This window comes from Urocitellus parryii, chromosome 9 (assembly GCF_045843805.1).
Source record: "Urocitellus parryii isolate mUroPar1 chromosome 9, mUroPar1.hap1, whole genome shotgun sequence".
Taxonomy (NCBI): Eukaryota; Metazoa; Chordata; class Mammalia; order Rodentia; family Sciuridae; genus Urocitellus; species Urocitellus parryii.
Genome location: NC_135539.1, coordinates 117,159,235 through 117,303,413, shown reverse-complemented (window position 1 = coordinate 117,303,413; position 144,179 = coordinate 117,159,235). Strand labels below are relative to the sequence as shown.

General features: G+C 39.5%; 1 protein-coding gene and 1 pseudogene across 1 annotated transcript; both read right to left on the bottom strand.

Moving 5' to 3' along the window:
• Window positions 1-80,202: 80,202 nt before the first annotated feature.
• Kif14 (kinesin family member 14) lies at window positions 80,203-143,211 on the bottom strand. Its single transcript, XM_026397197.2, has 29 exons — window positions 142,133-143,211; window positions 139,694-139,948; window positions 138,200-138,287; window positions 135,968-136,066; window positions 134,436-134,488; window positions 133,351-133,381; window positions 132,853-132,960; window positions 131,722-131,838; window positions 131,131-131,246; window positions 129,561-129,733; window positions 128,056-128,203; window positions 127,645-127,708; window positions 124,110-124,294; window positions 118,680-118,782; window positions 117,644-117,804; window positions 115,053-115,200; window positions 114,438-114,590; window positions 111,694-111,820; window positions 108,340-108,433; window positions 106,974-107,103; window positions 105,037-105,137; window positions 101,745-101,839; window positions 100,911-101,135; window positions 100,553-100,737; window positions 95,680-95,838; window positions 95,000-95,122; window positions 82,275-82,349; window positions 81,185-81,320; window positions 80,203-80,567 (listed from the first exon to the last, which is right to left on the bottom strand). Exons 1-29 carry the CDS (start codon window positions 143,209-143,211, stop codon window positions 80,203-80,205), a joined length of 4,896 nt encoding a protein of 1,631 aa, XP_026252982.2.
• LOC144256810 (T-cell activation inhibitor, mitochondrial pseudogene) lies at window positions 122,424-123,068 on the bottom strand (annotated as a pseudogene).
• Window positions 143,212-144,179: the final 968 nt, after the last annotated feature.

The window sequence follows — 144,179 nt, the reverse complement described above, 5'->3', positions numbered from 1 at the left end:
CAGTGAAACCTAATGATCTCTTCTGTATTTGAAGACATATTTTTGGCACACATGTACGGTACTAGTAAATAACACTTTTCAACTGGAAACCCCCCAAAAACTCTCATACAGAAACCAAACCTTGCAATCTTTATTCTCTCCTTATGTAAGCATGGGTCATTCATGTTTTGAAAGCAGCTTCAGCAAAATCCCCTGGTTTCAATTTTATTAAGATAACTGTTTCATTCATTCTTTTTTTGATAATATATTTCTAAGCCAAACTCATTAGCCCAAACCCTGCTGTATATCTGGAGAAATTCATTCCCTTGGGCACCAGCTGGAGAAACAGTACATCTCAGAATACAGAATGCTAAAAAAAAAAAAAAAAAAATCTGAGATATGTATCTTTCAGAACCTTGTAGTGAAAGTTGCTTGAACTTTCTAAGAGGCCTAAAAAAAAAGCATTCAATTTAGTAAGGTTGAATTTTAACTCATAAATGCTACATGATATACTGAACATAATAGGGACAAATGGAAACAAATATCAAATGATGGAAGCATGGTCAAATCTTGTTTTATCCAAATGATAAAACATTATAATTTCTCAAAGAATTTTTAGCAACTTGAAAAATTGCTTACGACAGGCACATTTTTTGGAGAAACAAGTACAGAGAGTATGACCTCAATTATATAAATATATTGGAATTTGCATACTGAAAAAGACTGAAAGGAAATAGCCCAAATAGTAATGGGGATTTTTCTCTAGTTATATAATTTTCTGTGATTTTTCATTGTCTTCTTTACATTTTCCTAATTTTCTTTTTACCAAAAATAATACTGCTAAATTATAAATGATTTTACTTATTTTTTTTTTGTTCATCAATTATTTTTAGTATAGGTACTGGCAAAATAAGCACTGTAAGTAAATTTTGAAGGCTGAGCTAGGAACATTAAATTACAGTTTCTTTCCATTCTGATTTCCAGTGATAACCCATCCCTGATCTCTTCGCCCTTACCCTCACCACAGTCTGCACAACTGTCACCTGTCATGCCTCACAATAGCTAGTATTCGATATAGATATACAGTATTAGATGATATAGTATTAGATGTACAGTTCATTGAGATGCAAAAGAAATACACACTGAATTCTCGCTCAATACTATTTTCTTGAGCCCATCTTAAAAAATACAGTCTGAATGTGCAAATAAAAATTACTCTGAGTACTGGACTGGTGGTACTCTGAGTACCATATTTAAAAAAAAATCACAATTTTCACTGTTTTTCAAAAATAAATGGATTCTGTTGTACTAAATCAAAATATGTTTAAGAAATAATGTTAATGGCAGTGGAATAAGAAGGAAACATAAGGAACTGCTTTTGTGGGTGATTAAACACCCAAGTGAAGCTGAGGCACCCTGGATAAACCCAAAAGTGAAGACGATGAGTACCGCTAATGTCAGAAGCATCATTATCCACACACAAAAGAAGCAGTCGACAAACCACCCAGGAGAAGGGGAAATCATTATTTTTAAAAGATCTCTATTACTATGGGGAGCAGGGCTGTGACTAGAAAACACACACATACACACACACACACACACACACAGGGAAGTTGCCTCAGTTGACAGATGGTGAAGGACGTGTGCTAATTGCATATATTGACCATATCATTGTCACTGTGGTCTTTACAAGAGGAGAGGCTGCCTTCCTTGATCTGTCCCACACAGGCAGCAGAACATGAAAAGACCAATACCAAAACCACAGGAAAAGGGAAGGGAAGAGAAAGTGACCAATTATTTAAGGGAAGAAAAAAAAAAAAGCAGAACGTGAAAGAATCAAAATTAAGGAAAGAGAACGGATGAAAGGAGATGCCACTCCTTCAATACAAGTTCAGCACTAATTGCAATCGTAAAGTCATGCATTCATTTAAAAAAAACTGCCCATGGAGTATCTGCCACACTCCTGGCATGGAAGAGACTGAATGATGAATAAATAGAACTGTGACAACTCTACTGATGTTATTAATAGCGACTCAGGGCTGAGGCTACAGTGGTACAGTGCTTGCCTGTTCTGCGTGTGGCTCTGGGCTGACCCCCAACACCACAAAAACAAAAAACAAATAAAAAGCCAATAGGCACTCAAGCAAATACTGGATCTCTAATGCAAATGCATTATATTAGATGCTTAACAGGTATGAGGTGGCTTTAGCTGGGGAAAGATGGATTTTATTAAAAAATAGAAATGGAGGGCTGGGGTTGTAGCTCAGTAGCAGAGGGCTCACTTAGCATGTGTGACGCCCTGGGTTCGATCCTCGGCACCACATAAAGATAAAGAAATAAAGGTATTGTGTCCATCACAACGAAAAATATATATATTTTTTTTAATGGATTTTTTTTTTTGAGACAGTGTTTCTCCATATTGTTCAGGTTGGTCTCCAACTCCTGGGCTCAGGTAATTCTCCCACCTCAGACTCCTGAATAGCTGGAATTAAGCTGTACTCACCACCACATGATGGCAGGAAGCATCTATCCATCTTTTTATATATATAATTATATATATATTTTGGGAGAGGATGTACCTGGGATTGAACTCAGGGGTACCCAACCACTGAGCCACATTCCCAGCCCTATTTTGTATTTTATTTAGAGTTGCTTAGCACCTCACCTTTGCTGGGTCTGGCTTTGAACTCACGATCCTCCTGCCTCAGCCTCCCCAGCTGCGGGGATTACAGGCGTTCGCCACCATGCCCACCTGACTCCGTTTTTTTTTAATCTCAAAAAATCTGGTTTAATAAAGAAATGTGAAAATTCACTAAACTGATACTTCTATTTTTTTCTTCTTCTTTTTCAGTGCTAGGAATGAAGCCTAGGCATCCTTCCTGCATGCTAGGCAAGTGCTCTACCACTGAACTAAATCCCCCTGATACATGACTTTTTTTGTTTTTGTTTTTTAATTTTGATACATGACTTTTTAATGCTGCTTCATTGTTTAAGCCAATGATTTGCTTTTAAATGAAAAGTCGCAATCCAGTGTCCGGTCCTAATGCAAGGCCCTTTGCTCTTCATTGTCCCTGTGGTCACCAGCAGACCTGACTGGATTGCTCTAGGTTATCAGTGTGCTACTGTGTGATTCTTCCCAAGTTATGGATCCGCTTTGAATACCATGATATACCTTGAATACCTGGAAATAATTCGGCTGGCGGGACACATCTTCATAGGAGGACAGACAGTCTCAGGAGTTTATAAAATGCAAACATACTCATCTGGGGTTCTCTTAGAGCAGGGACATTTAGCATGAATTCGGGCAAACAGATCATGAAAATGCCACATTCAAGTAAGATGCATTTTCTTAGGTTCTACTGGGTTAAAATAAACATTTTTGAATGATGGTGTTGTTTGTAAATATGGTGAGACTTTATGATGTCAACACCCATACAGTTGAAAATAGGGGCTGACAGTTCTGTGTGTTCTATCTGCTGGATCATAATCGATAGCCCATAGGATTTGCATATAGATTTTTAACACTCATTTAGTAGAGATTTAAGAATAGAAGGGCTTTTATCAATTCAGCTGAACATACATTTTTTTTTATTTCCGTGCAAAAATAATTAAGATGGAGTGCAAGGGGGGAAATTTTTACCCACATTTTAAGACAATTTCAGTTCCCTTTTCTAGATTAAAGAACATAGTCCTTACTTTAAGAGCATCTATACCTATTCCCCATCTCCCTTCTCCTCCTTCCCCTCCTGCTACTTAAGGCCAGCACCCCCCTTTCATGGGAATGGAACCCAGGACCTGGCTCAGGCCAGGCAAGCGCTATGCCACTGAGCCACTCCCCAGCTCTGGCCAGACTCTCAGTTATCCCTGTTCTCTAGGGTTACTCACCTCACCCTCTCTCCTGGATCTTCCCAAACCCACCTCAACATGCTCAAGATTCTCTCATCTCATAAACGAATCCCAGCCAGACATGGTGGCACACGCCTGTAATCTCAGCCAGATGGGAGGCTGAGGCTGATCGCAGGTTCAAAGCTAGCCTCAGCCAGGTAGCAAGGCCCTAAAGCAACTTATTGAGACCCTGCCTCAAAATTAAAAAATGAAAAGGGCTGGGGATGTGGCTCAGCGGTTAAGCACCTCTGGGTTCAATCCATAGTACCAAAAAAAAAAGTCCTTGAGGCCCTAGATTCCTCTTCAGCCTTATCTCTCTCTTCCTCTTTATAGTCAAATTTCTAAAGAGCTCTTTACTTCCTATTTCCTCACCTCCCACTTGCTCCTCAACTCACTGTAAGACAACTTCCACCCCTTCACCCCCAACAGCTCCTGTCACTAAAAGTGATCTTCCACACTTCACGGACACACAGGAGGCGCCATCTGTTTTGACTTTTCCTTGAAATTTCTCCCTTGGCCTCGGAGGAACTGCAGTCTCCTCATTTTCCTCCCTCCTGGGGGTTGTAATGCTGGGGCAAACCAGCAGCCTTTGGAGCCTGCTGCACCAGTAGGAAGGAGAGGTGGCCACTGATCCCTCCACTCTACCTTCTCCCATGTCCTTCTGTCCTGAAAGCCCTGAGTCCAGGCTGTCCTCATAGGGGAGTGGAGGGAGAGGGAGAGAGGGAGGAGCAGAGGGAAAAGAGATTCTGAGGCTAGAACAGAGCCTAGAAACTTCCTTCCCTCTTTCTTCCTCTCCACCCCTGTCCCTTCAAACTCAATGACACTCATCAACCTATTCATTGAAAAAAAAAAAAAAGGAGAAGAAAAAATGGAAAAGATGTTCAATCTCACTGTAGCTCAGGAAATGGGAATTAAAAGAGTAATAAGGTAAATTTGGGAAGGTTTTCAACAGGGCAGGCATGTGGTCTAAACAGTTTTTAAATTAGGCATCATTTTAGTGACTAGGTTTGTTTGTTGTTGTTTCTGGCCTGCAGTACTGGGGATTGGGGGATTGAACGAGGGGCGAGTTATCATTCAGCTCCAGTCTTTTTTTTTTTTTTGAGGTAGGGTCTCACTAAGTTACCCAGGCTGAGCTTGAACTTGCAAGCCTGCCTCAGCCTCCCAAGTCACTGAAATCACAGGAAGGCACCACCACAGCCAGCCAGTTAAAAGTATTATAACCTTTTAGATTTGTTGCAAGATATAAGTGACTCAGATTTCAAAGTTTTGAGAATCTGAGGTCATGCTGGGTAGGCCTTCCCCCCACCCCCACCGTAAGAGGAAATGGCCAACCGTAGAGGAATGTTGGAATCCAGAAAGCTGAGGCTGCCATCAGAACCATCCTGTCTGGTTCCTCCACCGTCTCATTCCGCCCTTCACGAATTCCAAAGGCTAGAATTTCCCAAGACCAGCCACGGCCCCCTTGGTGGGACCCTAGCCCAGGATCACAGTTTTCTCTCTAGCCCTCAGCACTTATTTGAGTTCCAGACACAAGCATCCGCCTTCCTGCCCCACAATTCCACCTGTTGGTCTCAGAGCCACACCTGGCCTCCCTCAGGTTTCCCTCAGTCAGGGCTTGACGCCACCATCCACACAGCTCCACCAACCAGGGACGTCCTGCCAGCCCGGCACCTTAACCTCCTCCGACACACCCTGTCTTGGCTCCTGTCTATCTGCACCCCCACCCGGGGCCCATTCTCATCACTCTTCCCACTGGATCATATCAGTGGCGCCCCAGTAGTGGTCCTGACTCCACGGGAGCCCTTCCCTTCTCCAGCGTTCTTCCCCAGCAACAGTAATGGCCTACACAAAACTCGTATTAGGGTATGTCACCCATTACTTAAGCTCTTTGACTGATTCCCATTGCTCTTAAGGCCTATCAAATCCTAAACATGGATGGCGACCCACCTTCTAACCTGACCTCTCCATACCCTCCAGTCTTCCCTACTCTACTCCCTTCTGGTTTTCAGCTTTTGGCCAGACTGAATCAGTCTTTTGGTTTCTCCAATACATGGCGCCCCTCTCAGCCACAAGGCCTCTGAGCCACATAGCCTCTCCCTGGAAGGCCCAGTCCCATGAGTGAGCCCTAGTCCTCCTCGTCTTGCTGGATACCACCTCCTTAGGTCCTAGGGCTGCTCTAGGTGGGCTCCCTGCCACATTCTCTCAGACCACCGGGCAAATCCTTCTCTCATAGCACTTCTCAGCAGAGCACATTTATCCAGTTGTAATTCTGCCTTCCTTCTTCTGACTTGTTTTTATTTTGTGATTTACTAGACTGCAAACTCCATGAAAACAGGAATGAGGTCTGGTTTTGCACATCCTTCTATTCCTAGCACCTGTCACATTCCCTAGCACATTTCCAGGTCCTCTGTTGAAGTGTCACCATAAAGGACGTAGTATATTAATGTCCCACAATAAACTTAGAGGTTAAGTCATGTTACTTCCCCCTTCTCCTTTAATTAGTTCCCAACTTTCCTTCAACTTCTTACATTTTCTCACTTTTAAAACTTACCTCTAGCCTCGGGCCCTTTGTTATCTGAGACCTTACTTGATAGCATTTAAAATAAGCTCGATATCACCTGTAACCTCTTCCCTGAGTATCCTGAGCCCATAGAGAAAGCACAAATCAAAATCATAGCCAAGGCACCATGGCACACGCCTATTGTCCCAGCTGCTCCCTGGGCTGAGGCAGAAGGATCATAAATTCAAGGCCAAACTGAATGACTTAGCAAGATCCCATCTCAAAATAAAAACTAGAAAGGGCTAGGGATCTAGCCCCGGGGTATAGTAGCCCTAGGTTCAATCCCCAGTACAAAAGAAAACAAGATCAAAGGTGTGACTTCCTTCCTGTGTGTTTTCCTCTAGCCCCTCCCACCCTGCCAAAGGCAAGTAGATCTCCCATCACAGCAGCCAGGGATGACTATGGGTGGATGGGGCTGTCATGGTGAGCCGGGTCCTTCTCCCAGGTATTGTTATCTGCTTCAGGAGAGACTGAGTCTGGGCAATGATGGTGTCTCAGTTATGATCTTATATATTTTATATATTTAAAAAATCAGCCACCCATTAGGCTGACCTCAAACTTGCAGATCCCTCTGCCTCAGCCTCCCAAGTCCCTGAAATCACAGGAAGGCACCACCACCCCAACCGGTTAAAAGCAGGCATAACTATTTAGATTTGTTTCAAGATATATGTGACTCAGATTTCAAAGTTTTGAGAATATGAGGTCATGTTGGGGCACCTAACATGTGCCTTCCTGGCCTCCCGTACATCTCATTTAAAAACACTTCCAAAATTGTAATCAACTACTTAGTTCGTAGTTACCCGTTTAATATCTGTCTTTCCCAGAAGCTAGCTCTACAGATTTTTGTTGGCTGCACCGACAGTGCTTGGCACAAATAGAAGCTTAATAAATAATATTGAATAAATAAATACAATTAACCCAGGTAATGATTTGGCTATGTATTTCTCTGGGCAGCCAAATACTCTCATGAAATGCTATCATCGCTATACATTAGACGCTATCATTAAATATCAGTCATACTAATAACTTGTAATTACACTGAAATAGAAACTAAATAATTTCGAGCAAATTCACAGAAATGAAAAAATGCAGATACAATTACTTTTGCCATGCATCCTTTCCCCTTTCAATATCTCCTCTTTGACCTGGTTTTCCTCTCGGGCTTAAGTGGGAAACACCATATTGAGGGTCTTCTCCATGTCCAGAACCCCAAATGGTGTCAAGAGTTGTCATCAGTGTCTTCCCTGAGACTCAGATTTAACAAGGATTTGAATATTCTCTACATATTGGACCAAATGTTAACTATTTCCCCTGTGCCTTATCTCTGTAGGAAACCTCTCCAGACTGGAGATTATCTTTCAAAACTCAACTCACTTTTCTCCAGCATGATTTTTGTAGTAGTTTACATTATTTTCCTACAATGTCTCCTTTAGCATTGTAAGTTCTCCTATTGTGCATGCATACAGAAAATCAAGGTTGAAAATCTTCCTTAGCTGGATGCCATGGTACATGCCTAATAGTCTCAGCCCCTCAGGAGGCTGAGGCTGGAGGACCATGAACAAAGTGAAATGTTCTGTATTCTAGAATGTGGACAATGTACATCAGCCCCACAGTAAGGCTTGAAAGGTGGGACTACACAGGATCTCCTTCTGCTCTGAAGCCTGTTCCTCAAGCAAATTATTCTGCGCATGCTAATCACATCCTTTGGCGTCCCTCTTTGATATTCCAATAGATAGAAATCATCTGAGCCAGGTACAGTGGCTGTAATCCTACCTACTCAGGAGGCTGAGGCAGAAGGATAGCAAGTTTGAGGTCAGCCTGGACAATCCAAGGAGGCCCTGTCTCCAAATAAAAACTTTAGAAAGGGCTGTAGCTGTAGCTCAGTGGTACATCACCTGCCTAACATATATAGGTGTGCATATAGATATTCATAGAAAAGTTCAAAAAATATAGTTATGAATATATCCCTGTAGGTAGAGCAAAAATTCCAAAGAAGAAAGCAGAGAACATGGAAGTCATGTGGTACCCACAACATTTTGTTCATAGGGGGCTAATCACCCAGCCCTGTGCTAATTCTAAGACAACCAAGGTCTGGGATAATATTTCACCTTCTACTTCCCTTCAGTCTTTTTCTGTACTCAGCTCAGTACTGCAAACACAGGAGGACCATTCAGGCCAGAACTATTGTTGCTTCTTACTTAAGTGGATTTGGCAAGACGTACAGAATGAAGAATATATACAACACTTTAACTTCACAAGAGAAAAGCAGAATAAGGTTAGACTGCTTTCGAAGCATAAAATCTGGTAGTTTAAAAAATTAATTTATAAAAGAAAAAGAAAACTAATGCACCATTATTTTATAGGTCAAAATGAACTTTAGCTCTTGCTTTTTATTTGATTGATTGATTATACCTCTAGGAATGGAACTGAGGGCCTCTTGCATAGCTCTACCTTCAGCCCCAGACCCTAGCTCTTTTTTTTTTTAAGTAACCCCTACAAACACTAGTAATTATATACGTACTTATATCAGATAATATTTTAAAACACGGTGGTAATTAAATTCAACACCATTCAGGTGACTTCTTGTGTAAGACATGATACCAGAAGCAAAATGAAGCTTAAAGGCAAAGACAACTGGTTGTTTCTTTACAAACTCAAAGGGTAACTAATAACAATGTGGAAATAACTATCATACAGAGCAAAATGATGGAACTTTTTTTTTTCATATGGGTTTATAAGCAAGAAATCGTGTGATGAAAAAGAAAAAAGGGAAAGGGCAGAGGTTTCCCGGAGGAGGCGACCTTTCAACTGGACCTTGAAGAATTAACAGGACTTTGACAGAGAAAGGGGAGGATACTCCAAGCATCAGGAACAAAATAACATCCATGAAAAAAATCAATACAGCCCACTCCCATGTTGACATTTCTGTTCTCAACTGAATGGTCACTTCAGTTGCCTGAAAACTGTTTCTCTTTCTCTGAGTTGTTAATCTAAGGCTGTACTTTTGAGGAAGGCTATTTTTATTTCCAGAAGCATCACCTCTCAAACTAGAGATCGGTCACTGTCACTGAGTTATAGCCCAACTACTTCACTTGGGACTAGCCTTAGGTGAGATGAAGGTCTAGGGAGAATTTAAAGGTATATAAATTCCCAGGAATTAAAAAAAAAATTAGGAAATCTAATCAATCATGCTGAAAGGCAGAGTGACATACAGCGGCAAGTGCAAACGTTCTAGATGAGATGATCAGGACTTGGCTTTATGCTAAGACTGAACACGGTTTAAATTCACCATCCAATTGGAAACTCTCATCAATTATTTTTAATGCAACAAGCTCTGTCAGTGCCTGACACATAGTAGTAGCTCAATAAATATTGGATAAATGATGGAACATTTTTTCACATGGTGTTTGTACCCTCTCTGTAATAAAAACTATTCAAATATTATATAAAAAGTTACCCACTCTGAGCACTCAGTTCTACATTTGTATAATACCATTTAAGTCCAAAAGATTGATACTTGGTATCCCTCTTTGGTTTGTAGAATGTTTTTCATACAATGTCTTATTTGATTCTTACAATCTAGCCGGATTAGTAGGACAAATATTAATAGTCCTATTTTACAGATGGAACTACTGAGATTCATGGAGGTCGAGAGACTTGTCAAAGGTCATAAAACTAGACCTAGACTTGGACTTGACATCCATCACAGAACTTCTAGGCAGCAGTACTATGCTTTTACTAGTCTTAATATTCCTTGCATCAACCATATTAACATGGCTGGATTTGTCTAACAACTAATTATTATTATCTGACTTGCTATTTATCTATCATCTATTTTTTTCCATCTGTTGAGATAGGAATATATACATAAACAGAAAGTGCAAAAGCAGCTGCATTTCATTTTTGAATGTGAAAGCAAACACTTTTTACAGAAAATTCTAATGAGAAAGTATTACATAATATTACCCTTCAGTGTAATATTATGGTAATGTTTCCGAATACATTACCAAAAGGAATCTGCAGCTAAAAACCTTCACATTTTTTCCAGAAGTCACTTCTAGACATTGCTGGAATTGGATGCATGGCTTATTTCTGTGCCCAAATGCCATGCGGTGCTAATTGTATTCATGAAATCAAATGTTCTCAAGTTTTCTTTGGCCAATGGACTGAGAACAAGGAGCCTGATTTACATTTCACAGATCTAAATAGTAATTTGATGGTGAGCTCATTACAGGGAATGTGGCAGGCTAAAACCGCCACAGTGCATCTATCTGGAATTTTCAGGTTCCTATAGAATCCCTCCATGATTTGTTTATGATGTAGAGATGATCGACTCTGTCAGTTCCTAATAAATGGTAAATAAAAAAGTAACCTGTGATATTAAAGTACTACATTAGCTACATTGTGATTAAATTACAGTAACACCACCAGCTATAAACCTTTATAGAATCTTCTCAACCATGCAGTAATTCTCCTAACTATACTATTATGTAGAGCACAAATATTTCTTTGTAAGTCCAAAGCAATACATCAGGGAAGCGTTTACTGCTGAAGCTAGATTGAGAGTAAATGCATCTTGGGATGCTATGAATAAAAGCTCTAGCTTCTCATTACTTTATGACAAGACACAGAAATTCACTTTACTTTTCATTTAAGCTTTTCGGCTTCCGTTTATAGATGTATGCCTTCACGCTTTTATTCCCTCTTGCTTCAGCCGTACGTAATAAATGATTATAAATTTTCACATTTGACCACCTCTCTGCTAGTCTCATGCTTAATGCACAAAGTTAGGAAGCTGCAGGTAGAATTTCACAAACACTTTTATTTATGATGTTGTCCTTGGTAACGGAAATTTCAATGTACTGAAATGAAAAGTATGATTAAAGGGATACGACGTCCTGACAAGGATAGTGGAGGGCAGCCTTCTATTTCCTACTGAAAATATATAATACTTTTTTGACATCAATTTCATAGAGAATAGACATGGGTTAGTCGTGGAAAAAAAAAAAGACACAAACATGTTTCTAACTTCCGTATTCTTGAATCTTTGCTCTAATAACTGATGCTAGAAATATCTTGTCTAAATTGATGAGCTTCTGAATTGGAAAATATTTTATCACAATTAAAATGGGATATCAAGGACTGAACAGAAATCGAGGACGAGTAGAATTTGGAACGAAAGAGATTATTTTTCTGAATCACAATGCAAGTGAAAAAGCACTTTTTTTTCCCTAACCATATCAGTTCTTTTGATAACTGGTTTTATTATATAAATCTCTATATGGTGAGAAAGAAATAAGAACAATTAGAAAAGTTAGAAACATTCTTAGAGAAACCTGGTCATTTAGCTTCCTGTGAATCTTCCCCAAATTGCCATTAAGCAACAAAATGCTATCCAAGGGCGTCTGCTGTTGATGAAGGTCAAGGCCTTTGGCACTTGAGGTTAGGTACCTTCCCCTTTGCCTATGATGTAACAGAAAAATGAAATTAAATGGTCAGAAGAACTTTCCCTGGTAAAGCCACGCCCCAAACAAAATTCTGCTACTACAAAGGCTTTCTAGGTTCCATGCCTGGAGATTAGAATTGCTTGAGACATTCTAGCTTCACCCACCAGTCTGATTCTGGTCTGCAACCTGTTAATAAAATGTGTTAGCAGGAGATTCAAGTTCAAGGATCATTATAACTCCTTCAGCCTTGTGCTGCCGCAATCGGCATGAGGGCCATTTCCTACTCGGTGGAAGACGATATAACATCTTGATTTCAAACCTCTGGAAAGAAGCTACTGTGGAAATTTAGAAATCTATATCCTCTTGATTTCCTATCTATGAAAATAAGAAACGGGGCGGGGGGGGGGGGGGCTTGCTCTGAATAGCTGCCGAGGTAGGCAGCGCTATGGCCCGTCTCCTGCCATTCATAACTGGATTGTCTTTAGGATATTCTGTGTCTCCTGCTAAATTTCCTCACTGTGCAGAGCACCATGCTTCCTTCCAGGAAGGAAGAAAGGAAGGGAAGGAGGAAGGAGGGAGGGAGGGAGGGAGGGACGGAGGGAGGAATGAATGGGGGACAGGAAGGGACAAAAGGCACCAAGCACAGCCTGGCAAAGGAGATAAGGCTTGAACACAAATAACCCAAATTACAAGTCAGCAAATAATCAGAGCCAGATGAGGAGAGAGGTAAATTCCACAAAATTAGCCGCATGGGAAGTGCCGGGTGCAACTGCCATCTGGTATCCCAGGGAGTTTGGGTGGTCTATTTGCTGGCCCCAGTTCATGGCTCGGGCAGAGGTCAGTACATTCAGTAGACTTGAGTGCTGCCAGTTGAGGACCAAGAGCTAAAGCCCCTGCAGTGTTCTTGGTGCCATGGGGAAATCACAAGCATAGATAGAAGAGAAGAGAGAATGAGGGGTGGGAGAGCCAGGTCTCGAGATCCGGAGGCTCAGATGTCCTGTGCCCACGGCCTCAGACGCTCAGCCATGTCTACAGGATGGTACATGGTGTGTTGAAAAGGTCCTTAAAGACCTCTCACCAGTTTTGCCTTAATGAAAATAAGAAGCCTAGGCAAACAGATTGCTCTATGCCACATGTCCATAGTTATGACATTTTTAAGAAAGCATTCGACTGACTATGCATGGGAAGGAAAAAAGTTAGTCGGACCAGCATTTCAACAACCTCACAGCTTTCTTCAATAACGATTGCTACAAATACTTCCTGACAGATACCATTTGTTGCTCAGCTATTGCAGAACCCCCCAAAATATATTATGTCTCATGTCAGTTATAAAAATAACACCACAAATTATAACCAAAACAAAATTACCCAGTAATTATCATTTAGATGTCCATTTTAATCCTTTTCAGAGTTACTGTTACTTTAGTCTGCTTTTATGAGCCAGACAATTTAATACAAGGCTCACTGGAGGGGTTTATTTTAATCTTTCTCTTTTTACCATGTGCTATAGTAATATCTGAAATCTACCTTTCTGAACACTCTGTGAGGATCTTAATCTCAAGAGCACTTCTAAACGCATTGAATTCTAACAGCCTTCAATTTGACCCAAAATAGGCAGAGTAAACATGTGGTGTCAATTATGGGAAAAAGTGAACAAAGGTTAGAGGAATAAGAGCAGAGCTCACGCTTTCTTTTAACTTGTTAATGTCTCTGACCCTTTTGTACAAAAATCACTTTAATCAACATTATATACATTTCATTGTGGCCTTACCATTTAACAGCCTGTAAAAAATGTTTGGCTATCAATTATACACATCAAGTTGATATGCTGCAGGACTGGGGGTCATTTATGCTCGCAATTAAATCTGAGAGGGCTTGAGGAGGCCCACATGGTTAGTAAGATTTCCCCTCTCCACCCTACTCAGTCTTTTTGAAACTTTGAGAAATGAGGAAACTTAAACTTCTCAGAGATCTCTCTTTTCATCCTAGGAACTCAAGACCCAGGATCACAGGTAGAGTGAGATTCAAATCTAAGATTTTTCTCCCTACTCCAGGTATTTACATTGACCCTTCCCTCATGTCTGGGGATATCCATTGTTGCACACACACACACACACACACACACACACACGATTTTAGTTAAACAGATTTATTAAAAATTGATTCTTCCAATGAGTACATTGTTACAGTTAGGAGAAATAAGTTCTGGTGTTCTGTGGCACCCCAGGGTGAATATAGTTAACATTAATGCACTGTGTATGTATGTAGAAAAAAAATGAAATTCGAATGCAATTTCACCATCAAGAAAGGAGAAGAGTTTAAGGAGACAGATCTATTAATTCCCTTGGTCTGATCATTACACAACATGTGATACATGACTTGAAACATTGCATCGTACCCCACAAATACATACAACTATTATGTGCCAATCAAAAAAGTTAAATTTGAAAAATAAAACAAAAATGGGTTCCTTTCATGTTTGGGGGGCTCATCAGAAACACAAAGAGTCATCCCAGTGGAAGTCTGACTACGGATGTGCACAGTGCTGACGTGGATGGGGTCACACACCAGAGGGTGACTCTCCAGAGGCCACATCGTGGCTTACAATTTTTTAACCTTATATGAAAGTTGGTAGGATGTGTGACCTAAAATGGTAAGAAGGGATTCTCAATTAAGTGATCTCAATCTGCCGAGTCTTCAGATCCAACCAGACCATTCAAAGTCTACTTTAAAAACGCACAGAGCCCAGTGTAGTGGCAAACACCTGTGATTTGCAGAGACTCTGGAAGCTGAGGCAGGAGGATTGCAGGTTCATAGACCAGCCTCAGCAACTTAGCAAGGCCCTGTCTCAAAATAATAAAAAGGGGTAGGGATGTCGCTCAGTGGTTAAGCCACCCAGGTACCAAAAACATATAACAATTTTAAATAATCTACACAGAAAAGAACTTTACACCCACAGTACGCTAAGTATTTTCAGTGGTATCCTGTGTACACCTGAAGACTGGGAGGCTAAGGCTACAAAGCAAGAAAGGATTTGGCTTCTTTTGCTTCATGGATTTCCCCTGGTCCTTTGCTCTCCTCCAGCCTCATGTCCTCAAGTAAGAGAATCCAGTCAGTAGATTTCAAAGCAAATTTTAAAAGGCTGCTTCTTCAACATTAATTTATTCAACAAGTATTTTATACTTCTACCATGTTTAAAACATAATTCTTGGTACTGGCTTCAACACATTACTAATATTTTCTGAATACATAGAGGAGGTTAGAAACCCATCATTTTATTTTTGGCATTGGGGATTGAACCAGGGGTGCCACATCCCCAGCCCTTTTAACTTTTTTTTTTTTTTTCTTTTTTTTTGAAGCAGAGTCTTACTAAGTTGCTCAGGTCTCACTAAAGTGCTGAGGCCGGCCTTGAACTTGTGATCATCTCAGCCTCCCAAGTCCCTGAATTACAGGCATGCATCACTGCACCCAGCTCCAATTCCTCTTTACCTGATATCATGCCAAATCCCCAAAGAAATGTCTCCCTTAGATTGGATAGTCCTAGGAATTAGGGACCCCAAGGCAAGCGAGGGGCAGCCATGGAATCTGCAGCCTTACAGGAACTGGGGAGGGTGGGGCTTGGATGTTCTTCACAAGAGCATGAAGATACAATTTTCAAATACTAAGTCTTGGCTGATGCAAGAGAACATAATAAATATTTTGAGAGTTTTCCATGTGCAAGGAGCATGGGTTCTAATTGGCGCATTGTGATGGTGACATGGCTGTGCTGTATGGTCTCCTTGGGTGTGTTCACTATAATAGATGGTGGTGTGTACTATTAATATTAGACTATGTGGTGATTTTAATATAGGCTTTATTCCTGAAAGCATATTTTCTTCTTGTGCTTGTTTGGGGGGGCATTTTCAAAATATTAAACTAAAGAATCATCTGTTTTTATTGGAAGACATTGTAGAGATGAATTTCAAAATTACTTTCCATTTAATGTCTTATTACATATCCTGAGAAGATAAATACCCATTTCATTCAAAATGGGAGTTTTGTTCCCTAGTACTGAAAAAAAAAAAAGAAAAGATATTTTGTTTGTTGTAAGGAGTTTTTTAAAAACCATCTTTGTTGTTGTTACAGACTCAATTGTTTAAAACAATTTTTTAAAAACATCAACACAAAGGAATCTAATAGTTCCACACAATTACGAGTTCCTAGTCATATCCTCATGGGCTTAAAATAGCATTCCTGAAAGTATTGAAGCAAATGAGAGATGCTGCTGGCAAATAAATCAGCATGTCTCTTCTCCAGTTGAATTCTGTGTTTGTTGGTTGGTTTGATGTTTTGCCGTACTTGGGATCAAACCCAAGGCCTTACGTGTGCTCTACCACTGAGCTATATCCCCAGCCCTAAGCTTGATTATTTTTTAAATTATGTATTTATTTATTTTAATTTGATTGTTTTTTGATGTTCAATAAAGTTGAAATTCCATAAGAGTTTAACTTCCCAACAAAAAGCAGCAATTACATATTCATTGATTTTATTACAAGCACAACATGGTGTTGTGCAAAAAGCATTACAAACTGCCTGCAAATGAACTTGGAATATTTGAATGGTTCTTAAAAGACCTCAAAGGAGAAAGGTCTAGATGAGCTTTAAAGATTAAAAAAAAAAAAAAATGTGGCCTTAGAAACAAGGAGGCAAAGGAGGGGTTTTTTTTTTGGGTTCTTTTCTGCACTCCAGGAGAGATAAAGCATATGCCTGAGTTATTACAATGCATTGATCTGACTCCGACCCGAAGTTACCAAGGTTTTATAAGGCTGCAATAAAGCTTTCTTTGCATTAACCAGCCAAGCACATAAACATTTTAATGAACTGTTTTTACATGGTTCATTGGGCAGCTACCAGGCTACTATAATACAAATCACCACTCGGCCACATCCAGCTTTTTCATGACGGCTGTACTTTTTCAGTTTACCAAATGCAAATTGAATATCGCAGCTATGGAGCTTAATCAAATACTTGACTATTGGAGCATGTGAAATTCTTAGCCTGGAATTTACTATATTCTGGGATCGTCTATGCAAAGGATGGAATCGCAGAGAATTTTGACTCTTAAGCTTCTACACTCAAAGTGAAGTTTAGCCTGGTGCTCATGGAGACCACTGAAAAACTCAGCCCCTTAAAGTGGCCACTCTGTGTTGAAATGGCTTTAGGCCATGGGTAACAGTTGCCACCAACAGCAAGAAGCTCTGTCACCATTAATCATGGAAGAGATGGTTTCCCCAAACTGATATTTCTCTTAGTGACCTGAAGACTTGAATGAATTATTGAACTCAATACCAAGGCAAATCAAATCTCCTTGGAATAATTAAGTATCATTACTGACAAACATTTGTGTGCCTTCTAGTCAACACTTAAAGTAGCACTAAATTATGAAATATTTATTATGCATTCTGAGAGCTTTATGACACTGTATGTGTTTTTATGATTAAAGATTAGCCCAACACATAATTTAATCATGAATGCAAATTATAAATGAATATTTAACAAACCATGCCACATTTTATGTCTTAACATCTCTTCTGCCATTGGTGTGACGGAATGAGAAATGGCCACATGATATATCTTCTGGCTGCTGGATGCCCAAGCGAAAACAAGGTGTTCTCACCTTGATGCGGCCTTTAAAATAAATTAATTTGTTAACATTTAAAAATGCAGTGTAACAGATGACATAAAACATTTATATGACAGTTTATGACCCAACCAACCATGTTCTAATCCAATAATATTTATTAAAACATTTTATTTGGCTAATCATTTCATGGCCAAGATTTACAAATGTTTGTTTTTCATACTGAGTCAAGGATTTAAATGGTACTAATGGTACCATAAAGATGTTATATGGTGTTAATATAACTTGCATATTAAAAATATAATGAATTGGCTATTTATGAACCATTAAGTTTTACCTCACCCCCAGAATAAATTTTATGTCATTACAGACCTATTAATACACCCTCTCTATTTTTCCATCCTCCTAATTCCCATCTACCTTGCTAGCATATACTCACAAACCAAATTTAGAGATATATGAAAATAAGAAAAAAAATTATTTTATTATGGAAAATTTGTATTGAACACAAGATATGAAGCCATGCTCTTTATATTTTAAGTTTTCTTTCTGCTTTTCACCTTAGCATTGCTGATTAAGGTAAGAACCACCCCATATTTGAATAGGATGTGGTTATATAAGTAAATTTACTCCAGTAGAACTTTTAGCTCCTCTGCTAAACTAACAACCTTAAAAGAAAGCATTCTTACTGTCATTCAAAAGTGAGGTCTTAATTTTCTCCTATTATTTATGCTACTTAAACTCAGTGATACTGAGGCTATAAAATAGAGAAGGTCCTAGAATTAAGACATTTTTACATAAAACAAATTTGCCAGTAAAATATTAAAACCAATCTTAAAATTTAGCCACAGGGGTAATTCTGGACCCTGCACTGGATGGAATATTACATACCCATCAAAAATCTTGTCTTGGGCTAGGGATGTGGTTCAGTGGGAGAGCACTTGCCTAGCATATGGGAAGCCCTGGGTTTGATCCCCAGCTACAAAAACAAACAAACAAAATCTTGTCCTTTAATCTTAAAGTATGGGTACTTCTTACTGTCAGTGAGACAATATATGTAGTAGATGAAATCACTGAAGGAGTAAAACACCTTTTTTAAAATGAAATAAGGAGTTTGAATGAATCCTGCTAGCTTAGCCTACGCCCTTTCTCTTCCCTGTTGTTGAACTTAGAGGAACTCTTTTGTTCTTATTACATATCTTTGCATCCGTCCCAAAGGAGGAAGAGGGAAGGTGGTGTGATATAGACAATGGTAGATTGGTTAGAGGATACTCTTGACAGTCTAGAAACTTCAGGGCCACACTTATTGCCCGTTTGGCTTTTCCTTTTCTGTTGTGGCTCTCTTCTGCCTCCCCTCCTCCACCCCTCCCCCAGCCTTCCATTTCTTCTGCAGAGTTGAGCCAGGCTGAAACGACAGTTTTAGGTGACTTTCAACTTACGTCATCTCTCTTCGAGGCTTTTCTTAGGTTTGTCCTGTACTTACACAGGACAAGTTTCCCTCGGTGGAGAGGATGGGTGGGGGGTGCTGGAGGGAGGGAAGGATCCAGGCTTTTCTCAGACTTCTCTCCAACCACAGAAGTGGAAGCCAGCTGTGCTGACGACTGCACCGGGCAGTGTCTCGCAGGGTGGGCAGGTATCAGGCCACACAGCCCTGGAGGGGTTCTTGGAGAGTTCAGGGAAGCACGCAGCCCCAGGCTGGCACCTCAGTGAGCACTAGCTGGCATCTTCTGCATAGTCACCAATATCAGCCGTCTCTTTGCCCCTCTGCCTGCGAGGCCAGAAGGGAAATCACGATCTCACTTCAAAGTGCTGGAATTTCTCATGGATTCTTTCTGTCATCAATGTATTTTCTTTTAAAGCTCAAGCCATTTTAACAGTGAACTTCTGTGCTTTAAAAACCAAATGGCAGATTTTAACAACGACCGTTCTTAAAAGTTGGGTTCTTGTTAAAAAAAAAAAAATTTCTTGTTCAAGAAAAAATTCTTGCTTATAAAAACTGGTAAGCAAAGGAGATAAAATCAGAACAGAGATCTGTTCTGATCATATTTAGTAAGACCCAGTACTGGCTTTACTCATGACCTGAGTACTCAGAATCTGAATAAGACCTATTTCCATTCCACCACTGCCTTCCTCAGAGGGGTCTCCACATGCATGCGCTGACCCCTGCATCCTGATCTTATTCCTGTGCTTCAACAACCACACCTGACCACTCTGGCGTTACTACTTCTTCTGGTTAACCCATCCAAACATCTATTTGTCACCTGGCAATAGATCTATTCGAGGGACCAGGGCAAGGTTTAGCAAAAAAGACTATTCCCCATAAATGTTGGCCCTCGGCAAAGGAACATTTTTCAAGTTTCAGTTTAGGCCAGGGTTTGGCAGAGAAGCCCACGTCTATCAAAGCTTATTAGCTGTGGAAAGCAAAAGAGGATAGTGTCTACCCCAGAATATGAGGGCCGGGCTGAGCCCAACTTGCTGTCTCAGAAGCCACCTAGAAAGCAGAGATAGGAAACAAACTGACCCTGTGCCCCTCACCAGTTAGCAAACTTTCTAAGTGCTGTTTTTTCTACCCTGGAATGTGAACATCCCCTTTAATACCATTCTCCTGGAAGCCACTGAATTGTATCAAGGTCTTTGTGAGCATCTTTCAATCACCTGGCTCCTTGCAACCCCAGCCCCTTGACCGTGGACTGTGCCATAAACAGCCAACATTTTCCTCCTGGCGTTGAAGTCGAATCATCACCACGATTCAGAACATTAAATCACTGTTTCCTTTTAAAAGCCAGGCTTCGGGTGCACTCTTCGCAATGAGAGCTGCTTTGGGTTGGGGCTTTTTATGGTGGTGGTTGTTTTTTGTTTGTTTTTCAGAGGGGAGGAAGGAGAAGAAAAGAGAGTCATCACATTCGTGTTCAGAGTTCCTGTAGCAAGGACAGAAAGGGCACGGTGGGTTTTGCCTTTGAGATGGGATTCTTTTGCCTCCCAGTCAGTGGAGACAAGGGCAAAGCAAAGTGTCCCGCAGCCGCCCCGCCCAGGCGGCAGTGAGCTCAGTCTTTTCACGTGTAACTCCGGGAAACAGAACCAATTCCACCCAGAGGTACAGACAAAGAGGAGCACCCTCCCAAAGGAGCCCGCGTGACAAGTGGCCCCCCAGAGCATCCCTGTGATCAGTCAGAAAGGCAGGCGAGTTATTAGCTTAGCCCTGAACCTCCCACTTAATGTAGGACCAGTCCTGATGGTTAACAGACCCTGGCTGCGGTGACAAGCTTGGGACCTGCTCGAGGAAATCCAATTGAAAAGCAGCCAAGAGGAACAACAAGCCAGAAACAGATGTCCCAGCCACCAGGATGTGCACACATTTAACCTGAATATGCAGTTGGACTGGGACCTGAGCATTCGTTTCTAAACAGAGTGACTTCTCCTCTTTGCCCATATAAATATTGTCAGGTTCGATTATAGCCATCCACATTAGTTTTGTCCAATTTTCAGCAATTTCTTTAAAATAAGAAGATGTCAAAATGACAACAAACTACGAAGGGAATTTCGGGATGTTTGATTTATCTACCAAGTTTTACTGAGACATTTCCGTTAAATCACCCAGGCTGAAACTCAAGTCTCACCATCATTGAAAATCGTGTTTTAAAAAAAAAATCATCCAGATGAAACTTAAATGGTTCCTGGAATTATTTGATGCAATAATGTACCACTTTGGCAAAATGTCTTTAAGACAGTCCTATTCCCATTAAGTCACTTCTGGGTACACACGTGAGACTTTATGTTGACAGAGGTGGGATCCCGTGCAGACAGGGACTGGAACTCAAGCTTGACAAAACCCCTCAATGAGATTCGAATGAGAGCAGTCTTGTGAGCCACAGCAATACGTCCCATACATGAGGAAACATTGTCCTTTACATGAACACCATTCTGGTTTTCTGTAATGGGCCTTATGAGAGGAGAGAGACCATCTCCCTGGGTTGATCTTTCTCAAGGAAAAAAAAAATTAATACTCTCAATGGTTTTTAAGTAGATCTAATGCAGAACAGCAATATGCCCATGAGAAAACACATGGGAAGGATTTGGAAGTGCAAATTAACGTATGCCACCTTGAAACCAGGTCAGATCCCACGCTCACATGTTGTCACGTGCCTCTAAAGTAAAGAAGGGCCACATGGCATTTCCTCTGGTAACTCTTCAATTTTTTAAATGATATATTTTTAGTTGTTGATAGACCTTTATTTTATTGATTGGTTTTTACGTGGTGCTGAGAATTGAACCCAGTGCCTCACACACACGAGGCAAGTGCTCTGCCACTGAGCCACATCTCCTAGCTCTAACTCTTGGATCTTTATTGGCAGGTTTTAATCCACTACTTTTCTGGGGTCTCTACATTCCGATTTGCTTCAGGATGTCTGATTATGTCATTCTGCAAAGGAGGAAAGAGTTGGAGCCTGGGTTGCTCTGTGCTGGAGTTCATGGGAGGTATTTATGAAGAGGGCCATCTGAAGGAGTATGGACTTTTAAAACCCAACAACAGCCGCAAAAATAAATTAATCAGGAATCCATCTCTAATTTATACATGAGTCACTTACCAGGAAGATAAAATGGTTCACTTAATTATAGATTTACAAATAAATTTGAGTCTAGGGCCTTGGAAAGTACTTTGATTAGAATATAGATCCATTTTTTTTTCCTCAAATAGTTTTCACTCCAATTTCAGAGAGAAGGGACATAAACCAAAACCCCCACTGTGAGAATCCAAGGGACCCCTTCCCTGGCAATGAAAGGAGTTGGTGGCGGGGGTCCCCAGGATTCATCTGCTCTCCACAAACTCGGGGTAGGACCGTCCATTCTTCTCCTAACTCATTCTCATGAATTCGAGATTGTCAACACCTAAGGTTAATGATACCTGCCTTTCTGCTGTCACAAACAGTTAGGGCGGTTCTGCCAGAGATGGATCATCCTCAGCAGAGGGTCATGCTATTGTTCTCAGCAAACAAAGGACACAGCTTATTTCTATATAAATTTTAAACACTGTAATAAAAAATGGGCTTATTTTTTTTTCTTTTCTGTGCAATGAAATTAGTAGCCTACAGCACATTTCTTTCTTGATTTTGAAACATCTATTCTTCAAAAGTTTGTGGAGAAATAATGGGGAGTTTCTACACATGATGGACCCCTCTAATCTCAAATTAGACACTATTTTTAAAGAATGTGCAGTCGGAAAAATCAGGCATCCTTTTGTTTATTAGGTAAGTAGTGACTCAAGAAAAAGATAACTAGTGTTTTGATCTGAAACATACTTCATTCAACTAAGGAGGATGCTCAACAGACCCACGGTGATGAAATAGAGAGGAAGGTACAGAATAAGAACGTTATCAAGAACAGCCAACATGCTCATTTTACAGTAACTACATATAAACAAACATTTCTTGTGAACAAATATTCTATTAAAGAAAATAAAACTACTTTCTCCACCCATCCAAACCTTAAATAATTTGTTTCTTTTCTGAAAATATGCCTTACACAATTGAGCAAGCATGCTACTCACTTGAGAACAGGTCATTAACGCTGTAACATAAACATGGAATCAATCTTTCTTTCTTTCTATCTTTTTTGGGTACGTGGAATTGAACCCAGGGGCACTAGGCTACATTCCCAACCCTTTTTATTTTATTTGGAGACAGAGTCTTGCTAAACTGCTTAGAGCTTCACTAAATTGCTGAGTCTGGCTTTGAACTTAGGATCCTCCTGACTCAGTCTCCTGAGTTGCTGGGATTACAGGTGTGCGCTACCTCATCCGGCAAGATGGAACATTTGTTCTTGTATGCTTTACTATATTAACACTAGGTACACATTAAATACAATATCTGTATAGTAAAGAGATGAAGTATTTCATTAGATTCATGTAAACTGATCCAAGACTAAGAGCTTAGCCACAACATGACATAGGTACTTAGGAATAATTTTGCAATTTTAATAGAACATGTGCTCAAGGTAGGAGCAATTATCATAGGGTAGAAGATGGTGTTGATAGCAATCATATGTTGCAATGAAGAATACATTGTGCTCCCAGAAAATTGCCAAAAGTACCAAATGAAAGCTTAGCTCTGATTCAATACGTGCCCCCCAACCCTGTACTCCACCGTCCCACCACACATATGCACACCTATGATTCCATTTGTTATGATTGTGGCACAGATGCTTAGCCAACATGTGACTCTTGGAGTGGCTCTTCTCCTTGGTTTAAAACTAGGCCCATATATGGACCTTGCACACTTAGCTGTGTCATTTAACATTTTTAGTTTAATGTATTCTTTCTTGCCAGACATTGTGACAATTTTTTTTTTTTTTTTTGCTTTTTTTTTTTCCTGTCTACTAAGTCATGTGCTGGGGTGGCTGCCTGAGACTGTTTTGCTGGCTTCATGAGTTTTCCTGTTTTAGGTAAATAGGAATCAAAGGCTATTTGAGACAACCCCACTGACTCTTTTGCAGCAGGCGAGTAGAGCCCCTGTGTAGTGACCTAGGCCTAGTGGCGCAGCCAGTTGGTGGCAGGGCTGGATTGGAATCTAGGGCTTTGCGCCGGTTTACCCTGGTCTCGAGGAGTTTTTCTGCAAGAGAAAGTGGCAGATACAAAGTTATAATAGATTTTCTCCCTACAACCAGTGTATACTTAGTGGTGCAGTTTTACAAAGGAAGTTGGCAAATCCAGGGTGGGAGCATGTCTCAAGCAGCTGGAATCTTCTGAGTTTTATTTTTTCTGCTCCCTCTAAGTTCTGGTTTTGCTATATAAAAAGAAAAACCAGTGACTATCACATTATTTCCCACAATGACTCTGTAGCAACATTCACTCATTCAGCCATCAGCAGAACCAGGGACTGTGCTGCTAGAATGAGATACAGAATCAATCCTGGACACCAGCTTAGCCAGAGAAGTAAACTGACCACCAATCAATCCATCTCCTATGGATGGAGCGCATAGTGGGGACACCTAACCCAGGTTGGGGGCACAGGGAGGCTCCTGGAAGGAACACTACAACTGAGATCTGAAGGATGCAGAATAGAGGTAATAGTATCATTCTTTCCTGTTTACCACCTCATTCGATTTCCATGATAATTCTTCTAAGAGGTGGGCGGAGCAGGCATTGATTTTACATTTCCCTTCGTTTTAAACTTTGTTTTCTTTAAAATGGGATACACAAACAGTCATGCATCTCTCAGCAACTGGGACAAGTTCTGAGAACTGCTTCATTCTGAGAATTGCTTCTGTAGATGATTTCATCATTGTGCCAAATATCAAAGAGTTTGCTCATGCAAACTAAGACGACTACAATGTCACTAGGCAATATAATCTGAGCAGACCATTTTTGTATATGTGATCTATCGGTGCTAAAAAGTGTCATTATGTGGCCAGCCAGTCTTTGAGCTGGACTGGAGCCTTGATATCCTATGGGATCCCAGTAGTCTTTTCCAAGACCACACTCTCCTAAAGCACCTGGAAAGCAGAGGCCACTTCTCACTCAATGTCATGGCCATGACCAGCTCATCCAAACCCCCAGCTTCCAGGAGTCCACTATCCCTTTGTCTTGTTCAATTTGGGTAGATAGGGTGCTCGCTGGTGCAAAGAGACCAAGATAGTCTTGTCAGCTCGCAGAGAAGGCCACTGTGCACTTGAGGGTTCCCAAACCAGATCTAGGAGCCTCATGAAGCAGCAAGAGAGCTGCCTGCAACCTGCAGTGTCCCACTAGCCGCGCCTCCAGCACCGGGCTGCAGCCTGCACTGCTGTCCTGTCCCTGCTCTTCTCCCCTTGGCCTTCTGCACTCTGGATGCCTGTGCAAGTGTGTCCACACTCCTTCCTGTCCCCTCTGCTAAGACGGACACCCAGCCCCAACTCCCGGCTGCACTTCTTCCCACCTCTTGTGGTGGATTCCGATTTGCACCGTGGGTCCCCCAGTCCAGAGTTATCCCAGCATTTCCAGAAACAAGTAAATCTAGCCAGTGCCACAAGGCTGCAGATGTTGCTCGTTTCAGGCTCCAGGGAAGAGGTTTTTGTTTTTTAATATTCTTTAGTTATCAATGGATTTTTATTTCATTTATAAGAGGTGCTGAGTATCGAACCTCTCACATGGTAGGCAAGTGCTCTCCCACTGTACAACCCCAGCCCATCATCCAGGGAACTTTATTTTTTTGGTACTGGGGATTGAACTTGGGTACCTGAGCCCCATCCCCAGCCCTATTTTGTATTTTATTTAGAGACAGGGTCTCACTGAGTTGCTTAGCACCTCACAGTTGCTGAGGCTGGATCTGAACTGGCGATCCTCCTGTCTCAGCCTCTGGAGCCTCTGGGATTACAGGCAAGCATTGCACCACCGCACCCAGCCCAGGGGACATGTTTATATTGTTTTTTTCTCAACTTGGGAGTTGTCAAGCAGTAAGCCCTGAGGCTTTTGATTTCTATGTGTGTCATAGTGAAACAGTGATTATCAAAAAGTCATTCTACATTAAGAGCTATTTATCTTTCTGTTTCTTGACACTTTTCTACATTTCCTAAAACTTCTACAATGAAGAGGTATCACTTTTACGATCATGAAAAAAAAAAGTGTTAAAGTATTTCCACCTAGAGCAATAGAGATTATTATCACGACTTTTCTCTAGTGGTAGAACCACAGCTAACTATTTCTTCCTTAATCTATATTTCCAAATTATCTAGAATGGACATATATTGCTTTTAGAGTTTCCTTATTTATTTTTTTTTTTAGAGTTTCCTTATTTTTAAAGGAAAAGCACACTGAAGGCAATCATCAACAATTACTCCGGAGTTGGGAGTTGACGAACACCCAACTCTAAGGTTGTAGGGTGATAGCTTTTCAGAAAATAAAGCAAAGAGAGAGGAAATAGAGGGAACTGGTGGTTACTCTCCCACTGGTCTCCACCTTCTGTACACCCACACTATCACCTGCACTATTTTACAAATGCAAAGCCTCCTATTATGTAAATGGAGAAGAAATATACAAAACAAAGGCTGCATTATGTCAAAATCTATCTGTCTTTACTCCTGTGGCTTTCCTTCATGCCCTGTGGACCTGCCACTAAGCATTTTCCATAGCTGAGGGAGCCAGAGACCGAGAGAGAAAGAAATGATGGCCAAATCATGCCACCCTACCACTAATGCACAGGAGATGGGGGCCTCCAGCGTATGATGACTGCTTTTCATATGATTTCACTTTTCATCTTCTTGTAAAAAATACTGTGAATTTACTGCTGAGCCTGTGTACTGCTCCTCTCCTAAAGAGAAAATTACTTCTTTTAGAGGATCTGCTTGCACAAGCGTAAAATCTTTGCAGCTCTCTGAGCAGCCAGAGAACCACATCAGACTTGATATGCTGATTTGGCTCTTTTGAGTTACCTGTTCCAGGGAACTTGGGGCAGGGATTTTTCCAGCATGTCATGTTCTTTATATTTTTGTCCATTTGAACCATCAAGCATCTCACTGAGTGGCTCCTAAATGCAATTGTCCTTGCTAGTTGTTTCAAGGGACACAGAGATTACTGGTGTGTGGTATCTGCTTTAGAGAAGTTCATAATCTCAAAGGAGATAGGGCAGAGAAAAGCACCACCGGATTATCTAGGGGAAGCACATTTGGGGCAGAACCAGTGCAAAGGCCCTGAGGAAGAAATGAGCAAGAAGATGGATAAGGCTGGAAAGAATAGAGTAGTTGAGGAGCAGAGAATGGCCAGGCAGTAGGGACAAGGTCTTGCAAGGCTTTAGGATCTCAAATTGTATTCTGAGTCATCTTTGAGCAAAGGAATGGTGGCATCGGGTTTTTTCTTTTTTTCTTCATTGTTTTTGTTCTCAGATCTCTCTATCTTTGAGAATAGGCCGAGAACAGAAGCAAGGAGAACAGTTAAGAGGCAGCTGCAGACATCGAGGCTGAAGAAGGTGGTGACTTGGACGGGGCAGAGGCATGAAGACAGAGGTGCATGGAGACGGAAAGTCACAGGGCCCAGAGACCTTGTCTCCCAGGCCCACCATAGTCCTCCACCTAGACGGTGCCTGATCAATACATACCGTAAGGTGGATTCAGAGTACTTATCCCTAGGATCACTCCCATGTTGGAGACCAGGAACTCGTCCTAGGCTCAGGGGTCTCTGAGAGGCCATACTTGTTTTAGATTTACCTGGTTTATTCAGCTGCACCAGATATGCTTCCCCTCCATCTAGAGCTTTCCATGGGTCCCAACAGATGACCTCCATGATCCAAGACACAGTGAGCTCTGACTAGGAAGGCACACCAAGGGGCAAAGTAAGCCCCCAGTCAATCCCTCACCACTGGCACTCTATAGAAGCAGCCACTATCTTGACTCAAGTCCTTCTGAAAAAATTCTGTAATGTACCCAAAGATCGTCACAATAGTTGTCTTTAGAACGTTTGTTAAGTGCTGGGTGTGGCAGCACGCAGTTGAAATCCCAGAGGTTTGGGAGGCTGAGGTAGGAGGATCACAAGTCCCACCCAGCCTCAGCAACCTAGTAAGACATTAAGCAACTCAGCAAGACCCTGTATCTAAATAAAATATATAAAAAAGGGGCTGGGAATGTACCCAAAAATAAATAAATAAAAAGAATGTTTGTTAGAATATAAAAACCACATGTCTATATAAGTGGTTTTTAACCCTGGCTATGAATTGAAAGTTTCCCTAAAGACACTTTACAATTTAGCAGCCCTTATGCCCTACAGCAGAACAATTTGATCAGACTCTCTGGCCAGAGGCCTGACATAGATGGTTTTGAAAAGCTCCCAGGTGGTTAGGGATGTAGCTCAGTGATGGAGGGCTTGCCTGGCATGCAGAAGGCCCTGGGTTCCATCTGCAGCACAACACACACACACACACACACACACACACACAGCTCCCAGGTGATGCTCATGTGCATCAGAGTGGAGAAGCTCTGCTGCATGTGTGTGAAATGAGTTTGTAAAAACACTCTGCAGGGGTGGGAGTGGGGGGGGGAGAAGGAAGGGGGTTAGCAATGATGGTGGAATGTGAAGGACATCATTATCCAAAGTACATGTACGAAGACATGAATTGGTGAATATACTTTATATATAACCAGAGATATTAAAAATGTGTTCTATATGTGTAATAAGAATTGTGATGCATTCCACTGTCATGTATTTAAAAAATAAAAGCAATTAAAAAACAAAACAGACTGCAGATGACACATGTTCCACCCTGAATCCCTCTACATGGGGATCAGACACCACACCCCTTGCCTTTTTTTTTTTTTTTTTTGGTACCAAAGATTAAACCCAGGGGTGCTTAACCACTGAGCCACATCCTCAGCCCTTTTTATGTTTAATTTTTTAAACTATATTTTATTTATTTATTTCTGTGTGGTGCTGAGGATGAACCCAGGGCCTCACACATGCTAGGCAAGTGCTCTGCTGCTGAGCCCCAGCCCCAGGCCCTCATGTTTAATTTTGAGACCGGGCCTTGCTATGTTGCTAAGACTGGCCTTGAACTTGTGTTCCTCCTGCCTCAGCCTCCTGAGCCACTGATATTATAGGCATGTACCACGGTGCCTGGCCCACCCCCTTGCCTTTTAAGCATTTGATAGAAGTACTCAGAAAACTTGTGTTGAGAGCCGCAGCCTAGTCGGGATGGCGCCTGGCGTTTTGCCAGAAGCATCTTGGCAGGTGCCATGCATGCCCTCCTCATCCGTGTGGCAGGTGGACAAGGAAGGAGAGGAGATGAAAGGGGGCTCCCTCAGGCTAGCAGCCATGGGCATGGAGGTTTCGGGGTACTGTGACCAGGGACATGGAAGCGGGGGTCCACAGGCAGCAGAGCAAGGAGCAAACCACTCCAAGGAGGCAAGATAGAGGGTCCCAGCTCCACTGGCTCAGCTGGCTCAGCTGAGGGAGCCGCCTTGCCTGCGGCCCCAGCAAACTTCCAGCTGATTGGCTCCTCTGCGGTGACGCTCATTGGGCTGTTTCCCCGCCCTTTCAGACCACAGAGCTACTCATTGGGGGACTCTTTTGGCTCCGCCCACGCGACCTGGAAGTCCGCCTTAAGAGCGGGAAAATTGAAAATGACCAAGGAGTTAGGTGGAGTGTTCACTGGAAGTGCCCCAGGTTGCAGTTGAGCTCTGGGGGAATTCCTGGAGAGCTCGGTGGTGCGGTGTGCGTGCTAAAAATAAAGTTCATTCCTGCTTGACAAGTGGCTCGTGAATTGTGCCCAGCGGCAAACTTGTACAACAAACATATTAATAAAAGTTAGGCCTAGAAATGGGCAGCCCAAAAGGCAGCTGAGCCCTCTATCCCCCCCCCCCCCAGTGTAGTGGTCCATTTCCTCTTTCTTTCTCTCTCCTCTGTTCCTTCTCTTCTCCCTACCCAGGTCGTCCCCTCCACTCCCTTCCCTCAGGCCTTGTGACACTTGCCCTAGGAGCACAGGCAGGCTGTCCACCCTGGGGGCTCTGGGCTGCAGAGATCCTCTCTTGGGAGAAGTCTGGATAAATAGTGAAACTTGTCAAAAGGCTACAGCATTTTTGCTTTTAAATTTCTGTAAAAACCTGTGTTTCATTGCTGTGGTAAACAGAAGGCAGTTCCCAAAAGGTGAAACTTAGGGCCATCAGTAGCTGCTCTGGTACATTTCACCCAAGAGAAATTACACACACACACACACACACACACATCTGCACACAAAAGAACACTAAAATGCACAGTAGCATTATTTATAATACCAAAAAGTAGAAATGATCCAAATGTCCATCAATTGATGAATGGATATACAAAATGTGGTATATCTATACAATGGAGTATTACTCATCCATGAAAAGAAATGAAGTGCTGCTACACGCTACAACTTGGAGGAATCTTATCAACATGATGCCCCATGAAAGGAGTCAGTCATGAAAGCTGACATATTGTATGATTCCATTTATAAAAAATGTGCAGAACAGGCAAATCTATAGAAACAGAAATAAAATTAATAGTTGCCAGGGACTGGGGTGAGGAAGGACAAATGAAGAGTCACTACAAAGGGGTATAGTTCTTTCGGGGCAATAAAAAAATCTTTTTAAAATTTTGATATTGGGTGCACAACTGAAATACATTAGAAACTATTGAATTGCACTTTGGTGAACTTTATGGTATGTGCACTGCGTCTCAATAAAGCTGTTAAAAACAAAATGTGTATTTCAATAGCAGAAGACTGTGGCTGCTGAAATGATGGTATTAAAAAGAGTCATGCAGACCTTAATACCATGTGCTGGCTGGAATGTGACAGTGACAGCAGTCAGCAGGTAACACAAACGGCAATGCCCTATCATCTCCCAAAGTATTTTCCTTCATTAGGAAGTGTGCAATGACCCCTGCATGCACTGTTTGGGAATCTTCTAAATTCTTTTCCATCTTCCTCCTTCTCCCATTTAATAATGACTCTTCTCAATAACTCAGCATTGTCCATACTTATCTCTCTAATTGTTGCAGCCCACCGTCCCAGCATCTGTGGAACTTTTAGTCCCTCTTATGGAGATCAGGGTTTTGTATTTTAAAGACCCTGCTCTGGGGTAAAGGTCAATACCAGTCCCAAATGACTTTTTGTTTTTTTGGTACCAGGGATTGAACCCAGGGGCTCTTAATCACTGAGCCACATCTTCAGTGATTTTTTGTATTTAGAGATAGGATTTTGCTGAATTGCTTAGCCTCACTAGGTTGCTGAGATTGGCCTTGAACTCACCATCCTCCTGCTTCAGCCTCCTGAGCTGCTAGGATTATAAGCATGTGCCACTGTGCCCAGCCCTAAATGACATCCTAACTCAAAGATCCAGCCCTGTGTACCTGTCCCCACATCAGGGCTGCAGGGGACTCTGTGGAACCTCCCCAGAAGCCCCCACCCCCAATTCTCTGCTTTCAAATCAATTTCCAAAGTTTTTCAGGATTTCTCCTTCTAAAATCCCCACTGTCGTCCTACCCTCTGGGGACCTCTTCCAGGTCAGCTCCCCAGAGTCGAGTTTTCTCAACTGTTCCAGAAGCTCCATGATCAGTTACTGCTCCTAGACGACTCCTGGAACTGAGAGTTTGGGGGGAAGCCCTCAGTTTCTTCACAAGTTTCTCCTTTGTCAGACTCACTGCCGGCCTCCCCCAACCCCTCTGAGAGGTTTCCTGGGACCAGCATCTCTTCTGAGTGCCTCATATATGATGACGTCAGAGAAGCTTCACCATAGCCCTTCCAGGCCCCGCGTGTTACCATGCCTTCACTTTATGGAGTGAGAACACCTGGAGATTAGGTAATTTCCCAAGGTCACTCTCCTGGGAAAGACGGAGCAGGGACTCAAGTGGGCCGAGCACACACAGGCTAACCCGCACCTCCTGCACGGTCTTGCCAGAGGACCTGGCTCTGGGCACCATTCTTAGTCCTTTGCAGGTATTTACTCACAATGCTAACTCAGATGCCTCCAGCAGAGAGAGCAAAAACAAAAAGACAAAACAAAAACCCAACCTTATTGTGCTTGGTCACAGAGACTCACAAGTCTTTTGAAGAAATACTCATATATTCAAAATATATGTCATATAGACAATATGTTCTCCACATTGCTTTAGGAACTGGGGATACTTCAGTCAATAAAACAAAAACCCTTGCCTTCGTTGACCTCACCTCCTCGGGAGGTGAGAGAGACAGTAAATAAGCAGAAGAGAACGCTAGAAAGTCCAAAGCGCTGTTTAAAAGGTGGGGAGGTGGGGCTGGGGATGTGGCTCAGCGGTAGCGCGCTCGCCTGGCATGCGTGCGACCCGGGTTCGATCCTAGCACCACATACCAACAAAGATGTTGTGTCCGCCGAGAACTAAAAAATAAATATTAAAAAAATAAATAAATAAATAAATAAATAAAAGGTGGGGAGGTGGCTCAGGCCAGGCCTTGCAAGGGGTGGGATCTCTTGGAACAGCTGACATTTGACAAAGACTCAAAGGAGGAGACCAGAAAGGCTCTAGATACAAGGAATGGCCACTGTAAAGGTCGGGGGCCCTGAGAGATGGGCTGAGGGGCAGGAACTAAGGGAGCAAGAGGGCAAATCAGGCAACTGGGTCTCCTCTTGCACTTTGGGTGCCAGGAAATTGCTGGAAGGTTTTGGCGTGGCGGAATGATAGTCCACAAAGATCCTTCTGGCTCCTGTGCTGAGGGTAAGCTGCAAAACTAGAGCCAACAGATCATCCAGCCCTGGGAGGGAGGCAGGGGCTGAGGAAGGAGTGCCTTCATCTTTTCTTTCTATCCCCTAACACCCCCTGGTGGAGGTACAGGACCTCAAGCAGGAAGCAGGAAAGGGACTTGCATAATGCAATGCCCAGCCTGGAAAGGCCAGGCCAGGACACTGCAATGTGGCGAATTTTCAGCTTTTCTCCTCTGTCTTTTCCTAGATCCTCTTTGACCATTGTATCAGTTTCGTCAAATTCCCCCACAGAGCTGGGCACACTGCAGCTTCTCCATAAATGTCTGTTGGATGAATTAATGAAAAACGCAGGGTGGCATCCGAGACACCAGGGGAGAGAAGGGTACCTGTCCGTGATGGTCACCCAAGGGCACCATGCTTCTTAAGGCTTTTTTATAGTTCAGGACACTTTTGTGGAGTGATTTTTATTTTGGCTGCAGTTTCCTGACCCAGGTGAGTCTGGTGCAATCCAGAAAGTTCTGATACCACAGTGAGTGTACAATATGTGTAGAGCAATACAGCAAATGTGGTCTCAAATTTATATTTCTAATAAGCAGTGGCAGTTAAAATTCATGTGAATAGATACTTGGTAGAAATTCAGGGAAGAGTGTTCTTTATTTTAAAAATAGATATTCACACTGGTGCATAAATATGCTATTTATTAAACTTACTCTGTCAATATCATTCTCTGGAATTGCATACTTTATTTTTATTGAATGGTATCAAACGCAGGCTAGGGATGTAGCTCAGTGGATGAGCACTTGCCTAGCCTGTGAGAGGTCTTGGGTTCCATCCCCAGCACTGTTTTTTATTTTTTTATTTATTTGGTGCCAGGGATTGAACCCAGGGGTACTTACCCACTGAGCTACATCCCCAGCCCTTTTTGTTTTTTATTTTGAGACAGGGTCTCAGGAGTTGCTTAGGGTCTTGCTCATTCGATGAGGCTAGTTCTGAATTTTCGATTCTCCTGCCTCAGCCTCCTGAGTTGCTGGGATTACAGGAGCACACCACCATGTCCGGCTCCCAGCATTGCTTTTTTTTAAAAAAAAAAAAAAAAAAAAGATCAAATGCAGCCACGTTCAGAGGCACACACCTGTAATTCCAGGAACTTGGAAGGATGAGGCCAGATTTGAGGCCAGCCTCAGCAATTTAGCCAGGCCTTCAGAAACTCATGAGAACCTGTCTCAAAGTAAAATACAAAAATAACTAGGAATATAGCTCAGGGTGAAATGTCCCTGGGTTCAATCCCCAACCCCTGCACACACCCCCCCCCAAAAAAAAAAGATCAAATGCAAACCATGGGGAAATTACATATTCAGAAAATTACAGAAACACCTCTCAAATACACGGTGTATATCTACATATACACCCATCTTCAAGCACACATGTGCCTGTAGGAAATAGAAGTGCATTTTTCTCGAAAATTACTGGTACATTTAAAGTTCAGAGCTGATTGACACATGCTTTCACTTAATGAAGGTAATTACAAAGAATAACAACTCCAAACAGACCTGTTCAGTGTAACAATCTCGTCCTGCCACGTAGATTACATCGAGAGCTGTCAGATACACAGTTTTGCCACCAATCATGTGTAAGCACCTTTTTGTAAGACAAGAAACAGATTAATAAGCATCAACACTTTCCTCCCCACACTTGTTGAAAAGAATAAAATCTACTGGCACTGAAGGAAATGAAGCTTTCCCTATCTAGACTCCAAAAAAAAATAACCCTGCAAGACTCTCAGAAAGGACAAAAGTGCATATCAGAGCTCTTAGGAGGGCCACCCTCTGCCAAGAAGACAAAGTTAGATGGGTCTCTTCTAGTGCTACTTTGCCTGATATATTGGGCATGTGTCACTTCTCTGACTAAAAACCGTTAAGAACCCTTTAGATAACAAACCAAAAAGAAGGTTGTTTTCTCCTCCAGGGAGTTAGTGCTTGTCGATAGCCTGTATCTGATAAAGACTAGTCCAGCTCAAAAAAAAAATCATGTGGTATTGGGGTGACTCACCATGTGTTTAGATTTAGGTTGTTTCCCGGACCACATTTGGGAAACATGAATACATATGGAAAAGATCTGTGATTACAATTACATTGCAGGTGGGTTTAGTCCTGACTTCAAACACCAGGATTATAAGGGAGGTTTCCTCCATATTGAGTTTTATCCTGCTGAACATGTTGGGTAAATGGAGATTATGACTCAAGTACCCAAGAGTGGATTTTCCGTTTGGCTTTCTACTACCACGTATAAACAGCAGGTAAGATGGAAATGGATGGGCGAAGAGCATTGAAACAATCAAATTGTATATAACATGAACTTTGTTACCATATCATAATTGTGGGGCCTTCTATTCCAAAGCTGGTTAGGATTTAGGGTCATGTTTTTTATAGCAAGGGGGCATTGAATTATAGCCAGTCAGATATATGATCTCAGCTCAGTCATTAATGTAACATGACTGTGTTTGCTTTTGTGTGACACAAGGCATTACGAGACACTGCTGACATGTCAGATAATGGCAAAATAAATAAATAGTAGGGGTTTAAGACAAAAGCTCTTCTGTCACGTGGCTTTCAGTGCTAGGCAGTTTATGTTTTAAAAAATGAAGAAAAAAATTTATGGCTTGTTCAGAAGTAGGGAAAAAAATGTAAATTTAAAAATTAACGTTCTCCCACGGAACATACTCTTCTATAATCTTGTTTTCATGAGGGAGTTGGTTTATGGGTCCCCCAGTGTCACTCAGAAAAATTACCTGTTGGTTTCCTACGGAGGAGCCTCAGGAGTGAGGGGAAGCTTGTCCCATTTACTAACATGCAACTAAACTTAACAAGAGTTTCTTTTAAAATGTTTGGATTTTAAACTTTGTTCATCTCTCTGAAACTGTTACAGTCTCTGAAACATACTTTAAAGTTACTCAAGTGTCTTTTGCATTATTCCCATGACTAACTTGGATAATACTTATTAAGACCCATTTAGATGCAGTGAAAAATAATGCTGACTAGTCAGATGTGGTAGTGCTCACCTGTAACCCCTGCCACCTGGGAGACCACAGCCAGAAGACCACAGTTTCAGGCCAGCTTCGGCAATCTAGAGATACCCTGTTTCAAAGTAAAATAAAAAGGACTGAGGACACAAATAACCCAATCAATAAATGGGCTAAGGAACTGAACAGGCACTTCACAGAAGAAGAAATACATAAAACAAATTTATGACAAAATGTTCAACATCTCTAGCAATTAGAAAAGCAAATCAAAACTACACTGAGATTTCATCTCACTCCAGTCAAAATGGCAAATTACCAAGAACACAAGCAACGATAAATGTTGGTGAGGCTGTGGGTGAAAGGCACACTTACACATTGCTGTTAGTGCAACGACTATGGAAAGCAATATAGAGATTCCCCAGAAAACCTGGACTGGAACCACCATTTGACCCAGCTATCCCACTCCTTGGTTTATACCCAAAGGACTTAAAATCAGCATACTACAGTAATGCAGCCACATCCATGTTTATAGCAGCTCAATTCACAATAGCTATACTATGGAAACAACATAGGTGCCCTTCAACAAATGAAGGAATAAAGAAAATGTGGGGTGTGTGTGTATATATATATATATATATACACACAAATGGAATATTACTCAGCCATAAAGAAGAATAAAATTATGGCATTTGCAGGTAAATGGATAGAACTGGAGAATATCATGCTAAGCAAAATAAGCCAATCCCAAAGAACAAAGGCCAGATGTTTTCTCTGATATGTGGATGCTAATCACAATAAGATGGGGGCAAATTGGGTAGACGTACTTTGAATTAGAGAGGAATGAAAGGAAGGGAGGGGGTAGCAGGGAAGAAAGGATAGTAGAATGAATGAGACTGTATTACCCTATGTGCATATATGATTACACGACTGGTGTGATTCTACATCACGTACAGGCAGAAGAATGAAAAATTATACTCCATTTATGTCTGATGTGTCAAAATGCATTCTACTGTCATGAATAACTAATTTGAACAAAAAATAAATAAATAAAAGAACTGGGGATATAACTCAGTGGTAGAGCATCCCTGGGCTCAATCCCCAGTACCAAAATAACAAACAACAACAACAATGATAATCAATCCCATTCTGCTTCTGACTTCAAACGTATGACTTACTTCTCAGAATAAAACTTCTCAGGATACGGCCTTTGAAATTATGCTATCCGAAATGTCAGCGGATCTGAAAGGCCAGTGTTTATATTTCAGGATTATAGATTCACAGAGCACAAGAGCTAGAGGAGACCTTACAGTTATGAGCTGTCACCTGTCCCCTCCATAAAAAAAAAAAAAAAAAAAAAAATGAACAGTGTGTTGACCTGATGCCATAGGAAGATCTCAGCATGGGGAGTCAAAAGGGTTGGGCCCAAGTTTTGTTTCTTGCTTGTCATTTATCAACGTCTGTGAGCGTCAGTTTGCTCACGTAGAAAATGGTAACAGCCCTGTTTGCTGAGCCAACATGATAAACATACCATGAATTGCTGGTGTCTTTAATGACACTGAAACCCCACCCACACATGACATCTTGGGATTTTTGGACCTCCCCTCGGGGACTTGCCTCATTCGTCTCCCTCTGTCCGTCAAAGTCATTATTCACAAGGGAATGGAAGATCCTTCTGTTGGAAAAGGACATGTGCCACGGAAGGCCTGTGCTTGCCAGAGCTGAAGGTGATCTGGGTGCATACTGTGGTGTAATCGGTCACCTTGTTTCATGTGGCAATGATGCAACATTGCTGCAATGGATGAGTCAATTCAAAGTCACACTTGCTCCCACGCTCTATGTGGGAGCCTCCAAAATGCAAGTATGGCTCATCTGTCAATCACCTTATAAAGCATTTTATAAAAAGAAACAAGGAGCCGGGCAGTGTGGCACACACCTGTAATCCCAGCATCTCAGGAGGCTGAAGCAGGAGGATCACAAGTTCAAAGCCAGCCTCAGCAACATAGTGAGGCCCTCAGCAACTTAGGGAGATCCTGTCTCAAAACGTAAAAGGGCTGGGATGTGACTCGGTGGTTAACTGCCCTTGGGTTCAATCCCTGGTACCATAAAGAGAGAGAGAGAGAGAGAGAGAGAGAGAGAGAGAGAGAGAGAGAGAGAGAGAAATGAAACAAGGAATGAGATTCCCTACTGAGGATGCACTTGGCTTTGCCACGTGGCTAGCTTGCTCACTCTCCATAGTCAGAGCACAAGTGCCCCTCCCTCTTCACTCCCAGCGAAGGCAGCAGGAGGACTGCTGAAGTAACCCTTAGAACCACAACACATATGTGCCTCTGACCGGATTCTCTGAGCCAGTTGCTTCTATGGCATCTCAGCATCTGAGCAAATAATTCATAGAAATTCCACAAGGAAGGAGGTGCTTCAAAGGCTGTCTGGGAGCCTGATGGGGCTCCCAGAGTGAAAAGGCACAGCTGTGACAGCTGGGAGCAGGAGCTGCCACTGATCTGCTTCCCTGCTTATCACAACACCATTAATCAGTCCCCATCCCAGAAGGGCCCAACCAACCTCACTTCGCTTCTCAGAACCTGCCTGTCAGCCTGGACGCTCCTTAAAACCCCGTCCCAAGAAGGACATCTCCTCGGAGTATTAAAGAATTTGTTTTATTAAAGACATTAATAAATATTTTATGAATATAAAGATAATAATTACATTTACTATTGATTTGAGGAAAGAACACCAGATGAGCAGACCATCCCTAAATCTCCTTCACAATAAAATTTGAATGAGGACTTGGCACTTGAAACTTACTGTGACTCAGTGAAACTTACGACTAGTTGCCCCTTATTTTTGGCAATTTGATCTTGACCACAGTGAGGAAACATGTATATTTTCCAGGTGAAAAAAGTACTCAGCCAGACACAGTAGTGCATGCCTGGAACTCCAGCTACTCAGGAGGCCGAGGCAGGAGGATTGCAATTTCCAGGCCAGCCTGGGCAACTTAGCAAGACCCCATCTCAAAATAAAATTTAAAAAGGGCTGGGAAGGTAGTTCAGTGGTAGAGTGCTTGCCTAGCATGTATGAGGCCCTGGGTTTAATCCCTAGTACTAAAAAAAAAAAAAAAAAAAAAAAGAATTATAAAATATGTAGCTATTGAAGTTCATTGCCTACAACATCACATCACAGTTATGCATTTGGGGAGGGAAATGTGCTGATAGAAGATCCACTAAACAATAGCCCATGCGGCATTAGTGATAACAGTTACCATTTATGGAGTGTGACCTGTGTACCAGACACTAAAAAAAAAAAAAAAGAAAAGAAAGAAAAAGAAATCAGCTTATTTGATTCTTGCAATCACCCAAAGAAGTATTATTATTATGACTATTATTATTTCTATAAATAGATGACATTTGTAGCATATTTGTTATAAAATGTAAATTCAAGTTCCCGAAATTATACTTTTTTGAGGGGGATACCAGGGATTGAACTCAGGGGCACTTGACCACTGAGCCACATCCCCAGCCCTATTTTGTATTTTATTTAGAGACAGGGTCTCACTGAGTTGCTTAGCGCCTCGCTGTTGCTGAGGCTGGCTTTGAACTCTGGATCCTCTTGTCTCAGCCTCCGGAGCCACTGGGATTACACGCATGCACCACTGTGCCCGTCTTGAAATTATACAATTTGACTCAAGGCTTGAGCTCACAAATGCATAAGTTTCTGAGGGTAGAAACAAAAGTAATTTTATCTGACTTTTATTTATATGTAAGTGAATTAATCCGTCCTTTTTTCCCAGCAGGGAAACAGGAAAGGGAGACAGTGCTGACTAGAAGGAAAAGAAAAACGTGCTACAAGGGCAGCGTTTCATCCCACAGCCCCTAGAGCTCCCATCCACAAGCCTGGGCTGAGGCAAGGTGACAGTGACTCACACGTGGATTCATCTCCCAGAGGAAGGACACCTTCCCAAATTTTAGAATGTTGCAAACCATTTCATGTTTTGCTCAGATACCTCCAAAGCTAATGTTAACCATGAAATAATTGCCACAAATAAGTGAGCACACTGTCTAAAGAAAAAAATCAATAGCTATTTTGACAAAATCCACATCTTCTCTAAAGGTCATGGAAGGTGTGACTCGATTTATTTACATTTTGTGTGTCAGGGAGCTTCTTCTGGGCCGTAGGTTAAAAAACAAGTATTACACAAACTTGCACTATTTTGAGTAGTTACAGGAGGAAAAAGAAAGTTCTAGAAAAAAAAATCTTAGTCTATGCTGCCTCTGCTGGGGCTGAGGCTCAGCGATAGAGCGCTTGCCTAGCATGCGTGAGGCACTGGGTTCGATTCTCAGCACCACATAAAAATAAAAAATAAAAGTTGCTGTGTCCACCTATGCTGCCTCCATATTTCACAGAGACAATGAGGACCGTCTTTTTTTTTTTTTTTAAACACAGGATCAAAAATCACCGTGATGAACTAAAAAAGCCCCTAACCTTGTCTTGCACCTTGGGGTAGCTTTTAGTGCCTGAGGAGAGAGATCATTAGCTAGTAATTTGTGATTAAAACCTTACCTAAAATGCGAAGGTAAGACACCTCATAATTTTGTTTATCACTTAGAGCAAAACCTGACCCTTCCACTGGATTGTAGCCTCATTCAATTGATCCAATCAGACTCCCAGGTATGCAAAAATGTAAAGAGACACATATCTGAGAACCAATAAAATATAGTCTCTAAATTTATAACTCAAAGAATGATTAGTCTTCTGTCTTAATTTGAAATTTGAAATTTTGAAATGCGCAAGCCTCACTTGCCTGACCATTTTTTATCAGACGCGGCCATCCTTGATTCTGGAAAGGGTCTGTCTGTTGAGAGCCACAGCCGAGTCGGAATGGCCCCTGGCATTTTGCCAGAAGTAACGGTTGGGAGGCGAGCCCTTAAGATGATGCTGGATTGACTCAATTATATATTAGACCTTTACTGTCCGGTAATAGGATGACTCTTGCGGCCTCAGGCGCCCGCTACTTTGGAGTTCCCGTTGAGTTCTCGCGAGTTCGAGAGTGAGTGCGCACGCAGCCCAGTGGTGGGAGTTCCGGTTGGTGTGTGGTGTGTTCCTGGAGGAGCCGCCACCCGGGGAGTGTGCTGGTGGAGTTCAGAAATAAAGTTTGTTCCTGCTTGAGTGGCTCGTGATTTGTGCCCAGCCAGACTGTGGCATCTGTCTTCTGCGGTTCAAGTCCTTGGATGACAGACACATGTGACTTCTCACTTGTCAACAGCTTTCTAGTTGTCTCCAAGTCCCCTCCTCACCCACCAACCCCGGGATCCGGGGTTTACTTCCCCTGCATATAACCCAGCCATGAGAGCACACTATGCTGACCTTTTAAAAGAGACTCTGTTGGGCGGGATTGTGGCTCAGCGGTAGAACCCTCGCCTAGCGAAGGCGGGACCCAGGTTCGATCCTCAGCACCACATAAAAATAAAGGCATTGTGTTGTGTCCATCTACACCTTAGGAAAAAAAAAATCTCTGCTGCAGCCCAGCCTCTCTTTGTCTACAACTAACCATGGGAAGAGGCCTCCAGGAGTGTATGGGAAGGTCCCAAAAACCACAGGATGAATACAGCACGTTTTCCTGAGGCATTAGTTTTGTGCAACGGTAAGCAATTTGTAACATCTGTTGCTTTTACTAAAACAAACATTACAAAACAGAATGATGAATTGCATAATTTTTATGATAAGACCATTCAAAGAAATAGCATAGTTCTAGTTTTCACTCCATCTCCTGTGCGATAGTTCCAGAATGTGCTGGCCTTCAGGATTTTTTTTACCTGTTATCTAAAAGGCCCCACCGAGTTTTCAATTTTGCTTCTTTCTCTATTCCTGAATGCAAATTCTTTTCCTGCTAAGATGTCTTCTCGACATTTTCCCCAGCTACCCAGCTTTGCTCTGTTGCTTATGATGGTCATCTGACTTCAACATCTACTTTTCCTTCTTTCTGCTTTCCAAACCTGATCACACCCTCAAGGCCAGTTCAAGTCCTGCCTAAGTGCTCTGCCTAACCACAGGAGCCCGGCTTTTTTTGAGTTCTCTGAATGCACTTGGTGAAACGCCACTGGCAGAGAATGGGACAGGACGCTGCCTCCTGCCTGCTGGTGGCTCCCCAAGTGGAATAGCTACCTCCAAGACCAAGTGGCCTGCAAAGCCTAACTTATACTATCTGGCTCTTTACAGAAAAAGCTTGCCAATACCAAGTCTAGCACTAATTTCTAGCACTAAGATTCTATTATCCTTTTTTATGTTGCCTTGTTAATTGTATATACATATATATAATTTCTCAAATGAGAACACAAGCTTTTATTAGGCAGGGACTTTCCTATTCATTCAGCCTCCTTCAGAACAACTAGGACAATTCTATCCTTGACCATGTGCTCCAAGGCTTCAGCTGGTACATTACAAAATGACACATCACCCAGGTACGACTTTAATGAAATATTAAATAAACATGATTTTCTAATGATTATGTGCCAATCCATCAATGGTAAGATGCTTACTTCCTATCTATTCTGCACTGGATCCCAGACAATGAGAGAAAAAGCACGTAAGAGAAAAACCTGAGCTCTCTCTGCTCTCGTGGACCTGGCCATCTCGTTGAGATGAGATACATACATGTGAAAGAGAAACCAATAGAAAATATACAGGGGTGAGCCAGTGTTGTGAGGCCTAATGCTCCAGAGAAAGGAGAAGCCGGTGCAGACTAAGGGCTGAGAGGGAGCATTTAGCCCCTGTTCAATGAGCCTATGCTACGAATTCATGAAAGGAAGACTAAAGCAATTCGATCTGATGAGTGGCCTGTAAGAATTCTATGACGCGGTTTCTATGCTGCCAGAACCCTGTGATTGCCATGATTGGAGCACTGAGCTAAATTCTTGGGTGTGTGGGCTGGGGTGGTGGCTCAGTGGGAGAGTGCTTGCCTAGGACGTGTGAGGCCCTGGATTCAATTCTCAGCACCACATATAAAATAATTAAAGTATTCTGTCCAACTACAACTAAAAAAATAAATGAATAAATATTAAGAAAAAATTCTTGGGTGTGTATTCCACAGGTGAATGGGGGAAACGCTCCCTAATTCACAATTACATTTTATATTTATATTATTTCAAATATCTATAACTTATTTCTCTATAGAAGCAGAAAAGAATTTGAAGAAGCCTAAAACAAATGTATGCATTAACCATCAAACAAATATTTATGCTATAGTGAACTTCCAAGTTCATGTGCTGAAATCCTAACTTCCCCCCACCCCACCACCAGGTGATGGCACCAAGAAGTGGGAACTTCAGGTGGTGAATAGGTCCTTCCGGGTGCAGCTCTCACAAATGGGATTCATAGCCTTATGAAAGAGAAGCCGGAGAGCTAGCCCTCCCCTTTACCACGTAAAAACACATCAGGAGGGTAACATCTTTGAAAGAGGAAACAGATCTTCACCAGACACCAAATCTGCCAGCTCCTTCATCTTGCATTCCCCACACGGTACAGCTATGAGAAATAGATGCTTGTTGTTCAAGCCACTTAGTCTATGCTATTCTGTTATAGCAGCCCCAATGGACTGAGACCTCCTACCTCATGCCTTGTCCAGGCCCCTGGTAATATAAGAGGTAAGACTGACCAAGTCCTGGACTCTTGCAATGAGGAGAAACAATCAGGAAGTAAACACTTTAATACAAGCAGCAAACAAGTGCTCTGAGGGAGGAGTTGGGGATATAGCTCAGTTGGTAGAGTGTTTGCCTTGCATGTACAAGGCCCTGGGTTCAATCCCCAGCACCACAAAAATTTAAAAAGGAAATAAAAACATGGCAACCCTGGTGAGGGTAGTGCTGGGTGGGAAGAGGTCAGGGAAAGCCTCTGAGAATTTCTGTCAAGGCTGAGGGGTGCAGGGAAGCCAAGCAAAACCTGAAAGGAAAGTCCAGGAGCAGGAGCAGGTATAGCTGCTGCAGAGGCCTGAAGCAGTCCTCGATTGGGGAGGGTTTGTCCCATGCTGGTCACTGAATGGAGTGAATAATGAGACATGAAGCTAGTGGTCACAGGCCAGACCATGGAAATCCCTGCAGGACATTGTGAGAGCTTCAACTGTGATTCTATGTGCAAAAGACATGGCCGTGAAACTGAAGCAAATTTAGACAATCTGGGGAGAGAATATCCAGAGTTGACAGATCTGAGACCTCTAAGGGCCAACGGATATAATAATTGAGTTTTGGGTTTGCTCTGGGGCTTCCTAACCAAGGGAGTCACAAAGGGTTATATAGGTTATAAGGGTCTGGATATTTGAAAGGACAGTGCAGCAGTTACCTGGGGCAACCAACTTTGTCCTGGTGCTTGATTCCACAAGAAATGTTACCTGTGGGACCTTGAGAAGTATGATGATCCATCTTCTAGAAGGATGTTTTTCATAAATCAGAATTGATTGCACATGAAAACAAGCACAGGAACGTTTTCCCATTTCAGTGTCTCAGCGGCTGAACGTAACTGGGTAAATGCTGGGCTCTTTCATTAGCGGGTGTACCTGGGCCTCTAGTTTTCAACTTTGATTCAGAGATTTCTACAGCCTTATCTTCATTTTTAATTGCACATAAATTGGTTGTTGGAAAATTGTAAAAAAGATAACATTTTCCCCTATGTCTCTGCCTCCAACAGTGTTCCTGAGTGACTAAGGGTGCCCCAGTAGAACCTTTAGGTCCTCATTTCTGCCTGGTGGTCAAAGTGCTAAGAACTTGACCTCCTCTGTGGCCACTGGTCAGCAACCAGAGAGCTCAAATAGTCTTTGAAACCAGACAGGTTTGTGACATGCAGCTGTGTGACTTGTTCTAGAAACTTCCATTTCCCCATCTAGCAAGACACATGTCATGTGCCTGGCACTGGGAAGACGCTTCCCCTTTCTTCTAGTTAGGAAGTGACTACTAAGGTGGAAGGCAGTGCTCCAGCAGTTAAAATGCTGTATTTCAAAAAGGCCTCTTAAAAAATGCAGTCAATCCTTTTAATTTTTAAATATGTCACAATTGAAAACATTTCTATCAGTATTGAAACATGAAATGAAAAGCAAGATGGGTGTGGTGACATACACCTGGTAATCCCAGCAGCTTGGGAGGCAGAGGCAGGAGGATTGCGAGTTCAAAGCCAGCCTCAGCAAAAGTGAGGTGCTAAGCAACTCAGTGAGACCCTGTCTCTAAACAAAATACAAAATAGGGCTGGGGATGTGGCTCAGTGGTCAAGTATCCCTGACATCACTAATACCCCCAAAATCCCAATAAAATAAAATGAAAAGCAAAACTCTTCCCTCACCTTATTCTTGGTCTTCCATTCTGCAATGTACAAAAAAAAAAAAAAAACTATAATGAAATTTCTTTGCTGTTAAAACAGTAAGACTCATGCAGGCTGATTAGCAGCTTCCCAAACCTTTCCTAAAATACGCGTGAGTATACTTTATGCTGTCTATATTAATAGTGTTCTCTCATGCTCTTTCTGATTGGCTAACAGTCATGGTTTCCTCTTTGTGCATACAGACCCACCTCATTTATAATTGCCTGCATGTATTCATTTACCCATGCATTCTTTTGACAAATGTTTTTCAAATGCCTGTGCACTTGATTCTCTATATCACCTTTTAATTATTTTAATAATAAGTAATTAATACATGCATGTTCCTTCATACTTGGGTGTGATTATTCCTAGAGAAGGGATTCCTAAAAATGGAATTTGTGGGTTTAAATTTTCTTGCAGTTTATATTTTGATGGATACTGACAAATTGCCCTCCAAAAAGCAGAGATCAGTTCATGCTCAGTACCAATTCATGATGGTGCCAGGTGCCCAGTCCAGAAGGTAGAAAATGTTATATATTCTAATTTGCCTTTCTCTGGTCACTAGTAGAGGCTAGCTTTTTCTATATGCTCATTAGCCAATTCTGTGAATTCTATGACTTCTTTGGTCCTTGAACTATTCTCTGTAGGGGAGTTTTAAGGGATCCCTAATCAAATTTATTGCACATTGGTATTTAGCATCTCTACAGGAAACAGGTAGGAAACTGCCTATGTTTAAGGCACCTGGCCTAAGGTACACCACTGAGTGTCCAAAAAGCAGGGAGTCATTTCTCGTGATTCTCTTGGGTCATGGGTCATCTGAAGATATTTCAAAGTTCCACCCAGTTCAAATTAGTGGCTCTATAATTTTGGAGTGAAAAGAGGGAAACAGATGGATTCAGTCATTGCCTGTTCTAGCATCTTCCTGGGAATCCTATCAGGCACCATCTATATTCTAAAGGCGACTCCTAGTTCTGGGTCTTCTCAGTCTTCTCTGACCACCCTATTTGAAACAATGCCCCCAGCCTCACTCTCCCAGGCACTCTGGACCCCTGCACTGCTTTCTTTTTCTTTATGACACTTTCCACCATGAGCAGCCATTCATTTTACTTCTTTCCTTGTTTATTCGTGTCTTCCACTAACCCCAAGGAAAATGTGTCATTTCAGAGAATAGAACTCTACAGTCATAAGACAGCGTCAATGTTTGTCAACTCATTCGGTCTTTCCAAAAATCTTTTGATGTCAATATTATTTCTACACAAGTGACAAATGAGTCTAAAATGGTCTTCTCAGGGTGGTTAGCTGTGGAGGGGTGAGGCTCTATGCTGGGATGGTGATACTTCTGAAGGTAACACCAAAGGCTCCTTCTGACCCAGCTTCAAGTTAATAGAAATGTAGCCATTTCCAAAATAGCCGTGAGATGGATCTAAAGCTAGTGCTGTGTTTATTAATGCTTTGGGGCTCCACGTACCTACATACCTAATTGTGCACATTTAACTAGTTCCCTGAATTGAGGACTTAGATTCTAGTCTGTACAGGAAAAGTTGGGGACATTTAATCCATTTGTTTTGTTGATCTGCCTTGCTAAATTAGAGGCTAGAGAGCTGTTTCTTTTTTGAGATTTGGTTTCCAGAGCAATTCATATTTTGTAGGCATTACACAAATACATGTACAAATAATTAAATTTCCAGTGGAATGGACTGTTGAAATTAAAAATCTTAATTTCTAAACAGCAGAGGAGCCCCCTGCGTAAGCTGAAATTTCACAGCAGCAGTCAACCTTGACCACACATTGGAATCACCTGAGGAACTTGAGAGACTATTGATTCCTAGACCACACCCCCATAAATTCTGACTTAATGGGTCTGGGGTGAGGCCTGGACTTGGGGAGCTTTAAAATCTCCCCTGGATAAAGTACAACTTGGAGTGAGAAACACTGGCTTAGTTTCCTCAAATGAAGAGTTGAAATAACTGGTACCAAAAAAAGGCTTCCTGAATAGCATCCTTCAAAGGGGCAAGCACCTAGCTGAAGAACCCCTTGGAATAAAATGAGATAGGACCTCACCAGAGGGAACCATTAGGAATGGCAGTCCCCGAAAATGAAAGAATTCCATATCTGGGGACTTGAATTCCGAGTAGTCATTTCTGAACAAAGAGACACCATTTGGGGTTTTTTGGAATAAGATCTACAGGCTTTCTCCATGAAGCTCCAGGTGGTAAGGATTTCAGGTTGGCAAGCTCTGTGTTCCCCGTGGCCACCACTCAGCTCTGCAATTGTGGCATAAAAGCAGTCATAGACACCATGTAAGTGAATAAGGGTAGCTGTGTTCCAATAAAACTTTATTTATGGACATTAACATTTGAATGTCACATCATGAAATATTGTTCTGACAATGTTTTTCAGCCATTTAAAAATGTAAAAAAAAGGGCTGGGGTTGTGGCTGAGTGGTAGAGTGCTCGCCTAGCATGCACAAGGCACTGTTTTGATCCTCAGCACCACATAAATGTAAAATAAAGATATTGTGTCCACCTAAAACTAAAAAAATAAATATTAAAAAAAATGTAAAAAAAAAAAAAACATTCTTAGCTTTTGATCCATGCAAAATAAACAGTGGGCCAGATTTGTTCTGCAGTCCATCGTTTAGTACCGCCTGATACAGAAGAATATATTAAAAAACAATTATAGGAATCAAGAGCTATTAATAAATACACTGATAGAGCAAAAGGCAAATTTGAGTAGAAGTGATTTGATTCATCCCACACTGGACACTTCCCATTTCTGTTCTCACAGGAAGCTCAAAGCGAAATAACTTCCCAAACCACCACTATACTTATGATTCCAGGCTGTTCCCAGGTGAAGCTGGCTTGTCTTTTAGTTCCTTTCCTACTAGAGAAATTACAAGCTACAGGAGATGGGCAGTAGGTCAGGCCTGGGATGGATCTAACAAGAACTTAATAACTCAATCACAAAACTTGTGGCTTCCCTATGTGGAGGCTGCTTTTACTGTCCCCTGAGTCATAAAAAATACCAGCTCCCTGTTCTCAAGTGAGAGGTTTATAGGCATTGATTTACACAAACACAGGTCTATTAAATATGAGTCCAAAAGATTTGGGGAATTCAGAGACATGAAAACTGGAGGTGGGAGGTAAAGTGGATCTCCCTGTAAGAGGCAGGAGGGCCTCTTGTCTGGGCAAATGAAACTGCCCAGGTCTTTGACAATCAAGGGGCTCTTTTTCCTAAAAAGCAGGAATGTGAACGAGGGGCAAGATGCTGATATAAATTGAAATGCTTCCCTGCTTCCTAAGTACATCTTTCCTAGTTATCGAGTGTATCAGTGCATGTCGCCATGCTAATATATCATGCACAATATTCCCCAATAAGAAAAACATTAAAATGCAAAATAAAATTCAGCTCAGTTCTCTCCCAAATTACTCACGGTCATGGACAAGAGAGATTTGGTTTAGGTGGACAAAAGAGAGAAAGAGCGAGTACATTCGACTATGGTTATTTCTCATCTTTGGAGAAGAGAAGATAAATGAGAGCGGGATGGATAAATGAGAAAGAGATGCGGAAGGAGAAAGGCTTGCAAATTGGCCTCTGGACAGAAGGAGATCTCTTTAACAACACCAGTAGCCCTTTGGGAACCTGCAGCGGTAGCCCTCAGATATAGCACCAAACTACTTCTGTTCCCAGATCCCTCAAGCAGCAGCAAGGTCTGCCACCGTAGGTGTCGTAAATGTGTTTTATGGGTCATGCTACTTGCTGCAGCCTCATCGTGCCCAGGCCGTTACCCTCTCCTAATAGTACAGAACAAAGACCAATGTCCAACCAGAGCAGACGGGCGAAATTACCCACCTGACCCTCACCTCTCTGATGGGCTTCGCTTTCAAAAGCTTGCCCGATCCTATAGGTTGGACTGAGAGCCCATCTCCGTAGCGACATTAATGCTTTTCTCCAGTCTCACAGGGGAATTTTCCAATTCCACACACAAAAATAAAACCCACAAACCTGACAACCGTCCGGGGAGGCTCCAGAACTATTGCTGAAACACCGAAAGCTGCTTCTCATTAAAGCTGAGATTTAGTGGCAAAAGTTGGAAGTGGGAAACTTGCAAGAGAAGGTAGGTGTTGAAAACTCTCTAGAGCTTATTTGTACCTGAGACAAAGCAGAAGATCGGCCCTCTGGGGGCGGGAGGGCCAGGAGAGGCCAGGCGCCCTCCTTGCTGACTTAGCAAACAGCACCCATTCGTCACCACCCACATGCACCTGTCCTGCCTCCGTCCCAAGTCCCAAGTCCGTCTTGACATTCGCCCCCAAGGCCCACTCTCCTCTGGGAGCTCTTAGAACAGGTTTTTGGTGTCATGTTACTTGCTGTGGCTTCAGAGTGGCCAGGTCATTAACCTCTCCTGATAGCACAGAACACAGACCAATGTCCTTGTGTCACTGTGTACTGACTGTCCAAGGGACAGCGGCTTTGTCAGGGTAGCAGCCCTGTCTTGCCTACAGTCCTGAATTCAATCATTTAAATGTTCTTAATAGTGTTGATTTCTTTCATTTTCTTTTTCTTTCCTTTTCTTGTGGTATGGGGGACGGAACACAGGGTTTTACCACACATGCTAGGTAAGGGTTCCACCACTGAGCCACATCCCCTGCTCTTCTTATTTTATTTATTTATTTATTTGAGACAGGGCCTTGCAAAGTTTCTTAGGGCCTCAGTAAGTTGTTGAGGCTGGCCTCAAACTTGGGGTCCTTCTGTCTCCGCCTGTCCACTTGCTGGGATTACAGACCTGTGCCACCAAGCCCCCCAATTTCTCAAGTAGGCATTTTACTTTTACATGATTTTATATAAATAAGTGAATAAATCAGGAAAACATCCCTGTCTAGATCATGTGATCTGGATCATTCTTCATCGACACCATTCTCTAGTGCCCAGACACTCCTGGAAGTGATGAATAAAAAAGACACTACCATCACTGCCCTAATGAAGGTCACAGTCTGGGCAGGGAGACAACCAACCAGCAACACAAATACATCACTACAAACCCTGCCACTTTTCACATAGGTCAGAAGGGCACAGAGTATTTGAGACTCTGAGAGGGTAATGTCCCTGATAGGGGGAAAGGAGGACAGTGGCTGGCCCAGAGGAGGACAGAGAAGAGAAGGGGACACCACATCACTGAAGCAACCTGTCCCTGCCCTTGTTAAGTCTCGGTTTCTTAGGAGCAATGGGAGGCCATGGGAAGACGCTAAGCTTGAACACGGTCATTGGGAGAGTTTAATCACAGGCCTCGGGAGCTGTCTGCCACGCAGTCCCTGGGAAAAGCAAATACCCTGCCACCCACCAGTGGAAAGTCTTCAATTCCATCATTTTTTCTTCTTTAGTCTGTGGGTCAAGGTTTTTAAAGATTCTTTGGTGAATATGGAAATTAATTGTACTTGGGGGAGGACTGGGATAGTATTAAATAGGAACTTAATGAGGATTGTTCCTTAAAAGTAAGTACCTGTTAAGGAAAACATGATTATATGGACAAATCTTACAATTTAAAAAAGAAATATCATATGACATATTTTTAAAAGATATTTTTAAAAATTGGATTTGGGGTTAGATAAACTTAACTTCAAATCCTAAAGGTACTATTTACTAGCTGTATGACCTGGGATAGTTACTTAGCCTCTCTGCCTCTGTGTCCTCGCCTGTAAAGTTACAATGATAACAATATCTTTTATACCTAGCTGGAGGGAGGATTAGATGAAATGATACATGGAAGGCCCTTAGGACAGCACCCAATGCTCAGTGACGCCTTCTGCAATCATCATTATTATTATTAATGAAGTTGTTTTTAAGGCATTGTCATAATCCTTGTCAATTGAATTGATACTCAATATTTGGTTCTCTGAAAAAAAAAAAAAACCATATACCTACAAGTTCAATCTAAACAACCAGTCAGGTATGGTGGTGCACCCCTGTTTTCCCAGTGACTCTGGAGGCTGAGGCAAGAGGATTGTGAGTTCAAAGCAGCCTCAGCAACTTTGTGAAACCCTGCCTCAAAATACAAAGTAAAAAGAGTTTGGGATGTGCCTCAGTGGTTAAGCTCCACAGAGCTCAATCCCTGTACAATTAAAAAAAAAAAAAAAAAAAAAAAAAAGAACAAAACAACCAACTTAACATTGCCTGGCTTGGGTTCTGGAATGGACAGTCTCGTGATCAGGTCAGGATAAAAACTGCCTGAAATGTGCCATTAGTTTTCAGTGTCTCTGAGTGACTGTCTCATTGCCTCATTTCTTTTTCAACCAGGAAAAAATGAGAATTCATATCAGCAGCCTCCACCAAGTCCAGCCCCCAAATGCGATGGAAAACCGGGAATAGAAACCAAGCTCAAAGGGCACTTGGAAAATGACTCAGAAAACTTTACTAATGTGTAGAGTGTTCATAAAATATAATAACTGCATTATTTCTTTTGGCCTCTAGTTATAAGAAATGGATATAAAATATCACAGGAGAACATTTTGAGAGTGTTTAGAGATATTTCTTTTCGCAGTATTAAGACCAACAAAAAAAAATGATATTTTTATACTGCTCTTTCCATCTCTCTTTAGTTCTGCTGCTAGGACTTGAATTTGAAGAACAAATAGACCCATTAAGGGCCAGAGTGGGTCACCATATCCCTGTGAGGCACTGCCATCTAGTGGCCAACATGAGAATTACCATGATGACTATATTTCCCTTTGTCCTTCAAATTTTGAGTTTCATTTAGCAAACCTATGAGCTTCCTTTCATCAATACTGACAATAGTTTGTAGGCCCACAAATGAGTGTTTTTGTTTTTACAGTATGAAAAATACAAATAGGCCAAAATAGAAACCATAAACCTGTTGTAAATGATATTTAGGTAGAAAATCTAGTCATTTATTTTGTAAACAATGGTGGTAGAAGCACAAATTCATTATTTTGATATTTGAGAGGGAAACACATATTGTGTGAATTCTATGTCTCAACAGTAACGGCAGTTGACATTGAAGATGTGAGAGGGGACCCACACATAATTGGCCACCTACTACATGTATATAAAGCACCATGGGGCTTCACACATTGTCCAACACAGTCGTCACATGGCACTGAAAGCTCTACTCATCCCACTTAACAGCTAATGCAGCTGAGACTCACACACTCATCAGTGAGGATTCTAAACCAAGACTACATTCTCCTGCAGGAAAACATCCCTGCTATCTTCTTAGCTATGGCTAGTGTCTGGCACTTAATAGCTCTCCAATAAGTATTCACGAATGAATAAACACATGGATAGATAAATGAATAGATGATGAGATGAATAAGCAAAGCTGCTAACACTAACCGGTATCTGTGTTCCTCTTTTCTTAGGCACACTCCTTGCTAGGATGCATTTTGCAATTTCCTTTGTAGATAGGTGTGGCCATGGGACTGAATTCTAAGCTTTGGAAGCATTGTGTCCACATCTGGCCTAGTATGAGTCCTACATGTGATCCTCCTTTCTTTTTCCTATTTTCCAGCTGGAAGGAGAAGACTCCAATAACCCTCTAAAGGAGGGTAGAGCCATAGGTTGAAGGACTTTGGATCCCGGAATGACTGCATGGAGCAGAGTTGCCCTGCCCCACTGTCCTGTGTTAGACTGTGATACAAGTGAGAGATAAATTTTAATTGTGTTAAGCATTTTATTGCATGAATTATTTATTATAGCAGCCAGTCCACTCATACTAATAAAACTCTATGACATTCCTTTTGACATTATAAATATTGCCTTTTTGTACAGGAAAGACATCTTGTATTGCTACCACCTTAACTTAAAGCCCTGAAGAAGTGAATAAAGAGGTTTAGATTTACAATAAGTTCACACCATCATTGGACAGTTTTTTATTTTAACAAAATAGAACTTTAAAGGGAGTTTATTCTCTCCTTCCCCGCCTTCACTGAAACTGAGTTAGCATGAAGAAGAAAGAAGTGGCCAAAGTTTCCATCGGTGTATAGTTTTGCCTTAAGATATCACATTTCATAAAATCAAGTTTAATCTACTCTCCAACACATCTATTTTTAAGATCCCCAGCATCTGATCCTGACTCAGCTAAGTGAATCAGGTTTGACTTCATTGGCAACAGTGACACACCGACCCACAGACTGGAGGGGTGGGCATAGAGCACAATGGCGGCCAAGTCTATACTGATGTGAGCTCTCCACTGCCCGACACAGAGAACACAACAGGTACTAAGCAAACACAGCTTGGCAATCCTTTTGGGTATATGCGATATATTTATAATTAAAGCCACTTTGACTCCTTTTAACATACATGTGCACGTAACTTCTACTTCTGAAATTGCCCACTTAACTCACCAGTAGGTTTTAAGGTATCTACTGCTTTTCCTCCTTTTCCAATTGTTCTGACAAGAAAATACGTAATACTCAATGCTGGTCACCCAAGATAGCTATTGTCTGTTTCTAATTTTTTTTCTCTGTCATCTGGCAAGAACTCTCAGGGACCTTTTCATGTTGGATCAGAATTAGCAGTACACCTGAGAAAAGAGGCAGGACAATTCATGGAAGACTACTTTACCTCCATTCACATACAGGCTTATGAAATTCCAATGTCACACCATTTTAACAAATTCAACATTATTTTAACACTTATCTGAAATAAAAGAGAGTGGAGAATAGTTTTAAAATGTTGACAAAGAAGAATAGAGGAGGATTTGCTATACTAGATTATTAAAACCAATCTACAGACACATCAATTAAAATAATGGGGCAATGATATGAGAACAAATAAGTAAATCAGTGAAATATAAAAGATGTTTCTAAAACAGACACTAAAATATTTTTTAAAATTAAGCAATTATATTTGCTTTTAAAATCACAAGTCAATAAAAGAAGAGATGGAATATGAGACAAATATTATTATTTTTTATGTTTTGAAACTGGCTCTTGCTATGTTACCTAGGTTGACCTCAAATTCATGATCTTTCTGCCTCAGCCTCCTGAGTAGCTGGGATTACAAGGCATCTGCTGCCGCAGTCTGGCTGGGCACAAATCACGAGCCACTCAAGCAGGAACAAACTTTATTTCTGAACTCCACCAGCACACTCCACACACGCTCCCCGAGAACTCTCTCCAATGCCACGCAGCTCCTCCAGGAACTACCAACCGGAAATCCCTCCTCTGGCACTTCCCCAACCAATGTGAACTCTTCAGGAACCCCGCAAGAGCTCAACCAGAACTCCGCGAGAACTCGAAAGTCATCATCTTAATGGCTCGCTGGCGTCACCTCTCAACCACTACTTCTGGCAAAAATTCCATGTGTCATCCCAACTCAGCTGTGGCCCTCAACAATCTGCCCTGTGTCTAGCTCATAGACAAATACTATTTTTAAAGATGGTTAACTATTTGGGGAAAACTCCTCCTTCCTTCAATCATACATCAAAATAAGTCCCAAATGCATAAAAGAATTTAAGGAAAAAGCACAAAAAATGTAGAAGATGCTCTGGGAAGAAATGTAGAAGATGCTCAGTGGAAGAACATTTTGTCTAGCTGGTTCAAGGCCCTAAGTTTGATCCCCAGCAACACACACACACACACACACACACACACACACACACACACACAAAGATTAATTTTGATCCCATAAACTTTTTAAGTAATGAATTTTTAAAAATGAATAAACAATTCTAGGCCATAGTGGCTCATGCCTGTAATCCCAGTGACTTGTGAGGCTGAGGCAGGAGGAACACAAGTTCAAAGTCCAACCTCAGCAACTTACTAAGACCTTGTCTCAAAATAAAAATAAAAAGGGCTGGGGATGTAGCTCAGTGGTAAAGCACCTCTGGGTTCAATCCTTAGTACCAAAAATAAAAAATAAAAATAAATGACATTAAAAGGCAAGTTAGAAAATGAAAAAAATATTTGTGTCACAAATGATAATGTTACAAGTTTAATATCCTTATGAATACATAAAAACAAACTAAAAGCAAACAAAAGCGCAATAACACCTTAAAAGAAAAATGTGCAAGAAACATAAACAATTTCTTTACAAAATAAAAATATAAATGGTAAACTAACACATGGAAAATATATGATTTCACTTATAACTGAAATACTAAGTTAAGATAAAAGGGAGGTGTCAATTTTCATCTATCGAATGGCCTAAATTATTTTAAAATAACAGTCAATGTTAGTAAAGATGTGTTGAGATGAATGTTTTTATATTTTGCTGGTGCAGTATAAATTGGTCAATGCATATCAGACTTCTTTACAAATCCCATATCCTTGGATATTGTAATCCCGCTTCTGAGTATATCTTAAAGGAATAATCAGAGATGCAAATATTTATGTACTTTTTATGCACTGAGTTTTCTATTTGAGATGATTCTTTTTCAAAAATATCTAAATGGTATTTTCAGAAAATTCCTTTCCATTGTTGATAGCATGGTATTCACAACACACAAGGGGTAGTTTTGAAAGAGATTTATTTTAGGGCTGCGGTTGTAGCTCAGTGGTAGAGCACTTGCCTAACACGTGTGAGGCACTGGATTGGATCCTCAGCACCACATTAAATAAATAAACAAACAAACAAACAAACAAACAAATAAAATGAAGGTGTTGTGTCCATCTACAACTAAAAAATTTAAAGAGAGAGATTTCTTTTAGTGGACAAACTCTATTAAGCCAAATGTTTTGAACACTGGAGGTAGGTAGCAATTTCAAAAATAAATTTCATCATTTTGGAAGAATTAGGCACAACAATTAAGAATCTGCCAACTTAATGGGACTTGATAGGGTAACTAGAAAGAAAGCCCGAGGGAAGTCTTGCATCTTCTCCCTCCATCTCTAAGGAGCCTCTCAACACCAGCTCCTCGGCGCTTGTGAGGATAAAACAGTAGGCAGAAATGAATGGCTTTTTCAGGGAGAAAATAAACGTTAAACAATCATGATTTTATAAATGCAAAAAGTGCTAACAGTTTAAGAAAACAAATCATTACCTTTCTTGAGTGGGTGCTTTATAGCACTCGACCCTCTCTGCCGCCCAAGAGGAAGCAGCTAGATCCACAAGGGCAGAGATTTTGAAATGGGCCTCTATAGGGCCAAAAAAAAAGGGGGGGGGTTTATATTTAGTGGTTGATGTTTCAACACTTTAGCTTTGTAAATTAATCAGATGTCTGTAAAAACCACGATCTTAGACAAGTGTAGTAAACAGAACTAGCCATCTCTTTCTTGTTGAAGAAAAAACCTTTTTCAGGATACCATGATGGTCCCATTGTGATATATTCAACAACTCCTGTTTAAAAAGCCATGGGCTACATTTTTTGTATTGTATCAACATATGCCCTAGCTGTTCTTAGTCTTACTGGGGTACCTCCTTCCTCTAACAATTTCTCTTCCTCGGGGGCGAACAACTTCAAACCTTGAGCCAACCATTTTCCCCAGTTTGTCTGAGAAAGTTCTAGGGACAGGCAACTTGAAATAAAAACAAAATAAATCAAAACAAGAACACATTGTTTTTTGAAATGGTCACCCATTCTTTCGCTCTCCTTCAGGGGCGAGCAATTTCACTTACCTCCAAGCTTCAGGCGTTCCCCCGTATGGGCCACCAAATGCCGCAGTCTGGCTGGGCACAAAGCCTTGTAGGTTCAAACAGCAACCTTTATTCCCAAACTCTCACCGGCACACTACACACACTTCCCGGGAACACACTGCCTCCACCGGGCTCCTCGCACCAATTCTCTCAGAACCCCTCACTCAACAGGAACTCCAAAGTAGCGGGCGACCGAGGCAGCAGGATCCGCCCTAATCCCTGAGCCGCCCTATTCCCTCTGGCAAAATGCCAGGCGTCATTCCGACTAAACCTTGGCTCTCGACAATGGGCAGTCACAAGACAGGACCAGGGTGATGCTGGGCCTTGCCACCCAGAACCCTCAGCTCTGCTCTGCCTCTCCCTCTGAGTTCTTGGGTGTTCATGTGTTATGAATTAATTCAGTTTTTTTTTTTTGCTTTCCCTTCTAACTTGACCTATGCTAACTTGTACTTCTGAAAGGAATGTAGAGTATGGATTTGTAAGCATGAACCTTGCAAGTCTCAGCCGGAATGAGGATAGAAGTAGCAAAGGGAACACTTAACTCAGAGTAGATCCCTTGCCTGATGTGACCATAGTGCAGAGACCTGTGGTCAAGGCACCAAAGCTGAAGGTTTTGTGAAGGTATAATGGCCACCCAACAGAGAATTCTTGTGGGCTTGATGTCATTGCTTGCTTCTTGCATAGACACTTGTACTATCACAGACACTTGCACTATCTTACAGCCTCAAGAAAAATCAGAATTAACCAATATATATTTTTTTATTCTCTTCCAGTGACAGGGGATGAAGAACCCCATTAGTATGAAAAATGGTTCATTAAATGGTATATTAAAATACACTTAATTTTTAGTTTAAGTTCTGCTGACACTTCATTTTTAGCCAGGTCACCTACCCCTTTTACATGAACAGCGAAAATTAATACTCTGCAGGCTGACTCTAAAACATGGTGCGGCCCAAAGTACCAAAGAAAGACCTGTTTGAGTACTTCCACGCTCAGTCATGCAAATAATTAAAAAAAAATACTTAATGACACAGGAAAGTGTTCATGAAATATATAAAATGAGAAAAGCAAGATGTAGCCTGATACCAAACAACTGTGTGTATTGGGTGGGTGGGGGAGTATGAAAAAGATTGGAAAGTAATTATCTTAGTAAAGCAGTTATGATTTATGTTTAGTAAGGATTATTGGTGATATTTATCTTTTTCTTTAAAATCCTATGTATTTTTTTACATTTTTACCAATGAGCTTTTTAATATTTTCATAATCACACCCAATATCTGATTTTTAGAAAGATTTATTTGCATCCAGTAAGGCATGAAGTTGAAGCAATAAATTTCAGCAACATTTGCAGCAAAAATCCCAGAGGGTGGAAACAAAAAGAATCAATTTGCTAGACCGCTGTGCTCCGCTACTCACCTGTGAATTAAGGGTCCCTGTGCTTTGAATATTTGGGTGATGAACAGAATTCCACTGTGGATTTGACCAGCCCCTCAGGTCAGCGGCTTGCTGGAACACAACCTGCCATGTGGAAGGGCAGGGGTGGGTGCCAAGGTTCTCACCAGGAAAGGGGGTCCAGTGGCATTTGTGCAACCTGATCCCTCTTGATTGATTCAGAACTATTGACCGTTACAAGAATAAAGTTGATGAATAATAAATAGCATATTTACACAACTCCTGCTGTCCCCAAGGACCTTAAAGTGCTTTATAAACTAACAGGTAAATTACGTACTGGGGACACATCCTCCACCACTGCGGTGCAGCCTCTTGGGGACAGGGGATAAGTGACAGTTGTTATATAGTGCATAGCCCAAATGCATAGGGAGATCAGGGCTTCCTCTTCAGTTAATCTTAGCTGAGGAATCCAGATGAAAAACAACTCATTGCAGGACAAGTAAGGGGAAGGCACAGGCATCCAGCCCTGAGCAAACAAGAGTGGAAAACACAGTGCTGTGCTCTTCCAGAAAGACCCAGAATCCAACCCACCTGCTCTGCCATCTCTGCAGAGACTGTGGTCAAGGAAGGTGTCTTCAGGGATGGGGGTGTGACTCAGTGGCAGAGCACTTGCCTAGTATATTCTAGGCCCTGGCATCATCAGAAGGTGATTTCTTTCTTTCTTTCTTTCTTTCTTTCTTTCTTTCTTTCTTTCTTTCTTTCTTTCTTTCTTTCTTTCTTTCTTTCTTTCTTGGTTTGTTTATTGGAGGGGCAGGTAGGTAGGTACTGGAGATTGAGCTTTACTACTGAGCTTCCTCATTCCTTTTTATTTTGAAACAGGTTCTCACTAAGTTGCTAAGGGTCTTGTTAAGTTACTGAGGCTGGCCTTGAACTTCAGATCCTCCTGCCTCAACCTCCCAAGTTGCTGGGATTACAGGTGTGTGCCACTGCACCTGGCCAAAGGTGTCTTTCTGGTCAGCTGACAGGGACTAACCCTTGTTGGGAAAACCACCCAACTTCCCTCAGTTTTCTCATCTTTAAAATGAGGATGATCGTAAAACAGGCCGTGAGGATTAATTAGAATAAAATTGGAACAGTGCCTGTCTGAGGAGGCTGGCCAAGGGACATGAGCTCCTTTTCATTGTGTCTATGAATGTATCATAGTTTTGGTAAAAATATGTAATTCCCATTTAAAAAAAATCATTAAAAGTGAATAAGGAAAGCTGGGTACCGTGATGTACACCTGTAATCCAAGCAACTCGGGGCAGGGGGTGGGGGCGCTGAGGCAGGAGGATGACGAGTTCAAAGCCAGCCTCAGCAACTTAGCAGAGGCACTTGAAAACTCAGTGAGATCCTGTCTCTAAATAAAATATGAAAAAGGAGGACTGGGCATGTGGCTTAGTGGTTAAACACCCCTGGATTCAATCCCTGATACCCACCCCACTCCCCGCCAAAAAAAAAGGAAATACTTAGAGACTGCTTTCAGTCCCTTGAGGATACTGGACTCTGCACATGTTCACTATTCTCTGTCAGACAACAAAAAGACACACCTTACAGAGCAATGTGGGCTGAATTATGGAAACTGGGAGAGAATGCTATAGAAAATTATAAATTATAAAATTATAAAATTATATTTTTAAATCTGCATAACAGGTTTCCAAATATTATACATATACATATATACATATATCTATGTATAAATATATAAAATTACTGGCAAAATGCATTGAATTCTTCAGTCTCCTCTGGATGTGGTCCAGGCTTTGTTTCAAGCTCTCAGACCTTATAGAAAACTAGATACCATACATCTTGACCTATTCAAGGAGCAGAAGTAATGGAAAGGGATAAAGGAAAAATCTTCTAGGAATATAACTTTGAAAGTCCTCATTCTCCAGAAAGAGTTCTCCAGGAAAAAGAGCTCAAGCCATAAATTTCCCTCAGGGCTGCAAAATATACTATCAACCAGTGGTGGAGGTGGGAGGGTAATTGGAAACCAATTCCCTGATCTAAAGTAGGAGTGAAGCTATTCTGAATATTGCTGCCAATAACAGCTACACCTCCTGAGCTCTTGCTGTATGCCTGCCTTACACCTTTGGTGTAACCTTGGCTTCTCACGTGTGACCACAGACCAGCAACATTGTCATCACCCCAGAGCTTGTTAGAAAAGCAGACTCGGGCCTGCCCAGAACCATAAATGCAAATCTGAATTTAATTTCTCTCCAGGTGACCCATGTGCACACTACAGTGTGAGAAGTGTCTACGTGTGGATCTTATAAAGTAGTCCCCTGGCACTTTTATAGCTTCATCTTGGATGAGCCTTTTAAAGAATCTGGAATGTGGAGTCTCCAGTAGCCCAGAAGGTACTGTTTTAGTCCCACAGAAAGATACAGAGCTGGAAGCAGACTCAGATCACTGACTCTCTGTCTTCTACCAATTTTAGATTCAAGTCCTCCTAACTTGCCTTCCCCTTTGTCCCAGCCATAGGCAGAAACAGCATGGAGGGCAGAATGGGGCGGGGTGGAGACCTCAGCATCCCCAGCAAGGGGTTTCACTATCTGCCAAGCTGGTCTTGTAAGAGGGAACTACTGCCTCCCTTTCTTCTTCCCTCCAGAAATGGAAGCTCCTTACTCAGCTCAGAGTCTCTCTGCCTCCCCAGATCAGGGCATCAGAGCCTAGGAAACATCTGCCAATCCATTCTGCAGAACTTTCCAGGGTCTCCTCTACTAACTGATCCATGATGTTATAACAAGTGAGCTCCAGATTGTACAAAGGACAACAAACAGAGAGCTCCAAGGAACTTCTGAAAGCCACAGACTTTACTGGATGCTGGGCTTTGGACTTTTTTGGAAGGAAGAGCATGGGGGGTTCCCTAAGAAGCCACAGAGGCTAGGGAAGGGGAGGGTGGGGAAGGAATAGGACAACTCGAAAAAAGCTTTGACTTTTTTCCAGACCTTGGCATCTGCTTAATTTTTCACAAAACTCTACAACTTAGAAAGATCTTTGGTCTCAAAAAATTAAATTAAAACCCCAGCTTGGATGCATGAGTCTTTTTTCACTTCTTACCCACCTGGCCTGGCCGCAACTTCTAAATTTGACCCAAAGTCATGACCAGTGATGAAAATCCTAGCCTGAGGAAAGGCCACTTAGGGAGACATTTGGGGAGCTGGGGGACCTTCCAATGGCCCGGTGGTCACACCACATGGGAAACAGCCTCTCTTCATGAGCCAGCGTCCATCTGCTAGGGGACACACCAGCCAAGAAGCTGTCATTTTTGAACTTGGGAAGCCGGAGGTGAGGATTGTTGAAGAACACCTTCAGGAGCATTGAAGTAACTCCAGAGGGAGAAGAGGACATTTGACAAGAAAAAAGCCAGCGATCCGGGCCTCACCAAGAACAGCGAGCAGCACCTCTCAACTGGGCCGCATTAGCCAGAGCCCTGCCTTTCCTCTTCACAAATCTATCCTGAAGTTCACTTTTTTTTTTTACAGACAAAAAAGGAAAGGAAAACCCTTGGAGCGCTCCGGTCCCTTTTAAGCAAAGGCTTCTCTCCACCTTGCCAAAAATCCCTGCAAAGATGACTTCCCCAGATTTCTTCCCTGAATACCTTTTTAATACTCCGTGATTAGTGCTCAAGGGACGTCCAGGAGCCAAGTCTCTTTGCATAAATCACTAGGATCTTTAAAGGAGACCCATTCCTGCTCTGAGGATTTAGAAAATAACCTCCTGAGTAAAAAATCTATTACGTCACAATGTGTGTATTTTCCAGCCATTATTACCAGGATTATGTTTGGGGGCTGCTAGATTAAAAAGTGTCTCCCTCAATAACTTTGGTTTCTTCTAAAGAATAAAGCCAAGGGACCAGTCACTGAGAAACCAGCATCCTAACTGCTGAGTCAACTGCCTCGATGTTATTGCGCTGGTTCTAAGTCCTTCTGTGACCCCAGGCAAAACAGGCACACAGAAACATGAACTGTAACTATTCTACAAGCCAGTGAACTTTCTGATAATTGCATGTCTACTTCAGAGGCAATGAGGATAAACTGGAAAATTCTAAGCACATGTAAAATAGGGCATGAACCTCTGTGAAGGTTCATGTTCTCATAACTGTCTCAGTCACGTGACCAACTAGGTCCACATTTATCTAGGCGTTACTAGAAATGTGGTAACTTCACTTATGGTGTTTCTTGGAAATATCAACATGAACTTTAATTAAATTTGACATTTTGTATGTATTTCGCAGCAGTGTTTTTTGAGTATTGGGCCATGGGTATAAAGCCTAAAGTTCCAACAACTTTTCCATAACAAAGTAGCAATGCACTTGCAAGAGTCATCTGGCCAAGGTTGCAGACCTGCATGAAATTAATTCCTATAAATATCAGAACATCCTTACAATAACCTAAAGCAAATAAATGAAACAAATTCCATTTGACAATATGTTATAGTAATGTCCAGCCCTGGTACAGGACAATGACAGAGGGCAAGGAATATACTCATACCTGTAGCAGGTGCCAAGGGATAAGAGTTGAAGTTGTATTTTGCAATAGCAAGGGCGATAGAAACAGTCCTCTGGTTCACCCAAGATCTTGACAAGTTGGGTAGTGCTTGTTCCAGTACCTGGCTGACTACCTGTCAGTGGCTGCCTTCCAGTAGCTGGTGGAACTGGTGCACGTATGAGTTAGCCCAGCAGCCTCAAGGGACATTGTACCCCACAGCTCTGACCCCACATTTCCACTCCAATCTGAAAGCAAAACCTAGAGAAACCGAGACCTATAAGTTTCCCTAGGTTCCCCAAGGGACTGCAGAGCCACTGAAAGCCATAGCATCTTTACCTTTCCCCAACAGAGTACTCCATAACCTAATGACTTCCTTAGTCAAGATGCCAGTTGTGCCCCTTTCTAACCCCACACTGTGCACCACGCTGTATCCAAGACCAGCTGAAGACACTTGCTCCAGCCCATGGCCCTCTCCTTCCTGAAGTGAGTGACAGGTAATAGATAACAGAATTCAGAGAAGAGCTTCCAAGCCCACCAGGGCCCCATTATGGGGGTTTCTGGTCTAGCTGTGGGCAGTGGTCTAACCACACGGGTACAGGGCTGGGCAGACTCTGTTCTGTTACAGAACTGTTTGCCTCTTTGCCCTGTCTGATGACCACTCATGTCAGTTAGGTTGAATGCCTTCAGCAACCTACCCCAGCCCAGCCCCAATGTTTGTTAGAGCTCGTTTGGTTATTATTAATGGAAACTTAATTGCTTCATGTAACTGGAAAGTCCAGAAGAGCAAATCCTGTCTTCAGATATAAGTGGATCCAGGAACACAACTAAAATCCTCAGGTCTCTGTTTTTTTTTCCCTCTCTCTTCTTGGTCAGGCCCAGGTTGCATGACCATTCTTGTGGCCAGGGATGGAACACTGGATGGCCATTCTAGCAGGATTCTGTGATTTAGAACAAGGAAGAAGCAATTCACCAACACATCAGGGATGCTGGACAGATAAAGAGAGAAAGAGAAGGAAGGAAGGAAAGATGAAAAGGAAGGAAAGAAGGAAGGAAGGCGGGCTTACTATAAACACTGTTTTTTTTAAAAAAAAAGTTTTAAAAAAATGTCTGAGGTCAGGCACAGTGGTCCACACCTGTGATCCCAGTGGCTTAGGAGGCTGAAGCAGGAGGATTGTGAGTTCAAAGCCAGCCTCTGAAACTTAGTGAGGCCCTAAGCAATTTAGTGAGACCCAGTCTCAAAATAAAAAATTAAAAGGGCTGGGGATGTGGCTCAGTGGTTAAGCACCCCTGGGTTCAATTCCTGATACAAAAAAAAAAAAAGTCTGAGACTGAGGATTCTACTCTCAGCTACCCCAACAAGCTATTATCCACCTGTAAGAGAACATGCAATGCACAGAATTGTACTCATTGTGGAGAAACTCTCACACCCTCCTTGGGCACTCCAAAGATGTGGCAGGCTGCTAGCCACGTTTGAAGAGCCCACTCTCTTAAGAATCAATTGTTGGGGCTGGGGATATAGCTCAGTTGGTAGAGTACTTTCCTCACATGCAAAAGGCCCTGGGTTTAATCCCTAGCACCGAAAAAAAAAAAAAAAAGAATGGGTTGTTTTATACAATGTTTTTCTGTTGCTTCTCCAGAAGGCACTTCAGTGATTTGTCATGCTACTTCTTGGAGATACATCTGCACCAATCACACAAAAATGTGAGCAAGTCAGGCTGGACCTCCATCCAGCTGTGTGACTTTGGGAACACTAAAATAAAGAGGCAGAGCACATGGTGTCTCTGTGGTTCTGATTCATCAGTCCTACAGGTCTTACGATCTTTGCCAACTAGCAGGATGCTGTGGTGGAACTGCACTTAGTAACTGATCAGATGGCATTTGGGCTTTACGGAGGGGAAGTTAACCCCACTAACTCCACGGGTACTTCCAAGGTGTGGAATGTTAACTTAGCTTTTTGGACCACCTCTGCCACAGCTGGGTTTAAAAGAGGCCTCTAACGGCCTCAACCGAAGCTGGATCTACTCAAATGAAAATTGCAGCCCAAATGGCACCTGAATCACAAAGCTATGATTGGTTGTCCCAATCCAGAACTGTCCCCAACTTTGTCCTTGCCTATGAGAACTGAGAAGCACCATTCAAAGAAGAAAGATCAAGCCCAGTGCTGAGAACTAGCAGTCTAGCTCTACTGTCCTTGCCTCAAGTTCAAAAGGGGGGAAAGTGCAAAGTTGCTTTAAAAAAAAAAAAAAAACAGTAAGAATCAGCAGAAAACTCAGACTGGGCAAAAAAAAACAAAGCTTCATAAATTGAAACACCAAAAGTGACTCAGTGTGAAACTGCACCATTGGGGCTGGGGATATGGCTCAGGCGGTAGCGCGCTTGCCTGGCATGCGTGCGGCCCGGGTTCGATCCTCAGCACCACATACCAACAAAGATGTTGTGTCCGCCGAGAACTAGAAAATAAATATTAAAAAAATTCTCTCTCTCTCTCTCTCTTTCCTCTCTCAAAAAAAAAAAAAAAAAAAAAAAAAAAAAGAAACTGCACCATTGGCTTAAAGCCTCCCAGAGGCAGAACCACTTGACTCTAATTACGGCAATGAAGGGAAAGCAGGTCAAGTTTGTGGTAGATTTTATGGTTTATTCTAAAAGATCAGAAAGGGGAGGTGGCCTGATTTCTTGTGTAATTATACAACTGAGAGGAAAGTTACAGGTTATAAAACCTGCTCAAAGCTTCCTGTCTGACTTTATGTTAAGGGGCTGGATATGTAGCTCAGCGGTAGAGGATTGGCTTAGCATAAGCGAGGTCCTGGGTTCCATTCCCAGTACTGCAAGAAAAAGAAAGAGAGAGAGAAAGAAAGAAAAAAGAAAGAAAGAAATGTTAAGCACAAAAATATTTCTAATTTTATTTGCATTAGATCACTTTCTAAGGTTCCTAAAGTTCTGATTAGTAGATAGGATTCATTTTGAGTAGAGAGTAGTTACCACTTTAACCAGTGATAAAAGCAGGCAGAAACTAAGAAATGACTAATAAGAATTGAAAGTAATTGGGAAGCACTTGTGCTTTACGGAAATGTGGTATCTCTTGCAAAACTTGCTGAGTGGCTATCTCTAGTACCTAAGCAGTTAGCACAGTGGTTGAGGGTGATCCTTCAGCAGAGAGCTCTGAGTTCAAATTTCAACCATGGCTTGTTAGTTGTGTGACCTCGGGCAAGTCACTTAACTTCTTGGTTTATATAAAATGGTGATATTAATGGGGCTCTTATAATGATTTATGAAGTAACAGGCAGTATGTAAATTTTTTTTTGAGTGGTGGGGATGGAACCCAGGCCTCTCAAAGGCTAGGTAATGGCTCTCTCTACCACTGAGCCGAACCCCCAGCCCAGACTGATCATCTCTAAACATGCTTATTCTGTGAGACATACTTAAGCATATACAGGATTATTTCTTGGTCTGCCTTGGCTGGCTTTGTGCTCTATGTCACCTTTCTCTCCTTCCTAGACCCCAGGGACCTTTGGGGTTTGCAACAGGAATTTCAGGGTTTTTTGCGGATAGGATGGGGGCAGAAAAATCGAGGCTGAAGGGACATCTGGTAAACCCAACTCCATTAGCTGACTGCAAACCTTTCAAAAGCAAATTAACACGTCAGTGCTGGTCTTCATATGAAGTGAGATGTGTTCACTAGCCTGTCAACAAGCCATGTTTTATTTGGATAAAGACTTGAAACTGTGCAACTCTGCAGGCTGTGGCAGCCAACCCTACTCAGCCAGCTGAGCAGCGGGCCCTCTCCCCACACTGGAGTCCTTCCTCTGGGCCCTCAGTTCACTGTTTTCGGTTGGCTCACAGCATCTGGGCCACAGCTCCACCACATCCTCTGTGCTGCTCAGAGGTGAGGTGGAACCTAACCCACGCAAAGCCACAGGCTCAAAAGGAGCCAAATGTGCGCTTTGCAAGGCCTGCTGGGGCGGCTTCCTTACTGCTTCATGTGCCCTGCCCAGGAAATGCCCAGAGAGGGAACCAAAGTCCCACCTGCCTCACCCACATCAAGTCCCTGGAGTATGAGGAGTCTGTGCCCACAGGCAGAAAAGTAGGACCTGTAAATACCATAGCACAGAAGCCCAGGGGACTGAGTGTGGGATACCAAGGCCCCCATTCTACCCCTGCCTGGGGCCTGAACTGCACCATCATGGGTTTTGGGTGCCAGAGTATGGGGGCAGAAAGAAGACTCAGTGGGAGTGCACCCTACCTGTATCCCTTCCCCAAGATGGACAGAAGGGGAAGAGGGTTTCTCAGGGCCTTGTTCCCCTCCCCCCAGATAAGGTAAGACAGAAGCTCACCCAAATAACCCTGGAACCTTGTTCCACCAGGACCCCTGACCCAAGGTCTCTCGCAACTGCCTTCCATCAGAGGCCTGAAGATGGAATTCACAAATCTACAGGTAAAAACCCTTCACAGGTCTTGCGACTACTTTGTTAGTTCCACTCCTCCATGTGCCGAGGAGTGACAAGGAATAATTCCAGAATTACACCTCTTGCAAAGATAAGGAAGAGAAGTTTGGAAGCTGGAGTCCCCCACCCAACCCTACTTGACCCCCACAAACTTTTTTTTTAGATATACATGTTAGTAGGGTGTATTTTGACATATTATACTTATGTGGGGTGCAACCAATTACAATTTTGATCCCCAAATCAAAGGTTGAATGTTCTGATATGTGGATGCTAACCTCATAAGCTTTAGTAAGACATGGTATCATGTTTAGCTAGGGTGCACCTGGAAGACTGCAGGGCCTTCCCAAAAAAGATCCACCTAGGACTTGTGGTGAGAGACGGGTCCTGCAGCTAAAGTCAGGAAATTTGAAGTAGGATCTGCTGGTGTGGACGTGTGTGCATGTGCATGTGTGCGCGTGCGCATGGTGTGTGTAGGACGGTAGACAGCAAGCCTAAGCTGCAAAATCAACCCTTATTTGGGGCTAGCTTTGTGCCTGGGCACAGCGCTAAGTCACATCCATATCTCCTACAACCAGATTAAGGGCCCCATCTCCTTCCTTCTTTGAAGACTTTCCTTCCTCCAGAAATTAATGGAGGGCTTTTGGTATCTCACAGCCTCCCTCACTCTGCCTAGGAGGAAGCGGAGCAGCTTCCAGTCTCAAGAAGAAGGAGAAAGATGGGAGGGAAGAATGCTGGGAGGATCTCTCTTTTTGTTGCATTGGTTTTCTTTGATTATCCCTCAGGAACCGCAAAAGTTAATCCTGTTAATGATTCCCTTCAAGTCTAGATTCAAGATCATGTCCGTCTAGTAACGTTACTTTGACTTTATCAAAGCCCCTTCTCCACCTTGGGTTCCTTACATAGCGTTATTCCATTAATTTGACCTGGGAAGGCACCATGTCTAATCCTCTCTCCTAATTCTTGAGCTCCACTTCTGCTGGGGAATGGAGACCCAAGAGAGAAGAGGAGGGAAACCCCATGATGATATTTGCCTTGATGGGTCTCCCACCCTGCTCAAGGCTGGAACTGCCCAACCACATGCAATATCGAGGGGCTTCCTTGCCGCTGGTTACTTGTTGAGCTTAGCCAATGGGGAGCCCCAGAAAGAGATGGAGAGAGACAGGAGAGTGAGGGCACGGCACTTATTTCTCCAACTCCCTCACTTTGGGATCCCCTCAGGTCAACTAGGTCCCTAACTACAGGGTCTCCTACCAGATAGTTTTCTCCACATGGTTTTATTGTCTTAAAAGCAAAATCAAAAAACATGTAAAAAGTATAAACAATTCTTCCTATATGGAGTTGTTGGACTTAAGGCTTTTTTTCATAATAGGAAATTTATAATAATCTAGTCTTCAGAATCTGTCCAGTTCCTCCTGCTATGAATATTATGGTCATGTTGACACAAATGTGGATCACTTTTCCCTGTTTTATGGGACAAGGCCAATTGTCCCATTTCTGTGGATCCTAATATTCCAAGGTTGTTTGACAAACTGGGACTGAACAGAGCTTCAAGGGACGATTTCCTGACCCCTCAGAGATGCATGTGAACCACTTCAAGTGCTGAAATTGCATCTGCACCAAAGTTTTCAATTTTATGAAGTCCATGGTTTGATCCCATCTTATACTGTCCATTCAAGATTGCAAAAGGGCAACACTTGATGACCACCATCATCTCTCCCCTGGATAATTCCACTGGCCTTATAACTAGTCTTTTTATTTTTTTAACCTTTAATACTATGTGTGTGTGTGTGTGTACTGCAAATTAAACCCAGCAATGCTATGCCACTGAGCTACATCCCTAGCTCTTTTTTCCCCCCCTTTGGGTACCAGGGATTGAATTTAGGAGCACTTGGCCTTTGAACCACATCCCCAGTCCTATTTTGTATTTTATTTAGAGTCAAGTTCTCACTGAATTGCTTAGTGCCTCGCTTTTGCTGAGGCTGGCTTTGAACTCGTGATCCTCCTGCCTCAGCCTCCCAAACAATGGGATTACAGGCGTGGACCACCACGCCTGGCCCAGAGTGTTAAGAACAATTTCACATTTTTGCAAAATTACAACACTTATACTCAATAAATTTAATATCTGGCTGGGGTTGTAGCTCAGTGGTAGAGTACTTGTCTATTGTGTGTAAGGCACTGGGTTCGATCCTTGGCACCACATTAAAAATATATAAAAAAACTAATATCAATGCAAAACTAGTATCTAATATATAATCCATATTCATATTTCCTTGATTGTTCTAATAATGGCCTCAATTTTTAGTTTTTTGGGGGTGAAGGATCCTATCAAGGATCATGTATTACGCTTGTTTATCATTTCTTTTCATGTATATTTATTTAAAATTTTGATTTTCAATATACATAATAACTACATATTTGGAGGAAAATAGGATAGTTCAATACATGTATATCATGTGCAATGATCGAATCAGAGTATCTAGCCTTTCTATCTCCTCACACATTTATCGTTTCTGTTTTGAGAAACTTTACACTCCTCTCTTAGTTATTTTGAAATGTGTTATAAGTTGTTGTAAACTGTAGTCACAAGTTAGCCTATAGAACATTAGAACTTCTTCCTCTGGTCCAACTGTATTATGGCACCTTTATCTCTCTATCCACATTACCCCTCCCTGCTTTCCAGCCTCTAGTGACTACTGCTCTATTCTCCATTTCTATAAAATCAGCTGTGTGCCACAAATGACAGAATTTCCTTCTTTTCTGAGGCTGAGTGGTGTCCATTGTGTAGTATCCATTGTGCACACCCAGTTTTCTTTATCCATTCACCCACTGATGGACAGCTGGGTTGATTCCACAATGCAGCAATGAACATGGGGCTGCAGATGTCTCTTTGACATATTGATTTCATTTGCTTTGGATGTAGACCCATTGGTGGATCCTAAGTAATCTTCTCACTTTTAACCTTGTGTCCCAATAGTCCTTGCCCCATAGGAAGAGTAGACTTTTGCAAACTTAAACAGTTCATATAAAACCCTCCAATGGTTCTCTATTCAGAGTTCAATCCAAAGTCTTTACAAATGACCATGAGCTCTACACATCCTGTCCTTTCCTTTTAATAATTGAACTTTGATCTACTACCAATCCACTCTCAGCAAACTCAAGTACCACAGACTCCTTACTGCTTTGGGGTCTTGTTCTTGCTGTCTTCTCTTTCTCAAATACTCTCCCCTGGGGTCTTCATGACCCACTTCACCATTTCTTGTAGGTCTCTGCTCATATTTCACCATATCAATGAGGTCTTCCTTGTCCTACTTCCTAATATGATGGTATGAGGAGATGGGGTCTTTGGAGGTAATTAGGAATCATGAAGTCATGAGGATAGAGCCCCCGTGAATGGGATGAGTATCCTTATAAGAATCCTAAGAGAAGGATTTTTTTTAAAGGGAGATCTCATGAAAATAGAAGGGAAAATAATGGAGTAGAGGAAGAAGATCGAGGGGGAGGGTAGAGGATGTGTACTATGGGCATATATGAATATGTTGCAGTGAACTCTAATTATGTATAACTATAATGCATCAATTTTAAAGACAATAAATAGAAGGAAAAGTCCCAAAAGAACTGCTTCCTCTGCCACTTGAGGGTATGGTGAAAATCCTGCCATCTGTGAGCCAGCAAGTAGGCTTCCCAAGGCACTGAATCTGCTGAAAGATTTCAGACTTCCTAGCTTCCAGAACTGTGAGAAATAAATGGGTACTCAAGCAACCCAGTTACTGTATTTTATTATAGCAGCCTGAGCCAATTAAGACGCCTACCATACAATATAGCAACTTCCACTTACTACCTTACCACTTCCTATCCCCTTTAATCTACTTGATTTTCCCCATAACACTTATAATTATTAATATAACATACACCCGCTACTTAAAATATGTAACAAAGAGATGTTATGAAATTAAAATTTCCATACACACACACTGAAAAAAAAAAGATTTCATGGACACTTCAGATTTATTCAATTATATTTTTAAAAGTTTATCAGTTTCACTTTTCAAAATTATACATATGTATCTTATAGTCCTGTTCAATGGTTAGATGTTAATAGAGTCAAAAGCTTTGGGCTAAAATCAAGTGGTGCTCAGAAAGACCTGTCCTCCATATTAGCACTGAAATATATGGTTGGTTTTAGGCTATTTCATATGCTCATACTACATTAGAAACATTAAAACTGTATATTGTTCAAAAAAATTATGATATTAGGATGTTAATTTTTATCTGTGTTCTTGGAAGAACGACTGAGTTTCTTGATTTTTTTTTTTTTCGTAAATGCCAAAGAGATGTGTGAATGAGTTGGTTCTGTGCCATTTTCCATTTGGTCTGGTATAGATTTGAGCTCTCTGCCAGCAAACACTAGAACAAAGGCAGCATTAAGATTCCTGCTCAGCAGCGGGAGGGTGCACCAGAGGGAGGGAAGCCTTCTCACAAATGGCACACAGTTCCATTCAGCTGCCCAGAAGGACAGAGCACAAGCTCTGTTTGTCATGACTGGAATGACCTATAAAAGGCATCTCAGTTGAAATAAAATACTTGTTGCCTTTGAGATAAGGAGAAATTTTCTTAAATCTTTCTAAAACTGACTGTTAGGTTTAAAAGTTAACACTTTCTACATACAAAGGGCTCATGGGTTATCTTGGGCCCATGTGGCAGCTGGCATACAAAGGCCTTAATGTGGGCAATGCATAGTAATGCCAAGCACTTCCACAAGAGCTTTTGCAGTTGTCTTGTTCACCTGAAGGTGTCGCCATTGAGCCAATGAGTGACCCACTGCTTAGGTGGCAACACTTTAGCCCAGGACCCCAAATGTCCTGTTACTCTATTTCTAACTTAAAAGTGACTTCTGCCCTTTTTTGGTATATTTGCACTAAAATGTTAAGTAAAAATAAGTACCATAATCAACATCTGTTAACACTTGCACAAAATATATCTGTGAAAGCTTTAAAGATACATTATGGATTATTCCCAACCCAGACAGATCTCTGAGAGTCAGGGTTCAGGTAATGATATTTTAAAAGCCACACAAGTGATACTGATGTGCAGCCAGTTTGGGAACTCTACTCTTAACTAAGAATAGAATGTCTGGATCCAGATCACCTGGGTTCATCATTTACCAGCTGTGTGACATTGGGCACATCAACCTTTCTGTGCTTCACTTTTCTTTAAGACAAAGACAATAATAATACCCACCTTAAGATTGATGTGAGGATTAAGTGAATTAATGGATATGTATTTAATAAATGATAGTTATCATGACTTTTATACTGTAGTCCCTTTTATCCACACAGGATACATTCTAAGAATCCTAGTTGATGCCCCAAACTGTGAATAGTTCTGAATCCTACACAGACTATATTTTTTTCCTATATATGCCTGCCTATGCTAAAATCCAACTTATAAATTAAGCATAGTAAGAGACTAACAACACAACTAATAGAATTATGGTCACAATATACTGTAATAGAAGTTATGTGCATGTGGTCTATCTTTCTTAAAAGAGTCAAAACAAATATTAATACATCAGAACACAGTTGGCTGCAGGTAACTGAAGCCTGCAAGGGAGGACTATAGTACTTAATGAAATTATGCACCGCTCTTGAGAGTCACTGGAAAATGAGTTCCATGCCTAGTCAGAAGCCGTTGGGCATGTCTGCAGTTCCAAACAGGGACTCTTCTCTCCTGGGCAAAGGTAATCCTGTGTACCCTGGCTTTGGCCCCTGTTGAACCAACTACTGGGGTCTGGTCATCACATTCTATATTCCTTTTTCCTTTGCCCAAATACTATAGTTCTTCACTCTCCAAAGTCTTGCAGAAACCACGAACAATTTATGCACCTCAGCTGCTGCTTTGTTACATAAACATTAGGTCAAGAGCAAGACCCTGAGAACGTAGCTCCAACCAACTGAAACAGATGGCAATAGAGCCTTCTAGAGGCCATGTTCCCCTCATATTTATTTACCTGGCAGGCAGCAGAATGAGCCTGTTTTGCTTTATGTGCAAAACTTTCCTCCCAGGCCAATTTTCTGGTGCCCCCAATGACATATCACAAAATGAAATAAAAGTATCAAGAACAGTAATTTATTCCTGAAATACATCTTCCAAGTGCTACAGATATCTGCCACGTCGACCTCTCAGTCTGAACCTGAGCTGTCACCCACATTAAATTACTTTCTAAATCACTGGTAAACTTTACATCATAAAATACCATTCATAGCCACATCAATCCAACCTGAAATCTGCATTACTCTCTTGACCCGAATTCCTAGATACCAACAATTCACAGATCGACCAGCTTGGCTCTATCAATATGCCTCACTCCAGTGGTGTATTACTCTAATAGATTACTGGAGTCGCAGCTCACTTTGTTGATGTATAAGAGCAATACGTTAGGAAAGCCCTGGCTCACTTGGATGATGTATGGTTGAAATGGTCGTCCAGGAGAAGCATGCTGGTGATGTATGGCCCTAACAAGGGCACCAACTGGGAAAGGACAAGTTCAAAGTGGGTTCTGCTTAGCTTGTAGAGGCAAAGAGAAATACAACATAGGTCCCACCAGGCCACATTGCCCCTCACCTCCCAAGTTCCATGTTTGCAGGAGAGAAAGTAGCTGTACATGCCAGGAGTCAGCACTCAAACACATTTGTCTTAGTAATGTTCATTTGCACTTACAGAGATCTCTCCCGAGGCTTGAATGGGATCAAAGGCACACAGATGTGAATATATGATGCATTTGCATAAGGACATCATCCATTCTAGTAATTATGGTAATTTTTCTCTCTTCCCGCCTTTTCATGTGTCCTCTCTGTTGAGACATTCAGCTTCTCACCTTCTCATAGACCTACTTTTCCAGTTCCTTACATTTCAAACTGGGGGTTTAGGTTCTTCCTCTACCAAAGCATTGATTAAGTCATATTGTCACAGACTCTGACTTGCCTGTCTTTCCCCTAGAATACGAGCTCTGGGGAGGAAGTCCAGCTACACTCACAGGTATTCAACTGATATTGACTGAAAGGTTTCCATAAAGGAGGTAGGATTGCAAGAATGGGTAGGACTAAATGAGGTAGAGAAGAGATGATATTTCTTACGTCAATCAGAACTTGAAAGCCAGCATTTACAAGGTCCATGAGAGAGAAAAGTTATGGTTTGGAATGGGATAGTTGTAGGAGTCAAATGTCAAGCTCTGTACTGGATTGTGATTCTACAGTATGATTCTATAAACTGAAGTAAAAACTAAAGGTTCTTAAGCAGGAAATGAGGAAATATATTGAAAGATCTCAGAAGATTCTCATGAAATGCCAGTCAGAGATCAGGAAAATCTATGAGTGAGGTCATTCACCAGCAGCCTCTGGCCACAAAGCAACAAAGACCTAGCGTTCCTACAATAAGAAAGAAAGGGTCCCCGCCCCCTGAAATACAAGTTTTAGAAAATCCTTTAAGAGGGGGTGGGTGCATGTCTTAATGCTGGGAAGCAGCAACTTTGGGGTTGGATTTAATTGAATGGATTAAAAATTGCATTGTTACAGAGCTAGAAAAATTTATGTATGAAAAATGATAATAGCCTTAAACTGAGTACAAATAATACAAGCATGTGAAGATGTAATCATTTGTGATGTTACTTGTAAAAAAAAAAGTATATATACATATCTTTTGAAGTGTTGAAAGGAAAATAGTACTTTATATTCTTTATCATATCACTTTTTGTAAGAGTTGAATATATTTCTGTTTATTTTTCTATGTTCTGTTTTGTAGACTTAAGAAGTGTTTCAAACATATCTGAATGTACAAAATAAGAGTAAATGCCCTACGTGGTGTGATGCTGCATTACATATAAAACTGTGTGCATATATTAAATTTTGTCTCTTGGGGAAAAAAAAAAGGGGTATGTGCTAGTCGGCTTTCTGTTACTTGTAAAGACAAAGGTTACTTGTAAAGAGAGGTTTATTTAATTTATTTAATTCAAAGTGTTGGAGTTCAAAATCCAAAAGCAGGTGGCCCTGTTGGTTTGGCCTCTCGTAAGTGGATGTTGGCATATCATGTGGGAGCAAGGAGTCATATCTTGAACTAGAATGGAAAGAAAAAGACCAGGTTCCACAAGTCCTGTCAAGAGCATACCCTCAATGACCTAAAGACTTCCTACTGCGCCCCACTTCCCACTAGTGCCACCCTGGGGACCAAGCCTTTCAGACATGGACCTTTGGGGAACACTCAACACCTCAACTATAATAATAGAGGCGAAGTAAGAAACTTCACAGAGGGAGGGTCAACAGAGCCACCCAGTCAGATAGTGGGAACCATAAAGGAGACGGAGCGATGACGAGGACTGTGCAAGAGAGTGATACACGCAGCAGTTGGGAAAGAAAAATGTGTCTGACGAGGCAGATGAAGGGGAGAACTGGAGAAGGAGCCCGTGGGGCTGAGGCTTGTGTATTCCCCAGACAGGAAAGTGCTGGGGATCCCAAGATAATGTGTGGGTAAAGAACAGCGAGAGTCCAAGCCACACACCTTGGGGACTGCAAGAGCCACAGAGACAGGACCAGTTGGGTAGGAAGGGAGTAGAACAGCATTTAAGAAACAAGAGAGGGACAAACTATGGAGAGGAAGAGGCAGGACAATTAAGCATTTAGCACTGCAGGAAGACCAACAGGAATCAGAAGACCCCGAGATTATTCACTCCAGCTGAGAAGACCCTCTTGAAGCATCATTCTGCCAATGACTCCCACCTTGGGCTGCTCTTCTATAAATTTTCCTTAATGTCCAACACATTTTATTTTACTTCAGCTGGTTCTAAACTGTATACATGTTACCAGAGTGATTAAGCTTTTGATGTGTTTCTAGTCACATAATCTAGGCTGATGTGGACTTGCAATGGGGACACATCCTTCCCATTTCTTTACCCCTTAACCTCAGGATAAACCAGGGGATGTGTTGTCCAAAGAGGTTAGGAAGGATATGAAAACTATAGGGAAATGAGAAAGGGACAGTCTCTACATGGGCAAAATTTTTCATACTAGAATCTTATGTTGTTCTGAGGATTTTGCAAAATGATACTCTTCCTTCTAAAATTCAGCCAGGCACAGTGGCACATGTCTGCAGTTGCTGCTAGTCCAGAGGCTGAAGCAGGAAGATCACTTGGGCCCAGGAGTTTGAGGCCAGCCTAGACTACATAACAAGACTCTGTCAATCAACCTATCAATCAAATGAAAGTAATTGAGATACCATTGAGGACCAGGAGCCAGAACTGAACATAAACACTAATGGTGACAGAAGGAAGGTTACAGGTTTTGGTATTCAACAAACCAGAATCCCTGTGCCTCCTCTAGCTGTGTGATCTTGTGCTAGTTACTTAATGTCTTTCACCCTTAATTTTGTTAATCTGTCAAAAGGTGGAAATAATGGTACCTTATATGAACAAGGGTACCAAATGTGAACATATTGTGAAAATCAAATGAGATCATGTTTAGAAAACACTGAATCCAGTGTAAATCCTCAACAAAGTTACAGAATAAGCCATAGAAAATATTAGCTATGATTATTTTTGTTAGGGAGGACACATGGCCAGAAGGTAAATGCTGTTCATATGGCTGATATGTCCCAGGGCTCCTAAGAAGAGGAAACAATGCTTCATGGACATTTCAGGATGATCCAGGAGGCTGTCACTTGCAGAAGTCATGAGTTGCCTAAAAGGTTTTTCCATCTTAGAAAGTCTGAAACATGGTAGATTCAGAATTAGAATCTGTGATCCTCTGGGCTCAGGGCCATTCTGCAAAAGGAAATGTGCATAGTCTCCAGGAGCCATCTGCTTAATCAAAACAGTGTGCCCCTGAATTGACTTGAGTAAATCAGCACAGTTCTGGTGTTTCCCCTGTGCTCAGTGAGTGTTTCTAGAGGTCTTCTGAATTAGAAAGTATAATATTGTAAACAACTGGGGATCCAACGAATTGGGTATCTCAGATGTCCAAGACATACGGCGGCCATCTAATCTTTTTCAAGTTTCTGTGACTTAACACCAAAAATGTACCAAGCCTTAAATAACTGTTGAAATAAATAATTGTTGAAATGAGTGAATAAACCCAGCTACCAAACGATATTAAAATTAACCAAAGAGGTACACTTTACATCTAAGAATTCCATACATATTGGTCAAAGGAAGATGAAAAAACTCAGCATTGATTATATCGTGCAATGACCATAACTTGCAAGACCCAGAGCACAGACTTACCTGATGAATCATGCACAGAAAGATGGGCAAATCCGCTTTCTTTGAACTGAACTGAATTATTGATACCCACACCTTTTCCCCGTCTCTGTGAAAAGTGAACTCTTATTTTCCGTATGTAGGCAACAATTTGAAATGCTAATTGGAATATAGTCAGGTTTGGCAATTTCAAGTATTCCAGTCAGCTAACAGGACAAAACAATTTTTTTGCTGGGGCTGGGATTGTAGCTCAGCTGTAGAGCACTCGCCTAACATGTGCGAGGCTCTGGGTTCGATGCTCAGCACCACATAAAAATAAATAAAGATATTATGGCCAACTACAACTAAGAAAAATAAATATTAAAAAAAAAACCCACAATTTTTTTGCTAAAAAATTCAGACACACATCACACTATATCTTAAGAGCAGAAAAATATCATTCATTTATCTTTACATCAGTTTATTATCATGGTACAAAATGTTGGTAGATATATTTTCAAATACACCATGTTTAAAAGATTGCAATAAAACTTTGTACATTGGTACAAGTGTGGTCTTTTACACTTAATAAGGATTCTGAGGTTTAGTAATGGAAGAAAGAATGGATAGCCATACTTACCAGCAGTCAATTACCCTCCAGGAGTTATTCCTACGTTTTTCTCATTTAATGCTCACAAATAGTCCATGAGGTGGGACTTTTCTTCTTGCAGATGAGAAAAGGAGCATGAAGACAATAATTGTCTAAGGTTATGTAAATTACTTAGCAGCCTGAGATTCACACTCCAAATGTGTGAAAAATATGTCCAACTCCAACACTTTATGCTCTTTCTACTACAGCACATGGAAATAAATCTACAACCAACTAAAGAAAGGTACAACAGTGTTGAAGAAAAACTGGCTGGGTTGTAGTTCAGTTGTACAGCACATGCTTAGGATGTGGAAGGCCCTGGGGTCAACCTCCAAGACTATAAGAAAGGAAGGGAGGGAAGGAGGAAAGAAAAAACTAAGTAGCTGTCATATTTATTTAGTGCTTCCTTCCAATTCATTTGATAATAGCTATCTTTAGTATTGCAAATCAATGTAAAGCTATTATAGCACTTTTGAATCAGGAGTTAATGTAAATTTTTTAAAAAATAAACAAAATAAAAAATCTTAGACCAAGAGACAATTATGAAGCTGACAAGATTAAAGGCATTCTCTTTATAACATGTCTTTTCAGAGCATATGATTTTAATAGCCCATATGTTTTCAACATTCCCTCAAATATAGTATAACAAGTTATTTAGCATAAATATATATATATACAATATTTTACAAAGACACTAAAATGTTTTTGGCCATGAAATCATGAGTTTTGAAAGCAGAAACTAAAGATTGATATCAAACTACAAGATGAAAACTACCATTCTGATACTTTGGGAAGTTTTGAAAGGAAGTACAAGCTTCAGGAAAAATCCTTATATGTACATCTATACTCCATCAAACTTGATAGTAAAAGTGCTACTTGCCAGAGCACTGACAAAAATATAGAACTTCACAAAGAATATAAGCTCAAAAATAAAAGAAAATGAAACAAATTTACTACACTGAACCATTTTAAAACATCTGAAAAGACCATACTTGCATCATTAATACTGTTCTACCATGACCAGAATCCATTTGCAATCTCTCCAACATGGAAATCATCAGATCTGTTCAAGAAACTAAGAGTTTCAACTAGTTACACCCTTTGTGCAGGTGGTATCTTTGTCTGAAAAAATTATTCTCAGGAAAATGATAACATCATTCAAGCAGAGTTACCAAGCATCTTTTCAAATCACACACATTTTGAGGTAAAAAATGTAAGACTATTTCCATGATGTAAGATCCTACAAGTAGAATATTATATTTATTACTTGATCATAGGTCAATGACTTTTAAAGCTGTGAAATATAATAAGGATTGTGTGTGTGTGTGTGTGTGTGTGTGTGTGTGTACACAGTGCTGGGGATTGAGCCCAGGGGTGCTCACTAACCCACACCCCCAGACCTTTTTATTTTATTTTTCTAATTTTGAGACATGGTCTTGCTAAGTTGCTGAGGCTGGCCTGGAACTTGGGAGGCTGACGCAGGAAGATCACAAGTGGCTGGGATTACAGGCCTGTGCCACCACACCCAGCTTATAATTAGGATCTTTAATCTCCATCAAATCATATACAAACCCTTTCATTACATCTTTAGCAAAGCAAGCACTGTCGAGAAAAGAACCAGCCTCTGATCTCCCAAGTGTGATTCTGAAAAATTTCATTAATTTTCAATTACACTAATACAGCCCCATTTTGAAACATAGGTAACATAGTAAATTATTATGCCAGTAAGTCATATTATTAATATATAATCATACTATTCTTAGGTAGTTATTTATAATTTGTAAAGAAACAAGAAATTATATCTTGAACATGTATACTATTCAAAATGGGAAACCAGTCAACCCTTCAGAAAAGTTTTAGATTTAAAAATGTAAATAAGCTGCCTAGTCCAAGTTGTATTGGCAATTTCACCATAAATCTCATCCTAGCTATTTGCAGAGAAGAGAATGCACAGGTCCAAAGGTATACTGATTATTCACATTTCCACCATTTATGAAAAAATAACCATCTACAAGCAGACTAACGAACCAACAAGAGATGGCATATCAGTGTTAAACATTTAAAATTCAAGACAATTGAAAAACTAGAGACACAACCATTCACTTAGTCCTAAATTCTTAATTTCATTCTCCTGGCTAAATGTTCCAATATAGTAAACACTTGTTTAAAACTGTCAGCTGAGAAAATTCTGAGTTTACATTCTAGCATTTTGAAACCATTCCATAATACTTATCTTGTTTACACCCAGTGTAAGGCCATTGACAGGCTGGACTTCTTTGAAATAAATATACTGATTTCTTTTTATATTCTCCTTCATAAGGAAAATTGCTTACCAAGTTTCTTTTTCATGGATGATCACCAAGTGCCTATGCACTAGCATTCACACCCACTGAATCCTATTGGGCATGCACCCTTCTGAGCTGACTGCTGGGGGCATATTGTCCTGCAGTTCATAAACACGCTTTGGTACACTTTTATTCCTACTGCAGCTTGATTTGGATTCTTCTTCTCTAGTATCTTGATTACAAGATTCTTGGGGTCTCAACAAATCAGGTCGTTTTTCAGATTCAAAACATAAGAGAAGTGACTTAGCTAGAGATTCTAGTTTGCTGTGATTAGCTTGTATTTTCTTCTCACAGCTGTCAACTGAAGTGGAGAGGTCCCTGAAGTCATTGTGAACATCACTGGCCAAGTTGCAAATAGTTTCAATACAATTCTTGAGAAGATGTACATCACTATGGCATTCTATGCAAAGGGAGAAGAAAAAGTTACTACCCTTTTCAGCTTTTGTCAAGTGTTTATTACTATTAGATGACTCCAGATACACCTTAAGGCAAAGTGACTCTTATCAAGACAATTACAAAGTATTCACTATGATTCCCACTAAAGTACTCATCTGCTCCATAAGCAATTATGTAGGCAGAAGTGCCCACATGTATATTAGGTCCCCAGACGTTCCTATGCTGGTCACTAATATCAATGCAACAGCACTAGGTGGGCTTTAGTTAGTGAGCTAGGCTGAGAAAGAAAAGGCAAGACATTTGAGAGTCCTTAAAATATATTATTACTCTAGTATATTATTACTCTAGTGGTGCACCCCTGTAATCCCAGCAGCTCAGGAAGCTGAGTCAGGAGGATCTCGAGTTCAAAGTCAGCCTCAGCAATGGCGAGGCGCTAAGCAACTCACTGAGACCCTGTCTCTAAATAAAATAAAAAATAGGGCTGGGTATATGGCTCAGTGAGCAAGTGCCCCTGAGGAGTTCAATTCCTGGTACCAAAATTAATTAATTAATTAAAAAATATATATATTATATATAAATATATATATTATTCTGATTACAAATTCTACTTAGAGTATTTACCTCTCAAGGCAGAAATGATAACTTGAATGGTTTTGTCTAAGCAATGTTTTAACTTCAAGAATTTTGGGACAAAATTAGACATCTTCTTATAATCCTGGTATCCAGAATCTTCTTGTACTTGAGTTTTGAAAATTTTCTGTATAAATAAATAGTTTTAAAAATATGTAACAGGTTAGATGGAGGTATTTTCAGAATATTAAGAAAGACAACGTAATTTTCTTACCAATGCTTAACTCCATTTCTATAAGCAAAACCAAACCGCAGTATTACTATTTTTCAAAAGAAATAAGACTTTTCAATTAATTTTAAAGCAAAATCCCATCATCCAGTTATGCATGAATGGAATAAAATTCCAGTTCCATTCATGTGAAACTGGATGTGATTGAATTCATAACATGTTGTTATTGAATTCATAAAAGACAAACTTATTTAACTTTTAAGAATTCAACTTTACCCCACAGTCAGAAGGCTGAGGCAAGAGGATCATGAGTTCAAAGCCAGCCTCATCAAAAGCAAGGTGCTAAGCAACTCAGTGACACCCTGTGTCTAAATAAAATACAAAATAGGGCTGGGGATGTGGTTTAGTGGTTGAAAACTCTGGGTTCAATCCCTGGTAGATCAAAAAAAAAAAAAAAAGGCTCAACTTTTCGACTTTATATCCCATTTGTTTTATTGAAATAAAAAATTTCATGGCATAAAAATTGTTCTCCTTTTTAATATACTGATTACATAGTTAGTTTCTATTTTTCTGTTTTAACTATGACATGAGCATAAAATAATCTGTCCACCTCACGTGCATTTTTAAATCTTTGAGCACATTGACTTTTATTAAGCAATTTTTAGCCTGTAATGAATGACTATCCAAGCAAAAGCTGATAGTAGCTGTTAAGAAACAGATAAACTAATATTAATAAATATCTATGAAATCTATTTCTAAAACTAGCAAATTATTATATCCAAGAGAACTACATGTTTCAATTAAACATGTACAAAGAAGCTATCTTTGGCTAAGGAAATAATCTACAGTGGAGCAAAGAAAAATGATTAAGTATACTAAAATGAAATGAAGATAATTTAAAGCTTTTCTTACTATTTTCCATTCAGAAAAGATATTTTCAAGAGAGCTGATCAATTCCATGGCACAAGTTTTCATCTGTTTAGTAACCTGTGGAGAATATTAAAATATTTTATTATACAAATAATTATAGAGAAATATAAAAACTGGAATTGTATGGTACCAGATGGTGGAGGAAGTTCTAGTCTAGAAGCCAGAAGATTAAAATTCTATCTCTGAGATTGTAAATAAATAGCTTGAGAGTACTTAAATAATATAAAAGTGAAATTTTTTAAAAAATAAATTGCAAATTGATTTCTGTATTAAATATGGACAATCTCTGATGTCTGTTTTAGAAGAATTTGCCTTTTATTTAAATATTTATAAGAATAAAATTTCTAAAACTTTCCTTGGAAGGAAGTGAGGTAATTAACAAATCAAGCAAATATTCTCTAAGAACTTTCCAAATATTTTCTTCTTTGATTCTCAATTATGACCTTATGCTTCATATGGTACTGCCCTTATTTTACAAATGAGGAAAACAATCCTGGGTCTTAACTCCAAAGACTCAGATCCAGGATGGGGGCTCCAACCCAAATTCTAAACCTTTGCTTTTACATTTCTCAATGCTGCCCCCTAAGGTGTACCTTAATTTCTGCAGGGGATTCTGTTTAAGTATTTAATTGGCTTTACCAATAGAACTATTCCCTAGGTCAAACACAGATTTTGTTTCATGTGGTTTAAAATAATAATAATAATAATTAATCCAAATTCTTTTTTCCTCCTGACTGCAGCTTTAAAATGTGACTATAGTGCCTTATATGTTTGTGCCCATTTCTTTGAATATTCTACTTTTTCTGTTGGAAGTTCTTTATAAATTTCAAGTATAAGAACATAAAACAAAATTTCACCACAAACAACAAAGTATAACTTTGGCAGAAGGTAGGAAAAAATGAGTAGTTGGATAGAATTCTGCATGAAAATGCAGATAATACAAATTATATATAAGATGGGCCTGATCCCTTTTCTATTTATTTCCTCAAAATAACAACTATACCTACCAATAAACACATTCACATACATTATTTCCTCTTTACTTTCATTAACTTATTCTATATCCTTTTGTACTTATTGATGGAAAAATTCTACAAACAGAATTCCAGTGATGCAAAATACACAAAGTGCAAGAGGAAGACAGAGAAAAAGAATGCATGCAAGCAGGATGAGTGACTTAAGATTTGCAAGGCATTATATTTAGCATTCTTGAATACAGTGCTTCTTATTCTCATATAATCCTCAGAATAATTTTATGGAATAAATATGATCATCCCCACCTTTAAAACAGAACAACTGAGGCACAGATAAGTTATTCAAGGCTAAATGGGAAGTAGTAGAACAGTTTAATGTTCTGATATAAAATCATTGATGTGAATGCCCCTAAAAAAACATTTAGTTCAAGATAATTGGATCAAAAAATGTTTGTTTCCCTTCACAGAAAAGGAAACAATTAAAAATATGAAGTGAGAACCTACAAAATGGGAAGAAAATCTCTGCTAGCTACTCTTCTAACAGAGGATTAGTATTTACACTGTTTAAAGATCTCAAAAACTTCACAAAACCCCCCAAATAACCCAATTAATGAATGGAAAAATGAATTAAAAGAAATGACTCAAAAAAAGGAATACAAATGGTCAAGAAATATATGAAAAAAATATTGAACATCATTAGCAATTGGGGAAATGCAAATCAAAACTACACTGAGATTTTCTTACACCAGTCAGAATGTCAGACATCAAGAATACAAACAATAATAAATGCTGGAGAGGATGTGGATAAAAAAGAATACTTTTACACTGTTGGTGGGATTATAAATTAGTAGAATCACTATGGAAATCAGGATGGAGGTTCCTCAAAAAACTAGGCATGGAACCACCATATGACCCAGCTACACCCCTCTTCAGTATTTACCCTTAAGAATTAAAGTGATCATACTACAGTGATAATGTATACTCATGTTTATAACAGCAAAATACACAATAGCCAAACTATGGAACCAGCCTAGGTGTCCATCAACAGATGCATGGATAAAGAAAATGTGTGGTATAAATACATAATTCATTCATAAAGAAAAATGAAATTATGACATTCGCAAGAAAATGGATGGAACTAGAACCATTATGTTAAGTAAAATAAGCCAAACTCAGAAGGTCAAGGGTCATGTTTTCTCTCATATATGGAAAGTTGAGAGGAAAAAGGAAAAGAAAGGTGGGGGAGCAGGGATCTAATGAAAATCAAAGGGAGATCAGTACATAAAAGGGATGGGAGAGGATGCTGTGGAAGGAAGGGGAAAGAACAAGGGAGGATACTGGCCAAATTATATTGTTATATTGTATGCATGTATGAATATGTAACAACAAATCCCATCAGTATGCACAACTATAAACATGCACCAATAAAACAATGTGGAAAGGAAAAAAAAAAAAGAAAAAGAAATGCTAGCTTCCATTCTTAGGTAGAAGAGTATAGAACTAAGTAAGGAAGAAAAAGACAACCAGAGAATAAACACTAGGTGTCACTACCATACTCCACTCTGCTTGGGAGTTTGTCTTCAGACTGAACTCTCATTGCTAATAGCTGTGACAGAGCTAGCAAAAGATTAAGAGGCTGCAGCAACTCAAGAATAACTTGGGAAAAGATCATCAAGACATAATGATATTATCAGCCTCTTCAATTAAAAAATAATCCACACAAACTAAAATATAAGAATTTATAAAAATCAAATTCACTGCATTATTTTTTTATTAGTTGTTCAAAACATTACATAGCTCTTGACATATCATATTTCATACATTTGATTCAAGTGGATTATGAACTCCCATTTTTCCCCTGTATACAGATTACAGAATCACATCAGTTACACATCCATATTTTTACATACTGCCATACTAGTGTCTGTTGTATTCTGCTGTCTTTCCTATCCTCTACTATACCCTCTCCCCTCCCCTCCCCTCCCATCTTCTCTCTCTACCCCATCTACTGTATTTCATTTCTCCCCCTTGTTTTTCCCCCCCTTTCCCTTCACCTCCTCTTATATGTAATTTTGTATGCCGATGAGGGTCTCCTTCCATTTCCATGCAATTTCCCTTCTTTCTCCCCTTCCCTCCCATCTCTTGTCCCTGTTTAATGTTAATTTTCTTCTCATGCTCTTCCTCCCTGCTCTGTTCTTAGTTGCTCTCCTTATATCAAAGATAACATTTGGCATTTGTTTTTTAGGGATTGGCTAGCTTCACTTAGCATAATTTGCTCTAGTGCCATCCATTTCCCTCCAAATGCCATGATTTTGTCATTTTTTAGTGCTGAGTAGTACTCCATTGTGTATAAATGCCACATTTTTTTATCCATTCATCTATTGAAGGGCATCTAGGTTGGTTCCACAGTCTAGCTATTGTGAATTGTGCTGCTATGAACATTGATGTAGCAGTATCCCTACAGTACGCTCTTTTAAGGTCTTTAGGGAATAGTCCAAGAAGAGGAATAGCTGGGTCAAATGGTGGTTCCATTCCCAGCTTTCCAAGAAAGCTCCATACTGCTTTCCAAATTGGCTGCACCAATTTGCAGTCCCACCGGCAATGTACAAGTGTACCCTTTTCCCCACATCCTCGCCAGCACTTGTTGTTGTTTGACTTCATAATGGCTGCCAATCTTACTGGAGTGAGATGGTATCTTAGGGTGGTTTTGATTTGCATTTCTCTGACTGCTAGCGATGGTGAACATTTTTCATGTACTTGTTGATTGATTGTATGTCCTCCTCTGAGAAGTGTCTGTTCAGGTCCTTGGCCCATTTGTTGATTGGGTTATTTGTTTTCTTATTGTTTAATTTTTTGAGTTCTTTGTATACTCTGGATATTAGGGCAGTATCTGAAGTGTGAGGAGTAAAAATTTGTCCCCAGGATGTAGGCTCCCTATTTACCTCTCTTATTGGTTCTCTTGCTGAGAAAAAACTTTTTAGTTTAAGTAAGTCCTGTTGGGAAAACATATAACGGCAGCAGCACCCCAGAGAAAAACCCCAACATGGCACCTAACGACCCTCTTTCTCCTCTTTTTTCTTTCACTGGTGCGAAACGTTCCTGCCGGCACCAATGTTCAAATCCTGCGGGTGGGAAACCTTAACCCCAATAAGAATTAACTTCTTGGGCTCCGGAACTGACATATGGAAGAGCTTGCCAATAAACGGGCGACCCGTTATCTACCTCAGCCCTGCTACCTCTCCTTAGATCTATATAAACACACAGCCTTTTGTAATAAAGCGGAACCTCTCCGGTGATTTGTGTCGTGCGGCGTCTTACAGTAGTGCCGAAAACCCGGGAGACGGTGTGCTTGACAAACCGAGCCCCGTCTCTGCCACTGCCGTCACCAACGACACATTTCACCCTTGTCTGTCTTTTGGGCACTGGCTCCCTGCACTCACCACTGATCAGGTTTAGGTAAGTTCCCCCTCCCGGGCTCGCCAACTCCCTTCGGGTTCCCTGTGGAGCGCCCCACCGGAGCTGTGTTCAGCCTGGAGCTGAACTTCCGGCCTGGAGCTGCATTCTGCTGGGGCTCTGTCCCTTCCTTCCTTGACTCTCTCTCGTTCCGGTGGAAAAATTTTCCTGACATCAGGTTGCCCTCGGCCTCGACCCTACAGGGTCACACAGACTGCACTTCATTGGTGACGACCGAACTGTGCCCTCTGTGCCTACTTACAGTGGACTGGTCACTTCGGGGACGCCCACGTGATCCTCCATCTGCTCTACGCTTCCAGGAAGCCCCTACAGCCCGGGTTAATTCTTTTTCTCCCTTTGCTGTCCCTTCCTCCACTCTTTAACTACGGGTGCCTCCTCGTCTATACCCAAAAACTCACCACTCAAGTGTCTCCTTAAGAATTTGGCTACTCTCTCTCTTTCCCCAGATCTCAAGCCCAAAATTCTTATCAGATTCTGTACCCAAGATTGGCCCGCATATCCGTTAGATAATGACAATCATTGGCCTCCAGAAGGCTCGTTAGATCCAAACCTTCTTTTCGGGATCTTCTTAACTACTGCCTGCGCCTAAAAAAATGGAGAGAGGTCCCATACGTTTAGCTTCTTGCCCAACACACCGCCCTCTGCACTTCCTGCTCTCCCTCTCAGGTCCTCCTTGCTTGTAAACCCCTCCCTTCCCCTGACTCCACAGATTCCTCTTCATTTGACCCAGCAGATGAACCTCCACCTTATCCCCCAGCCACATCCACCCCTCCTCTCCCGCTACACCCTCCGCTTCTTCCGCCTGATTCCCCCGATCCTCAACCTTCCGTTTCATCCCCCTCCCCACCCCCACCTCTTCCGCTGGTCCCACCTCCTCCACCGCTGAGACATCCCCTTCCCCTCCCTCTCCTTCCTGCCCACCGCCGACTGCCTCTTCAGTCCTCCTGTCACCAGGTTTAAGGGACCCCCTCCTACTCCCATGACGATTGCACCCCTTTGTGAGGTAGCTGATCCTGAGGATGTTATTAGAGTACATGTGCCTTTCTCCATGTCGGACATTACTCAGAGAGGAAGTTAGGCTCGTTCACCACTGATCCCACCACTTACATTCAGGAGTTCCAGTGGGTCCTGCAGGCATACAGCCTTACCCATCACGACGTCTACATGCTCCTGGCCAATACACTTCTCCCTGAGGAAAGGCGACGGGTCTGGGAACTAGCCCAAGCCCATGCTGATGAAAATCATAGGACCAATCCCAACCACTCCACAGGCCCTCATGCTGTCCCAGAGCAGGATCCTCTATGGGATTATAATACCCCTGGAGGCTTAGTCTCGTGACCTTTTTGCTTCCTGCCCCTTGGCAGGCCTAAAAAAGGTCACCCACAAGGCCATTAATTTTCAAAAGGTGCAGGAGGTCATTCAAAAGAAGGAAGAAACACCTCCAGAATTCCTGGATAGACTAACCAAGGCCCTCCAGCAGCACACAAACCTCGACCCAGAAAGCCCTGATGGCCGTCTTGTCTTCATGACATATTTCCTGGCCCAAAGCTACCCTGACATTAAAGCCAAGCTTAAGAAGCTTGAACAGGGCCCTGCTACTCCTCAGACTGAAATCCTCGCGGTCGCTTTCAAGGTGTTCCATAGTAGAGAGGATGAAAACAAACGTCGTAGGCAGAGGGCTGAATACGCCAAATTCCAAATGTTGGCCCAGGTCATTCAGAGAAAGTCATCACCACGACGTCCCAATAAGACACCCCCTGGAACTTGCTTCAAATGTGTAAGGAGGGACATTGGGCCAGGGATTGTCCTTCGCTGAGGATAGCCTCCACCCCTGCCCAAAATGCACCAAAGGGGACACTGGGGGGTAGACTGTCCAACAACCCGGAGGGGAGGTTGGTCAGCCGCCCCACAACTCCAGCCTCTCCTGGGCTTGGCAGAGGAGGATTGACAGAGCCCTGGGCCTTCCCTCCCAACTATTACCATCAAGATGCAAGAGCCTAGGGTCACATTTCTAGTGGATGGACGCTTCATTACTTTCCTCTTAGACACTGGTACCACATTTTTGGACTTGAGGGAGTACTGGGGTCCTACCACACCCTCAAAAACTCCTATTGTCGGGATAGGAGGTAAACAGATTTTCCCTCGAAAAACATCCTCCTTATCATGTTATATGCAGGGATCCCTTTTGTCCTTCACACACTCCTTTCTCATGAGCCATTTCCCCATTCCCCTTCTGGGAAGGGACATACTCTCATTATTGAAGGTCACTATTCACATATCACCCCCCACTTCCCCCACCTCTCATTTCCTCATGATGACCCTAGGGACAGATACACCTCCATCATGCACTCTCTCACGACTATCTAAACCAGTTAATCCTGAGGTTTGGGACACAACTACACCCTCTATGGCTAAATGCAGTCCTATTCATATTGTCTTATGGGACACTTCAAGATATATTAGTCAACCACAATATCCACTCACAACCACAGCCCTTCTCAGATTAGAACCCATCATCCAGGATTTATTACGGAAGGGGTATCTTAGGCCTACACACTCTCCTTTCAACACCCCCATTCTGGCTGTTAAGAAACCTAATGGGTCCTACAGGCTGGTTCAAGACCTTCACCTCGTCAACTCCTCTGTGGTCCCCATCCACCTGCTAGTGCCCAACCCCTACACCCTCCTCTCTAAGATCCCTGCTACTACTACCCACTTCTCGGTCCTAGATTTAAAAGATGCCTTCTTTTCTATTCCCTTGTCCTCAGAATCTCAGGATATCTTTGCTTTTACGTGGACTGACCCTCACACCCGCCATTCTTATCAGCTTACCTGGACCATCCTCCCGCAGGGATTCAGGGACAGTCCCCATCTCTTTGGCCAGGTTCTTGCCCAGGACTTCACATCCTTTCACCCCACCTGCCCTGACTCTACTCTCCTTCAATATGTCAATGACCTTCTTCTATGTAGTCCCTCTTGGGAACACTCTCAATCCCACACGCCCAGCTTCTCAATTTCCTAGCAGATAAGGGATATAGGGTGTCTCTCCACAAGGCCCAGGTTTCCCAGTCTTCTGTCACCTACCTTGGTTTTCACCTTGCACCAGGAAAAAAGGAAATAACACTGGATAGGAGGCAACTCCTCTCTAATCTTCTGGTACCTCATACGAAAGCCGAAATACTATCATTCCTAGGACTAGCAGGTTATTTTAGGGCCTGGATCACAAATTACTTTCTTCTAGCTAAACCCCTGTATGACCTAGCAAAGGGACCCCCTGGTGAATCTCTTGCCTCCTCTCCCCCGCTACCACTTTCGCAGACTTCAGCAACTCCTCTTAAAGGCACCCTCCCTTCACCTTCCCGATCTTTCAAGACCGTTCCATCTATATGTCCATGAAAAGGGGGGGCAAGCACTTGGGGTCTTGGGTCAAAATTATGGGCCTACATTTGCACCTGTGGCATATTTGTCCAAACAATTAGACCCTACCATCCGTGGGTGGGCCCCTTGCTTAAGAGCTCTGGCTGCTGGACAAATTTTTCACAAAGAAGCCTCTAAGCTGACTTTCGGGGCCCCTTTAACTATCCACTCCCCACATCACTTGAAGGATCTTTTAGCTTATAAGGACCTTCAAACCCTTCCTCCATCCAGAGTCCTGTCGCTCCTCACTTCCTTTCTGGAAAACCCTAATATTACATTCCTCCCCTACTCTGCACTGAACCCTGCCTCACTGCTCCCAATGACCCCCACATCTGACACACCAGCTCATAATTGCTTGGAAACCTTGGATGATTTCCTCCCCTGTCATTCTTCCATTTCTGAGGGACCACTCACCAAGCCTGACCTTATCTGGTTCACTGACGGCAGTTCCTTTAGGCAGAACGGCACTCATTACTCTGGATACGCCATAGTTTCAGCCACTGAGATTATAGAGGCCAAAGCTCTGCCTTCAGGAACTACCAACCAGCAGGCCGAACTTGTAGCGGCCACTCGTGCCTACTTACCACTAAAGGTAATGCGATCACTAATTCGGCTCTTATAACCAATTTGATAGAGGCCTCCCACTTACCCACCCAGTTGGGAGTTGTCCATTGTAGGTCCCATCAGAAGGACGGCTCTCTTATCACTGAGGGCAACACCAAAGCTGACTAGGCGGCAAGGATGGCTGCTACCACTTCCAATTATGACCCCCCTGAGGGACATGTAATGGCCACTTTAGACTGTCTATCTGAAGCCCCTACTTCTTCCAGTAAGAACAGGGATCTTTTTGAGTTCCTCCATACTCTATTCCATTCCAATTCTGTCTTTGACCCTCTTTTTACAGAGCTTCTTCTCCCTCAACCCTTCTGACAAAGCCATGCTACAGAATATAGCCTCTAATTGTCAGATCTGTCAGCGGACCAACCTTCATACTCCTTTAAAGCCTAAACCGTTTCCCTCCCACCAAGCTCGGGGACACACTCCTGTTGCTGACTCGCAGGTAGACTTCACCAACATGCCTGCAGTACGGCGCATTAAATACCTCCTTGTCTTTGTGGACACTTTCTCTGGTGGGGTTGAGGCATTTCCCACTTTCAATAAAAAGGCTTCCACTGTAGCTTCAATCCTACTGACAGACATCATCCCCAGGTTTGGTATGCCCACTTCCCTACAATCCGACAATGGCCCTGAGTTTATTTCTAGGATCACACAAAAGGTCTCTCAAGCCCTCTCCTTCAAGTGGCATTTCCACTGTCCATATCGCCCCCAGGCTTCAGGGAAAGTGGAAAGGGTAAATCGGACTCTGAAGGAAGTCCTTACCAAATTGACAATGGAATTAAACTTAGATTGGGTCAAACTCCTTCCCTTGGCCTTGCTTTGGATCAGAGCTCTCCCTAAGAAACCATCTTTACTGTCTCCCTTTGAGATAATGTGGGGAAGACCTCTTATACCCCCTGGGTGGGTCATTTCACAAGGACCTCTCACACGAGATTTGTCTTTGCCTCTCTTGTTTCATCTCTGCTCAGAACTCTGGAAATATCAAGACTGGTTTCTTCTGGACCCAAACTCCTCTCCAAACACTCCTCCCTTAACACCTGGGAGTTTAGCCTATTATAACACCCCAGAGGACAAAGGGCCTCTTGCCCCAAAATGGGAAGGCCCCTATCCTGTCATTCTCTGTACCCCCACCGCTGCCAAACTTTCCTTACCAGGCAACCCTCTCACGCCCTGGATTCACATTTCTAGGTTGAAGCCATATTACCAGGAGGCCCCATCTGCTGACGACAAGACTACCCCAGAGGAGCCTCAAGAGTCACCTCCTAGTCCTCCCCTTTACTCCTGCTCTCCACATCCTAACTATCCTCTAAAGCTTCGCCTGTCTCGCTTAACTGCCCATACTCCACCATGACTCCCACTCTTCTAAGTGGTATTTTCACAGTCATCACCCTTCTCCCGGGGACATCATCATCCTCCTCTTACACTTGGAGATTCAAAGTCAGAGAGACACATGTCCAAAGCAGCACTCGTTATACTCGCCTAGTTTCTTCGGTTGATTGTGCCACTAGGGGATGTAATGCATCTATCTTCCTTCCCCTCTCCTCCCAGAATTCTGAACTTTTAAAAACAGCCACTAGGCCTTACCTTTACTTCTTATATGATCAGACAGAGGATTACTGCAAATGGTGGCCCGAAACCTATGGGGGGTGCCCCTACTGGTCATGCAACGTTCATAACCCATGTGCATGCACTGGGGATTCCTGCGTTGGAAATTTCAGATTGATCTCGGGGGGCTATCAATTGGCTATCACTGACCCTAACCATCCACTCTGGACCTCTAGGGAAAATGCTTCCTTCTACTGTGACATATCCTCTCCCACCCTCTGTGGCTCCATCTCCATCTCCCGAGAGCTTCAACCCTCCCAGCCCTCAGTAGCTATAATCTCTACTGACATAAAGCATTCCGAACAGCAGTTGTTAGACTCCATACAGGATCCATATGAGCCTAATGTCGGGAGTTCACCACAGTATTCATGGCTACGACTACTTACTGAAACTGTAACCTTCTTAAATCTAACCCTCCCCGCCATTACACCAACTGATTGCTACTTATGCGCCTCTCTGACTCGACCTTTGCTTGCAGTGGTTCCCTTGAACTTCTTGGCTCTGTCCTCTCAAATTTCTCCACTCCATCTGCCCGCCATCCTCTCTAAACCCTTTCACCAGACGCTCCATTATGGGAGCCTGAGGAGTCTAACCATACTGTGATTCCCCGGCGCTGCCTCCTGGGCTTGGGTGTTTCCCAGTCAAAGTTTTGCCACTCTAACATCACCTTTAACTTCACCCTCTATGCACCACCTGGCTCATTCTTCTCGTGTAATGGTTCTCTCATCACTATCTTATTCACCAACACCTCTACCCCTTGTATACTGGTGATGCTTGTCCCGCAATTGACTCTCTATACCCCAGCTGAAGTGCAGGCCCTCTTGTCTCCCCCAGTGCGGAATAAGCGGGCTGCTTTCCTTCCAATACTGGTGGGTCTCTCACTGGCTGCATCTGCAGCGGGAGCAGGAATTTCTGGTGGAGCTCTAGGACACTCCTTATGGGCTGTACAGGATTTAAGTTCTAAACTTGAACAAGCACTCACTTCTACGGCAGAATCTCTAGCATCTTTACAAAGGCAGGTCACATCCTTGGCTCAAGCTACTCTTCAAAATCGACAAGCTATAGACTTACAACCAAAAAAGGTGGAACCTATCTCTTCTTGAGGGAAGAATGCTGTTACTACATCAATGAATCAGGCCTTGTGGAAACTAATGTAGTCAAGCTCACCGACTTGGCTACCTCTTTGAAAAATCCACCAAACCAAAACCCATTTGTCACCTTCTTTTTAGCCCACTTCCAATCGTGGCTGTTGCCTCTTTTAGGGCCCATATGTCTCCTTTTCCTGATGTGTCTGTTCCTGCCCTGTCTGCTTCGCTTCCTACAGGGCCAATTACGGAAGATCTCTAACCAAACTTTCAACTAGCTTCTGCTTAGGTACTACCAGCCTCTGATGACCGATGAGCCCCCAACATCTTCAAGAGAACAGCTCACTCATTGCTGAAGCTCACTACCAGGCGCGATGGAATGCAATGGACATCAGACAGTGAGAGACAATGAGCCCGGAGAACCTCTTAATCTGCCATCCTGGATTCTTGAGCCTTTATGTCCTTTTAAGCCTCCTCATGGCCCTTGGCCTCTTCTCTGTCAGTCCCCCGACATGGAACTTCTGCCAAAAACTGACATTTGCTTTAATTTTTATCTTCATCCTGTTTTTGTTCACTCTGATCTTCTTCAGGTGCTGGTGACGCCATGTCAAGGCAACGCTTACAGTATTTCCTAGAGTCTCTGCTACAGGATCAGTGGCTGATACCAACTATCTCCTCCATCCAGGACTGGTTCGATGCCATCAATGACTTGTGGTTTCAGGGAACTTTCATAGACTTCACCCCTATAGAAGTAGCTGTCTATAGCCACTGGGTTTTATTTCTGGTTGCCATGATATCCCCAGACCTGCCCCCCAAAAAACATTCCTCCACTTCCCCTTCTAGGCCCTACGCTGCCCCCGCACAGCCAGAAGCAGCCAGATCTGACCAATGACACCCCAATTCCTAAGAAAACAAAAAGGGAGGAACGTTGGGAAAACATAACGGCAGCAGCACCCCAGAGAAAAACCCCAACATGGCGCCTAACGGCCCTCTTTCTCCTCTTTTTTCTTTCACTGGTGCAAAACGTTCCCGCCGGCGCCAATGTTCAAATCCTGCGGGTGGGAAACCTTAGCCCCAATAAGAATTAACTTTTTGGGCTCCGGAACTGACATATGGAAGAGCTTGCCAATAAACGGGCGACCCGTTATCTACCTCAGCCCTACTACCTCTCCTTAGATCTATATAAACACACAGCCTTTTGTATTAAAGCAGAACCTTTCCGGTGATTTGTGTCGTGTGGCGTCTCCCATTCGTAGTGCGGTGCGGCATCTTATAAGTCCCATTTGTTGATTCTTGTTATTAACTCTTGTGCTATGGGTGTCCTATTAAGGAATTTGGAGCCCGACCCCACAATATGCAGATCGGAGCCAACTTTTTCTTTTATCAGACGCAGAGTCTCTGATTTGATATCAAGCTCCTTGATCCATTTTGAGTTAACTTTTGTGCATGGCGAGAGAAAGGGATTCAGTACATTAAAGTATTTTTAATCAACTTTATAATTATCTGGTATAGAACATTCTTTTACTCATCTTACCTCATTTTGTACACACTGCCTTAAGAGGTCATGCTTAAGTTCTTTTGCTTTTTCCAGTCCAGAATCTAACAGAATCTTCATTCCCGAGCCTACACCATCACAAATAGCACCCATGAGTTCCTCCTAGGAAAAGTGTTTAAGCATTAACTGATAAATTCAATTTTTAAAATAATTTTTTAAAAATATAAGATAATTAAGTTATTATTAAGTTCAACTAAAGCTAGAATAAGAACTAAGAGTCCACTAGGAAATCAAATTGGCAGAACTATTAATTAGTATTCCACATATAATATGTAAAGAATGTTTATCATTCTAGGCAGGACACTATTTTTCTGGAACACAGTAACATTCTATATAACATTGTTTTCTTTTGTAATTAAAGCAAGCAAATATAAATCTTCTAGAATTATAGTTTTTCATGTGTTGACTGGATGAGAAAACCTTCCATGGTAGATAGCCATCACCCAACCGAGAACTCAAAAGGCAAAGTAAGGTTTGTAAAATCATCCAGTATATTTAATCAATTCGGACTGAAACAATTTTAAATCTTATTGCCAAACAATTAAAAGTACAAGTTATTTTGAAAAATAAAATGCATCTGTTATGTTTGTGAAACTAAAATAAAAAATCTCTAATGTTCCCTCTGATCAAGTCTTTCAAAACTCACATTGATAAATTACCTGGATATTGGCAGACTTATTGTTATCATTTTGCAGAAAATATAGCTTGTTTCCTTTGAGAACTGCTAACTGTCCCACATACTTAACAGCTTGTTGTACAATTTGGATCACTTTATTTTGAGCCTCTTTTACCATTGATGAAATATCTGAACAGCATCCCTATGAGATAAAAACAGATAAGTGTATCAGACTCATAAGATTATAAAGAAAAGGTAAAAAGACTAGATAGGAGGTAGGGGTGTGACTCAGTGGTAGAGTATATGCTTAGCATGTGCTGGCTTAAATTGTCAACATAATAAAATGGTGACGAAAATAAAAAAATAAACAATCTTTTTTTTTTTGGCAAATTAAGCAATTTATTTCCTCAAAAGACATCATTAAGGAAGTGAATAAATAAGTCTCAGACTGGGAAAAATGTTTGCAACATATATATCTGAGGAAAGAGTCATATGCCAAATATATGAAGAACTTCTACAAAACTGAGAATTAAAAGAATAGTAACAGTTAAAAGTGATCAAAATACTTGAAGTCACTTCATAAGGAGAAAGATAGATTGTTAATAAATGCAAGATGATAAATATCATCTCTCATTTTTTTTTATTGGTTGTTCACAACATTACAAAGCTCTTGACATATCATATTTCATACATTAGATTGAAGTGGGTTATGAACTCCCAATTTTACCCCAAATGCAGATTGCAGAATCATGTCGGTTACACATCCACAATTTTACATAATGCCCTATTAGTAATTGTTGTATTCTGCTACCTTTCCTATCCCCTGCTATCCCCCCTCCCCTTCCCTCACATCTTCTCTCTCTACCCCATCTACTGTAATTCATTTCTCTCCTTGAAAAATAAACAATCTTAAGAAAATAAATTGTTGAGAGCCACAGCCCAGTCAGAATGATGCCTGGCATTTGCCAGAGGGAATGGTTGTAAGGTAATGCCAGCGAACCATTGAGATGATGATTTGAGTTAAGATATATATATATATATATATATATATATATTTTTTTTTTGGAGTTTAGTCTTTGAATTACCTTTTTTTTTAATTGGTTGTTCAAAACATTACAAAGCTCTTGACATATCATATTTCATATATTAGATTCAAGTGGGTTATGTGACGCTGGATTGATTGTATTGTATATTTGACCTTTACTGTCAGGCAATAGAGCAGCTCTTGCTGCCTCAGGCACCCGCTACTTTAGAGTTCCCGTGAGTTCTCGCGGGGGTTCAGGGAGATTGGACGGAGCCCCGTGGAGGGAGCGTGTTCCCGTGTGGTGTGTGCAGTGCCGGTGAGAGTTGGGGAATAAAGAGTTGCTGTTTGAATCTATAAGGCTTTGTGGCGGCTCGGTTATTTGTGCCCAGCCAGACTGTGGCAATAAATTCTGCGTTTCTTGACATAGTGACCACTCTTCAAAAACATGTGATAGAACCAGAAACATGCAGCCCTATGGCTACTGAAGGTGACAGTATGAATAAGAGACTCTCCAAGACCTTACACACTAATAGGGGACATAGGGCAAGTGTGAAAAAAGTAGATAAAAGATAGAACTGATAAGTGAATGACAAAAGAAAGGAACAAAGTGGTGGCTTTTTTACCTTTCAATTTTTCCTGTCCTTATAAGCATCTAATAGATAGTGTTTTCGTTTCTCAGGGGAGAAGAAAAAGGAGAGTGAGAAGACAATAAAAACCCAAAACCTTCAAACAAAAGGATTCCCATAACTAGAGAAAAATAAAGGAAAGAAGGCAGTGGTGGGGGGATCAGATATCATAAATACATAAGGAAGCTAAGTACAGCAGAAGGTAGAGAATGAAAGGAAAGGAAGGAGGTGGGAATGGGAGGAAACTTGCATGGAATTCAATAAAATCATGCTATATGCACATACAAAGGTACCAAAGGGAATTTAACCTTTATATACACGTAGAAAGTACCAATCAAAAATAAATAAAGAAGTGAAAAGATGATCAGTAAACCAGAGGAAGGAGAATAGGGGGAGAGATGAGGGGAGAAAAAGGGTGGGGACGGGTATTAAAATAAAATTCGTTGTATGTATTATTTTGTCAAAATGAACCCAACTACTATGTATAACTATAATGTTTTAAGAATTTTAAAAAGCTAAATAAACAAACAAACAAATATGTCCTTTATATCTCAAAAAAGGGGGGGCCTTCCCATGTGCACTCAGCACATATCCAAAGGCATGGGGAAGCATCTTGCAAACCATTCTTTCTCTTTCCTGCCCACTGCCGTGGCTCTTAGAGTACTTCTCTTGGACTACTTTCTGGAAGATGCTAACTGTGTTGCTACAAGGTAAGAAGTCTCAAACTATACTTCACCAGAAAGTGCAGTAACTAATACCAGTTTTGCCAGCTTCACACAAGATTCTCAAGGGCTCAACCTAACTTCCTCTCTAAGCCACCTGGCTCTCCATCCTTGGTTCTTTATAAAATAGGTTGAAATCCATGTTAGGTTCAAAGTGATCTTTCCAGCTTCTTCAACAGGCACTTTCTTATAATTTTATTTCATTTGATAATCACAGCAACCCTGTCAGGAAGGCATTGCTATTTTTATTTTCTAGGTGAGAAAATGGGAGACTCAAAAAATTAAGAAGTTTGCTCAAGGATACAAACAAATCTAGTAGGGGTTCAAACACTGGATTCAAATATCAATAGTGGGATTTTGGTCTGTGTGTGTATTTTGCCCCTACTATTCTTGTATTGCATCTGAGAGCCAACTAAGCATACCTCGATCTCCTATGTCTATCACACACCATCCTGCAGCCAGATTCCTTCTTTAGGCCCAAATCTAAGCCAGACCTTCAGCTTTTGTTTGGCTCATTTGTTTTGCTCTCTGCCATTCACACCTTGCATTTTCATGGTTCTGCACTCAGTTTTTTCTTCATCTACTACTTCACCACATCTATTTGCAATCCTACAATCATTCTATTTTCTCATTACCTATGTCCAAAGTGACTCTTCATCCAATGTAAATTTAAAATTAATTCAATAACAAGTATATAATTGAGCATCTATCATAACAATTAGGCTTTGAGAAGATGCCCACAATCCCTCTAACTTATCAGAGCTTAACACAGCTTGCAAATAGCATATTAAAGATATACGTGCTGGGTGCAGTGGCGCATGCCTGTAATCCCAGCAGTTCGGGAGGCTGAGACAGGAGAATTTCGAGTTCAAAGCCAGTCTCAGCAATGGCAAGGCACTGAGCAACTCAATGAGACTCTGTCTCTAAATAAAATATAAAATAGGGCTGGGGATGTGACTCAGTGGTTGAGTGCCCCTGAGTTCAATCCCCAGTATTAAAAAAAAAAAAAAAAAAAAAAAAAGGATATATGTGAGTAAAGTACAGGGTTAACAGAGAAGCAAATAAGACATGCGCCTAAGTCTTGGCAAGACTCAGAAAGACTTCCTTGGAGAGAACAATGGCTGTTAAAAATAAACATCTGATATTAATTTTACTTAGTTATATCAGTCAATTAAATACAATTTCCAAATCCCAGTCAGTAAATAACCCACTTAGGAAATACATGACCCACCAAAAAAAACTGAGGTATAAAGTCTCTTGGTGGGGCACTAAAACATAAGATTTAACCAAATAGTCTAGAGATTTTTGTCATGAAGTCTAATTACCCATTTTCTAAAATAAAACCTAACTTCTTGGTATTTTCTCAACATCTTCCTTTGTCTCTTCAAGAAATTCTTACAGAGGAGATCACTGACTAAGGCAATGACTAGGTAATATCAAATATCAAGTGCTCACTTCTTCCATAGTGATCGAGCTCTTGATTTTTAGCTTGTTACAGAGGCATAGAATAAAAAATGAATTTCCTAATGATACTTGCAGCTAGATGTAGACAGGTGATGAAGGAAATACAAGTATACTATGGTGATTTCCAGAAACTTCCATCAAAAGAAGGCACAAATGGTATAATCCCACTGATTTGGGAGCAGGAGGCTCACAGGTTCAAGGCCAGCCTTAGCAACTCTTCGAGGCCCTAAGCAACTTAATGAGACCCTGACTCAACATAAAAAATAAAAAGGGCTGAGTGGCTCAGTGGTAAAGTGCCCCGGTGTTCAATCCCCAGTACAAAAAAAGAGAGGAGGAGGAGGAGGCATACTTGGCCTTTTCTTCTTTGTTACTTCTTTCATCCTGCTGCACTGAACTAAGGTAGAGTTCCATCACAGTAGACCATGAAATCAAGGGCCATGTTTTAGGCAAAGCAGAAGGGCTGGAAAGAGCCTGGTTCCTGCAAACTTAGTGGAGCAAAGCACCCAAGCCTACCTCCAGATTTTGTGTGAGAAAAAATAAGCTTTTATCTTGCTTCTTCCTCATAGCCAAACCTAATCTCACCTAATACAAGGTAAGCAGGAAACAAAATCATTTTCCTTGCTTCTATGTCAGCAGGCTTGTGACTAATTCAGCATGAGTTAAAACTCAATCCACAGCCATAGCAATACTGCTTCTCTCCCCAGTACCCTTTATTGAAGGTCAGCAGAGAATAATGGCAGAGTATGAACTGTGGACCCAAGACAGCCTGGGTTCAAATACAACTTTCTGTTCACATCTGGCCAGTTAAGTAACACCAGATGGGCTACATATCTTCCCAAAACCTCCATTTCTTTGCCTATAAAACAGTGATAGGAGTAGTCACTTTGGAGGTTCTTATGAGGATTAAATGAGTTAATAGCTGTAAATCATTTAAGATCACTCAGTACACAGAGAACCATGTAAGTCCTGGTTCAACAAATCAATTACAAACAGATCTAATTTGTGGAAGATGCAGGTAGTGGAGAATCAATAAATACTGAATAAATAAATGCATCAAATAATACTAAGGAATCAATTTACCTGTAAAAATAACTGTAAGTAGCCTCCCAGTTTTTTAACTTCTTGTCTTAATTCATCTTCAAGTGTTGCTAAATCAGTACAAGGTAGAAAATCATTCAGCCAGTGTTTGATTAAAACCACAAGCTGCTCAAAAGCACAAGCAATCTGGATAATAAGTAACTGGAGTGTTCGATCAGAAGAGAACACTTTGAAAGAAAAAGAAAAATTATTTAGAAATAATCTCCAAATAAAAGAACCAGCATATGCTCACCATTAAAACACTTTAAAAGATGCCTGCCAGATGTGTCAAATAGTCATTCAAAACAAAGTATAATGTGCAAAAAATAATCATCATGTAAGTAAAAGTGGGATTGCTTACAATTATCTTGACTTTCTTCATCTTGTTCTTCATGAGCTTTGGAAATGGCAAACAGTCCATTATAAATTTTAAGAAAGTTATTTATCAGGCTATCTGCTATTGTTTTTTCTTCATCATAACTCTGTCCAAGAAAATCTACTGATGAACCAATCAATTCTTTGCAAATTCCAGGGAGATATGATTCTGCTGAATTTGAACAAATGGAGTTTGATTTCTCCATTAAGCCTACATCAACAGAAAATAGTCATCATTAGTTAAATTATATAGGTAGTTCCACATAGAAATTTATATAGTGTATCCTCTCTTCTATTTATAAATTAATGTTATAAGGAATATTGGCACAAAATAATTATTCAGAGAAATAATTTCTATAACTTTTATTTTGAGTTTGTTGTTGTTCAGTAGTGCTGGGGACTGAAAACCCAGGACTTCATACATGCTGGACAAGTGCTTTACCACTGAGCTACGCCCCTAAACATTTTTGTCAATTAGTATGGGGGAGGGCTGGGGATGTGGCTCACCAGTAGAGCATTTGCCTAGCAGGCATGAGGCCTGGGTTTGATTCCCCACATCACAGAAACAGGAAATAACTTTTCATTCATTTATAAAGATATATGTGACTTTTACATTTGAATTGCCACTCTATTAAAAAGCTTTAAAATAAATCGGAGTATAGAATTTTAGAACCGGAAGAGGTTGTCCAACTCACCCTCCTCATTTTACAGAGGAAACACAAGTTCTACAAAATAAAATAATTTGCACAAGGACACAAAACAAGTGGTAGAACCTGGAATTGGTGCTTTTCTCACTGTACAGAAAACTTGAAAAAAATACCTGATGAATGTGAAGAATGCAAATTCTGAATTGGGTGGACTTGTATGTCATGTAAACAATCAGAAATTCTTCTATTCTTCATCATACTCCTGCTCCTAAAAAAAAAAAAAAAAAAAAAAAGACAAACCATAAGATCAGTAGTTATACACCACAAGGAATAATATTTCTAAGAATGTTTATTTTTGAATTATCAAAAGAAAATGAATATGTATGTGTATGTTTTCCATGAAAGGCCTAATTCACTTGGATCACTGAGCAAAGATTTTACTATTTACAGGCATTGTTCTAGGCATACAGTTAATTAAAGAGAATAAATTTATAGGCTCTGGATTATGGTGAAACATGGAAAACATGGCTTCTGGCCTCACTGAACTTAAAGTTCAAAGCAAAAGAGAAATTGGGCAAATAAGTACAATGAAGAGATGGTGTTATGAGGGCCTAGAGTGCTCTTGCAGGCCCTGGAGAAGAACTTCGCCTGGCCCAAGGGGTGGGAGGGTCCTCCCTGGAGCAGTGACCCTGAAGGATGAGCAGAACTAGAGAACTGGGGGCAGGCTGGGGAAGCAGAGAACATTGTCTCAGACACAGGCACCAGGATATGGGAAGAGGTGTAATAAATTACACATGTAAAAAACCCAATGAGATCCAAAAGGACTGCAGTTTGTGGTGTGAGAGAGAGGCAAGGGATGAGGCTGGGGCCATCCTGAGGTTGACCTTGTATACTAATTTTATCCTAAGCATTTATTCAAGGAAGGACTGTAAATAGGGAAATGGTCTAGGAAAATAAACATCTAGGCAAATATCTACAATATGGTGTGCTACCTGTGAGGTGTGGCAGGAACACAATGGACGCAGTGATTCTATCCCCACCAGCTCCGTCTTTTCCCTCAGCCTTTAAAAACACAGAAATCTCTCCAGAGATTTTCTGGCTATCTAGCTGCTACTCTTAACTGTTTCTCCAAAATAGAGCCTACTCTTTCTGCTCCTAAAAAAAAGCAGTCTCCTTTCCATGCTGTCATTCATGTATCAATTCTCTAACTCCAAGCCCAGCTCATTAGGACAATTTGAAAAGTGACCTAGATCTAAATATGAATCCTTTGATCTAAATGTGGCTCCTTTGTGTTATTTTCCTAACAAAATTTTCTCCTACTATTGATCACTCAAAGAAAAATACTATTTGTTGAAAAGATTGTTAAACAACAGCATTCTATCATAGTAACCTAAATATAAATTCTGCCTCCCTGTGAATTCCTACAAGAAAAACACAAAAATATGACTGAAAGGAGAAAGAAGAAATATCAATTCTCAAATATTACAGCATTTCTACTTAAGAGAAATGAAATGGTACATTATTATAGCAAGTCTTAACTGGGGAAACTGTTATTATTGCAACACTATCATAGTTGAACAATGTTTAACCCCAAATAAAGAAAATGCTTTTCATGATCCTTTCAGAGAGTTTTTACTTAACCTCAAGGGAAAATTTACTTTTAAATGTCACCAGTACATATCAAAATTTATAGGCAGCCAAATCAGTCTATTTTATTGCAGAACAACTGTGGCATATCATTGCCGAGCAGCAGTTCTATAATTAAGAATCTGTCACTGTTTCCATTACCTGCAGGCATTCTCAGAGTTTGCAATTCTGTCATAAACATTCTTACAAGGCTGAAACTTCATACACAAGGTCTCAGACTAAGAGCAATTCATTTTTTAAAAAATATGATATTTTCAAATTACAGAAGTTCTCAAAAATACCTCTACCAAAAGAAAACACCTAATTTCAAAGTCTTAGAAAATATTAAGAAGTGTTGATTTTTCAGTAACATTTTAAACTTCTGTTGGTTTCCTATTATTAACTTTAAAGTCAGCAGGAAATAAGATATAAACAGCCAACAGTTGATAGGCTCAAAGTTTAGTGCTCATCAATTATTAATGCTCATATTGTGATCCACAATTCTAAATACATACCTGTATACACTTGTTTATGATGAAAATAGTAAGATACCTGTAATCCTAAAGTCCAAAGGAATTTATAAATCACTCTCTAAAGAATTTGTTGGTCTGGTTTACATTTTGGGGAGGTTTATATTATTCTAGGCCCAAGTCTTATCTACCCAATTCTACCTATGGTCTTGTTTTGCTCACTTTAGTGCCAAAGCCTATTCTATTTTGAGTCCTTAATACCTGTAGAGGGCTGGGGGTGTGGCTCAAGTGGTAGCGCGCCCGCCTGACATGTGCCAGGCACGAGGTTCGATCCTCAACACTACATAAAAAATAAAATAAAGATATTGATTGTGTCCACCTAAAACTAAAAAAAATAAATATTAAAAAAAAGATCTGTAGAAATCACTGTTTACTTATATTGGACCAGAGATCATATCTTCTGTTTTCTAAGATATAATTTTATACATATTAAGCATTCAATAATAGTTCAAGCTAACATTTATTGAACACCTACCTACTGCAGTAGGATCTTTACACACATTTTCTCTAATTCCCATAACAACTCTGCAATGTGGACACTGTCAATCTATGTTACAGATCACAGTTGTCACAGAAGCAGCATGTGAGCTGAATCTTCATGATAAACTCCTGTAGAGTAGGTATATATTGCTGTCTCCATCTTATAGATGAGAAAACTGATGCCTAAAGATGTGTGACTATACCAAGCATAGATTAGAACACAGGATTCTCATTGGAGCCTGTGACCTTTTTTATTTTTCTATGTTGTGTGTAGGGGGTACAGATGTGTTTTGTACACTAAAGGGATGTCCTCTGTGTAAAGGATATGCTTTGTATTTTATTTAGTATAATGCCTGTGATGTCTTAGCAATTTCTTACTGTAATTTAGCAGTCAGCAGATAGCAAATAAAGCAGAAAAGGGAAAGTTTGCTATAAAGTAGCTGTATGTCTTTGAGAAAAATAATAAATGAGTTTAAAATAAGCATGGTCAAAAAAAAAATGCTAGGCAATACCTCATCCCAAAGACAAAGAGAGTTTTTTTAATATTTATTTTTTGTTGTGGTTAGACATGATACCTTTATTTTATTTATTTTTATGTGGTGCCAAGGATTGAACCCAGGGTCTTGTACATGTTAAGCAAGCACTCTACTGCTGAGCCACAACCCCAGCCCCAGTAAAGAGTTTTTTAAAAATGAGAAAATTATGTATAATTACAAAATGTAGCATATATCGTTATAGATATGGTAAATATAAATACATATACACATGATGTGTGTATGTGTGTATGTGTGTGTGTGTCCAGAGAAAACCAACAACAAGAAGTCTTTACCTCCTTCTAGAAAATGAAGAGACTGGTGCATCTGTAATGTCAGGTTCCCATTCGTCTTCAGGATCACAAAAGACATCTTCACCCCTGTTACTACAATTACTCTAAGAAAAATAAAATATATAGTTTCCATTAATTATAAGAAAAAATTGTTTAGCAACTAAGGAAAAAAAGCTTACATACTTTGTTACATTTAAAATATAAAATTAGCAAAATTACAGGTTATTTGATAAAAGTAAAAAGAAAATAATCCTGACAAAATTAAAAACAAATCATCTGATGCCAAGGTTATCTTGAAAGTGATATAGTACTAAAAGCAACCAATTAGATATCTCAGAATTAAATATCTCAGAAATAATAAACTTGGCATTAAGACGACATATTAAAAACAAAACCAATAAAATCCTTGAAAGAAAAATAAATAAATAATCTGACAAAGTAAAAGGTGCAATGACTTCTTGGTTGAATATATTGATCATGATGATAATCTTCATTTTAATTTAAGTAAGGGAATACCAATTAAATTCTACCAAAATACTATGTAGCTCTTAATTGAGACAGATTACAAGTATGTGGAAAAATAAGTAAAGAACTACAATGAGTGGTTGAAATAGGAAGTAAGATAATAGTGAGGGTAACTCATCACTAAGGTTTAATGTTTATAGTAAAGCAAGAACATTCAAAGCCTTTCAGTGGTTTTTTAGTTGTATTAAGTACACAAGCAAATCACATTCACTGTAGAAAAACTGGAAATTATTAATACATATAAATACAAAGAAAAACTCAAAAACACAAACCTATCATTTTAAGAGAAGCACATTTCAGTATGATATATTTCAGTCTATTTTGATGTTCTATTATGAGTATACCTTGCATTCCTGGAATAAACTCTACTTGGAGTAAGTATTAAATATCATTTTGAGTTTGATTTCCTAATATTACTAATATTTCACTCATGGTTTTTATAGCTGATTTCTTATTAAGGTTGGTTTATCATTCTCTTCTGAGTCATCTTTTCAGGTTTTCTGGGGGTATTTATTTATTTAATAGGGTATCAGGGATTGAATTCAGGGGCACTCAATCACTGAGACAGGGTCTCACTGAGTTGCTTAGTGCCTGGCTTCTGCTGAGGCTGGCTTTGAACTCATGATCCTCCTTCCTCAGCCTCCCAGGCTGCTGGAGCCACTGGGATTACAGGTATATGCCAACATGCACAGCTAGATTCACTAGTTATTAAAATACAAATTGAAGCAAACTGGTAATTGGTAAGTGGCAACATTCTGGAAAGCATTTTTGTCAATAAACATCAAAGTGTAACAAAAAATTAATATCTTGGTACCATTTTGAAAAACAGAAGGCAAGGAATTGATGCAGAAATATTCTCAGTTGTGACCATTAAAAGCACAAGGGCTGTAGGTGTGGCTCAGTGGTAGAGCACTTGCCTGGCACATGTGAGGCACTAGGTTGGCTCCTCAGCACCATATACAAATGAATAGATGAAATAAAGGTATTGTGTCCATCTACAACTAAAAAAATATTTTTTAAAAACATAAAACAGAAAATAAGTGGAAACACCCAAATGCGACAACAGAAAAATGTAAATATGTAAAAATGCACATTATCAGGCATAGGAAAATAATTTCAAACAATGTAAGTTGTCTATCAAATCTCTTCCTCCAGTTTACATGCAAAATTTTAAAAATATACAATTATAATTCAATAAATTGGCACTAAAATTCTCTACCACTTATAACCATGCTAAAATAAACCAACAAAATGCCACTTACATGCAAAAATAAAGTACAAAATTGTTAGTGATGGTTGGTTTGGGTAATTGATAGATTACCTTTTGTTTTATTTTTCAAATTCTTTGCCAAGAATATGTTACTTTTATACTTTTGTTTTGAAATGTTTATAGAGATTTTAACAATATTCCATACCTCATAAAGTTCCTTCATTGCTGCAAGTTTAGATTCAAACTTTTCCAGACTCCAGAAAGTTGAGATTCCAAGTTGTAGGTTACGAACCCGAATAGAAGTTTCACAACTACCTTTATCTGATGCATCATGTCTGAAAGAAAAATTTTTGAAATGCTATCCTAAAGCATACACACCCATTCATATGAAGTTTCTGGAGCAGAAAAACCCATAAAAATTCAGTCCATCAGTTAGACATGGAGGTATTATCCCAATGACTCAGGAGTCTAAAGCAGGGGGCTGGCAAGTTCCTGGAGAGCCTGGGAAACTTACCAAGACCCTGTCTCAAAATAAAAAATAAAAAGAGCTAGGGATATAGATCAGTGGTAGAGGGTTCCTGGGTTCAATCCCTAGTAGCAAAATTAAAAATAAATATTCAGCCAGGCACGGTGGTGCACCCCTATAATCCCAGCAGCTTGGGAGGCCACAGCCACTTAGCAAGGCACTAAGCAACTCGGTGAGACACTGTCTCTAAATAAAATACAAAGTAGGGCTGGGGATGTGGCTCAGTGGTTAAGTGCCTCCGAGTTCAATCACCAGTACCAGTAAAATAAATAAATAATAAATAAAAATTAAATCTATTGACTAAATCATTCCTTAGCATTTTTATTGTAATATTAATCACTTTTTAAAATTTTTTTTTAGTTGTTGATAGACCTTTATTTTATTTATTTATATTGGTGCTGAGAATTGAACTCAGTGCCTCATGCATGTCAGGCAAGTACGCTATAACTGAGCCACAGCCACAGCTCATAATAATAATCACTTCTAATATGTATTATAAGACCCTGCATTTGATCCCCAGCATGGGGGAGGGGTGGGAAATGCTGGTAAACAAATTTTCAATTCAAAAGAAAATCAGTAAATTCCTAAAATATTTAAATTATTCTGCTTATAAATATACTACTATACTAATTGCTAAAAACACTTTTACTCCCAAGTGAGTCTCAAAGTGTCACGAAGGATTATAATACCAGCTCTTCCCTAGACAGACACTGTACCATAAACTTTAGAGAAACTAAATTTAAAAAACAAGATTGTATGTAGATCAATTAGTTTAATAAAGAACTGCTTTAGCTAGGTCAACACAGTGATGCATACCTATAATCCTAGTGGTTTGTAGGCTGAGGCAGGAGGATCGTGAGTTCAAAGCCAACCTCAGTAAAAGCAAGGTGCTAAGCAACTCAGTGAGACCCCCTCTCTAAATAAAATACAGACTAGTGATGGGGATGTGGCTAAGTGGTTGAGTGTCCCGAGTTCAATCCCCAGTACCAAAAAGAAGAAAAAAAACAAAAAAATTGCTTTGTAATCAGAATAATTAACTACTTACCTGCCAAAAACATAATATTTTTTAAATTTGTTGTTGATGGCATTAGCTTCCTGAATCATCATTGAAAGCTTCATGGAGCTCCAATTTGGCTGAACTAATACAAAGCATACAAAGAAGATTCAAAATACACATATGATCATTAACGCACATAACTAGGCAGAACAATTCCAGAAAACAAAAGATTGATTTTAAATAAATGATTTTAAATCTGTATTGCAGAAGGATAAGAATAAAATTTGAGTAATTTTCCTTTAAATCTCATTGTCAAAATCAAATATTCTTCTAGGACCTGGTGGTGCAAGCTTTTAATTCCAGCTACTAGAGGCTGAGGCAGGAGGATGGCAAACTTTAGGTCAGCCTCAGCAACTCAATGAGATCCTATCTCAAAATAAAATAAAATAAAAAGTGCTGGGACATAGCTTGAGAGTAGAGCATTTGTTTAATCTGTGTGAGACCCTGGGTTCAAACCCCAGTACTGAAAAATAATTCTTCATATAAAATAAGGTCTCTCACCTGTGGAAGGACTGAAAACTGAAGTTGATATAGAGTTAAAAAGACCTAAATATAAATTAGGAAAATGGAATTGTAGGTAAATTATTTTCCTTTTTTATTTTTTTAAAATGTTATTCCTACAAATATAAATGTGTATGTATGTATGTATTTTTGCAAAATAAAGGGATGTGGCTCTATAAAAGTAAGGCTGTGTTATACTGTACCTGATACTTTAAAGAAATTAGGAAAAAAATGAACAAAAAATTAAGGGCACTTTACCACCGAGTTACATACATCCCAGCCCTCATTTTTTATTTTCAGACAGGGTCTCACTAAGTTGCTCAGGCTAGCTTCCAATTCACAATCCTCCTGCCTCAGCCTCCCAAGTTGCTGAGATTACAGACATGTCCCACCATGCTAGGAAAAATAAAACCTTGAAAGATATCAGAAAAACTTTGTCTTTGGTGTTTCCTCTCTATACAAAATTCAGCTGCATTTCTATACACTAACAATAAACTATCTGAAAATATTATGAAAAAGTTCCATTTATAATAGCATCAAAAACAATAAAATACTTAGCAATAACACTGTGGAAGAGAAAAGATCTGTGCATAAAAATACTAAAATGCTGATGAAAGAAACTGAGTACACAAATGTTCTGATATGTGGATGCTAACACACAATGAGGTGGGGAGGGAAGAATAGAAGTTCACTGGATTAGACAAAGGGGAATGAAGGGAAGGGTGGGGGTTGGGAAAAGGAAAGACAGTGGAATGAATCAGACATAACTTTCCTATGTTCATATATGAATATACAACCAATGTAACTTCATATCACATTTAACCACAAGAATGGGATCCTAATTAAAATAAGTTTATACTCCATGTATGTATAATATGTCAAAATATACTCTACTGTCATATATATCTAAAAAGAACTAAAAAAAAGAAAGAAACAAAACTGAGTACAGGTGTCAAATGCAGTGGCATATGCCTATACCCCAGCATCTCAGGAGGCTGAGGCAGGAGGACCAGGAGTTCAAGTACAGCCTCAGCAATTTAGTGAGGCTCTAAGCAACTCGGCAAGACATTGTCTCTAAATAATATATAAAAAAGGGCTGTGATGTGGTTAGTGGTTAACCATCCCTGGGTTTAATTCCAGGTACCAAAAAAAAGCAAGGAGTTAGGGGTTGGGGAACAAAAGCACAAAATGGAGGAATTACATGTGGTACTTCTTCAGGACAGTATTGCATAATGGGGTAATTACAGGCGAAAACAATCTATGACATATTTCAAAATGACTAGAAGAGTACAAAGTTCCCAATACATAGCAATAATTAATATTTAAAGAGATGGAAATGTTTTTTATCCTGATGTGATTAGTACACATTGCATATATGTATATTTAATTACTATAATATACCCTACATATTATGTCTCAATAAAAAAAGAAAAAGAAAAAGTGGTATAATTGTAGAATATTATTCAGCCAATAAAAAAAAAGGAAAGAAATTCTGGATAACATTACGCTAAGGGAAATAAGCCAGACACAGACAATTAGTGCATGATCTCACTTGTATATGGACTCTAAGTTGAACTCAAAGAAGCAGAGAGAAGAAGAGTGGTTGCCAGGAGATACAAGGTAGGGGCAATGGGAAGATGTTGATCATAGAGTGCAAAGCTTTGGGTAAGTATATTGAACAAGTTCTAGAGATCTAATGTACCACCTGTGATATTGTATACTTGAAATCTGCCCAGAGTGTAAATCTTAATAATTCTCACCATACAAGAAGAACAATGGTGATTATTTGAATACTACTAATTATGCTATTTAGTTTAATTATGCTAATCATTTCCTAATAAATATAAACATATTGTGTACCTTAAATATATGTAATTTTTTAAAAATTATACCTCAGTAAAGCTAGAAAAAAAAATCTCTAAGTAAACAAAATGCCCAGGATTAGTAAAACTAGATATAAAATAAAGATTTAGGTTATAATAATATATGTTTTAAAAATTATGTTGTACATTAAATAATACTTGGAATTTTGTTTACCATTTGCTTATTATTTTATTTGATCTGCTTTAACAAATTATCATGGCCTGAGTGGCATATAAACCACAGAAATTTATTTCTCACAGTTTTGGAAGCTGGAAGTCCAAGATCAGAGTGCTAACATGGCTGGGTTCTGGTAAGAGCCTTCCTTTGAGTTGAAGACTGCCATCATGTTCTTGTCACATCTTTGGTTGTTAGAAGGGATGAGTAGTTTTTCTAGGATTTCTTTTATAAGGGCACCAATTTAATTCATAAGGACAGGCATCAATTTCATTCATAAGGATGGGGCCCTCATAACACCTACCAAGGCTGTATCTCCCAATACCACCATAGTGGGAGTTAGAATTTCAAAATATAATTTTTTTTTGGGGGGGGGACACATTCCATATATTGAACTCATATAATTAAGTAATCTAAAAATTGAATATTCTAAAAAAAACATTCATACAAATTGAAGCTTGGAAGAGTGGCAACATCTAGAATAAAACACTTTTACTATATAAAGGCAACCAACAGCTGGGTGTGGTGGTGCACATCAGTAATACCAGTGACTCGAGAGGCCAAGGCAGGAAGATCACAAACCTAAGGCCAGCCTCAGCAACTTAACAAGACCCTGTCTCAAAATTTAAAAAAATTTTTTAAAAAATGAGCTAAGGAATTAGCTTAAGTGGTAGAGCACCCCTGGGTTCAATCCATATTACCATAAAAAAGAAAGAAAAAAAAAGAGGCAACCAACATTTAGTCATTATATGCAATAACATACATAACTTTAGAAAATGTCTGCTAAAATCAACACATACTCACTTGTAAAAGTTTTATCCTTATTACTCCGATTCTGCTGTAGAATTTGTACTTCTTTAGCAATTTTTTCCTTTTCCTTTTCCAAAGCTTCCAGAATTCTTGCATGGCGGATGCTGTGGTCTTCTAAAGCCTAATTGATATTCATTCATACAGACCCACACATGAAGATAGGCAGAGAAATTATAAAATCAGATTGAAATGATAAATATGTTAATTAGCTTCTCTACAGTAACCATTTTATCATTTAGATGTATCCTATAACATCATGTTAAATACCTTATGTATACAATAAAATCTATTTTAAAAAAATATATGAATAATGGTAGCACAATAAAATTAAACCTCATGATAGTATTCATTTCATGGTTAGTATGTCTTATTAAAACACAAAAGGTTTTTTTTTTAAAGATTTATAAAATTTCTTAATAATATGATTTTTTTCATCACAAAATCATTAGGAATTTTTAGTGGCACAAATTAATCTTTTTCTTTCCACTTATAGGAAGTAAATAACCTTTAGAGAAAAAAAAGAGTGCTGAAAAAAACACACATTCAAGAAAATTTGTTGAATGAATAAAAATTTTTTTTTTAAAAATTCACAAATAGCCTCCAAATAATTGTTTTTCAAGATTTAAGCAGTGGTACCACTTACACATCAGATAGAGCACTAATCTCTAGGGTACATTAAGAACTCAAAAAGCTAAGCACCAAAAAAACAAATAACCCATTAATAAATGGGCCAAGGACCTGAACAGGCACTTCTAAGAAGATGATATACAATCAATCAACAAATTTATGAAAAAATGTTCATCATCGATAGCAATTAGAGAAATGCAAATCAAAACTACTCTACTTCATCTCACTCCAGTCAGAATGGCAGCTATTAAAAATACAAACAACAATAAGTGTTAGCAAGGATGTGGGGGGAAAAGTACACTCATACACTGCTGGTGGGGCTGCAAATTGGTGCAGCCAATATGGAAAGCAGTATGGAGATTTCTTGGAAAATTGGGAATGAAACCACCATTTGATCTAGCTATCCCTTCTCCTTGGTCTATACCCAAAGGACTTAAAAAGAGCATACTACAGGGACACAGCCACATTAATGTTTATAGCAGCACAATTCACAACAGCTAAAATGTGGAACCAACCTAGATGCCCTTCAGTAGATGAAAGAATAAAGAAAATGTGCCATATATACACAATGGCATATTACTCAGCACTAAAAGAGAATAAAATCATGGCATTTGCAGGTAAATGGATGGAGTTAGAGAAGATAATGCTAAGTAAAGTTAGCCAATCCCCAAAAAACCAAATGCTGAATGTTTTCTCTGATGTAAGTAGGCTGATTCATAGTTGGGTAGGGAGAGGGAGCATGGGAGGAATAGACAAACTCTAGATAGGGCAGAAGGGTGGGAGGGGAAAGGAGAGGATATAGGGTTAGAAATGATGGTGAAATGTGATGGACATTATTATCCAAAGTACATGTATAAAGACATGAACTGATGTGAATATACTTTGTATACAACCAGAGATATGAAAAATTGTGCTCTATTTGTATAATAAGAATTGTAATGCATTCCACTGTCATATATAAATAAAAGAAATTAATTAAATTTTTTTAAAAAAAGATTTAAGCATTGGTATTTTTCCTCCAAACTCTCCAATGTGGCTCACTAGCTACTACTGTCCTGGAGCTGTCGAGTAGTGTTATCTCTGTACTAACATTTCTTTGGAATTACTAGGAGTATTTTCTTCCAACCCTACTCCCATCTCCATTCCACAAACATGGAAGAAAGAGAAATAAAATTGCCATTTCAGAATAAAACCTTAAGATATAAGGAAACAAAGTAAAGATTAAAACAGTTGGTCTCAAATTTCAGTATTCATCAGAATCTCCTGCAGATCTTGCTAAAACAGATTCCGGGCTCTGACCCCTGTGTTTCTGACTGGTGGTTCTGGAGTGGGACCTAAAACTTTACATTTCTCACGGATCTCCAGATGATGCTGATAATGGAACTGCACTTTAAGAACCACTAATATAAAAACTGGCAAAAAATATTGTCAGTAAGTTGACAAAAGACATTAACAGTAATATTTTTATTTTATCTTTCAGTTGTGTAAGCTTGGTTAATGTGAGTCAGTCATAGAAAAGTTTCTTCTGTCCTTGATGATATGATAGAAGTAAATGCCTAAGCTGGCAAGTCTGGTGTATGGAATGCCTTATTGGTGAGTTCTTATTAGGAAATTCCAGCTTGCTGCTCCTTCCATGGGCAGGCAATGTTTCATTCTGACATTCCTTCTATACACTGAGCCCAACTATGATTGTACTTTACATTATCTGGCATGATTTTACATCTGACAGGACAGATGTAGATGTATACAGAGAAAACTGGGATGGAACTAGCTGGAAATAAGAATGCTCTCCGCCAAACACCTGTGTGATAATGTGTGAGCATGAGGCAAGAGAAGTTGTTTCTCATTTAGGGACGTGGACTTGTCTCTGGCTTATTAAGATATTAAACACTTTTTTTTTAATTTGTTCTGTTTAGAAATACATGACTGTAGAGTGTATTTTGACATATTGTGCATACATGGAGTATAAACTTAGGACCCCATTCTTGTGGTTTCATATTCAAATCAAACACTCTTTAAAAAAAAAAAAAAGAGAAAGAGAGAAAAAGAAAGGAAGGAAGGAAGACAATTCAGCTTCCCTTCAGAATACAGCAAACTTAAAATGAAATTACCTGCTTCGTAGCCAAAGTCTCCATTTCTAATCGCTTTTTATTGACATATACTTCCTGTTCAAGATGTTGCTTTGCCTTTTCTAATTCTTCAATTTTGTGATTAGCCTTTTGGTTATTTATTTCCTGCATTTTCTTCCTTTGAGACTCTTCTCTCTTTAAAGAACATTAATAAAAAATAACTGAGGCAAAAGTGCAGAGCATTTTTCAAAAACATTTTACCTCCCAAAAGTACAAAAGTCCTTCCCTTTATCAATGCAAAAGAAATTATTATTAAGAAAGTCCTGTACTTTGTTTCATTCAGATTAATTCATCTAACTAATAAGAAATGTCATTAGTCAAACTTTTTAGAGTACTCTCCTCTAAAATGTGTTTCTGGGAATGCAAAATTATCAGTAAGCCATGGAGAGAAGACACATCTCAAGTGGAGAAGTCAAAAGCCTGTCCATTTTCTTCTTCCCCCAGTAGTCATTATTTTCTACCAACTTACTTCCTAAAGAGGGCCTGGCCTCACTGTGGCTCTCTCTAATCTCTGATACTCCCCCAGTTCCTTTAGAAGGACAATCAATTATACAATCAACACATCACTTTGGGTGCATTCCCAATTCTGCATATTACCAGTTCTGTTTCCAGGGCTTGTATTTTGCTTTCATATGCAGCTTTTTGAGAAGAAAGCTCTTGCTGAGCCATTTCTTTTGCAATTTGAATTCCCTGCATCATTTCTTCCTTTGCCTTCAACTGTGCCTCTTTTATTTCGGCTTCAAGTCTACAAAGGAGCAAAATATTTACAGAATACGCTGTCAAGAATTCTGTATATATCAGAGCAGTCCTTGATCATATTAAAATGTTTTCCATTGAACAAACATTAAACTGCAAAAATTTCTGACATTCAACAGTGTTCTTAAATTTTTCATTGGCTCTAGAATTATTTACACACAAGAAAATGTAGAATGAAAATTTGCTTATTTTTAACTTAGTTTCTACTGCAAATGCCTGATATGTGAATGAATATATTTTTCTAAAGCTTAAGGAAAATAAATTATATAAAATGTTATAGTAAACATTACAGTAAATATTATATAAGTTAGCATTATAATAAACAGAAAATAAGGGTATTTTATGTTAGACTAAACAATGGATACAGCAAAGTAAGACTTCATATTTCTATAACTTCTTTTTGTGTTTGGGTCATAGATTAAGAAAATACTGAAATGACTGCAAGTACATGATACCAGAGCTGATAAAGCAGAAACTGTATCATATATTTTCATCATTTGTAATAATCTGACATTTTGATAAGTCAAAACATTAAATCAGCTATATCACTTCTCAATATACAAGAGAAAAAAATTAATGATTACAGAATAAGATAGCTTCTTTCTTCCCATAAAATCAATATTTTAACACTTTCTATGCAGCGCATAGAAAAAGATTAAGAATGTCACTAGGAAATAAGGCTAGTGGTTACCACAAGTAGAGAGAAAGGAGAGTGAAACGCCACTGCTTAATGAATACAGCTCCAGTTTGGGCTGATGAAAAGGACGGTGGTAATGGCTGCGCAATGTGAAGGCACTAAATGCCACTGGACTGCATACTTGAAATGGCTACAATGCTAAGTTTTAAGCTACATATATGACACCACCAAGGGAAAAAAAAACTAAAGTGGGTAAAAAATAGGCTTGGGCTTTTTAAAAGACTACCACGCAGCATTCGCCCACTCCTACTAGTCACCTTGATTCCTCCTCCTGCTGGCCTTTAGTCAACAAGACTTGTTGATTTTACCTCCTTTGTATGTTTCTCCTATCCAACCACACTTTTCTTACCTTTCTTCACTAATCTCTCAACTGCTCTAGAGGCCTGGAATCTTGTTCTACCTTTAATCCACCCTTCAGATGTGGATCAGAGTGATCTCTAAAACTGACTCTAATCATGAGTGTCTCATATCAGCTTAACATTCTTTTTTTTTTTTAGGTGATATTATTTATTTTATTTTTAATTTTAATTTAATTTTATTTTATTTTTATGTTTTAATTAGTTACACATGACAGTATAATGATCTTGACATAGCATACATTTGAATCAGGTGGGATATAATTTCTCATTTTTCTGAGTATACAGTCATGTATATACCCCAGTAATAATAATGTCTATTTTATTCTGCTGTCCTTCTATTCTCCCTTTCCCCTCCCCTCCCCTCTTCTCTTCTCTCTACCCGATCTATTGTGATCCACTTCTTTTTTTTTCCCCCCCACATCTTCATACCTGTATTCTGTATAACGAAGGATTATGCTAAGTGAAGTTAGCCAATCCCAAAAAAACAAATGCCGAATGTCTTCTCTGATATAAGGGAGGTGACTCAAAATGGGGTAGGGAGGAAGAGCATGAGAAGAAAATTACCTCTAGATAGGGAAGAGAGGTGGGAGGGAAAGGGAGGGAGAAGGGGAATTGCATGGAAGCTTAACATTCTTTAACAATTCTCCTCCTTTTAAGATAAAGTCCACTCTTCCACAGATCATTATGTATACCTTACCATTCAGCTAACAAGGACACAGCTTAAGCCAGAAATAGTACAATAATGCATGAATTAAAACTGGGGCAAAAGAAGAATAAATGTCTACTTCCCCAGTCTTCTTAGGGGCTAACTTCTAATAGTCTCTTGGGACTCTGCTCCAGGGACATCTTCTCATCCCCTACAAACCTTCACTGACTCTTGGTAGAAACTAGGTGTCACCCCCTAAACTTCCACATCACACAGTGCAAGACTCTGGCACCACTATCGGTAAGTCCTATGAGATGATGAACTCCTGCAGGACAGGAGATAAGTTTCAACTACTCTTCTTTGTATCTCTAGCACTTGGTACAGTGACAAACACATAATAGATTCTTTTTTTTTTTTTTTTGAATATTTATTTATTTATTTTTAAGTTTTCGGCGGATACAACATCTTTTGTTTCTAGGTGGTGCTGAGGATCGAACCCGGGCCGCATGCATGCCAGGCAAGCGCGCTACCGCTAGAGCCACATCCCCAGCCCCCATAATAGATTCTTAATAAATGCTCGTTGAATGAATGAATGTACCAAGAGAAAAAAATGTACATCACTAAAAATTAGCAATTGAAGACTTAACTCCTGGAAACTACCATGATGTGATTAACTCCACTGTAGACCTTTCTCACATACTTAATATTTCACAACAACAATAATACTTACCGTGATCTCTGTCCCAAAAGTAACTCATTTTTGGCAAATTCAAAGTCTTTTAGACCCTCGCTTATAAAAGTATCTCTACTGGATGGTCTTTTCCCTTTCTGGACTTCAACAGGATGATTAAATCTAAAATAATGATCTCCACCAAGAATCACCCGATCACCCTAAAACACACCAAAAAATTTGTTACTTGTAGTACGTCTGAACCAAAAAATCACATGAGAAAAATCATTAGTCAACAATTCAAAATAATCTAGTACCTAATGATAATGTAATCATTAGTATTACTAATGATAACATAATCATAGCAACTCATTTGTTAAATACTTTCTATATGCCAAAAACTGTGTCAAGCACTTCATACACACACATCCATTGAAACAGACAGAGTATAAAATTTCATTTATGTATCACAGCAACTCAATAAGATACATGCTATCCCAATTTTGGGAAAGAGGAAACTAAAAAGTTTCCTTAATAACAGACCTTAAATAATAACAACACATACTCACTGAGAGCTTACTCTTTGCAGGAAATGTTTTTAAAACTATAACAAATTGTTTTATTTAATCTTCCACTATCCCTGAAAAATAGGATATATAGAGAGTGAACATACATCTGGGTTTGCCTACAATAGACTTGTTTATGCAAGTTCTCTCAATGTAATTATTAATAATGCTCTAAAAAATATCTTTGTGTGAGATCATTCAATCATCTGGCTAAGTAGCCAAAGGTCACACAGCAAATGGCAGAGCCAAGATTTTAACCCTGTCTGGCCTGCTTCCAAAGCCTAGGTCTTCAGAAGACACATAATAATTTGTCCATGTTCAGTTCTCCAGTTACTGCTTTGAAGTAATATAAGTTTTGTCTTGGTACCAAAGAAGGCAACTAATGAATTAATAGGAAACAGAGTTTTTGAAATGAAAAAATTCTTAATCCAGTTCAATTCTCTTGTACTAGAGAAAACTACAACTCAAAGAAATTAAACAGCATGCCCAAAGTCAAACAGTTTCTTATGCTGTAGCACCCATCAACTTACATGATGTAATACTGTAGGTTCCAAAATATCTTTTCCATTTACATATGTTTTGGCTTCCCCAATTGGGATAAGACTCACTGTCCCTCCAAAGTTTTTGATAGTACTGTTAAAATAAGAAGCACACACATTACAATTACAGGATACTCTGAAAAGTTAAGAAAAGGCCAGATGGGATAATCCTGCTTGGGTTATTCTCTCATGTTAAAAGTTCACATCAGTTTGTAGTAAAAATAACTCAAAATTATTTTATTTTCCTTCAAATTTCAAACCTTCAGCCAGATTTTGAAGCTTAGTGAAAAAAGTCTACCCTCTCCAGAAATTCTATCCACCAGTTATGGGAAGAATTTTCATTGTATGCATTTTAACTTATTTTTAAAAACAAAAAAAAATGTAAAAGCCTTCCCCCAAAATAAAAAAAAAATTAAAAAATTAAAGAAAAAGAAATTAAAATATTAACAATGTTTACCTATGAATGGAATGGTTTTAAGTGTTCTTATTTTTTTCTAAGTTTCTGGCTTTATAAATAAACTTTAATAATGGAACAAACAACATTTTTCCCTTATGAAGTGACATATTGAAAGGAAAGACAGGGAGATAAAAGCATATTCTTTAGTCATCTAATTTAATGGATCCTGACTATAAGATGAAAATGGAAAATTAGCTAGAAAGGCCACATATTCCTTGGAGTATTTTTATTTGAACAATAGGAAAGAAATTCCAAAGAGCTAACTGGACAGAAAGAGAAAATGGTGGCCAAAGCTAAGTCCTAACCAAAGGACTAGCTACAGATTAGGCTCCAAGATCTGTAATAAGTATTAAAGAATAATAGTTCATTCAAGCAACACAAGAAAAAATTACCTGGGAAAAACAGTTCACATCTATGCAGCATAGAATACTAACTATAAGTTTAGTGCCTTAGCCAGATAAAGTTTTAAACAATGTTCACCTATTCGAACTCTTTCCTAGTTCTATCTACTCTATCATCCAAATTCCATGGCCTAGCATTCTGGACCCCACACAGTCTGGCTGTAGTCACCAGTTTCTCATCTGCCACCATTTCCCCATAAAAACTCATCTCACAATCAACCATACCAAGACCCTGACTTTGCCATAATAAAGGCTTTCCTCCTTTTTTTAGTCATTCTTTCAACGTAGAATGTTCTCTGCCTTGTCTCCATCATCCTTCAAGGCTCAATTTACATACTAGAGTCCTCTAAGAAGCTTTTCTTTGGGGCTAGAAGTGAATTTTTCCCTCTCACTAAGTATGTAATACTCATCTACACTTGAGTACTGATACTGATGTCTTTTATTCATGGGGACCCCATGAGCCAGATGTGTGTCAGCAGTGAAGATAAATATGAAACCAGCTATCATAGAGTTCAGTCTAGTGAGTAAAAACAACAATGACAAATGCACTAAAAGAGGATGTAGGGAGTTCAAAGGCAAGTCAGCCCCAGCCCCTAGGCAAGAATCTCCTAGCCCCTCAGTGGACTTCTTTCCCGATAACTCTGGTACTAGGGATAGAACTCAGGGGCACTCTACCACTCATCCCCAGTCCTTTTTGTTTTTTATTTTGATACAGGGTCTACCTAAGTTGCTTACGCTGGTCTTGAACTGTAATCCTCTACCACAGCTTCCCAAGTTGCTGGGGTTACAGGTATGTGCCACCACACCCAGCTCTCTACCACATTATTAGTTCTTCGGAAGTATGCTCTGTATCTTTGCCACTGATGTAAATAATACTATATTTATTAATAGAAGAACAGAGGAACTTGAAGCATATGGCAACTGTCCTATCAGATATAAAGGCTCATTATAAAGCAAAAGCAATTAAGAATATGGGGTGTCAGTGAGAAGAAACACATCTCATAATTAGAGGGTTTTTTTTACTTTCTTATTTTTATTTTTTAGAGTTTTTTCGTAAAAGCACTGCAGAACACAAAAGAAGCCATATACTATTTAATATAAGGTATAAGAATTGGTTATTCCTATGAAAAATAAATTTAGATCTCTACTTCACAACAAATAAAGTTTCAGACTACTTAAGGCTGTAAATAAGAAACAAAATTTCAAAACATCAAGAAGAAAAATTAAGGAAACGTTTTTATGACTTCAATGTAGAAATATCCTTTTTTAAAGAAAACACAAAACTAACAACCGTAGGGCTGGGCATGGTGGTGCAGGCCTATAATCCCAGTGGCTGGAGGCCTCAGCAAAAGTGAAGCACTAAGCAACTCATTGAGACCCTTTCTCTAAATAAAATACAAAATAGGGCTAGGGATGTGGCTCAGCGATCGAGTACCTGTGAGTTCAATCCCCCATACCAAAAAAAAAAAAAAAAAAAACTAACAACCATAAAGGAAAATATTAATACTGGGTACTGAAATAAAATTAAGAACTTGATCAAGGGCTGTGGTTGTGGCTCAGTGGTAGAGCACTTGCCTAGCACATGTGAGGTAATGGGATTAATCCTTAGCACAACATAAAAATGAATAAATAAAATAAAGGTATAAAAAAATACAAATTTTTAAAAAAGAACTTGAATCAATCAAAAGACATAAGAGTATGGAAGATGAGCCTCAAGATAAAAAAAAATGATACTTCCAACATATAAAACTTACCAAGATTGGCAACCAGATTATACAAAGAACTCTTACAAATCATTAAGAACAAAATCAATCTAATTTAAAAGCACAAAGGACAAGGCAAGTCAAAAAGAGGCTCAGCCTCATTACTAGTCGAGGAAATGCAAAGTGAATCCATAGTGAGATAACTGACATCTACCAGATTGGCATTAAAAAGTCTGACAGTTCTAAGTGTTGGTGATGAGAAGTAAGAGGAACATTCAGTGCAATGGGAGTAGAAAGTGATAATCATTTTGGAATACAATTTGCAAATCTCTAGTAAACTTGAATAGGCACATACCCTACAACCTAATATCTCTAATACACACTTTTTTTTTTTTGTACACTATGCTTATAATAGCTTTATTTGTAAAATCCCAAACAGACCAAACCCAAAGTCCAGCAACAGGTGAATGGATTCACAAATAGTGATACAGTTACAGTATGGCACAGTACACAGAAATGAAAAAGAGTAGCTCTAAATATTTGTGACAATATGGGAAGAATCTCAAAATAAGTAAGCAAAGGAAACCAGAGAAAAAAGTACTCTACACTTATATAAACTCTAAGAGAGAAGGCAGCTCAATGGTTGAATGCGGAGGGAGTGGTGGAATGGAGGGGAGGGTTTACAGAGGGCCACGAACATCCTTTGCAGGTAATGGATGCATTGGCCATCTTGTTTGTGGTGTTGGTCTCATATATACCTGTCATACTTGCCCACTTACATACTTTATTTTTTTATTTTTTATTTAATATTTATTTTTAGTTGTAGTTGGACACAATACCTTTATTTCACTTATTTATTTTTATGTGGTGCTGAGGATTGAACCCAGGTTCTCGTGCATGCAAGGCAAGCACTCTACCGCTGAGCTACAACCCCAGCCCCACTTATATACTTTAATGTATAATTTATTGAATGTCAGTTATACCTCAATAAATCTGTTAAAAACAAACAAAATAAAACAACAGAATGTAGGCTTGTGGGATGGGCTTCAGAAAAGACCACTTAATATAACCAGACACAAACTACCTTGAAAATCAGAAAATCCTCCTAAGTATGTGAACTACAGAATACTGAACATCTCATTGGAAAATAGCTAGTGCCATGGTTTAAGGTTTTGTTAGTTCAGAGCAGAGGTGTGCACCTGTAGTCCCAGCTACTTGGGAGACCAAGGTGGGAGGATCACCTGTGCCCAGGAGATCAAGACCACCCTGGGCATCACAATGAAACTTTTGTCCAATGGTGATGGACATCCATGGTTCCCAGCATCACATGGCCCACTGCACTCATGCCAGAACGGTCTGTAAATATGACTGTGCATCCTTTTGCTTTCTGAAGCGTTTCCAAGTTCTGCTGAGCTAGGCGGCCTAAACTATGCAGCTGGCTGCAGGGGTGGGCAATACCCCAGCTCCTCTGCCACCTAATATCTGAGAGTTGTAAGAGATGGGACAGCTCCTCTTTTAAACGATCCAGTTCTTTTCTAAGGGGCAAACTATTCTTCAGCTTTTTAACAGCACTTTTCCCATTGTTATCTAACCAGGATCGGGAGAACTAAAGGGTTCCTGGCCATCAGAGGGGTTCTGGTCTGTTTCTCTTACATAAAATGTAAGTGGAGTTGGTTTCAAAGACTTGAAGCCTGGTTTGTGGAGGTTTTCTAAGTAGACACTTAATCTCTTAAGAGAATTTTCATTGACTTCCTCCTCCAAGGTCTCAGGTGGCAGAACATTTCTGAATATATATGTATGCCAACTTCCAAGCATCCATCAACTGCCCAAAGCGCCTGCGCGCGGGCGGAGCCTCCGGGAGCCCCGCAGCGCTGACGTCGGCGCCACAGCCCGCTGCTTCCCTGCCTTCTTACCGGCCGCCCGCGGGGGGAGGGGGGGGGGGCCTCCGCTGAGAGCTTTAGGAGGCGCTGAAGAGCGCTCAGGAATGTGCGGGACTAGGCCGCAGGGAGACGGTTGGCTAGCCGGCAGGAGGTGGTCTGGCCCGAGGGCCGGCGGGGAACCACGAAGGGCAAACTCTAATACACACTTTCTAAACTTTAAAAATCATTATAGCACACTTTAAAAATCATCAAGCAGCTTGGGGAAAATAGACTGCTCTCTGGTCTGATGGGTCAGGCCTCCCAAGTTCTTACAAGCTTCCCTGAGAACTCTTAGGGTCAATATATCACCTTACCATCTGGGAAACTTCTCTAAAGAAACTCTTACATTTGTATCAGGAGATATGTTCAAGAATACTCAGCAATATTGTGGTAGCAAAAACTTAAAAACAACCCAAATATCTATGAACAAAATAGACTAGATTATAATAACAGATAATTCATATAAATGTAATACTTTAAGGGAAGCATGAACATGGAAGAATCTCAAAAACACAACGTAAACCAAAGAAGTTTATAAACACTATCATCCCAATATATACAAGAATCATTCCACCCATGTAAACAAAATTAACATAAAATGAAATTTTTAAATAGGTCAATCTAACTATTCTACCACATTAGATAGATGCAAATTTACTTTTATGCCCATCATAATTCTAAGAAAATAAATTATCCTTCAACCAACAGATCAAGTACACCAAAACAAAAATACAGGGAACATTACATTATATCTTATATTGAGAGTAACTCACCTGCTATCCTTACACAACACTGTTTTTTCTGGCTAAAAAAGATAGATTTGAAGAAGTACTGCAAAGAATCAGTATAAATGAATGCCTCATATAAGGAAACTCCACATCAATAAGAAATGGAAGTCTACTGAACAAGTAGAGGACCTTTGGTTTAGAAAATTAACATACCAATGATCATCAGCAATCAGCACCCCAGATAACTGAATATCATGGCTTGAGTTTGGTTTATACTTTCCAACTGTAGTTACTCCTTCTTTTATCATATACAGCAGCATCTCTGATAGTTGTGGATCTTCATTGAGATTAACAAGGTTTGGCAAGTGGTTGGCCATTTGAAATGTAATTCCAGCTTTCTGGTAGAAGTCAGAAAAAAAATAATCTTAACCACAGCATGAAATCATTAAATTCACCTAAAATGAATATCAAGTTAACCATTAGAACCATTCTCTGTGAAGTCTCAATAAAGTAAAGGTTTCTTGGAGCTGGAGGCATAACTCAGTGGTAGAGTATGCTTAGCATGAGCAAGGTCTTGGGTTCAATTCCCAGCACCAAAAAAAAGAGTAAATATTTGTTAGAATTTCTCCTTTGTGACTTGTCTGTGAGTGTACCATCATACTCAAAGTTTCTGAGTTCTTTTGACATTTCTTTGTCCTTCACAAACCTCAGTCCACTTATATATCAACCCAGCATCACCTGTGTCTATGCTTACTGCCTGATTGTCTTTAGAATGAACCAGTTCTTTTTGTTGCATTATCAAGGGCCATTGGCATAATTTAAGCCCTTATAAACTCACACCAGAACCACTACAGCAGTAGTTCTGAACTTGGATCACCCTGACAACAATTTCTTCTGTTTTCAGCAATCTTCCATCCTATACCATATTAATTATCCTAAAAGAAAATGTCAGTTCCCTGGACACAAACTTTTTTTTGGGGGGGGGGGGGTTTACCAGGGATTGAACTCAGGGCCACATGCTCACTGAGCCACATCCCCGGCCCTATTTTGTATTTTATTTAAGAGATAGGGTCTCACTGAGTTGCTTAGCGCCTTGCTGTTGCCGAGTCTGGCTTTGAACTCATGATTCTCCTGCCTCAGCCTCCCGAGCCACCAGGATTACAGGAATGCGTCACTGCACCTGGCTGGACACACACTTTTTGATGCCCTTTTAATTCCTTTGGATAAAACTTGAAGTCCTTAATAAACTAACCATAACATCTCTTTCTAATTTTATGGCCTCATATGAGCTGCTTGTTCCAATAAACTGATCCAGTCTCTTCTGAGGGCATATTAAACTTTCCCTCCTTTACTCTCACATATTTCCCTTCCTACAATGTTTTCCTCTTTTTTTCTGCTTATCAAATTCTGACTCAAGCTTCAAAGCCAACCTCATATTGCACCACATCTATAAGGTTGGACTGGCCATTCCCAAGGAATTTTTCCTCATTCTCCTGAATTCTTAAGATACTCCCCTACTACTTATTTGAAATAGCTTTGCTGCCACTACCTTTGCTCTTGACTCATCTTCTCCAATCTCTTTTAGAATTTCACTCCACTAAAGAGTTCTGATTTCAATGAAAATGTTCAAGTACTTTCCCACCCTTTAAAGAAATAAAAACCAAAAAAATCAAACTTTACTCAACCTTACAGCCCTTCTCCCTGTAATTTTCTCATTTTCAAAGAGTTCCTATGTGTGGTTCTATTTCCTGTCTGTCATTCTTCAACCCACGGTCATCTGGCTTCTTCCTTTATCACTAGAATAACCTCATAATTTCACAATGCAATGCACATATTTCTGAAAGCTGGGAGTCTTTTTGGGAACAGGGGGAATACCAGGATTAAACTCAGGGGCATTCAACCACTGAGCTACGTGCCCAGCCCTATTTTGTAATTTATTTAGAGACAGAGTTCCACTGAACTGCTAAATGCCTTGCTTTCGCAAGACTTGCCCTATGGTCTTAGCCTCTCAAGTTGCTGGGATTATAGACATGCACCACTATACCCAGCTCGGGAGTCATTCTTTTTTTTTTTTTTTAGTTGTTCTTAATTTTTCTTTTCTTTTTTTATTTATTAGTTGTTCTTAATTTTCCTTTTTTTTTTTAAAAAAAAAAAAAAGCGGGGAGGCATCGGCACAGGAATACTAGGGATTGAACCCAAGGGCACTTTACCACTGAGCTACATCCCCCGCCCTTTTTATTTTGGGACAGAGTCTTGCTAAGTTGCTTAGAACCTCACTAAATTGCTCCGATTGGCCTCAAACTTGCAATCATCCTGCCTCAACCTCCCGAGTCACTGGGATTACACATGTGCACCACCAGGTCTGGCTTGACTTTTCCATTTCTATCAATACACACATCTAAAATAACTCCTGATCCTATCAATTTTACCTCCTTTAATTTCCTGAATCCAACTCCTCCACTATTTCTATTGACACTGCCTTATGCCAAGCTGTCTTCTTCTCTTAACCACAGCAACAGCTTCCTAAACAAGTAACAGTGCCTGTCACCATCAGTCTCTTCCTCCTCAAATCTACCTTTTACTCTAACAGAAGAATCTATTGAAAACGTCATCTGCCCATGTTGCTCCCCTTCCATTTAAAACCCATCAGTGTCTTCCAACCCCCTAAATACAAGTTCCTCAGCACATCATGATCTGAATCTTGCATCTTTCTAAAGTCTAATCTTTGTACCAACTTCAATTTCCAACTACATGAAATTTCTTAATTCTCTAACATCCAAGCTATCTGTATCATGGTATTACTTAGAAATTTTACTTTGTTAGTCTAGCAAATTCTTATTCACTGTTCAGAACTCTGCTTACTTGCTCTTTCTCTTTGAAGTCATCCTTGATAACTACCTCCTCAAAGTTAATTATTCCCTTTTCTCTCCTGCTTCTCTATTTTTGACATTCTTTTCATTGCTAGAATGAACCACATGAAGCTGCCAGTGATGAACCTTTTTTTAACCTATAAAAGTGGCATTTTCATGTGGTTCCATGTAACCAAATTACACCACAGTCTTTTAATTACAAGCTGAGAGCTAATTGTACTTATTCACCTTGGTCTTCCCTGTCCCTGTATTTTTTGTGAAACCAAAGTAAATTTAATAAGATAATTTGTTTATGTTTTAATTTTCCAACCAACATACATGGGCTCTAGGAAATCACAATTTTGTGGGGGAGTGGGAACTGGGGGTCCAACCCAGGGCTTTGAAAAAGTGCAAATGTGGGGCAGACACTTTGCCACTGAGCTACATCCCAGCATGGAAATCACAATCTTGATCCTAACTTTTTTTCTGGGTGGGGGAGGGTGTTACTGAATGCTCTAGTGCTGAGTTATATTCCAGTCCTTTTTGTTTTTTGAGACAGGGTCTCATTAAGTTGCTCAGGCTGGCCTGAAACTTGCAATCCCTCCTGCCTCAATCTTCTCAGTCACTGGGATTACAGGTATGCACCACCATACCCAGCAACAATTCTTTATTTATTCTCTATATGATATTGCTTTGTACACAATCAGTATACAATAAATATTTGAAAAATTAAATTTATGTATGTGTGTGGGGGGGGGCTTTATTATTATTTATTTGTTTTTATGTGGTGCTGGGATTGAACCCAGTACCTCTACCACCGAGCCACAATCCCAGCCCTTTATATCTTTATTGGCATTTTTCTTTCATTTTTAAATTAGTTTAGAAAGTTGAAATGTTACCTGTAACTCCTTTGTTTCTTCAAGTTTTCTTTTTTCAGCTTGTTTAAACTTTTCTTTCCATACTCTTTTCAAAACAAATAAAATAATAATTAAAACAACAAGATATGTAAGACTGAGAATGAAAAGATAATCAATGAAGATTAGGGAACTATTTAATATTTAAAATGATAGTCTCAAAGTGGGCTACTCTATTTGTTTAGAAAGTGGGGAGAAAGGGCTGGGGCTGGGGCTCAGAGGTAGAGCACCTGGTGTGAGGCACTGGATTCAATCCTCAGCACCACATAAAAATAAATACATAAAATAAAGATACATTAAAAAAAGAAAAAGAAAGTGGGGAGAAAGATACACTGAATATCCTCTTAAGGTTCCTCTGAATCCTACAATCTTGCAGCAACACATTTACTATTTCACCTTTGCATTTCTGTCATGTCTCTCTCCTGTTGATGCAGTTTCATTCTTAAGGATGTTATTTCTTGCCGACAGAGCCTATATCGTTCAGGATCAATGTTCCGACTGTTTCTCTGAGCAGCTTTTAGCTTTTCAATTTCTGCTTTCAATTCTAAAGATTTGTAAAATGTATGATTAACAGCATTTTACATATAAAATATAAAAATTTCCACATTAGGCATAATCTTCTATTTTATTTGAAATTTTAAATATTACTAAATGAAATAGAATATTTGGACAAATCAGCTTAACTTTACTTATATGATCTATAAATTTCTACTTATCCTTGCCGGGCATGGTGGCATACACTTGTAATCCCAACAATTTGGGAGGCTTAGGCAGGAAGATCATAAGTTCAAAGCCAGCGTCAGGAGATTACCAAGGTACTTAGCAACTCAGTGAGACCCTGTCTCTAAGTAAAATATAAAAAGAGCTGGGGATGTGGTTCAGTGGTTAAGCACCCCTGGGTTCAATCCTTGGTACCAAAAAAAAAAAAAAAGTTCTACTTATCCTTAACCTAAAACAGTACGCCCTTGGAGAGGGAAAAACAGCACTACCAATTACAACAGGATATAAACTGAGACTGTCCTAAACAAACCCTACTCATAAGAGAATTTTGACATCAAACACATTATTTTTCAAGCTGGAATTCAGAATACATTTTTTTTTGTGGTGCTCGGAATTGAACCCAGGGCCTTGTGCATATGAGGCAAGCACTCTACCAACTGAGCTATATTCCCAACTCCAGAATACTTATTTTTAAAGAAAACAGTTCCATTTATAAAACAGAAGGGATATAAAAAAGGATGAACTAAGAGAAAACTGATTCTGCTCTGGTTAACACCTCTGAAACATATTACCTTCTTGCTGCTAAAAAGTGCCAGGACAAAGGCATACAAAATGATGGTAGCTCTACTTAAGTTAAAATTAAGTATGAATCAAATGAAAATTAAGTACAATGCAAAGTACAAATCAAGATTCCTTGCAGGTGTTCAAGTCTATCATAAGTGGATGATTACCAACAGATAAGTAGAGAACAATCTTTAGTGTACATGAGATTAGGCCTATGCTAGAAATTCAAGCTCAAGTAGAGTTTGGAGGAATGAACTAAGCAGAACTAATGAATGGAATGATAATGAAGAAAAGGTTATAAGAGAAAAATAATAAATAGCTACATTGTTATTTTGTGCACACAGCTATGACTCAGTCTATAAAATTACTTTTTTATTATTGCTATTATCCTTTACCCACACTCTATTTCCTATGGCATTTTCTGACTGTGTTCTCCCTTATCATTCTCTTTCTCAGTGTCCTTCTATCTATCTTTCTTCATCATAGATTCTGATGGCTAGAATCTATTATAAAGTATATAAGGAAAAATATTTGATTTTCTTTAAATTGCATATTTTGAGACAAATTAATGTTACTCTATGGCAAACTAATTTTTAAATTTTGAAAAATTTATTCACCTCTAATTAACTTAGCATTCATATCTTCATTTACTTTGGCAATGTTGACTATCATCCGGGCTTGGTTAGCATATCTAAGTGTGCTTAACGTTTCTTCTATGTTACTGGCAGCAGGACTGATCGTAGCAATCATTGCAGTTTTTGAATTTCCACCTAGACTTTCTTTTAATAGCCTTCAAGGAAAAAAAACTGCAATTAGACTTTGCTTCTACAACAGCATACTATCAGTTATAATCTAGAAAGCACAAAATAAACTAGCATGGCATATAGTACAGATTTATACTCTTTACTCAAATACCACTTAAAACTTTTTGGTATTTGTAGATAATTTTAGATCTCAAATACTTTTTTTCTCTGACATTTTGTATGTTGTTTCATAAATCAATAATCTGTGCAGAGATTTTAAACTATGTTTAACCATCAAATTTTTAGTAAGGCACCTTTCCCCATACTAGACTGTGAGCTACTTTAGGAAAGGGATCATATGTCTTGGTCATCTTTGTATTTCTGATGTAATCACAACCATTTGAGGCAGATGCTCAATAAATGTTAAGAATAATGAATGGATAAAGAAAACCTCAGTACTGTATTATATGCAGAATTTGTAGAAAAAAAAGAGACCATAAGACTTAAAATATCTTTTATTAAGGCAGAATGAATTTCACTATTTCTGATTTTCCAAAGGCATGAAAAACATCAGAATTTCTCTTATAGGTATCAAAGTGGCAACCACGTTAAAATTAACCAATTATAAAGATACAGTGCTGTTAAATAGTGATACAGTCCTGATCATAATTGTATACAAATGCTCCTTGACTTAAGCTGGAGTTACATCTGATAAACCCATTGTTAATGCCACACAGCCCAGCATCATGAGTACATTATTGATTATTCCTTTAAATTTCCAAGTCCAGCTTCTACTGAACACATGTCATTTTCACATGATAAACATCATGAGTCTAACCATTGTAAGTTGGGGACCATCTATCTATATTAATGTTTATCAAAAGTGAATATTAAATGAATACAGATGCCACCTCAATGGATATTAACTAATGAACACTTGCTAAGTATCTATGTGCTAGCCATTGTATAGTACGCAAACAAAATTATTCAGTTTCACTTTAAATGCATAGCAATGTTTGATAATATCATAATTGTTAGGCACTAATAACAAATATAAGAATAGTTGTTACTGACCACTTCTTTTCTATCCCAAAGTTGTATGAAATCAAGTCTATCATTCTCTTCCCCACAGTACCCACTGTATTTCATGTAATTCTTTGTACTTCAAAAGATACTTGCCAGCTGGGTGCAGTGGCACATGTCTGTAATCCCAGTGGCTTGGAAGGCTGAGGCAGGAGGATCACAAGTTCAAAGCCAGCCTCAGCAAATTAGCAAGGCCCTAAGCAATTATTAGTGAGACCCTGTCTCGAAATTTAAAAAAAAAAAAATTTTTTTTTTAAAGGGCTGGGATGTGGCTAATGTTTAAGTGTCCTTGGATTCAATCCCTGATAGCAAAAAATATGTATGTAAAGAATTACATTAAAAATTTTAAAAAGATACTTGCCATGTAAGTACAGACTCACGATAAGGAATAAAAACCCTCTTTCCATTTGCTTGTTCAGAGAGTGCAGATATAACCTTTCCCAAAGTTAGCAAGGATTTGTTAATGCTCACACCTTCCTGTATATAAGGTAAAAAAAAAAAATTTTTTTTTTTTTAACTTCTCAGCAACAAATTTATTTCACAAAATATATTTTCCCCTTGGAGCTCAATACTAAGTAAATAGTTTCTGATATTTAAACTCCAACTTTCGTATGACTTAAAATTTATTAATTTTCTTTGTAAAGTAATCACAATCAAAAAGCATGTATCTCTAAACCATCACAAGGTAGTCCATAAAGTACAGGTAAAGAGACCTTTTGGTTACGCACATTCAATTTGTACTCTCCTAAAAATAATGCCCTCAGGAATAAATTTCATCAAAATGAGAAGAGCAAGGTGGGCAGTTGTGTGTGTGAGTAGTCCTAGCTACTCAGTAGGCTGAGGCAGAAGGACCACAAGTTCAAGAGTTTAAGGCCAGCATGGACAACACAGCAAGACATCATCACAAAACAAAACAAAACAAAAAACCACAAAACATGAGATCATCATTCACCTTCAGTCGATCTCCACTGGTGTGGGCTACAGAGCAGCGCTCACTGCCGGCAAGATCTATCAAGTTTATGCGGCTAGTTATTCTGTGGTCATGTTCTTCCCCTTCCACAAATTCTGTCTATGGCGAAATGATATTAAAATAATTTAAGTTCTTCTATGACTTGCTATCAGTAGAAGTTTTTAAAGGGAAAGTTATTCAAGATTATAAATCACTAATTTATGTTAAAAGCTATCCTTTTTTTTTAACCATCCATTTTTTAATCTGCAATAATTTAAAAGTCTGCAGAAAAGAATATATTGAGCAGTAGATGGATTATGCCAAAGTAAGAAAAATGACTTTAAAGGGATTAAAATCCATCACTATTCAGTTATAGTAAGCAAACAACTACAAAGAAAAAGACTTAATACAAAAAGATGTATTATAATAAAAACAATTTAAAATCAATACAAATGCCTAACAGTAAAGAAAAACCTAAGGAATTGCAGTAACCAATGGGATATTTTCATACAGCTTTTAAAAATTGTCAGGGCTGGAGTTATGGCTCAGTGGTAGAGCACTTGCCTGGCACGCATGAAGCGCTGGGTTTGATCTTTAGCACCACATAAAAATAAATAAATAAAATAAAGGCAGCGTGTCCATCTATAACTAAAAAAAATTTTTAAAAATTTCTTTAAAAATTGCCTCTGCAAAAATTTTAATGCCATAAAGTTATTAGAGATTTTGTGAATTTAGTTTGTGTGATTGTAAAATAACTGAAAGATTATAAATAAAAATGTTACAAGGGTTTGAGTAGTGGAATCAATGGCTGCATTTAAAAAAATCTTTTATTCTGACATTTTTACAAATACTCTATAATTACCATATATTACTGATAACATAGTATTATATTAATATGATCATATCATTGAAATAAACAATTATTGGTTTTAAAAACAATGAGAAATAATATCCTTCTATATATACCAAAAGTCAAAGTTATTATATTTATTCTTAAAAGTTACTTATCTTTATGTAGCTATATGACTTTACTTTCACCTTTTGATTTACAGGAGAAAAGTAAAAATAACAAAAGAAATACATTTACTCTCTCACCTATGAAAATAATCAACAATGACACACACAAAAAAATACCTTGGTCTGGGTCATCACCAGGGTAAAAACTGAATGAGAACGGGAGCTTTTATCATTCATGCCAGTGGCAGCGGTTGCTCTTTGTTTATTTCCTAATTCTAGCCAACTCTAATAAGAAAGAAGGAAGTTCAGATGGTCAGATTATAATTTATTGGGGAAAAAAATTAAGGAACAACAAAGTTAAGAAAGCACATTTGTTTCTTATATACTTTTGTAGCACCCATTTAAAATTTATAAAATGAAATTACATATATGCGTTAATAATTTGTTAATAAAATTCAATTAATGTATTTCTCTTTTAATCATTTTATTCCCATTGCCTATTTTTTTCTGTACAGAAACTCAAATCAGGAAATAATAAACTTTTTAAATTAATACTTAGCAAACAAAATCAGGGTAACCTTGTATTTATGTAAATAGCAATAAAGAAGCAATATTTTCATAAATATTTAAAATTATTCTATCTAAAAAAAGAACATAAAATATAATCAATCTTACCTGGATATCAGAGTAAGAACTGACAACATTCCTATTTTTTAAGAAGTAGAAAACAAAAGAAATTTTACTGATTGTTCACATAAAAATAGTCTTTCAATTACAGAATTACTCTCTGAAGATCAACAATAGTCTAATTCACAACATTATACTGCTCCCAGAATCTTTCATTTTCCCTATTATTAAAGGGCAGAAAATAAAATAATCTTTTAATTTTACTAAAAAGTATGATTTTTCTAAACAAAGTACCTTAGTATCTTATCATTATAATATTCAAGTCTAAGTCATGACACAAAACTATATATTTTAACACATATGTATATGCATAGGGATATGTCTGTATGGAAATATATAGGTCCAAAAAGAATCTCAAACTTATTATATAGGGCTGAACTTACACTGAATCCACTTTTCTTTTATTTTAAGAAAAGCATTTGGAATGTTGAAAGATAAGTAAATAACCCTTGGCATATATAAAACACAAATCAGCACCTTCTTCCCTTTTCAGTTTAAAGTAATGGTATAAAAAGCAGGTTGAGCTAGGCATAATGGCACGTGCCAGAAATTCCAGCCACCTAGGAAGCAGAGATAGGAGGACTGCAAGTTCAAAGTCAGCCTCAGCAACTTATCAAGGCCCTAAGCAACTTAGTGAGACCCTGTCTCTAAATAAAATACAAAAAAAAGGACTGGGGATGTAGCTCAGTTTTTAAGCACCCAGGGTTCAAACCTTAGTACCCAAAAAATAAAAAAGGAGACTGAGAGGAAGATTTTATCTTAATTTTATCTTAATAAGGAAAGAAGAGGGTAAAGGGAGAGAAATCTATTTATTTCACACTCAATTTAATCAATACTCTATGCCAGGCACTTTATAGGTGCTGTGAAAGATACAAACAAATATAAAAATTAAAAAACTAACACTCTATATGGAAAGAGGGAAAATTTAGTTGGACCACATTAAGGGTAGAAGGCTAAACCATTATCCAAGGTTCAGAGATGGGGAGGCTAGTGAGAACAACAGTAAGGATCCAGGAGAGCAACAGTCACTCTATCTGTTCCTCCTCCCAGCAATTTTGGAGCCCAACACTTACATCGACAGTGCTTCAACATATGGTCCGGAAACAGGATGCTCCCTTACTCTCAGCTAGTAGAAGCAAATATTAGCATCTTTAAGAGTATGACAAATATTTCACATAAAATATGATTATAAATCTTTTTTTAATACTTTGAGTTCAAGGTAGAGATTTTCTTTATCCAGAACTAACTACAAAGATTCTCAAAAAACAAATCTGTCAGGCACTAAAACTGCTTTAATACCAAAACTAATTATAGTTATACAATATGCAACAATATCCTCTACATCAAATGTCTTACTAGTTTTTTATTCTTAAATCCTATAATAACAATTATTTATGCTTTCCTTTAAAACAAACACTAAATTTCAGACATTTAAATTTTTCTTCATTTTCATATTTACATTTTAAACTTTGTGACCAAAAAATTTAAAATGCAAGGAAGTTATAGAAGAAAACAGCATTTTTGTTTAAGTTTCTTAATGTTGCCAATAGTAAACTACATAACCTGAGCAAGGAAACTAACAAGATTTTTATTTCTAGTCAGGAACAGTGGCACATGCATATAATTCCAGCTAATCTGGAGGTTGAGGCAGAAGGATGTGGAAGGCGGACTTCACGTTTGAGGCCAGCATAGGCAATTGAGAAGACCCTGCCTAAAAAAAAAAAATTTACTAGGGATACAGCTCAGTGATAGAGCACCCCGTGGTTCAACCCTAGTACTCAAAAAAAAAAAAAAAAAAAATTCATTTATTGTGCTGTAAGCTTCTCTGCAAAATTAAAAATTTTTGAAATTCTAATAACAGGGCAGAGCTATAGGTCAGTGGTAAAGCGCTTGCCTGGCATGTTTGAGGCACTGGGTTCAATCCTTAGCATCACATAAAAATAAAATAAAAGTATGCTGTTCATCTACAACTACTACAACTACAAAAAGATTTTTAAAAATTCTAATAGCAATGATTCAAAAAGTTTAAATAATTATTTCACAGATTATCTATAAAATATAAATTTGCTAAATAACCCAATGAAATACATACTCCACTATAAAAATATAATTTTTAAAAACTTGGAGCTGGGACTATATGTAGCTCAGTGGCAGAGTGTTTGCCTAGTACGTGCTTGCCTAGCACGTGTAAGGCACTGGTTGGATCCTTAACGCCACATAAAAATAAACAAATAAAATAAAGCGTGCCATCCATCTATGACTACAAAAAAATTTTTTTTTCTAATTATATTGCTTTTGGATTTACAGACTATTAGAAATTTTGTGTTTTACTCATACCAACTAAATGTTAGAATACCTTTTAATTTTTACACAACTTGATTAACATAAAAAGTGGCTAAATCTTAAATTTAATTTCTACCAGTGATAATATTCAGCTTATTTTCTAAATAACAACATAGTTACACTGTAGTCCCAGGCATTTACTATCACAGAAAATCATTTTAGTAAAACTTTAAGCCACATTATCCAAATAATTCACATAATTGTATGCATTTGTAAAAATCAGAAATTTTAAAATAACAATAATAAATTGTTTTAATCTTACTGGTTGCTTCCTCTGCCCATTTTCACCTTTACAAACCAGAAGGTCATGAATTTTTTCATTGTATACTTCAAAGAAGCTCATTTCAAGGTGATAGCTGATCTAGTAGAAACAGAAACACAGCAATCAATTATTTTTAAATTCTTTGCATGTCTTGCAAATCAGTTGTACAGTCATTCCATGTAAAATTTAAACCTCCCAGTTCTGCAAAATCATTCCAAAAACCGCTGCCTTCACTTCATTTATCTCTCCCTGATTTATACTACCTTCAAATTGTTCTCCCTCCAAAATCTGAACAGTCAGCAGAAGACCCTCTGTTCCACAAGCCCATGGCTTCCTCACTCTTCTATTCCATCTAAACTTGGCCTCGAATCACATTCCATCTTAAAGCCTTCAGACAATTGTGTTTCAATTTATCCTAATTCCTCTTTTATTCTCCTTTTAATTTCTGGGGGTAGAGGAAAAAGAAGGTAACGAAGGTGCAATGTATCCAACAGGAAGAAAGAACTCATCAAATATTTAATTGTTTTTCCTCTCGTATCAGTCCTACTTACTAAGATCTCAGTGTTTGCTCCCTTGTTATCCCCTACTGTCACTACCTAGTTCAGCTCCTTGTTTTGTCTTATCCAGATCAAGTCCCACAGTTGGTCTTTCTCCATCCAATCCTACTTCCCTTCAATCCATTCTCCCATTTCAGCCAGAGCTATCTTTCTTTAAAATGAGTAAATATGCTTATATTATTTCCCTGCTTAAAAAACTTCCATAGCCTTCTAGATTTCCAGAAGCTTGGTTTGTTAAATACTTCTTCAGCCAAGTTCTGCCTGCCTCCCTAGTTTCCTCTCATCACCCTCCACCTCAAATTCCATGCTTAAAACAAAGTAAACAATTTATAGATTTCTTTCAAATCTGTGCACAGCTACTCCCTCTGATTGAAATGTCCTTACCCTCTTTTTTCTCAACCTTATAATTGCTAAACTGCCATGTCCTTCAAAAACAAACTAAGTTGCCCTATCTTCTAAAAAACAAAACAAACAAACAAACAAACAAACAAAAACCCTTGTCTCCCCCAACCTTACATGTTCTCAAATTCCTATGCCTGCTTGCTCTGGTTTGAATGTGTTCCCCAAAAACCCATACATTGTAATGTTTATGTTATTTAGAGGTGGTGGTGAGGCCTTTGGAAGATAATTAGGGTTAGATGAGGTCTTGAGGACTTAGGGTAGGTCTTTGCAAAATAGAATTAATGGCTCTATAAGAAGAGACCTGAATTAGCACACTCCTGTCTCTCATCAGGTGACACCCTGTGCCATGTTATGAGGCAACAGGTAGGTCCACATCTGATGCTTGATATTGAACTCCCCAGTTTCCAGTACTGTAAGAAATTTTTTTTTCTTTACAAATTACCATCTTTTGTATTTTGTTACAGCAACAGAGAAAGGAGTAAGACAATGTCATCATAGTGTTTACTCAAATTCACTAGCATTCAATTGATTGTACCTGGATGTTTACTGACCCAGTTTTCCTATTATAGTCCCTTGACTACAGGGGCTAGGTCTTCTAACTCAATATCCCCAAATATAGCACAATACTTTCTCAATTTCCCTTATAAAAGTATAAATTACAAATTACAAATTCCCAGGCTATACTCTAGACTAACTAGAATCTTCAGAAAAGATTTTTAGGATCACGTGTGCATCACATGCATGCACACATACCACTGACCCTGCCACATCCCTTATAATTCCCATGATCAAGCACATTTGAGAAAAACTGGTCTAAGAGATCGCCTAGCAACAGGAGCTTCTCAGTAAACACTTGCTGAACATAAGAATGAGTAAGTGAAAGGAGAAGCCAGCATGGAACTGCTCAGCTACAGTAGAGCTGAAAAAGCACGGCTTATAAAGTTGGATGTGGGTTCCAACTCCAGCTTCACTACTCTCAGCTTCACATTGTCCAAGAGTCTGCCTGCTGTCCTTATTTAAGTGTGTGCACCTGCTTGACTACAGAGACAAATGTAAGAGATATAAGTATCACACTGTGAGCCACTACGCATACACAAAAGGAATTAAGCAAAGAAAGAGAAGACAAAAGAGAAAACACCTCCATTAATGTCTACCTATAAGAATTGCTTCTGAATTTAGAATCGCATCCCACCCTTTCTACACCTGTGTTCCAGGGAAGAGTGTATTAAGCATTTCCTTAGAGGCTGTGACACTGATTTGAATTTGAACATACCTCTTGGGTTTGTTTTTTGGCTACTTGAGCAAAAAGGTCTTCACAAAATCTTGGAATTATTCCTGGTTCGTCACTAAATCCCATCATCCTGAAAAATACATTATAAGGGAGAAATAACACTAATTAGTTTGAGGATTTTTAAAAATTCTTTTTGGGGAAAGGAAGCTGCAAACAAACTAATTAAAGTTCATAGTATCTAAGAATCAGGGCTCCAAAGCCAAATTTACCTTAATCTAAATCTTTATTTTACTAATTATTAGATGTGACCTTGGACAAAATACTTAACCTCACAAAACCTCAAATTCCTCTTCTGTAAAATAGGAATAACAGGGTATCTAATTCAAAGGTTTGTGAGAATACAAAAGGTATAAGAACAGTGCCTGGAATTTAGTAAGAACTCAATGCTAATTGCTCTTAAAATTCTGAATATTTCTTTCTAGGACATGTATTATTTTATTTGTTTATATGCAGTACTGAGAATCAAACCCAGTGCCTCACACATGCTAGGCAAGCACTGTACCACTGAGCCACAATCCTAACCCTACCTTTGTTTTAATATTTTTTTTAACTGACACAGTAATTACACATATTTATGTGGTACAGTGGTATGTTTCAACACATGTATATAATGTGTAATGGTCAGATCAGGATAACTGGGACATTCATCTCTTCAGACATTATTTCTCCATTCAAAATCTTCTATAATAGTTATTTTGAAATATACAATTAATTGTTGTCAATCTTGGTTATTCTATCATGCTACGTCTTATCTTTAATTGACTTAAAAATATTTCATTGGAATTTTTTAAAAATAAAACCAGGTACTTGTATAAGACATAAATAAAAGGGAAAGCTATCTATTACTCGATATATAAAAGTGTCCAAAAATTTCTAGCCATATTTTTGCCCAATGACAATGGCTCATACAGGTTAATACAGGATGGATATAAGTTCCTAAGATCTGCCCAACACTAGACAGAGACTAAGATTCCCTACCATTAATTCTCATAATATAAAATAACCTCTCTGGGCTTCAGCTTATACAAGAAATATAAATTGTAGTAAAAAAGCCAGTAATATTTAAAAGGTAAATCATCTCCTGCATATACTAAAGCCCAGAAGTAAGTAACTCACCAAAGTTTGAAAAACTGGTACATAATAATGGATGAGACCAGAGACCAGATCTGTGTGGTTTCAAAACTATATTCTGGTATTTTTCTCTAGAAATGGGATTGAACCCAAGGGCTTTTTACTCCTGAGCTACATCCCCAGTCCTTTGGGGTTTTGTTTTGGCTTTTTTTTTTTTTTTTTGAGACAAGGTCTCATAAGTTGCCCAGGCTGGCCTTAAACTTGTGATCCTCCTGCCTCAGCTTCCTAAGTTGTTGAGATTACAGGCATGCACCACAATGCCCAGCAAAAACTATATTCTATTGTTACTTCTCACAAAAGAAAATTTAAACATTTCTAAATAAATACATGTGCAATACAACTTACGTGTATGATTTTCCAGAGCCAGTCTGACCATAAGCAAAGAGACAGGTATTGTATCCTTCAAAGGCTCTTTCTAGGAGTGGTGCTGCCAGTGTCTCATAGACTGTCTTCTGGTTGGCATAACGAGGATGACATTCATCAAAAGACCAGAATGAAACATCATAAATAAAAGTATAAACTTGTTTCATGTCCAGATGTTCCACAGATATTTCTTCCCCATTCATGAAGACCACTTGGGATGCTTTTTCAATCTTCTCTCTTTAAAAAGAAAAAAAAAGAAAAAGAAAAAAGACAAGTTACTGTAATTATTATGAGTACTATTCCCACAAAATATAACAAGACACTAAAAACTAGTTAAATTTAACATTGCTCCAAGGTAAGGTAATTCTTTAGTTTTATGTAAAAAACTAGGAAACCCAGTTCAAATGGGTTTCAGATTTCTTTTCTAGAAAACCTAACTGGCTTTTACAACATCTTTCCTCTTTTTCTCTTGAACTCTACATTATAACCTATCTACATATTTTAGTTGAAATCTGGAAACATCTTTATTATAAAGAGGTTTTGAGGTACAAACATATATAAAGCTGGCATAAAATACATTTCAAGAAGTTTAAATCATAAGTCTCTTGGCAACTAGTTGTTGTCACTGTTGATCCAAAGGTCTCTCCTTCCACTAGATTTTTTTCTGTTAAATCACAAATCTTCATGTCTATCCTTCTTCCATCTCAGACCTAAATGCAATTCTTTCACTTCTCTAGATCTACAAAAAACGGTATCACTCCTTGTCTGGCCCTAGATGTTAGCCCCTTCAATAGTCTCCTACCCATTTCCCTTAGAATCTGCTTTAATTTAAATCAAATTTATTCTGAAACCATCTGCCTCATCAATTTGACAAGTGCCCTACCTCTGCTTTTAGGGCTTGTCTGAGTCTAGAATCAGGCACTTGGACTCTTATTTGGTTCTCTTTAGTGTGGTCATCTACTAGTTCTATTCTTCCTGTTGTCTCTTTTCCTTTCATGGCTCTTAAGGCTTTTTCTGTTAGGTTTCCTCACTTTCTTAAAACAACTCACCCTATTCTCTCCCTTTATCACTAACCCATTTTTACTGAAAAGGCCGTTAGCACAATAAAGTTCTTTATAAAATAAGCTGCCTTTACCTATGACATTTTAGGTCCAAACTGGAGGCTACTTCCTCAAAGCAGCAGTCACCACATCCACTTCCAACTTGCTTAGATACACAGCATCAAGTTAAAAACTACTGAACCTGAAGTTTTTACTGTACTTCCTTGAAAGATCTTAAAGATTCCACATTCACATTTTATCATATTCATTGTTTATTGTTTAATTTTTTTTTTTTTTAAGGTGTAGATGGACACAACACAATGCCTTTATGTTGAGGATCGAACCCAGGTCCCACCCATGCTAGGCGAGCACTCTACCACTGAGCCACAATCCCAGCCCGATATTCACTGTTTTTAACACTATCTTTAATCTATGACTATCCACCCACAGTCACCTTTGAAGAATAATTTTTTTGCCATCAAAATAAATTACTGTATTTATCACCACATATATCAATCACGGATGATGATGCTGTTGATCACCACTCTAAAAAGCATTCTGGAAAGACCTCTTTGGGAAATGAATGACCTGTTATCACTCTTTATAGGGGAAAGGTGGAAGTTTCAGTCATGGAATTGAAAGCATACTGCATTACAAAATTAAGTCATTCATTCAGACTTCTTAAAAGCAATATATCTAGAGAAACTTCCATATACAGAATACAATTACAATTTTTATAGTCAATCATAAAAAATAACACACTACAACTGAACCTAGAAGTTTTCTCTAAAACTTAAATAACTCTGTCAAGGACTGGGGTTGTGACTCAGTGGTAAAGTGCTTGCATAGCACATGTGAGGCACTGGGTTTGATTCTCAGCACCACATAAAAATAAATAAATAAAATAAAGGTACTGTGTCCATTTACAACTAAAAAAAAAAAAAAGAGGGGCTGGGTATATAGCTCAGTTGATAGAATACTTGCCTGGAATGCACAAAGCCCTAGGTTCAATCCACGGCACCACAGGAAAAAAAAAAAAAAAAGAAAAGAAAAACTCTGCCAAGCCAGGCACAGTGGCATACTGCTGTAATCCCAGTGGCTGGGGATGAAGAGACTGGAAGATTCCAAGTTCAAAGCCAGCCTCAGCAATAGCAAGGTGCTAAGCAATTCAGTGAGACCCTGTCACTAAATAAAATACAAAATAGGGCCAGAGATGTGGCTCAGTGTTTGAGTACCCCTAAATTCAATCCCTGATACCCTTCCCCCCCAAAAAAAAATCTTCCAACAATTTTGAAAACGCAAGACTTTCTAAAAGCAGAGAGGAATTAAAGACACTTTACATGGTGCTGGCTTGGCCTTAGATTTAGAATGCATAACATACCTTTTGCTGAAAGGCCTCACACGTACTGCGACTGTCACTTGACTATTCTCCACTTTCAAAGCATCTATTTCTGTAGTGGTGTTCGCAACTATAGTTTCTTCTTCAGGAGGGAGTGTATTTTCTTGTGACCTTTCCCTTTTATTTCCAAAAAGAGATATTTTGGGACTTGGCTTAACTTGCAGGTTCTGCACCCTATTTTTCAGTACTGATGTAGCTGGGCTCTTAAACTGAGGTGTGCTGTGCTTTGGTGTCAATTTGTGTTCTGTTATACATTTCACAGGGGTTCTTTTTTCAAGGCTTCCAAATTTATTTGAATCTTTTGCTGCATCCTTCCCCATATTTCTATGATATAAGTTCCCTGTTCCTGACACTTTGATATCAGACTTGTTCTGAACAGTTTTCACTGCCAAGTATCCTGATCTAACAATTTCAGTTGAACCCTGGGAGCCAGTGGGTGCTCTATTCCTTGAGTGATTAAGTGTAACATTTTCATTTGCCACACTAGGGACAGAAAATGTTTCTTTATGTTTCCTATCAACCATAGCTTCAATGTCTTTTGGGTCTTCAGCTAAATGTGCAGAGGATGCAACAAAACAGTTTTTGTCACTATTTATAATCTTCACATTTGTCCTAATTTCCAGTGAAGCATATCTTTTTTCTGTTTCATCTCCCACATTCTGTGTTGTTTTCCCTTTTTCCACAGAATCTGCTTTAACACGTCGCTGTAATGTAAGATTTTCTGTTTTTTCAGTTGTGTCTCCCAACTCACAGCCAAGTAAAGATGACTCTTTGTTCCTTGTGGCTCTTCTCTGAAGTGTCAATCTACCCACAGGATTAGGGGTAAGAGGCATATCTCCTGTTTTTTTACAGGCAGAAATAACATAAGTTCTATTTATGTCTCTGATTTGACCTGCAGATCTCAACGATGGATCATCATTTTCACATTCTGACATATCTAATTTCAAATGCAGATTAAGTTGGCTACCATCGGTGAGTGCATTTGGTGATGACCTCTTGGAGGAAGAAGGAACTCCAAGGACTTCACTATTATTTCTATTATGAGCAGTGTGTACTGACATTTTGGAAGCAAGTTATTTTAAAAAGAAAATTATTAAGAATCTAAGCTCTTCTTTGTATGCTCATTTGACTTCCAGCCATTTTCTATGTATCGTTTTCAAAAAAATATCTGCTAAAAAAAAAAAAGATTTAAGTTGCATAAACAACAAACAAGCTTTAAAAATAGAGGGATTCTGCAATTTTCAAAGTAAATTCCCAGAGGTAAACATTAGAATAAATCACAGCTTCCAGCTGACCTATTGCTTTCAAGTCACTTCTGATAAATGTGTCCTCAAAGAGCTTTCAGTCATTATTGACAAATTTTTACTGAGTGTTCCATTATATGCCAGGGTCTCTGGCAGATACTGTAAACTTCAAAGACAAGACCCTCATTCTCACCTTCTCAGGATAGAAGGAATACACAGATAGCCCTTACATCAAGTCAAATGGGTCAAATGTCTTGAGACACATCAGAATAGATTTTTTTTTTTAAGTACCCACAGCATTCTTTTTTAAAAGTGGGACAAAGTACTAAAGGAAATCCTAGCACATAAATCAGTTTGGAGCAAAGCATCTTTATATATACCTATTGGATATATGCTAAATACAGTAATGCCTAAGAGGAAATTGACTGATATCACAAGGCAGATAATTGCCAAATAAGTAACCAGACATAAGTACTAAAACATAATTGCTTATGTTGAAAAACAACTATGCAAGATGAGATGCAGGTCACCTGCCCTTTATCAGACAACAAACTACACAGGTGTGCATGTAAATATATGCCAACACTATCTATCATGCATTAAAATAAAGAAAAAAGTAGTTACAGCTAAGCTACCTGGCTTCTAGTCAACTCTGCATCAAACTCCTTAGATGGATATAAAAACAAGTCTTTAAATTTGCATGTCTGATTCTAACTTGTAAAATGACCCTGGCTGAAACCATTCGCAGATGATTACTATTAAGGAATAAAATAATAGAAGTTCGC

Bases quoted from the DNA above. Each gene is read 5' to 3' on its own strand.
- Kif14 (XM_026397197.2), bottom strand. From the start codon at position 143,211: ATGTCAGTACACACTGCTCATAATAGAAATAATAGTGAAGTCCTTGGA. The intron at 136,067-138,199 runs GTATGTTCAAAT...TGTTTCTACTAG, and splicing joins CCAAAAAACAAACCCAAGAG to ATCAGCTATCACCTTGAAAT. The intron at 117,805-118,679 runs GTAAGTTGATGG...GGTGTGTTTTAG, and splicing joins AACCTACAGTATTACATCAT to GGTGATCGGGTGATTCTTGG.